At 34.6% G+C, this 117,023-nt stretch overlaps 13 protein-coding genes and 1 non-coding gene across 18 annotated transcripts in view; 5 read left to right on the top strand and 9 right to left on the bottom strand.

The window, feature by feature from the left end:
- Positions 1 to 16,892: 16,892 nt before the first annotated feature.
- On the top strand, positions 16,893 to 18,677 carry LOC133312785 (protein kinase PINOID-like). Its single transcript, XM_061514050.1, has 2 exons — positions 16,893 to 17,476; positions 17,818 to 18,677. Exons 1-2 carry the CDS (start codon positions 16,899 to 16,901, stop codon positions 18,614 to 18,616), a joined length of 1,377 nt encoding a protein of 458 aa, XP_061370034.1. The 5' UTR covers positions 16,893 to 16,898; the 3' UTR covers positions 18,617 to 18,677.
- A 13,114-nt stretch (positions 18,678 to 31,791) lies between these two features.
- Positions 31,792 to 34,679, bottom strand: LOC133312796 (cytochrome b561, DM13 and DOMON domain-containing protein At5g54830-like). Its single transcript, XM_061514066.1, has 2 exons — positions 33,723 to 34,679; positions 31,792 to 33,569 (listed from the first exon to the last, which is right to left on the bottom strand). Exons 1-2 carry the CDS (start codon positions 34,677 to 34,679, stop codon positions 32,139 to 32,141), a joined length of 2,388 nt encoding a protein of 795 aa, XP_061370050.1. The 3' UTR covers positions 31,792 to 32,138.
- A 1,634-nt stretch (positions 34,680 to 36,313) lies between these two features.
- LOC133312784 (F-box protein SKIP19-like) lies at positions 36,314 to 38,911 on the bottom strand. Of its 2 annotated transcripts, XM_061514049.1 has the most exons (3): positions 38,466 to 38,911; positions 36,808 to 37,364; positions 36,315 to 36,566 (listed from the first exon to the last, which is right to left on the bottom strand). In XM_061514049.1, exons 1-3 carry the CDS (start codon positions 38,813 to 38,815, stop codon positions 36,529 to 36,531), a joined length of 945 nt encoding a protein of 314 aa, XP_061370033.1. In that variant the 5' UTR covers positions 38,816 to 38,911; the 3' UTR covers positions 36,315 to 36,528. The 2 variants fall into 2 exon arrangements, with proteins under 2 accessions (XP_061370032.1, XP_061370033.1); XM_061514048.1 differs by having other exon boundaries at positions 36,314 to 37,364.
- Positions 38,912 to 40,676: 1,765 nt separating this feature from the next.
- On the top strand, positions 40,677 to 42,176 carry LOC133312794 (protein Ycf2-like). The gene has a single exon (XM_061514063.1). It carries the CDS (start codon positions 40,677 to 40,679, stop codon positions 42,174 to 42,176), a length of 1,500 nt encoding a protein of 499 aa, XP_061370047.1.
- A 1,584-nt stretch (positions 42,177 to 43,760) lies between these two features.
- On the top strand, positions 43,761 to 45,488 carry LOC133312802 (uncharacterized). The gene is made up of 2 exons (XM_061514071.1): positions 43,761 to 44,060; positions 44,288 to 45,488. Exons 1-2 carry the CDS (start codon positions 43,973 to 43,975, stop codon positions 45,091 to 45,093), a joined length of 894 nt encoding a protein of 297 aa, XP_061370055.1. The 5' UTR covers positions 43,761 to 43,972; the 3' UTR covers positions 45,094 to 45,488.
- A 1,273-nt stretch (positions 45,489 to 46,761) lies between these two features.
- LOC133312793 (protein BREAST CANCER SUSCEPTIBILITY 1 homolog) lies at positions 46,762 to 59,124 on the bottom strand. Its single transcript, XM_061514062.1, has 13 exons — positions 59,075 to 59,124; positions 58,914 to 58,967; positions 58,749 to 58,819; positions 57,950 to 58,063; positions 56,971 to 57,449; positions 56,493 to 56,600; positions 55,404 to 56,393; positions 55,227 to 55,327; positions 54,747 to 54,933; positions 54,450 to 54,656; positions 54,201 to 54,366; positions 47,953 to 48,071; positions 46,762 to 47,119 (listed from the first exon to the last, which is right to left on the bottom strand). Exons 1-13 carry the CDS (start codon positions 59,119 to 59,121, stop codon positions 46,769 to 46,771), a joined length of 2,994 nt encoding a protein of 997 aa, XP_061370046.1. The 5' UTR covers positions 59,122 to 59,124; the 3' UTR covers positions 46,762 to 46,768.
- Positions 59,125 to 59,899: 775 nt separating this feature from the next.
- Positions 59,900 to 61,780, bottom strand: LOC133312792 (pentatricopeptide repeat-containing protein At4g21065-like). Its single transcript, XM_061514061.1, has one exon. It carries the CDS (start codon positions 61,778 to 61,780, stop codon positions 59,900 to 59,902), a length of 1,881 nt encoding a protein of 626 aa, XP_061370045.1.
- Positions 61,781 to 73,917: 12,137 nt separating this feature from the next.
- LOC133312780 (BAG family molecular chaperone regulator 2-like) lies at positions 73,918 to 77,888 on the bottom strand. Its single transcript, XM_061514045.1, has 4 exons — positions 77,528 to 77,888; positions 76,935 to 77,191; positions 74,655 to 74,801; positions 73,918 to 74,276 (listed from the first exon to the last, which is right to left on the bottom strand). Exons 1-4 carry the CDS (start codon positions 77,766 to 77,768, stop codon positions 74,136 to 74,138), a joined length of 786 nt encoding a protein of 261 aa, XP_061370029.1. The 5' UTR covers positions 77,769 to 77,888; the 3' UTR covers positions 73,918 to 74,135.
- A 2,985-nt stretch (positions 77,889 to 80,873) lies between these two features.
- On the bottom strand, positions 80,874 to 85,465 carry LOC133312777 (uncharacterized). Its single transcript, XM_061514040.1, has 4 exons — positions 84,825 to 85,465; positions 84,408 to 84,632; positions 83,220 to 83,600; positions 80,874 to 81,529 (listed from the first exon to the last, which is right to left on the bottom strand). Exons 1-4 carry the CDS (start codon positions 85,371 to 85,373, stop codon positions 81,062 to 81,064), a joined length of 1,623 nt encoding a protein of 540 aa, XP_061370024.1. The 5' UTR covers positions 85,374 to 85,465; the 3' UTR covers positions 80,874 to 81,061.
- Positions 85,466 to 88,837: 3,372 nt separating this feature from the next.
- Positions 88,838 to 94,526, bottom strand: LOC133312778 (inositol transporter 1-like). 3 transcript variants are annotated; one of them, XM_061514042.1, is made up of 7 exons: positions 93,855 to 94,526; positions 93,238 to 93,308; positions 92,909 to 92,987; positions 92,652 to 92,755; positions 90,751 to 90,858; positions 90,449 to 90,634; positions 88,838 to 89,662 (listed from the first exon to the last, which is right to left on the bottom strand). In XM_061514042.1, the coding sequence occupies exons 1-7, from the start codon at positions 94,036 to 94,038 to the stop codon at positions 89,033 to 89,035; spliced, it is 1,362 nt and encodes a 453-aa protein (XP_061370026.1). In that variant the 5' UTR covers positions 94,039 to 94,526; the 3' UTR covers positions 88,838 to 89,032. The 3 variants fall into 3 exon arrangements, with proteins under 3 accessions (XP_061370026.1, XP_061370027.1, XP_061370025.1); XM_061514043.1 differs by having other exon boundaries at positions 92,652 to 92,995; XM_061514041.1 differs by having other exon boundaries at positions 92,652 to 92,987.
- On the top strand, positions 92,191 to 92,263 carry TRNAA-UGC (transfer RNA alanine (anticodon UGC)). Its single transcript has one exon. It is a non-coding gene; the product is annotated as a tRNA-Ala (tRNA).
- A 2,234-nt stretch (positions 94,527 to 96,760) lies between the features above and the next one.
- LOC133312779 (pentatricopeptide repeat-containing protein At3g25210, mitochondrial) lies at positions 96,761 to 98,273 on the top strand. The gene has a single exon (XM_061514044.1). The coding sequence runs from the start codon at positions 96,899 to 96,901 to the stop codon at positions 98,042 to 98,044; it is 1,146 nt and encodes a 381-aa protein (XP_061370028.1). The 5' UTR covers positions 96,761 to 96,898; the 3' UTR covers positions 98,045 to 98,273.
- Positions 98,274 to 98,725: 452 nt separating this feature from the next.
- On the bottom strand, positions 98,726 to 103,967 carry LOC133312773 (CSC1-like protein ERD4). Its single transcript, XM_061514036.1, has 6 exons — positions 103,252 to 103,967; positions 101,844 to 101,986; positions 101,371 to 101,646; positions 100,270 to 101,114; positions 99,646 to 99,901; positions 98,726 to 99,333 (listed from the first exon to the last, which is right to left on the bottom strand). The coding sequence occupies exons 1-6, from the start codon at positions 103,520 to 103,522 to the stop codon at positions 98,956 to 98,958; spliced, it is 2,169 nt and encodes a 722-aa protein (XP_061370020.1). The 5' UTR covers positions 103,523 to 103,967; the 3' UTR covers positions 98,726 to 98,955.
- A 5,492-nt stretch (positions 103,968 to 109,459) lies between these two features.
- Positions 109,460 to 117,023, bottom strand: part of LOC133312775 (hydroxyproline O-galactosyltransferase GALT2-like) — a 10,214-nt gene continuing 2,650 nt past the window's right edge. Inside the window, exons 2-8 of one of the 2 annotated variants that reach the window (XR_009751733.1) lie at positions 112,797 to 113,029; positions 111,653 to 111,943; positions 111,179 to 111,307; positions 110,807 to 110,980; positions 110,423 to 110,530; positions 110,041 to 110,309; positions 109,460 to 109,522 (exon numbers count right to left, since the gene is read on the bottom strand). Coding sequence is in view for 1 of the 2 variants with exons in the window: in XM_061514037.1 (XP_061370021.1) it covers positions 110,100 to 110,309; positions 110,423 to 110,530; positions 110,807 to 110,980; positions 111,179 to 111,307; positions 111,653 to 111,943; positions 112,797 to 113,029 (1,145 nt within the window). In the remaining variant the exon portion in view is untranslated. Of the gene's footprint in view, positions 109,523 to 109,972; positions 110,310 to 110,422; positions 110,531 to 110,806; positions 110,981 to 111,178; positions 111,308 to 111,652; positions 111,944 to 112,796; positions 113,030 to 117,023 lie in introns of those variants that run through there. The other variant, XM_061514037.1, reaches the window with a different exon arrangement.

Genomic DNA, 117,023 nt, shown 5'->3' with positions numbered 1-117,023 from the left:
TAATTTCCAAGTTGTTGAGAAGCAGAGATCCAAGCCTGGCTAAACAATGTCCTATTGAATGCATTACATTACATGTTGTTTATTTATAGTATTGTAGGAGAAACTGGGGAAAATCACGGGTTACGGACTTTATGTACACAAGAAGATAGACCCGTAACATTTATGTGACAAATTATTTAACCATTTTTATTTTCAACTTTCTTTTAAAATGTATTATTCCCTTTTAGAATTTTATGTTGACTTGTTAATTTATTTCATTGGACCAATCTATTTTCTGAATCGTACTTCGCTTTTAATCTCAAAAGAATGAAATCCTTTATCCAATAGATAAGAATCCTTTCTGAATGATAAAAAGTCGGTGCACTCACTTCTCTTCTGCGCTCTTTCTTTTTTAGCCTTTGCTTTTGTTGAATCCACATAAAAATGGATTCTTAACTTACTATTTTTATTTTATTTTATTTTATTTTATTTTATTTTGTCTGTTTTTCTATTTTTGTAGCCAAAGTTTATGGGTTTGAAGTTGCTTTCTTATCTCTAATTCTGGTAATCTTATCCTTTAATCTATGCATGCATGGTTGGATGCAGAGAATGGAAGGAGTCATTCCCTTGTCCGACTACGTAATTGGAATGGACACGATAGGACAAAATATTCTACCACACAAGTGTTAGAATTCTTATTTCATTTCACAAAAATATAAGTGCAAAAAATTATATAACTCATATGACTCAACTGCAAGTCGAGATTACTGGCTAAGTTGAACAACCCTTTAATAGTTGATCGATTGTGGTTAAATATTTTCGGACCATCTTTTTTTACTAAATTTTTTGCCAAATTTAATACGTGCACGTCTAATCTCGAAATTTCTTCAGCTAAAGTCAACCAAATCAAGTATCCCTTTGCTCAACTTTTTTTTTTAAAAGCTTCTTTTCCTTTTAAAAAATACAAGTCAAGTCGAATATATATTTTTTTTTCATATAAAGACTTTAAAAGAAGAATTTTTTTAAATAATTTCTTCTTTTCCGCTTTTAACTTCAGGCTTATTTTAAAAAATACACATGCCACTCAAGTGATTATCTTTCCCTATCAAATGCAGGTTATATAGTTCTCATGCTCAAATTATTAAATATATTTTTTTTAATATATTGGTGTACTAAAAAATTAAAATTATTTATTTATATATATATGTATTTTATAAATAAATAATTAATATTTATAAATATATTTTTCGTAAGTTGATATATTAGTATATAAATATTTTAAAAAAAATTTGATGAAAAATAAGTATTTGTCATTTTTTGGAGAATTTTTATTTTTATGTTTTAAATAATATTTATTTTTATCTAAAGCTTCCTTAGTAATGTTGAGATTTATAATTATATATCCTTTATGATAATCTTAATTAAAATTAAACTTATATTAATTATTTTACCGAATATTTTTTATAATTTATAATTTATTTTTTTCAACTCTTATTTTTAATTTTAACTTTTAAGTAGCTTTTAAAGATAGTAAAAAAAGTTAATCAAATAGGTTCCAAGTTCACTTAACCTTGAAAGTCATAAATTAGGCTTTATTGATTTTTTATTTATCAACAAGAGATATCTTATTGTTACTATCAATTAGTGTTACTATCAATGTCACTACCAATTTGTTTCACCGTTAGATCGATTATGTTAATTCAATAATTATATTTATTTTCAATTTTTGTATGGTTATTATTCCCCATATTTAATGCTTTTAAATTAAAAAATTTGCTAATTGCTGTCATATTTTTTTTAAAACAATATCATTAGATTAGCCACGGTTAAATTGTGGCCATAGATAATCATATCGTAGCTAAATTAATGCTACCATGCTTGAATAAAATGTGGTTAAAATATTGCAATGCCATGATTAGCCACGTTTATATAAAAGATTCATTTTTTGTCATGTCACATGACAAGAGCTTTTCACCTACATACACAAATCAAGTGTGGAACCCACACTTAAAAAAAATCAGGATTTGGAACCGGATCCTTAGAATACGGAACCGAATTCTTATTGCAGGAAGAAACAGTGTCATTCCTATAACATGACAAACTGATTTCCCTTATATAAAATGTGGTTTCCTTATTTAGCAACGCTTGTTATGCAATTTAGCCATATTTTTAAAGGGAAAAGTATTTTTCTCCGGTCACTGGAGATAAAGTTATCTCTGGTGAGCTCAAAACGACGTCGTTTTGGGATTATAAGATTAAAATATTATAATGATAAAGACTAAAATAACCCTGCTATATATTATAATTATAAAAATACCTTGATTTTCGTCCCTAGTTTTGGGCTCACTCGAAATAACTTATCTCCATTGACTGGAGAAATCCTTTACCCATTTTTTAATGTGGCTAAATATCAATTTTTTTGTAATAAAAGCATTAAATACAGGGAATCATGACCATACAAAAGTGAAAATAAATATAAAGTATTAAATATTGGAAAAAGAAATAAGATTTTTAGAAAGTTAAATCAGAACTGTTGGATCAACATAATCAATCTAATAATAAAACAAACTGGTAGTGAGATTAATAATAACATTGATTAATAATAACAATATCATATCTCTTTGTTTATTAAAGTAAAAAATAATGGTTGCGAATTGCACGGGCCAAATACTAGTTTTACACAAAGGATGAGTTGCTATCTATGTGACACATTTTGTCCAATTGTCGGCCCATCAATTCAGCGCGAATATTGGTGGTTGTTTTCAATCTCTCTCATAAATGATGCTTTCTTCGAACACTTATCTGATTATTGCGCTAATCTATATAACCTTTTATTTATAATCTCAAAAATCTCTATGCTGTTGGGATCTTTTTTTTTTATAAATGAAACAATGAAATCTAATAGAAAGATAGCTTAAGTTATTAGGAGATTACTTGAATGATTTTGTGTTTTGAGTATTTTAATTTGAAACTTTTATTTTCAAATTCAAAATGATATGATAAGAACGAAGAGAAGGAAACAAAAGTTACAAAACTGGAAATAATAAAAGTTGGAATATAACTATCTGCTAATATATATGAATATGTGTACGAATTAAGATGCATTTTGACTATTATTCCTTCTCAATTAAAAAGGGCTAAGTCATTCATGTGGAGATTAGATAATTTAAGCATAATCAAATGATAGTAGTTTAGTTGGCATTAGAAAACTGAACAGGTGAGGGTGAGAGTGTGTGTTCGATCTTCTTCAGTACTTTTCTTGAGAGGGATTTAAAGCTTTAATCTCGGAACCTATCCCGAATTAAATTAATCGCAAAGTGATGAACATCGGTTCAAATATCTTAAAAAAAAAATAATCTAAGCATGAAAAGTGCTCTGACATATCGTTGAGGCATTCAAGTTTAGCTCAATGGAATTGATTTCCTTGGTTAATAAGTTATATCTAACTTTAGTATAAGCTTTTGTTGAAGTGTATAATATGTTTGGTTTTTTTTTTTTTTTTTTTTGGAAATTAAGATGTTTGGACATTGAAATAGAATAACATATCTTTCTTGTAGATCTTTATTAAATAAAAAAAATTGAAGGAAAAAAATTTAAAATAACCAATGATAGGATTCGAATCTAGAGTACAATAAAGTAACTTTAATTTTAGTATACTTCAATAGGAGATCACTAAGAAATTTATACTTCACAATTGCACATGTATCAATATGTGAATTTTATTTTTGTTTTATTTTATCGAAAGAGATTTAGATTATGTGAGGATTTAGAAATATAGAGCCTGTTTGGAGTACATGATAAGGAAGATAAGATAAGATAATTAATTTTATCCTCGTTTAATCAGTTGTTTGGTAAGTTTGTAGGATATGATAACGTTATTAGTGTTGGAAATCGACAATCACACATAATCGAGAAAACAAAAAAAAAAGGAGATAAGAGTAGAGAGATTGACACGATGATTTACCCTGGTTCACCCAATATAGGCTACGACCAGCTTGTCTGTACTATATTCACCTCACCGCCACTCGTTACAAGTCTCTCGGTTTACAAGGCAAATATAAATAGGATTACAAGAAACCCTAACAGCAGCTATTCATGGGCCCAAGCCCAAACTGCTGGACCCCAGTTGCCTTTCTGCTGACCCCGACAATTAGGACCAACATCATCATGTGAAGTATGAGCCATACCCAACAATTAGGTTGGCTAATTTTATCCTACTCAAAACCTGATAACTTATCCTAAAAAGACTCTTGGATTACAATCCAATAAGATAGGATAGAAGAAATAAATTTATTTTATTCCAACTTAAATCCCCTCCATCTTCTTCTCCCTTTCCCCCTCGTGCTATCACTGATAACCTTGCCACTGACTGGTGTGGTCAACCCCACCTTGTTCATTACCGGAGTCTACATCAGCGATGCCACCAAAACATTTTCCGGTCCGGCCAATCATTAGCTTCCCCTGCTTTCTAGGGCTGCAAACATCGAAACATTTTTCGAAAAATTAGAAAAAATTAGATTGGGACTGCTTTCTAGGTCTCTATATCATTTTTCAAATTGATCAAACCAAATTTGAAAAAAATAAAAAAGGAAAACGAAACGCAGAGAAGAATTGGATTGATAAATCCAAAATCGACGAATCGCTATCTAGTAGATCTTGGTGCTCTTGACCTGACAGATTGAAGGAATGGGTGAGGATTCAAGATGAGGCGATTTTGAAGCTATCAGAAAAAGATTGCTGGGATGATAAGGACATAGGATCCCCATGTTTGGTTCATATGGATACAGAAGAAAATGAATGGAGGTTGTATTATAGAGGTGTTGGAAATGAAGTAAGAGTTGGAATAGGAATATTAGAAATTTTAGAAGATATTGGAAGTTTTAGAAGATGGACAGGTTTTCATATTGGAATGGCCGCTTATGCCAAGTTCTGTTATCAATTATTTAAAATTTTAAACCAAGACTTGATACAATGTCTGCATTCTTTATGAACTGATTTTTTTGCTTTTTGAGTTAAGTAGTTTTGTATTTATCCTTATGGCCAATTAATACACTTTCTTGTACAATGAGGTTTTGAACATGTCCAGATTTTTATGGATGGTAACATCTTGTTGCTCTGAACTACAGGAGGAATCTCCAAGCCAGATGAGAGAGGTGTTCATATGTTTCAAGGATCATGAGGGAGAACGATGATGGTTTCTATTATTAAGGATATTTTTGTCTATTCAAAATATATCATGATGTAATCTGATTCACACCAAACACATGATAGATTATTGTCATTCTATCATGCTGTTTATTTGATGCACACCAAACACAGGATAAGATATGAACTTATCAGACTCGTATTCTTTCTTACCATTATCCAATCCATTTATCATGGTTGTCCTTATCCTATCCTATGCACCAAACAAGCTCATAATGTGTATATGTTTCATCTCTGATCTCCGAATAAATCTTTAATCTGAAATTTGCAAGTTGAAGTAAATACTTGATAAATGGTATCAATTGATAGTATTTCCATTGATTTAAAACTGTACATCAATGTATCTTAAATAGAATAGGCTGTTACGGCTGTTACCAAACAGTCTGTTACCAAATAGTAAAACAACTTCCTAAAGATAAGTAACTACACCTAATTACAATAGGACTCAGTTATACATATCCTAACAAACTACAGGTTACAACATATCACAGCAAATCATAACAACATATAGAATCTTCTATTCCAACACTCCCCCTCAAGTTGGAGCATGAAGACATGAAATGCCTAACTTGGAAAGAACGGCAAGAAATGGAACACGACCAAGTGCTTTGGTGAAAATGTCTGCGAGTTGCAAATGAGAACGAACAAAAGTAGTTCGAATCGTCTTAGAAACCAACCTTTCCCGGACAAAATGGCAATCAATTTCAATGTGTTTAGTTCGCTCATGGAACACAGGATTTGTCGCGATATGTATAGCGGCTTGATTATCACAACATAATTCCATAGGATCATCATGGATAACATCAAGTGAAGCAAGAAAAGACTTCAACCATATCAATTCTGCTGTCGCGGCAGCCATGGAGCGGTACTCAACCTCTGCTGAGGAGCGTGAGACAGTGAGTTGCTTCTTTGTTTTCCAAGAAACAGGTGAGGTTCCAAGCATAATGAAGAACCCAGAAACTGACCGGCGAGTTAAAGGGCAGCTGGCCCAATCTGAATCACAGAAAGCATGAATTTTGAGATCACTTTTGGAAGAAAGGAGGATACCTTGGCCAGGATTCATTTTGATGTATCTTAGTACCCGAATGGCAGCCTCATAATGTGCTTCCTTTGGAGCTTGCATGAACTGTGAAAGAGTGTGCACTACATAACTCAAATCAGGACGAGTGATCGTAAGGTACACTAGCTTGCCGACAATTCTTCTATAGCGACCTGGATCATCATAGTCAGGTCCATCTGCCAGAGCTAAGCGATGATTCTGTTCAATTGGAAACTGAACCGGTTTACAATCCCAACAAACCTGTTTCTTTGAGGATATCTAATGCATATTTTCGTTGGCACAAGAAGATACCCTCATTGCTACGGGCAACCTCGATGCCCAAAAAATATTTCAAGTGACCCAAATCTTTAATTTTAAAACACTTGTTAAGATAAATCTTAACCTCTTGACATGCTTGGGAATCATTGCCTGCCAACACCAAATCATCAACATAGACTAGTATGGTCAAGAAGGTAGAACCACGCTTCAAAGTGAACAAAGTGTGATCTGCTTCGGATTGAACAAAACCGTATTTAATAAGTGAGGAACTCAACTTTGCAAACCAATTCCTGGGAGATTGTCGTAAGCCATATAACGACCTTTGCAAACGACACACTTTTCTTCCTTGTCCTTGATTAAAGCCTGCCGGTATGCGCATATACACTTCTTCGTCCAGTTCTCCATTAAGAAACGCATTATGAACATCCATTTGGTGCAAGTACCAACCTTTTGCAGCTGCAACCGAGAGTAGAGTTCTAACACTCACCATTTTCGCTACAGGAGCGTAAGTTTCATGGAAATCTTCTCCTGGAACTTGATGATTACCTGCAATTACCAACCTTGCTTTGTAGCGCTCGATGCTACCATTGGAATGATATTTAATTTTATATACCCATTTACATGGAAGGGCATGTTTGCCTGCAGGAAAATCAGTGATAGTCCACGTATTATTTTCTTCTAGTGCATGTATCTCCTGAGCCATAGCTTTACGCCAAACATCATTGGTCATTGCTTCTTTAAATGACCGAGGTTCACTACCTGTATCAATAGCAGCAACAAAAACTCGATGTTTTGAAGAAAAATTGTTAGTATTCACATAGTTGGCAATTGGATACCGTATACCTGAGGTGGAGCTAGAAGAGGTGAGACTGGGAGTGTATGTATGTGCCTCAATCAGATTACATTTGTAGTTACTCAAATAGGACGGAGGCCTTCGTGTGCGTGCTGGACGAAGAGAATCGTTTTGAGCTGATTCTGCACTTCTTTGCACAAGTTCGTGAGCTGAATCTTCATTCCTTTGTACGAGAGCAGGAGCTGGATCCTCACTCCTTTGCACTTGATCAGCATTTGATGTAGAATCTTCATTCGGCTCCCTTTCAGACTGATGGACACTCCCCCTATCTTCCAACTGCACTTCTGCCTCACAATCATTTGAAGTTGATTGAGATACTGGATTGGCAGAATCATTAGAATCTATTGGTATAAATGTAGGTAATGATGGGCTAGGTGTAGGCACACTTATAGCAACAAAAGGAAACTCATCTTCGTGGAAACTGACATCTCGTGACACAAAGAATTCCTTAGTATTAAGATCATACACTCTCCAACCTTTCTGCCCATGAGGATAACCAACAAACATACACCGCCTAGACCGTGGACTAAATTTGTTTGTAGGTTTTGGTTGTGTCACCGCATAACATAGGCAGCCAAATATCCTTAAGTGACTGTAATCAGCAACAGATCCATGCAAAAGCTCATAAGGAGTTTTGCCATTGAGAAGCTTTGTGGGAGTTCTATTAATAATATGAGCTGCTGTCATCACACTCTCTCCTCAGAATTTGATTGGCAAGTTTGCTTGAAACAAAAGAGCACGAGACACATTTAGAATATGCCTATGCTTCCGTTCTACCCGACCGTTCTGTTGCGGCGTATGAACACAGGATTTCTGATGAAATATACCATTGGCAGTGAATAATTCAATCATCTTGTTGGAAGTAAATTCAGTTCCATTATCTGATCTAATACTCTTAACTGTTGTATTAAACTGATTTTGCACCATTAAAAGAAATTTTCGTAACACACCAAAAGTTTCACTTTTGTCACCCATCAAACAAACCCAAACAGCACGACTGAAGTCATCGACTATCGTTAAAAAATAATAAGCACCAGAGAAAGAGGAAGTGCGGTAAGGACCCCATGTATCACAATGAAGAAGATCAAAAATTTTATTACTCTTTCGATCACTAATGGGAAACGAGGATCGATTTTGTTTGGCACGATAACAAATATCGCATGCCTTATTGTTTACATTGCCAAATCGAATGCTACTAGAAAAAGGAATCAGAGAAAGTGCTTCGGATGATGCATGGCCCAACCGCTTGTGCCAAAGTTCTTGCGTATCACTGGAGCGAACTGTTAAAGCTGCTGCTTGGCTTGGTCGAAACACATACACACCATCCCTGTGATCACCCAATCCAATCTCCGCCCTCAGCTTGCGGTCCTGCAAAACACAACTATTATTAGTGAATACCACATCAACATTATGTTGTCGTACCAACTGAGATACAGATATCAAGTTACACTTTAAATTTGGCACAAATAAGACATTGGATAATGAAAAAGAAGGAGTAAACGAAACAGATCCTTGTTGCACAGCATAAGTAATAGCTCCATTGGGTAAACCGATTGCCAAAGGTTCAACATCTGTAACATTCTCCAGCAATTCCAATACCCCTGTCATGTGGCGTGATGCACCACTATCTATAAGCCAGTGACAATGGGAATCTTTACGATTTAATTTGTCTATTTAAAATATATCATGATGCAATCTGATTCACACCAAACACATGATAGATTATTGTCATTCTATCATGCTGTTTATTTGGTGCACATCAAACACAGGATAAGATATGAACTTATCAAACTCATATCCTTTCTTACCATTATCCAATCCATTTATCATGGTTGTTCTTATCTTATCCTATGCACCAAACAAGCTCATAATGTGTATATGTTTCATCTCGGATCTTCGAATAAATCTTTAATCTAAAATTTGCAAGTTGAAGTAAATACTACTCAACATTCGAGTTCCCTTGTTTAGAAGCAGGCAAGTACCTTTACAAATGCAATTTTTTGAGCATCACACTTTATATATATATATATATATATATATATATATATATATATATATATATATATATATATATATATGAGAAAAATATTTCTCAAGCAGTTTGAGATATATTTATCTCTGTCCATCCAAAAATTACGTCGTTTTGTTTATTTATTTTCTTATATTAATTGATTCACCTTTGAATGATTATGATTTTCTTTTTTGGGAGAGGTTATTATAGTTACAAATTTTTTTTTTTTACAACCTCTTACAACCATATATTATAACTGTTGATTTCCGTCAATCAACGGTTGTCATTTATTATGAATTAATAATTAATTAATGAGTTTAATTTGCGAAAATCAACGGTTATGATATATGGTTGTAAGAGGTTGTAAAATATATATATATATATATATATATGATAAGATAAATCCTTGTCAAGGGTGAGGGGCCTAGGGCCATAAATTTAAATCTTGACTTGTAAATTTTATTAATAAACATCCTTAATAAGTTGCCGGCAGATGATAGGGAAAGATCAATGGAACTTAATTCTGAATTCAATAAATTCAATTGTTGCAAATACAGTTATGAATGCTTTTGGCAGCCATGCATGTACCCTATGCTTATTTTGGAATTGATCAATCACTGCTACTTTAAGAAGGAATTGATGATCTACAATTTAGTAGAAAACATATGTATAAAGTAGTGGTATATACATTGATGACTTTATCTTGTCATAAAGATCTTAATAAAATAAAAATAACGTGGGCACATGTTACACATCTAGTACTAGTAACCTCGTTGTTTCAGGTCAGAGGTTAATACTCTGAGGTCCTCAATTATTGTAGAAAACTGCATGTCAGGTAAGTGATAAAACCTAAGTTGAGTTTGCTTGAGAAGATGACAAACTCTGAAGCAAGTAAAAAACAACAAATGAGTTATAATTTGGCCCACAAATCTCTTTTAAGTGGAATTAGAATTTGGAGCCACTCATTATAGTTGTCATTAGTACCCTAACTCGCGAAAATCTATGGTTAATGGTTTGGAATTTTGTGCCATACGTAATTGATTTGTAATCTTTTGTTTTGCTAAATAAGATCTATTAGTGGATACCATATTGTCTTTTAGCTGATCATCTTGTCTACGCTCCACGGAGAGTGGTTTGCATCATTACCCAATTCAATTATTGGTTCCTCCTAGTCATATACTGTTACACAGTTGCCACATATGAACTTGTTCGCCTTGGAAAATATTTATAGAACCTTCTTTGAGGCATCGAATCCATTTTTTTACACTATGCAAAGTTGCAAACCCATTACATTATTGAAACACAACTAATTCTTACCAAAAAAATATATAAATTAACCAGACTTTTATAACATAAAACTATTCATCAAAATTAACTTTTAAAAAATCTTTTCGAGATTGAATTTTTCTCAAAATCAATTCTCCACACTAATAATCCAAACACGCCCAAATATTATTATTAAGAAATCCAATTTTGCTACACTAAATAACTATATATGATCATAATATAGTTATCTCAAACTTCATATAGTTGATTTTTAAAATAAATAAATAAATAAATAAAAGCTTATATAACATTCTTCAATTTTCTTTTTAATTTTTTTTTTAACAAACAGCAACAATAAGAACCAATTCATTGTGCTTGACTCGTGCATGGGGTCTGATCACGTGTGTAAATAGTGAAAGTTTGGTTTGCTTGCAAATGCATGGTGGTTCAAATTTTATCATGGACCTCACAATCACAAACAAACAAGCCTCATCAATACTGAGTGTTTGGGTTCCCTTTTTGAAGAAAACGCTATGGACCCATGGCACCAACAATTCCACTTGATGCACTTTTTGTTGGTCTTTCCCAAAACACCAATTCCCATCCCTAACAATCATGGGTCCCTTTGCATCAATTTCTTCTTAATCTTCTTCCAACAAAAGGATGAGGGTGTGTGTCAAATAATTCAAAAATCATGTAGGCTTTTTAGAGAATTGTTCTTTTCCATCGGGACCCAATCAATTTCCCATCAATTGAAGGGACCCCACAATTGAAGGGACCCCACTTTCGTCTTCAACAATTGTTCATCCCACGCCGTTGCTTCCAATCACCATAACATGCCATGCATGCATTGTTTTGTTTGGCCATGTGGATATTTAGTATCAATCTAATCTGCCTACTTTCGGTTTGCTACGTTGCTTTCCTTAACTAAATGGAAAGGTTATTTGAGGGGCATCAACTTCATTGCCATATGTTTCTACTCAAAACAACTTGCGTCAATGTCATTAAAACTCAACTCATTCAATTAAGAACTAATAAAGTATTTAATTAATGATATCTCTTTCTCCAAAACAATACAAACTTAATCAATTATTGTAATTGATTGTTTTCTGGTTTAAGTCTAATTCATTAGACGTGTTACAAATTTTTTTTTTTTAATTTTTTTTTTGACTTTTGATTGCAACAGAGTATGTCCCTCATTATTAAATTTAAATGAGTTTCCGTATTTTGGTTAATATGTTGTCCTAGTGTATATTCCTTATTTTGATAAAAAATAATAATATATAATTCAATCCCGCTTTCTCGTCATCCTCATCATGTTTAATATCAATATATCTCTTTGTATACTAACTATTACACCTAATTATTCTCCAAAAAAAACTATTACACCTAATTAGAAAACTTGTTTATCGTTCATAAAATAGAAAATTGTACTTACATTGAAACTAATTATGAACATATTTGTAACAATAACCATTAGGGTACAAATATCTTTTATATATGTTGGTAACCTAAGACAATTCTGGAGCACTTCTCAGCATTATTTGTTACTTATATGTTATCATCGTCCCAAAAAAGAGTAAAGGATAAAGAAAATAGGACCACAAAATTATTACACAACTTTTTCTCTTTTCAGCATTTGTCTAATCATCCATCAAATACCTTCAGCCACCACAACTTCGCCAATGGTGACATAATGACATATTACGCGTGTGTATGTGTGTATAGCTAGCTTATCGATTCTTTTTGTGATCGCATATGCTAATAAATGATTGCCAACCTCAATATCTATAACTAATTAATACAAAGTAAAGCAAAAAAGGGAAAGAAAAAAATAAATTTACTTATTTAATAAAAGGAGGGTTATATTGATAATTTTTATTTTTTTATAAATTTACAAACTACACTATATATTAGCGGTAAGACTTTCTTGATGTCTTAGTATAATTTATAAATAAAATTTTGTAAATATAATATTCCGGTTTAATAATATCTAAAACCTTTGAATTGTGTGTTACTTGTCATCACATTGAAAAGAAAAAGGAAATAGGACCACAAAATTATATAGTGCAACCGTTTTTTATTAGATTTTGTGTAGCTGTTTATTCCACGAAACACTTTTCATCCATAACTGCTTTCCTCAACAATAGCCTATTATGCATACATAGGTTATCTACTCTCTCTCCACACAATTCCAAACTCTATGGGAATATGGTTGCGAACTTCGACATCGATAACTTGACCAGGAAATAGTGGAAAACACAATGAAATTGGATTTTGATATTTTCATCTTTGATACTCACAATTTTATTATTTTAGAAGAGAAGTAGACCTAATAATAATTTTTTATTCATGGATATGAAATTTTGTGGGAAAAAACATAATTTATTTTATATAAAATATTTTCTCTCGTGAAGTTTTGAAATTATAAATTTCACTCTACGTTAATTTTTTAATATATTTTTCATATCGTAAAATTTGAAGGTGGGAAAGGGTAAACGCGATATCAGTAAGAAGTTACCCTAATTCACGGGACGAGCTTAAATTGTCAAAGCTTAATAGTATTAAGAGCTTAGTAGGAGTAAACAAGTAGTACTAGTATTGTTCTGCAAACAAAGATGGACACAGTTGGCTAAGAGTTTGGTCCATACCTCTCAAGTGCGTGGGTTCAAACTCCGTTGGTCGATGTGAAGATTTTGTTGGTGGATGTATGTAATCTCTCCCAAAAATCTTCAAAGAGGTTGAGGGGTCTTCCCAGACCCTAGTGAAATACCGGTGTCTAACTCCGCTTAAACTTTTTCATGTCCAAAAAAAAAAGTATTGCTTTGCTTATTTCTTTGCTGGAATCAATTATATAAATAGCATATTTCTTCAGTGAATCCAGTATCCAGAGGCGTAGCCACCAAACTTGAAATTAAGCCCAGTGTTTCCTTACGAGTCGGTTAGGTACCTCAATTAGTTACCATTTGTTATTATGAAAGGAGCGAACATACACATTTTTTTTTTTTAAATATTATCAATCCGTTTATCGATTAGTTGATTAATCCAATTCGAGTTTGATAGGATCACATGGCTGACAACTTTTTCTATCAAACGCTAACACAATTGCATTCTCATTCTTAAGAATTCGAACTCGTGACTACTGAATCAATTGGAATAATTTTTATCAGTTTATCTGCATGTTTTGTGGTACATACACATATTTTTTACTTGACTTCAATACGTACATTAGATTGAATATCATAAAATGAGGTGACATCTACACAAGCATAAGATCGTACTATGCTGAAAATGATTACGCATTTCAAAATCAATGTTGGCTGAAGCAAGTGAGAAGTTGCGTTTACTGTGGATAAAATTAATTTTTACACAGTTTTTAACATAAAATTATTGTACAATTTAACACATTGCACTATTGCAGCACAAAAATAACGAGCCACAAAACAGGCTCACAGCTAATATCTTTCAAATTATCATTACACACATAACACATTACGTATTTATTCTTAAACAGCTCCACAAATTTAAAAAAATAATATAAAATAAATGTAATGTGTATGTGGAGCAGTGTTTAAAAGCCTGGCCCGGCTATCGATCCGGCCAAGGTCAGGGGTCACAGGTTCAACCGGGAGGTCACGAGGAGAACGATTAGATTTAAGTTTGCAAGCATTTTTATTTTATTTTATTAATAAAACAACGTTGTTTCATGGAATTTTCTTTAAAAGAAAATATGCAATGATTCTCTTTAACTCATCTGATCCGGAAGCCACTGAAACCCGATCCTAAAGTCACTAAAATCCGATCAAATTTTGAGGGTCAGAGAGATCAATGTGTGTATAAAATTCAATATATGACCTTAACCTTCACAAGAAAGAGGTCAGGTTGACTCGAGTCAACCCGAGAGACGGGATGAGGTTTTAAAACATTGACGATGATGTGGAGGCTAAGAATTATGATTGGCCCGTGACCAAGAACATGATGGGCCGAAACAGAGAGAAAATTGTAGCACAAGAAGATTCCCATGCAGACGAAATAGCTTGAAAAGGGTTAAAAATTTGAATTCTGAAAGGTCAGGTCACCACTAACGTTACGTCGAGGCCTGTGCCGTACGACCCATTGGTCCTACGGCTGTTGACAATGCTTTTATTATGTTTAGTACTTGCGTCCATACACACCCACATTTTTCTCTCACTGTAAATTAACGACCAAAACTTTGCTCAAGCATTCGAATCTATAGATGTGCACATTTGGTTGAACATTATCACCAACTATGTCTCTGCATCTACAGGCATTACGTTGCCATTCATCAGTCACCTCCTCACTTTTCATTTGATATGACTCTCTATTTGGCCGGCCAAGAGGCTCTCTTGATTCCACACATTCAATTGTGGTTCTTGTTGATCAAATTACTACACTTTCTGTTCCTGTTTTTTGTTTTCTGTGTTTTTTTTTTTGTAAATTTTTTTTATGAGATTAGTGTTTCTATATACACATAAAAATATGTGGGGTCATGTAAAAATAAGAGAGAGAAAAAGAAAATATAAATTTCACATACTTTTATATATGCATAAAAAATAAAATTGCATTCTACAAAATTAAAAACACTAATCCTTTCTTATTACGAAAATTCCTCTAATTGAAGGAATGAAGGCCATGCACTCTTTATGGGAGATAAGAAACGAGAATTGATATAATTTGATCCTCTCCATTATTATTTTTGAAAGGAGTTTAGAATCTTAATCCGGAGATCCGCTTCGAACCAGACTAATCACGAAGCGATGAATTAGTATTGGCAACCATCTTTTCCTAAATTTTAATTTTTTTATTAATTTATATATAAAATAATATTTTTTAATAATAATAGGTTATTAGTATTAATAGTTAGCTGATCCTTCAAATATATTTATAATAGTTAGTATTTTTTATTAATCTTAATAATATTTATAATTTTAAAATTTTATTTTTGCCTAATTATAAAAAATTCCAGGTGCATTATTGAGGTCTATATATATTTTTCTTTGGGTTCCACATGCTTTTACATATATATAGAAGATAAAATTATCTCCTATAACTAAAAATAGATAAAAAATATTATTAATTTATCTATGAATGGACGAGATCAACTTATACGAACTTATATCACATAAGATTATTTATTTCATATATTTTTAAGAGTACGTACATTTATGGTTTATTCACGTTATTTTTAACTTTTTTAAATTTTACTTAAATTAATAACCCTATTAATATAGGATACTAACTTAGTTACTTGTTGTAAAATAATTGTATTTACGGAGAGAATAGCATATATGTTTTATTTTTCGTGAAAGGTAGTTCTGTTTTCTCATATATTTATCAACGGTAAAAGACTATTATGCATTAAGGGAGGAAATATGATCCGATATTTTTCTCTTGGTCAGTAATAAAAAAAATATGGTTGACCAGTGCCTGGGTTTGCTGAACCCTTACACCGCCCTTTCTGCCATTCCATTCAGTAAAAAAGAAAGAAAAAACCACTCTCAAAAAAAGCTTCCCACAATCTGCACTACACGCTCATCCCAAGTTCCCAGCCCAGCCCCCCACTAATTTCTCAAAGCTTAATCAACCATCCCAAGCAACCTCTGTCACGCGACAATCCCTCCCCAGCACGTGCCATGCCATGCCATGCCCCCCCACGTCATCATCCTCTCTCAAACCTGACTTCGTGTTTTTCTCCGGACCAAGTACATGCTGTGTTTTCTTTATATCACAATTCAATTCAGCTGCTCCAAGATATGTTATATATCTGTCATTTTCAGCTACTTCAATAGAGGTTTCATTTATAACGGTGGTAATGTTTATAACTCATTTAAAATAATAAAATTATATAGGAAAACTGTCCGATTATAGTTATAGTTATGATATTTAAGAATTATTTAAATTTTCATAAATTATAACCTCTACCCATCCTTATATTATATATACTAAGTTAGGTACAGTTTAAAGGAATACCTTGGCCTAGGTGTCTTAACACGTGCCAAAACTCACACTCTCACGTGCCGACGACAAGCCCTCAGTTTCAAACCTCAATTTTACCTCCTCAGCATAAATACTACACAACCACCCCTCCCTCCTCTCTAAACACTTTCTCAATCTTTATGCATTCAAAGCACTGCTGCTTTCTCGCTCTACAGTGACTGTTCAAATCTTCATTGGTTCTCTTCTGAATCAAAGAATCAAAGACCCTTCTTTCTTTCTTTCTATGAAAAGACCCGTTGTTGGCGACCATGTTAGAGAGTGGCCGTGATTCTGGTATGAGCTTGGAGACTCTCAATTCCACCCAGCGAACTTCCATGAGCAGCGAAAGCATTTGTAGCACCAGCTTCAGCCGTCTCTCCTTCGACCTCCTCCCAACCTCATCGCCCGAGAGTCTCTCCATCAAGCCTCACCGTTCCTCCGACTTTGCTTACTCCGCCATACGCTCCGCCACCTACCGCCGCAAGTCCGGCCTCACCTTCCGCGACTTCCACCTCCTCCGCCGAATCGGCGCCGGCGACATCGGCACCGTGTACCTCTGCCGCCTCCGCGACGGCACCGGCGACGAATCCGACGACGAAGAAACCGCCTGCTTCTACGCCATGAAGGTGGTGGACAAGGAGGCGGTGGCGCTGAAGAAGAAGGCGCAGAGAGCGGAAACGGAGAGGAAGATTCTGAAGATGCTGGACCACCCGTTCCTCCCTACGCTGTACGCAGAGTTCGAGGCATCTCATTTCTCTTGCATTGTGATGGAGTTTTGTTCCGGTGGGGACTTGCACTCCCTGCGCCACCGCCATCCTAACAAGCGTTTCTCTCTCTCCTCTGCAAGGTAAACAAAAATCATTCTGCCACTTTTTTTGTTTCTTCTCTAGTCTTGTTATTTTCTCACCTGCTTTTTCTCTTTCCGAAAATGTCCCCTTCTTTTGGAATTTCCTTTTGTTTTCTTTCTCTCTATTTTAATTTTAAACTATATTAATCCTCTTTTTTAATTTTTAATTTTATTTTATTTACTGTTTAGGTGAGATTTTATCTGAGTTAGCCGCAAATTTCCATTATTAGACCCTGATCAATATCACTAAATCAGGCACCACATTATTTCTGTTTTATAAAGTTGTTTGATTTATTCATTTATTTATTTATTTATTTAAGTGGGAAATATTATTGTTACAGGTTTTACGCGGCTGAGGTACTGGTGGCATTGGAGTACCTCCACATGCTGGGAATCATCTACAGGGATTTAAAGCCGGAAAACGTGCTGGTTAGATCAGACGGTCACATCATGCTCTCTGATTTTGATCTCTCTCTATGCTCCGACGCAATCCCAGCCGTTGAATCACCAGATCCTGCATTACAACCTGAGTTATTACCCTACACCCGCCCCTACTCAACGCCCTTCTCCTGCCTCTCCAAGCGAGTCTTCCGGTCCAGGAAGGTCCAAACCCTGCAGTCGAACCGGCTCTTCGTTGCTGAACCTGTTGGGGCCCGGTCCTGCTCCTTCGTTGGGACCCACGAGTACGTGTCTCCGGAGGTGGCCTCCGGCAACTCTCACGGCAACGCCGTCGACTGGTGGTCCTTCGGGATATTCATCTACGAGCTGCTGTACGGCCGCACCCCGTTTGCGGGACCAACCAACGAGTCTACGCTGCGCAACATCTTAAAAAAGCCCCTCGCCTTCCCTACCACCACGCCCTCCAGCACGCTTGAGCTGCACGCGCGGGACCTGGTGTCTCGGTTGTTGAACAAGGACGCGAACCGCAGGCTCGGGTCTAAGCGAGGCGCTGCTGACGTCAAGAAGCACCCGTTCTTCGCAGGGCTCAACCTGGCGCTGATTCGGATGGTGATGCCGCCGGAGGTGCCGTGCCTGAGACGGCACAAAACGTCACCGTTGTTGCCCGTGAACGGCAACGGCAACAAACACTGCAGTAGTAGTAGTAGACAACAGCCAACGGCGTCGTTTGATTACTTTTGAAACTTCAACGATGAACGCGTTCTACGGCACGTGTTCAGTCGGTGCCCCCAGATTTTGTAACTAGCGGGTGACGTATGTGTAAATTCGATCTGCCTTTTATTTTTTAACTTTGCTTTTAAATTATATTACAGTTTAATACTTACATTCACATTTCTTTTACCTTTGTTTATATTTTTGGGATGTCTACGAGACTGTATGTGATTATGATCTATGTAGACACGGGACATGGACACAACACAACATTTTAAAATATGTTAATTTTAAAAAATGTTTGATTTAGACACGTTAGGACACGTTTTGATATTAAATAATATTTTTAATTTATGTTTCGTATATTATTTAATATTTAATAATTTAATAAAAAATAAAGTTAAATTTATAATACTCATTAATTTTGTAAAAAAATATAAGATATTACAAATATTTATATTAAATTCAATAAAATAGTAATAGTAATCCAATGAATGTAATAGTTAGAACTAAAAACGCAACTCAACTCAATCTTTGAATCTTTTTTTGAGTTTTTATAAAGCGTGTTGGAGTGTCGGACATGACACATCAGAGTTTTTGAAGTGTCGGTGTTTCATTGACTATGATAATAAAAATTGGATGCATGGCGAGCGGATGTGAAGGAGGAAGAACATGAAAGAAAAAGAGAGAAATGAATCATCTCATATATAATTTAACATGATTATTTCATGGGAAATAATAGTCTCATATTGCATAAGTGAGTTATCTTATGTCATACATTCATAGAATTTCGTGTCAATTTTTTTTTTCTTTTTACATTGTAGATTTCACATATTTTTGTCACTTACATGAGAGTACTATCTCATATAACATGAGATTAGTAAAACTCTCAAATCTTAATTATTTAAGGATAAATTAATAATCATAAGGAAAGAGAGAGAAAAATATTAGAATAAACAGTATAGTTAAGATTCTTACATGATATATAGTCTTGTTAAATTATTAGGAAATAGATTTCGATTCTTTTGAAGCTATGAAATGTGGAAATTGGGATCGTGTAATATATAACAAACGTTGCCACACTTTTTGGTTGCCGTATGACGGCATCGAGGTTATCATCTTCGTCATAGTAGGTGCCTTCAAAAGCTGAATTTGGGTCTGTTTTTCCTTTTATGGAATGCTTTGGGGACAGAGGACCATGAAAAAAAAAACTAGGCATTACTCTATATAAAAGATTCCATGCTTAATTTTCTGCTTCCCGCTTTGAGATGCGCAGATACACGCAGGAAGAGGGGAGAAAATCATATACTATGTCACAAGTATAAAGAATACATTTCGTTAATCAATTAGTGATAGCTATCAGCCATCTTAAGAAAAAGTATAATTTTTTTACACAAATGAGTTGAAATTTTAAGAGTAAAGACTCTTTTTGATTGCTAACAAAAAATACTGTCCCCACTTTAGTCTCTTACAAAAATAAATTAGTCAGTTAGTCCTTAACAAATTCAAGGTGGACCCATTTTAGTCTTTTTGAGGGACTAATATGGGTCTTTTTTGAATTTGTGAGGGACCACGATTTCAACTAAATGGGTCCACTTTGAATTTGTTAAGGACTAACTGACTAATTTATTTTTGTAAGGGACTAAAAATGGTATTTACTCAAATTTTAATATATATATTGTTCGTATTATTATTTGATAATAAATTATTTTATCATGTAATAAAAAAAAATGTGATACTATATCATTTAATATATATTAATATTACATACAATTTAATTTCTTTGCCATTTACAGTCTCCGTCAATATTGAAAAATAATATGCCTTTTTTTTATATTATATTGGATCATGGATTTTGAACTCGAGATCATTGGTTAGATGGGAATTACTTTTTTTCAATTGATCTATATGTCTCTTTGAATTGTATTGTTATCATTATCCATGTATATGTAGAGAATTATTTTAATTTAAACTGATTTCCAAAGGGTTCATCACGCAAATGTTAATTTCCAATGGAAATGACATTGGAAAAGAGCAAAACTATTTGAATTTAATTATCATTTGCAAACAAGGTTCTAAGACCCAGAAGCTGATGCTTTGACTTACTATAAGGTCAACGATGTATAAATCAAAACTCGTCGACTTAGAAAGATGCGAAATGATGCATGAGTAACGTCATTTGTTGGCAAAATGTCATATGAATTGTTATTTGATTAGAATTTAAATTATATGTATGGTTAGTGAAAATAAATTGTTTAGTATGATCTCTTAATTATTAAATTTAATTATAAATGATATAATAACACATTTTTTGATATTATTGTGATTTTTTCAATATAATGACGGTGTTTGTATTTGTCATTTAACATGACACAACAAACTTTCTTACACACACAACATTTTGTGGGACCCATATTTTTTGAAGAAAAAAAAAATTACGGCACGCAAAATGAATATCTATAACATTACATAATCACTTTTCCTACAATATAACTCTTATAAAATCCTATAATGATATATCAAAATTAAATTTATTTATTTGATTACTACAAAATCAATAAATTAGTTTGAAGTGTCAGATTATAAGGTATCATTGAACTAATAAAATAGTAGTTTTTCTGTTTACCAAAAAAAAAAAAAAAAAAATAGTAGTTTTTCTTTTTTTTTTTAAATAAATTAATGTAAAAAGCGTATCTTCTTTAACTTGCTTCTACAAGAGACGGCGAGGGGGACTCAGAACAAAAACACCATAGAGAACCTCTTGGAACTTGAGCTGCTGCTTTAGGCTTGTAGGCCTAAAACGTCTTTCGAAATATTTATGAAATACTGATACTTCAAAAATTCTTACGTGTTGTGTTTGACATTTTTCAATCGTAACTGACACTTCTGACACTCTAATACTAATTGCAAGGACTCAAAAAAGGTTCAAAGATTACATTGCATTGCATTTTGAGTTTCAAATATTAGATTCGTTATATTACGATTATCATTTTATTGAGTTTAACATAAACATTTGGGATATCTTATGTTTCTTTGCAAAATATATGTGTATTATAAGTTTAACTTTATTTTTTTGTTAAATTATTGAATATTAAATATAATATATATTACATAAATTAAAAATATTATATAATATCAAAACGTGTTCTAACACGTCAAAATTTAATATTTTTTAGAATTAATGTGTCGGAGTGTCGTGTTATATCCCGTGTCTCGTATCGATGTCGGTGCAATATAGCAAAATACGAAAGGGGTATGTGACTGTGTCTGTGCAGTAGACGATGATAATAATAATAATAATAGTAACAATAATAAGGAAAAAAAGAGTATTATTTTAAAGAATACAAATTTATATCTAGCTTTTAATTATGTATTTTCAGGAATATATAGTTATAATATTAAAGTTGTATTTTTTTAGTTTTCACATCATAATATTTGTTTACGTCTTTTGTTGAATCTTTAGTCTTTTCTTTGTCTATTGTTTTTTTGTTGAGTATCAAGTCTCTAATTTTCTTCTATTAAAAAAAAACCTATCAATATATTTATATTCTAAAATATTGAAATCTGAAAACAGCGACATAATAGTAACGTTCTAATTTATAATTATGGGTTAAAAAAAAACAAAACAAAACAAAAATTTTCTTCACAATACACATACTATATATGACCTACTAGTACTTTGATACAAAGAATTAAAAAGAGAAAAAAAAATACTATTTTAATATTATAATTATCTATTTTTGAGAATGCATAGTTACAATTGTTAAAATGACATAACTTATGTCTTTTTAAAAAGACATTCACTAAACTATAATAATAATAATAATTTGGTCGAAATTAATTCTTGTCAAATATTTCATATTCCTTATAATTATACAAATACAGCATATGTACTTATATTATTCACACACAAAAAAAAAAAAAAAAACATGTGTACTTATATTATGCCTGTCTGTCGATCTGACTATCACCAATCCCAATTATGAGTACCAGGATGTGTTTCTAGCTCGTAGCATTGTGAAGAAATGTGATTTTACAAAACTACATTTCACATTAATCAGTTTCCTTTTAGTAATATTTTCACATTATGCATATAGGATACCGTCTATGTTTGACACTAACACTTTCGGAAAAACGGTAAAGGCGTCTCATTATTAGACATATTAAAGGAGCGTTCAGGACGCGGAATTCTTCAAGAATTTCGGAAAACTGAATTTTTTTAAATTTTAAATTTACGAATATTATCATAAACTGAATGTAAAAATTATATTTTTAAAAATTGAGATTTTTGGCTAAAATTTTTTTTTTCCTATACCAAATGCTCCCTAAAAGTCTTTAAAAATTTTCAGTTTAATTGCAACTTTGTTCAATGCAAGTATGTAGTTGAATTAAACTTCATTTCAACACTCTTCTAGCTCCGTATACATGCAATGTGAATCTTTGCAAATTATATGCCACAGATTGTGATAGTATGTACGAGGGTGTTTTTCTTTATTAGCTATAGATATGGCATCTTACAATTGGAGGAATGTTGAAAGCCATAATGTGCGGTTCACGTAAAGAATTGCAGGACTTTTAACAGGATATGTTTTGACATGTCACAGCATGCAGTGTATAGACAAACAATATACCACCTTTACAGCTTGTGATAAGACAAGAAGTTTTTGATGTACCCAAAAAAAAAATGAAAGTTAACTAATCAAATTACTTAGCATTTGTGATCCTTTTGATTACGTGAGATTAATTATCATAAATATAATTTATACAAAAATTATTTGTACATTGCATATTTCTTTTTGAGGTAGGATCATTTGACACCGGTGTCAAATTTTAAATTTGACACCTCATCTTATAGCCGTTAGATCAAAAAAGATCAACGACTCTGATTTGTAAGCATGTGACTCCATTGATCTTTTTTAATCTAACGGCTATAAGATGAGGTGTCAAAGGATCCAACCTCTTTCTTTTTGGGTGCATGTATATAACTTGTTTTTTGTCTCCCAAATATGGAATATAGTTAGTTACTGGATCAATTCAAATGTAGGTATCTCTTTACTTTTGTTTCGTGAAACTAGAAACGAGAAATTAGGCACGTATCCAATAACTGTTTCAACTTTAAAAGATATTTTTGAAAAAAAGGCGCAACAAATCAAAAAGTCCAAAGGCTATGCATTAGAATAATTTGTAGATACTGACCTTCAGAGAATATTTTTCTATTGGAATAAAAAAATTAAGAATAGTGCGCTTCCGCTTTGTTAAAATATGAGTTTAAACAAACGACTATCGGCATTCTTCGAAAAACTTATGTAACTTGTAGAACATGTTGCAAGATAAAAATGTAAGTTAACTAATCAAATTACTTGTTTTTTTAATATAATATTGTAACAAAAAATTTTTTTTAAATTACTTCTATTATTTTTTTTAATTTAAAATTTTTAAATATATATCACTACTTATAAACTCACTTTTTTAACAAAATCTAAGTTTGAAAAATCAAACTCAACTACAAACAAGTCTATAAAATCTAATTTTACTACAAACTAAGTCTATATAAAAAAAATAAAATAAGCTAATGCTATTCTCCACAAGATGTTTTTTTGGTGGGCCACGAGAATGGTGGTCCCTTCCCAAAACACAAAAGGGGAGTAGGGGTGTTCATCAATCGATCCAAACTAATTCAAACCACAGTGACCGAACCAAAAAATTGATAATCGAAAAATCAAAAATTGAAAGAAAATCATATAATTTAATTGGATTTGATCGATTTTCGATTTGTGAAAACCGATCCAGTATTTTATATATTTATTATTTTTAAAAGATGGTGACTTAGAATCTTGTTGTTTTGTAGACTTGGAATCTTGTTGTTATTGATAGCAAACTATCTTGTTTTAATTTTTTATTATTTATAAATCTATTTTAACTATTCATGAGTTTTAAGATTTGTTTAAATTCAAAGACTTTAATTTTTCAGTGGAATTGAGCGGATATTAAAAAAATCCAAATTGAATGAATGTTTAAATGATCAAACCGAAGGAATTGGATCGAGTGATTTTTGCTTCAAAACCAATCCAATCTAAACCACGAACACTTCTAAAGGGGAGGGATTGAGAGGAAAAAAACCGAAAAGAGAAGGATATGAATGGAATAATATTTTCCATTTATGAGAAAGGGATCACTGAATAAGTGGTGAGCCCAGGGAGTATAATAATTTTTTTCATTTTCCACGCACTCATCATACAAGATAAACACTTAATAAAGCATCGCATAAGCGTCGTGGCGCCTGAGACGTGCGTCATGTTTTGTTTAGTTATGTTGTGTCATCTCATCTCCATCTCAACATCCGAGAATATATATATAAAGGAGGATATACTTACAACTTAAAAGTTTTACAACCTCTTACCACCATATCTTAACCGTTGATTTTCGGCAATCTAATTGTTATAGTTTATTGAGAATTAATAATTAATTAATAAGTGTTACCCAATAAATTATAACAGTTAGATTAGCGAAAATCAATGGTTAAGATTTGGTGGTAAGAGATTGTAAAACTTTTAGGTTGTAAATATATCCCTCCTTATATAGATATATGGGTTTAAACACAAGATGTCGTCGTTTTGGGTTAAGAAAAAAAAAAATTAATCACAAAAATCAATATAATTTTAGAATAAATTAAAACTATAAAAATATTTTTTTCTCAAACTTCAAAACAAGTTGTTTTGTGATTATTAGAAATAAATTATATATATATATATATATATATATAGGGAGAGATCTTTTGACTTCATAGTAAGACTTAGAAGTCTTACACCTCATCTTAACCGTTGATTTTCATCCATCTATCTGTCATAGTTTATTGAGTCATATCAGTTAATGAATTACTAATTTCAAATAAATGACAACCGTTAGATGAACGCAAATCAACAGTTAAGATGGGAAGTAAGATTTCTAAATCTTACTCTGGAGTCAAAAGATCTCTCCCCAATATATTTTTACTCGTTTTTTATTTATTTCTCTTCAATATCATTATATCACAATCTTTTTTTTTTTTTGGTAACATCATTATATCAAAATCTTAATTCACATTTATCATTCATCTAGTCTCTTAATATTGTAATCTAATTGTGTTAAAGAAAAATAGATAAAATAGACATAAAAAATATAAATATAATATCCTATCTCAATATATATATATATATATATATATATATATATATGGGTTTTATTAATCTCCTTCCACATAAGATAGTTATCTTATGTGGTAGAGAGAAAATGGGTGGGTCCCACCATTACAAGAAAAAAGAAAAAGAAGAAAAAAGTGGGGTGCGAAAATCGAAGTGAGAGAAAATGAGATAAGTTACCTTATGTAAAAGGAGAGTAATATTTCCCTATATATATATTATGTTATTTAGTACATAATATACCCACTTCAAATAAAAACACACTTGTTCATTTATCTGTATTTACACACATATTTTTAATAAGTTCTTTACATATAATTAAGTGAGTGGGATGTATTTATATTTAAAAAAGATGTAACATGTCCTGTGAGTGAAAATATTTCCCCCAAGCATCAGATAGAGATGATTGATAAGGAAATTACAATGTGAATGAAAGAAAGAGGATGTGGAAAGTCTCAATTGACAACACAACACAACACAAACATATGTCATGGGAATAGCGATGGAATTGTTCCATGTGATTTCCTGCCAACCAGGCACTCCTACCCACCTCACTTTAAACCATTGTCCCCTCTCTTCTTCACAAACACAGCCCCACCCCCTTCACTTACCCTTTTCACGTTATATGTCTACTTTTCATCCAATCACCTCCTGCCATTTGGCTACTTCTCTTCATTTTCTTTTGTTTTTCTTCATTTGCCAACCTTTTTTTTTTTTAAGACTATTTCACTGTAAGAAGATTGCATCTGAAGCAAGATTGCCAGTAGCATATTGAACCTAAATCTGAAACAGTGATGAAAGTGTTATTATTTGGTAAATTTTGTACCTAAATGCAATGTAAATAGTATTTTTTATCAGATTTTCACGCGACCAATTAGCTACGATTAGTAGCGAATTATGTTCGCCTATGATTTCGTGACACATGGTCACAGTGCGTATCAAATTCGCTATCACTAGTAACAAATTTTGTCCAGTCAGCTTTTCTATGTGAAAATGTGTCACGTGTCACAAAATCATTGTCGAACATAATTAGCTACTAGTCGTAACGAATTATGTCTCATGGTAGATAGTCTGGTAAAAAATACTATTCACGTGATATTTGGATAATTTTTTTTCAAATAGTGACACTTTGGTCGATGTTTCCTAAATCTTATAACTTCCATTGTAACCAAATTTTTTTTTTATTAATTTTATGTTAAAGGAGATAAATTATCTCATGTCATAGAGACAAATTTGTGAGCTCCACCATCTGAAAAATAAAAAGAAAAGAAATGAAAAAAGTGAAACTATTATCGAAGAATGTGTAAGAGAAAAAGTTATCACATGTAACATAAGACTAATTTTTCAAAAAATAAATAAAAATACTTCCTTCCATCGTTATCCATTAACCAACTCCAGTAATCCGCAACCTTTTTTTTATCATTTGGCTGTTTGAATTAATTAAATTTTATGTTTTGTCTCTAAAGAATAATGATCGGTTCTCCGAATGTCAACTTCTTACTTGATCAATCTTCTGCAAAATTTAGGCAGGGGTTACATCATAAAATTATAGTAAAAACTTATTATTGAATAAAAAAATATTTATTATTATTTAATATAAAGTATTTTGTGATCATAATTTAAAAAAATTAAACATAAATATATCATTAGTTACTTATGTTATAAATAATCTTAGATTAGAGTACTTTTTTCTCAAATTATTAGTGCAGAGTTTAAGCGTAACAAACTAGGCATGGTGGGAAAGTCATGACTTTGGTAACTGGGTTGAAAATTGAAACTTCAAGGAAAGTCTAAAATTTATTACATAGGTACAAGAGTTTTGAGATGACTTTCGCTGAGCAAGACCAATAATATATAGGCCTATTAAATTATTTATATAAATTTACATCTAAAATTCAAATGATTAAAAGTATAATAATACTAGAGATATTTAATAAATCTTTATTTTGTTAATTAAGTTGATACTTTTATCTTTTCACTGGGAACAGCCACGTTGATCCCCTGTCGCCATTTAAATAAATAAGTTGACCTATAAACTCCAACCGACATAAACCAAGCTTGTCAACAAAATCCTCATACCTATTATTATCGTATGATGCAAAAAACTATGTTAACTTGGGAGCAAAACTATATTTAGTTGACTATTTGCAACTAAGCATGGGAATTGATATTAGCCAACTCTGACTCGTCTGTGAGTTAGCATTGCCCTTAATTACGTAAACGAAAAAAACAAAAATATTGAGGTGTTTTGCCCGAGGTTGGGAATTGGGATATATCCATGTTTATCCACCATTATTTAGAAGAGTTTGAGAGTACGTCTCTGAAGAGCTAATAAATTTTGATGGGAAGGGTCGGTATAGTTGACAATAGCCACATAAATATAACATCTTGGGATCAATGAAAGTCTGCAGCAGAACATTGTTGACCTTTCTTGTTCTGTGTTTGGAGAAAATATGTAGCCTGAAGCCTAGGCCTAGGTAGGATTAATCAAATATAGTATATATTAATGCGAAGACAGCCAACATACATATTTATTACCCTGCCACCACGCTAGTTTGATAAGCAGTGCAACTGCAACCATTATCTTCGCACAAAATTAATACAAGAAGTACATATATATTGTTTCAAAATAGGAGTTTAAAAAACATCTGAAAAAATTATGATGATAATATGACGATATGAGTGACTCAACTGATAAATAAGCATGGATTAAAAACAACCGCTGCAATAATTTAAGAATCTTGATGTCATCGCTTTAAAAGTTAGCTCAAAAGATGGAAGTGCCCAAGGCCTTATAAATCTCACATTAGTTGTCCATACAACCAACGTGGAACTATATTTCTCAATAATCTCAACACTCCATTCGTTAATTAGATGTAACTTCTAAGCAAGGATCATAAACAAATAGTATATATCCAATCAAGTATACCATGGAAACATGGGTCGTGATGGGACCTTGGCCCATCCCCGGTCCAAATCTTCCGTGACATTTTTCTTCTCTTGGGCCCAAATTCTCCCTTCTAGGATCAGTATCAAAATTTCTATTTTCTTCAAATTGGCATATAACTAAGACATTTATTCTGCTCATAATTGCATTCTGGGCGTGCACGTTCATGCGTGTTCATCTTTGCTTTGTAGTATAAGGAGTCATCTGACAGTTATATATTCCTAAGAGTTGGAGCACTTATTATGCACATAGCAGTTGTAAATTGCAATTCATATTTAAAAACGACTTATGTGGGTTGAGTTTTTAATAGTTATTAATTTGTGTTCTATTATGGGGTCATTAGCTTAGTTTATGCATTATCATACCATTAGCTAAAGTAAAAATGTTTATTACTGTCCTCGATTTTAAGTTTCGTTATCATTTTGTTAGGAATGGGAACTGTTTGGCATGGGCTTCTTCTGGATTATTTTTAATGGGAACTAATGGAGGGTATAAAGAATCAATTCAATCCAAAAGTTTAAGCTATTAAGTGAAAACTCATCAATGGTTTATATATTTTTCTAACACGTCTTTTTACACAACAGCCAACTGGACATGAAGAGTGGATAATACATAGGTCCACCTACTATGTAAAGAACAAATTCAATCCAAAACCTTAAGGTGTTGAGTAATGACATTTTTAATAGTTTATATTATTCTCTAACAGACCCTCTCACGCAAGAGCCCTTTGGGCTTGAAGCGTGGATATTATACAAGCCCAATTTTTTATTTACCTTATCTTATTTAATTCCACGAGTGGAGGTAGTGAGGATCGAACTCGTGACCTTATAGTTACTGAAGCTCTGATACAATGTAAAGAATCAATTCAATTCAAAAGCTTAAGCTATTAATTGAAGGACTATTAATGATTTATATATTTCTCTAACACGTACCCTCACATGACAGTCCATTGGCCATGAAGGGTGAATAATACACAGGTCCACCTATTTGTGCTAAGAAATTCCACAAGAAAAAGTTTGGGGGGTGAGGATTGGACTCATGACACTAAAGCTCTGATACCATATAAAGAACCAATTCAACCCAAAAAATTTAAGCGGTTAGGTAAAGGCCTCTTTAATGGTTTATATTATACTCTAACACGTCTCCTCACAAGAGAGCCTCAGCCAAATGTAGGCATACATCCAACATCAGAAGAATGTTACTTTCAATTATGTCTCAACAAATTATGTTTCAGGCCAAAACCTGCAGAGTTGTTGAGACCAAACTGTTGGTCCCAGATGAACTCAAGAGGGGTGAATTGAATTTATAAAATTTTCGCATCTTTTTAAAAACAAAAAGAGATTTTCAAAGATAATCAATAGAAAATAAAGCATGCCAAAATCACACAGCAATTTACGTGGAAAAACCTCCTTGGCTCAAAAGGAGTAAAAACCCATGGCACCAATCTGGATAAACTCTCCAATTGGTCAAAAACACTTCATTAAAAGAGCCAAAAATAATAGTACAAGGTTAGCCCTACACTACCCTTATACAATTCACACCCCCCAAATCTGAATGACTATTCAGCCACCCAAATGACACTTCACCAATAACTCACCTTCTGTCAACTCAGACAGAATCAATCAATCATGCACAATAGCTTAACTCTAAGCTAACAAAAAGATTTAATAATAGAAATACCATGTGCTTCTCGAATAAGCAAAGAGATACAATAGCAAACCTATGAGCATTAAAAGAGAGACCTTGATTATGCCTTGATTGCCACAATATTATAACTTATGCTCTGCTTGTGATCCTCCGGAATGGAATTTTATTTTTATAACCACAAAAGACTGAAGGACTGATTTTCAGATAATCTCTTTATCTTCTTTTTTTAAAAAAAAAGACCTTTTTATTTTTGAATCATAATCTAGAAGATTTTAAAAACAACCACAATATTTGAAAAGGGTGGTTTATTAGATAAAAAAATCCATCCAGAGATTTGTTTGTAAAACCAGTTTTTATCCTTGCTTTTCAAATATCTAAGGCAATCAAAATAAGATCAAGTTCCTTAACAGCTTTTACATGTTCTATTGAAGCTTATCTTCACTTTCTTCAACTCTTCTTAAATTGGTTCTCTTTGTTGGGCTGTATTTTTCTTTGACTTCAATATCCACTCGGTGATGGGCTTATGCTTTAGATTCAACCACTATAATTACCTTGGTCAAACATCATTTCATGCATACAGGGTCTATGCGCAACATGTCAGTCTCATAAAAAATTCCCAAACCCATTTCTAAACTTCAACCAACCTCAAAAAATTCCCAAACCCATTTCTCATCTTCAACCAATCTCTTCCAAAAAGTCATCTTCTTGCGGCCCAAGATAAAATCTTCATCTTTGTGGAAAAATCTGCAAGTTATTAAATTTACTATTTTTTCCTTGAAGCTATCAGACTTGATCCCATACTTTTCTTTCTCTTCATGATATTTTTCATATTTTCTCCAATCTTCATGCAATCTTCACTTATCTTAAATACTATTTTAAATCATAATAAATATTATTCTGAAATCTCAAACAATCGGCTCAATAGTAATTTCAAGATAATAAAATATTATCAATTAAATTTATATTGTAATCATCAAAACATATTTTAAATCAATTAAACAATTAGGGTATAACAAATATCCAACACAAGCATGCTAGAACCTACTGGCCAAGAGCAAATTTCTGAGAATTCTACCACAAAAGTGATACCCCGTTTCATTCCCCATGAATTGGCCACACAAGAGAGGCAGAATTTCTTTTTCTTAATTTTTTTTTTAAATGGAACATAATTTCACCAAAAAATAATTATTATGAGACCAGAGTACATGGTGTGGGAGGAAGATGTTAATCTAGATAATGAAAACCTCTTGAGCTTTACCATCATCACAAAGGACATAGAAGCTCCGAGTCCGTGCCCAACATGGAGACTTTGGGAGAACTAAAGACAATCACGTTGAAACTAAAAATAAATGACGTTGTATTGATTTTCTGCATCTCATAATTTACAACAAAGCTTTTGGCTGGATAGCCTTCCATGTGTGAAGTACATCTGCTATATTATCGAACAGAAACTACGCTACATTAATCGACAAGAAAGCTTTCACTTTTGTGTAAGTTTTATTTATTTATTTATTTATTTTTTGGCGGGGAGAGAAAGAAGAAGAAGAAAAGTATAGCACCTAGGATAAAGAAATGATATAACCTATACTTGTGAATATGTGTGACTGTACGAAAGCTACTCTTCACAAAATGGCAACATGAGTACAGAGAGACTAACGAACAAGTGCTCCCTCTACCCCTAAAAAATGCCTCATAACTAACGAAGAAGCCTGACAACTCAGATTGAATGTGAAATTTGCCAACAATGGAGACTTTCTATCAGAAGTTAAAAAACATGCATCTATCTGTTCAAAGGTTCTAACTGGACTTCCATTCTTGTAGAGACTTGTGACTCTTTATCTGCAGGTCTCCTGGTTGGGCTCAAGAGATCAAGGGACTCATCTTCTTCAAGATTACCAAGCACCCAATTACTTCTTCCAAATATCCGGTCCCTTTTTAGCTGCTTTTCCCGGTATTCCAAATAAAGAACAGTCAATGCACCAACTGTGAACCAAATCACCAATGCCCAATTGAGTCCATGGACATTTTCCACGCCATATCTGTCTCCCAAATGCTTCATGCCACTAAAAAGTGCTGCAATGCCAACAACAATGGCAGATCTGCCAATAATTATGTGGGAGTATTCCCAAAGAACCCTCTTAAAGGGTGCCTGCTCCCCATTTGCTTGTTTTTGCGGCCTTAAGGATGCATTCACTGGCTGTACACAAGCCAAAAATATTGCAGCAATTCCAAATTTAACATGTGCTGAGCTGACAACAAATCCCCGAAGCTCAGCAACTGCAAAAAGAAGGGCAAGTAGAACAATTGCTAACCCTGAGTATTGCAAGTAAACATGAATTTTGTACCATCCATCACCCCTAAAATGTTTCAAGTATCTAGCTGCCAAAATACCTCCAGGAAGCAAGATACCCCATGCAAGAAACATCATAAAGCCATGCACAGCCAGAACAGGAAGTAAATCCTGCTCTGCTTCTGAAGAACCACGCATTAGCAGTACAAGTATAGGCCTACTACTAGTAAAAGAATGCATATTCCTTTCACTAAGATGTTCATTAGACCATCGAGCACCCATCGCCCAAACAACTTTAAGTGGAGTTGTGGGATCAATAATATTCTTACATTCCGGCCTATTGCCCCGACCACAAGAAGGCTGCAAGGGACGCGTAAATTCCAAAGTAATAATGCCATTTTCTGTTTTGCATCTCACATATGTCAAATTCTCATGTGTAAGATGTATACTTGAAGCATCCTTTCCGTCAATCCAGTAAGTGTTTACACGACCTACACCATTATCATCGATCCAGCCTACATAAGCATAGCTGTATATCATTCCACTTCCAAATCCTACGGCAAGATAACCACTCTTTTTCTCAGCACGAGCAGCAATAGATATGGAATCCTTCGACAATGTCCAAAAGAAGGTAACCTGTTGATCATCCAGAACAACACTGTTATTATACATGTCAGATAAACCCCCATCAACAACCTCAACTCTCCAACCCATCTTCTTCTCATACAATGAATGATAGTAGACATGATCAGGAGTGTTCCTGTCAGGAGCCCAAACTAATTCTGTAGGACTGGCTTGAACTCCCTCTGCCACAGGACCTCCTGCATAAATAGTCTCAGTCAGATTCCTCAGAGTAGCATTTCCACCAATCGGATCTGAAGTAACATAGAGTGCAACATCATGCCCAGCCTGTATTGAAAACGTGACTGGCACCCCTCTTTCCACTCTCAAGACAGGAGCTTCCTTTTTGTTGATGTAAAGAACTTTTGCAGGATTTGGGGGGTTGGGGTAATGTAATGCTGGACCAGATGAAACAACCAAAGGAACTTTAGCATCAGCAATGATAACATCTTGATCCTCTTTATCTTGAGCATCCAGAGGACCTATACAGTCATTGACATGAGCCGAAACATTAAGAACCAAATGGCCAAAAGTCTCAAACGGAAGACCCCCATGATTCTGGGGAAGATAGTAAGGTTGAAGAGTATCAGGAGGTCTAATCTTCCCCAAAGCCCAAATAACAGTCATATTAGCCAAATGATCAACAGGGTGATCATATTTGCTATCAACTTGACTCAATGGCCTCTTGTATCTAATGAAAGAAACGCCATCTCTCCTCTGCCCATAAATTAACCTAGTATCATTCACCAAACCAACCCTATCTGGTCCTTCATAAATTGAATCGGGACAAACCCCTTGTGCAGATCCATCCTCGCTGTTTGTCACACACTCACTATACTTAGTAATGAAGAAATCATCCACAAAGGGCAACCCATCTTCCTTAAACCCTGTCACAGCCACGTCCGCACCTACCATGAGCTCAGAATCAGTGGCATTGGGGTTTGCCCAACCAAAAGCCATGTAATTCATAACACCAGTTGCACCCTCCAACCCAATCTCGATGGAATCCTCCTTCACATTCAAACTCCACCGAACCCTCAAGTCCTTCGACAAAACCTTACAATTCTCAAACATAGTTGGCTCCGTGTGAACACCGTTCTCCGTCGCATTGGTCAACTCTCCGAGCACGACGTGGCCGAAATCCGAGGCCGTGGGTCGGTCCCACACGGCCAGTACATGGATCATGTCCCATGTAACGTTCTGCAACAAACGCACGACGAGGGTGGAATTGGCGTAAGTTTGGTTCAATTTCTGATCGGAAATGATGAATCCTCTTGTAACGTTGTCGAAATCGGGAGCGAGTGCACCCCACCAGTGCACATCGGACCCAGAAAGCATGTCGAATTGGGAAACCCTAAAAGAGCAATCGTCCATGATTTTGAGGTAGCCTCTGAGTTGGTGCTGAACCATTTTGAATTCGGACTCCAAATCGACCAAAGGGCTGGTCCGAGTGCAATTCGGTGGAGGATCCGCATAGCCGAAGAACAAAAAGGATAGGAAGATGAAGATGTAGATGGATTCGCGAAGCATGTGGATGAGATCCGGAATACAATGACGCGGGTACTCTTCGGAATCCGAATTGCCGTTCGTCAATGGAAGGGAGGGAAGGTGGTAATCGGAGAAACGCCGCGATCGCCGTCGTCGTCGAAGCAAAAGCAGCAGCAAACCACGGCGGGGTGGTAGTTTCTTTCTTTTTTGAAAAAAAGAAAAGAAAAATGAGAAAACGTTTTTGTTGCGTTTGCGGGTTCGTTGGAGCTGGGTTTTAGTTGACAGGTGACAACTTCGTTATGATTCAGGTTTTGGGTGAAGAAATTGAGAACAGCACTTGTCGTACCCAAAGTGAGAGTCCTATAAAGTAAACCATGATTTACTTGTTTTGTTTTTGTGCCCATTGTTTAGAAATGGTTGTCGCCATCGTTATTGTATTGCACTATGGATCATGGTTCGTTAATTTTTCATATGAAAGAAAGTAAATTAGAGACTTCTTGGAGAATGCTTGCTTCGCTAGATTCAATTTGAAATCCCTGTTTTAGTTTTTGTGATATATATATATATATATATATATATATATATATATATATATATATATATGAAAAAAATGTTTGTCATTTTAAATGATAAAAAGTATATCATTTTAAATGATATAAAATAATGTCATTTTAAGAGAGAGATAGACATAAAATAATTTTTTTATTTAAAATTTAAATTAAAAAAAAATCACTCATTTTCTTCCAAATAATTTTCATTATTCATGTCTATCTCTCTCTTAAAATGACATTATTTATGTTCTTTAAAAGGACAAACATCAAATCCTATATATATATATATATATATATATATATATATAAAAAGAAAGATTAAAAAAAAAAACCAACTAAAGCCGGACAAAAAGTTGCTGAGAGTATTATATTAGGGGAGTGAATTCAAAAAGTATGGTGTCATATCACACTCTCGAAGGACTCAACTGGCCGTATCCCGTATGTCTCTAAAATCTCGTGGAGATAAAGTTCAACCCACTCATAAGTAATAGTAAAGATATAATGAGTATTAGGTCATCAAATCACTTGTCATAAGATTCGGGAAAGACGAACTATAATAGGTTCACAAGCAATTGCCCAAGTGCGCCCAACCAACCAACTAGGATAGGTAACAAACAAACTTGGTGGCATTAATAAGCTCATGCTCGTCGATCTTTATATGCAAAGTATCTTTCCACGTTTACTACCAAAAATACAAGCAATTTCTTATTTGCTATTTTCAATTATCACTTCGTGTGTGTGTATATATATATTATTTCGTTTCTTACAATCTATTTTTGCTTTTATATAAATTCATCAATCGACGACCCTAAACTAAGACCCTAATAAGAATATTACTATAACTTTGACAAAATAACGTCTAAAGCTTTGGAAGAAAACTTTTATCCGATGATCATAACTTGACACTGAACTAATTGTCCTTAATTGAACTAGCTCACCCCAAACACTCTACCATGGTCCATGAATTCTTCAAAACGCTATAACTTTTATTTTAGTCCAATTCCAATCATGGTATAGAAAAAAGGTCAAGCGCACCAACCCAATTTTTTTTTAAGAAAACCAAAGTTCAGAGTCACAGATTTCAACATAAACCCAAGGAAATTCTTACAACATTATACATCAACATCACCTTTTGGATTGAAATTGCTTCTTACATGTATCTGATAAATACAAGTTGCAAACAGTGAATGGGCTTCGCAAAGGTTCCAGATGATTATCAGCTATCTGCCCATGTAAACGACCATCAGGCTGTCTCCACCTACCAAATTCATTAAAACAGCATCACTACATTGAGTATCTTTAGTAGAAGGTTCAGGTTACTTTAATGGAATGCATTGCTGAGTATTTCCTGGCTTTCATTTGATCCCAATGTTACAGAGAGAAATAACGAAGAGTGGTAACAAATATTCACAGCACTTATTTTGCCCGTGCTGAAATGTTTCAAATTTGTCAAAAGTCATAATAATTATCATAATCATACTCAGAAAATTCACTCCCACCTGAGAATTCATAATAGTCATAATCACCATCAGACAAGAAATCTATGTCTGACGTCCCAGATGGGTAGTCTTCATTAAGTAATCCATAATCAATTTCAACTTCAAATGGGTAGTCATCCGTGTGATCATATGGAAGCCGAAAATCTTTAATCTGTTCAGCACATCTCCTCCCCAAACTTCCTCCCAAATTAAGATTGAAACACTGTCGTACATCAAGAGATTCAAGGTGAGGACAGCCATCAAGAATGGCAAGCAAGCCATCATTAGTCAGCTTGTTTCCAAAAAGCTGGAGATGGCGTAACTCTGGCATGGTTTGTGCAATAGCTAATGCGTCCTCATCACACTCCATGTGCGGATGCCTGTAACTTTCCATGTTGAATTTCAAGGATTTTAAGTGAGGGCAAGATCGGCCAATAGCTTCTAGAGGATCACTGGATAAGTTGCTGATTGATATATCAAGTTCCTCCAACTGAGCAAGGTTTTTTGCAACTTCACACAATCCTTCATCCGATATGCTAAAGCAACATGCAAGACGTAGGCGTCGTAGATGACTTGTACTGTAAAATGGCAACACAAAATAGGGTGAGATAGTGTTAAATAGAGATGCTACCAAAAGATATGCTGTGACATTGGTAAATTAACTAAATAGAGATGCTACCAAATGATCTGTCTGGTAAAATATCTAAATATGTGAAATTTCATATTTATATAATGAACATTTTCCACTTCAAACAGAAGAACCAAAAACCAATTGTGTTACGACACATACTGACAGACATGCTTTCAGTAATACCTTCATCACACACCACAAATCAATTCTATATCATATACCATAGCTGAAATAAAAGACGATTTGCAGTTAGCATTAAATCAAAGTATCACAGTTCAATATAGTCATCACTACTCGTAATCTCAATCCCAGGAAATAGGAAGCATCATTTCAAATTCTAACAGAAAAATGGAGAAAAGAAGAAATGAAAATGAAAAATTGACTTTGAACATTACATAAATGAACTTTCTTCATTTAACTGCAATCACCTAGAGGACAAAAGTAGCAAAATTTTGAAAATTAAATAGTAAATTAAAAATACTCTCCCTTGAGGTCGAAGTTAATTACACTTGATAGTGTCTTTGATTGGTAAATAACACCCTACTGCCTTACCAATAACTGGAATAAAATGACATCAATGAGTATTGTAATTTTCACTTTTTCCAATCATTTTTCAGAATTCCTCATCCATCATGCTTCTTATTTAGTACATCTGCTTGGGTCCTAAACTTGATTTTCCAACTCATTTCTAGTCAAAATCCCAGATACTATTTTTTCTATCCCTCCAAGTCCAAACCTGTGACAAATCCTGCCACTATTAGGCTACACCTACTTCTATCCTCTAGATCTGCTTCAAATTCATAGATGTTTTCAGCTTCATGGTAGAACTCTATTACTTTGAAGATAAAAACCAACCAAGACAACAGCTTCTTTCAAAAATAAACCTTTTGCTCCGAAACCCACCATATTATTGATCAAACAGAAACGGAATGGTTTGACAGTCGGTACCGATTGTAGCAATTTTAGCGAACAAAGACTTAAAACAAAAAGCAGGACCCAAGACACGATGAAATTATTCAATCTGAAAATATTGAAACGTGGAACTTACGAATGAGTGATGTAGTGAAGGAGATCATCGGTACCGAAATACTCGATGTTAATATCGAGCAAAAGGCCAGAGCTATAGTCAATTGCACGGCGACACATAATCCCCAAATCGTAGTCGATGTCGTTGAGATCACCAGAATTGTGCATGTCGATGGTGCGCCAAAGGAGAGGGTCCTTCGAGATGTTGCGCCACACAGAGCAAACACGCTGAACGTTAATCAGGATCTCCATAGCCCCCAGCTTCATGAATATCGTTGACACCACATCTCGTGGAAGATCCAGCCAATTTCGTTCTTCACAATCGCTTACTGCCTTCGAATTCGAAGAAGACGATGACGACGATGCCTCCATCGAATAATCAACGTTGGTTGTGGTTGCGATTGCGGTGGTGCTCACGAAATGATTTTCCCAAGGTAATATTTTCTTTCCCTTTTCCTCTAAGTCGTTATGTGTACACACACACAACACACACACACACACAGAGAGAGAGAGAGAGAGAGGGGAATGCATAATGGGCCTCATTTGATTAGGCTAGCCCATTGTACGGCCCATAAATATATAATATTTTATTAAGCTCAGTTTTGATAAAAAGAGGTCCAAAGCTAAGCCCAATTCTACCCATGAAGTTGGAAAATGAACACTATTTATGAATGAATGGACAGTGCTAAAGAAAGGGCTTCTCTTAGGGATCTTATATGGTCGTTGCATGGACCTTGTGTTATTACAATTTACAACTTAGTGAGTAACTATATTAGTTTGTTTTTTTGTGATTTATTGGTCAACCCTATATTGCACCGACATTGACATGAGATATGAGATATAACACGATATTCTGACATGTTAATTCTAAAAAATATTAGATTTCAACATGTTAAGACATGTTTTAATATTAAATAATATTTTTTAATTTATGTATTGTATATTATATATAATATTCAATAATTTAACAAAAAAATGAAACTAAACTTATAATACCCATCAATTTTGTAAAGAAGCATAAGATATCTCAAAGCATGAAGCTAAACTTGTGTTACTAGTTTTATTCTTTAAGTTATTTATTTTACTAAAAGCTAAGATATAGCAGAACACAAATAGATTTATTTTTTAATTTTTAAAATAGTATAAGTATTGAAACAAAAAACAGCTGTACAAAATGTTTAAATTTTTATTATCTACTAAATCAGTTTAGAAAATTCTGTCCAAGAAAGATAAAAAGATCAATAATCCATCTGTAACGCTCGACCGCTTCAAGAATCAATGATTATCCTCACATACTAACACGAGACTTTTCAGTGTACTTTTCTTCACTCGCACACTTCTCGGGAAAACTTCCCAGAGGTCACCCATCTCATAATTGCTCCAAGTCAAGCACGCTTAACTGTGGAGTTCTTCCGTTCCGGGCTATCGAAAAGCAAATGCATCTTGTTAGTATAGGTAGTACCAATTAATTCTTATAAGCTATTCCCAAACTGTGCAGTCTCACACTTGCACAGTCTTTGGAATCCCTCTCTTTCGGGTGTCGATTCGATTCATTCGTTCATGTAACCCCCCGCTGGAAGCCTGTCAGAAGCCGCCCATTGTCCATGCCCTTTGACACCGGCGATCACTCCCCGCCCTCGTCAGCGCTTGGGATGTTACATGCCCACCAGCTTCTGCCTGGTTCGTCCTCGAACCACACCGTACTGGAAGAGAGGCTCTGCTCTGATACCACTTGTAACGCCTGGCCGCTTCAAGAATCAACGACTATCCCCACATACTAACACGAGACTTTTCAGTGTGCTTTTTCCTCACTCGCACACTTCCCGAGAAAACTTCTCAGGAGATCACCCATCCTAGAATTGCTCCAAGTCAAGCACGCTTAACTATGGAGTTCTTCCGATCCAGGTTACCGAAAAGCATATGCATCTTGTTAGTATAGGTAGTACCAATTAATTCTTATAAACTTTTCGGTACTACCTATACTAAAAAGATGCATCTGCTTTTCGTGTATAATCCTGCATAATCTCGAATGTTATCCGTTCCGGTACGTAGACTAAATGATACAATGCAAGCAAAAGTTCCTAGATTCATGGAGATATAGAACAACATATAAGTTATCATGCTTGCATATCCACCATTTGAGTCTCCAACAATTATTCCAATAATTACATATCCGATTTGACCTATGGACGAATACGCAAGCATACGTTTCATGCTTGTTTGGGTAATAGCAATGAGATTGGAGCTTCTAACTATGATGAATGTGCTACATATGGATATGATGCCGGAAATAGACCGATTTTATCTCACCCTTCAATTCGAATTAGCAAAAGCAATGTCTCCTTGCATAATATGGATTCCGAACATTCATGATCTGGATATGAATGAGTCGAATTACTTATCCTTCGGTCTATTAGTGAACTATCTCTCCAGGGATTGTGAAAGATGTTCCACTAGAAATATTCTTGTTATTGCTTCGACTCATATTCCCGAAAAAGTAGATCCCGCTCTAATAGCTCCGAATAAATTAAATACATGTATTAAGATACGAAGGCTTCTTATTCCACAACAACGAAAGCACTTTTTCACTCTTTCATATACTCGGGGATTTCACTTGGAAACGAAAATGTTCCATACTAATGGATTCGGGTCCATAACTATGGGTTTCAATGTACGAGATCTTGTAGCACTTACCAATGAGGCCCTATCGATTAGTATTATACAAAAGAAATCTATTATAGACACTAATCTAATTAGATCTGCTCTTCATAGACAAACTTGGGATTTGCGATCTCAGGTAAGATCGGTTCAGGATCATGGGATCCTTTTCTATCAGATAGGAAGGGTTGTTTCACAAAATGTACTTCTAAGTAATTGCTCTATAGATCCTATATCTATTTATATGAAGAAGAAATCCTGTAACGGGGGGGATTCTTATTTGTACAAGTGGTACTTCGAACTTGGAACGAGCATGAATAAATTAACGATACTTCTTTATCTTTTGAGTTGTTCTGCCGGATCGGTCGCTCAAGACCTTTGGTCTCTACCCCGACCTGATGAAAAAAATGGGATCATTTCTTATGGGCTCATTGAGAATGATTTTGATCTAGTTCATGGCCTATTAGAAGTAGAGGGCGCTCTGGTGGGATCCTTACGGACAGAAAAAGATTGCAGTCAATTTGCTAATGATCGAGTGACATTGCTTCTTCGGCTCGAACCAAGGAATCCCTTAAATACGATTCAAAATGGATCTTGTTCTATCGTTGATCAAAGATTTCTCTATGAAAAATATGAATCAGAGTTTGAAGAAGGGGAAGGAGTCCTCGACCCCCAACAAATAGAGGAGGATTTATTCAATCACATAGTTTGGGCTCCTAGAATATGGCGCCCTTGGGGCTTTCTATTTGATTGTATCGAAAGGCCCAATGAATTGGGATTTCCCTATTGGGCCGGGTCATTTCGGGGCAAGCAGATCATTTATGATGAAGAGGATGAGCTTCAAGAGAATGATTCGGAGTTCTTGCAGGGTGGAACCGTGCAGTACCAGACACGAGATAGATCTTCCAAAGAACAAGGCTTTTTTGGAATAAGTCAATTCATTTGGGAACCCTCGGATCCACTCTTTTTCCTATTCAAAGATCAGCCTTTTGTCTCTGTGTTTTCACATCGAGAATTCTTTGCAGATGAAGAGATGTCAAGGTATGGACTCTTGCTTGACTTGGAGCAATTCTAGGATGGGTGACCTCCTGAGAAGTTTTCTTGGGAAGTGTGCGAGTGAGGAAAAAGCACACTGAAAAGTGTCGTGTTAGTATGTGGGGATAGTCGTTGATTCTTGAAGCGGCCAAACGTTACATCATCCCTTAACCTCAAAGGATGTATGAGTAGCTAGCCCAATTTTAAAGGGTCCACGCTAAAGTCTCCTCCAAATTGGAGGCCGCTTGTAGAGGCGTTTATGGCGCTTACATCCACATGCAAGGATGTGAGGTGTAATTTTAAAAATATTAAAAAAACAAAAGTTTCCAATATTTGTCTTTTATTTTTAATTTTTTATACATAAATTTGTATTTACTTTAGTTGTGGTCAAAGGCAATTTATATTTATTATATGATTTGGTAACATGAGGACCGCGAAAGAGGCCAAATGTATAATATACCAACCACGTTCTCTTCGTTCCAAGCTGTGGGCTTTGGTGAGCTCCATTTTTCAACCTGGTTTGGTTATCTGTCAATCTGTCATCCATTATTTTCTCTGAATATGCAATATATTATGCACTTCCTGGTAAGATATTGTGAATAATGAAGAACATGACAAACAAAATCAACATATTAAGCAAAACAAGACATTAAATATCAAGTCACAATTTGGTTCAAAATCCATAAATGAATTATAAAACAAGATTACTACTATTTTGTTGTCCATCTGTCAAGTTTCCCAAGAATCAAAGAAAAAAACCAAGTTCACACTGTCTAAAGGTTAAAAAAAAAATCTTGCTTAGATATATTAGTTATGCAGAACAAGTCAATTATAAATTGATGTAATATCATTTTAAATAAAGAAAGTAATTATCTAACACAATATTCATATATTATTTAATGTTGATCGATGTAGATCATACGGTCCTAATTAATATATGATTATGCAAGTGGTAGTTTATGGAAGAAATGTCATAAGGGGTGGTAGATCAATATGCACTAGAAGACTCGAGGTTCACGGCCGAATGACGTATGTGTATGCACAATAATAAACTTGAGATATTTAACACATTATTTATAGATGAAGATGTGAGAGTCTGAATGAGAGTGACATTATTGACTATATGAACGGTCAAGCATAGAATAACATTAATTGCCGACCCAACAATAATGTTACAGTAAAAATAATGATATATCAATAGTTTATGAGACAAGTTATATTTACAAATTTTTTATTTACAAACTCTTATAAATTTATGGTCTTCTCTCGGAAGAACACTAGTCACACTATTTTCTCTCGGGAAAATATAATGTAATTTACAAAAATTTGTAAAAAAAAATTGTAAACATATCCTTATTCATATTTTATTATCTTAATTTACACAAATTACATAGAGAAATTATGAGAATGTTTTGTTTTACATAATTATAAAAGATTTGATAGAAAATCTATCTTAGGAATAAGGGGAAAGAAAAGACAAAGCCAACGAAGAAGTCAAACTGTAAGCAATAATTGCGCATAAACCATGAACCAGCCTGTCTCCCATTCCAACCAACACTAGAATATACTATATTAGAAATTATGAAACAAAAGCATGAATTTTTCCAGAGGGGAGAGAGAAACAACAGAGAGAAGGAGAAGAAACACTGCAAAAGTAATATCTCTCTCTCTTGGATCTCTCAGTACATATTACATTGAAAATTCACAAAATTAATAAACAAAAAGCAAAAAAAAAAAACCTTTTCTTCTACTCATGCTCCTTTCTTCCATTCCCAAGTGCTGTTTATCATATCTTTCACCAAATTGTTTTTTCCTCTTGGACATTCTGGGTATAGCATGGATCGTATCCGAGCATTTTCATCTCCAGAGTTAATTACTTCAACAAGTAAAAATGTACAGCCAGAAGAAGATTGCGGTTTGGAAGGTAATTTTCGTGTGTTACACAGTTCAGCCCTTTTTCAAAAAAATTCTTTTTTTGTTTTAGAATGAAAATGGGGTTTGCCAACAATTGTTAATACATGACATGTTTCATCATCTTAGAATGGTAAAATCTAAATGGTCAGAAAATTTAATCAAGCATTCCATATTACATTAGGCATATATGTGAATAAAACTGATCACCCTTTTTCAATATTTCATTTTTTGCTATAGGCCTTGCCACCAATGTTAAGCTGTTGTTGAAACTAATTCAAGATCATAATGTTGCTAGCACAAAAGATAATGATGAGCGCAGGTTTCAAAGGGTGAATGGAATGATGTTTATTGTAGATGATGTTAGGTCCAGGGTTCAAAAATTTCAATCTTCTACAAAGAGAAAAGCTGAACTTAGGCGGTGTAACACTGACCTTAGGCCTAATGTTCCAATTCCCAAGGACAAAAGGCTTCCTGATGTGCCTACAGATGAGAAAGAGAAGCTAAGGAAAGAGCTTAGTGCAAGCTTGGTGGCACGGCAGAGCCTTCAAGCAATGTGTTCGAGTTTGGGAAAAGAAAAGCAAATTATGGCTTCTGAACTTGCAAGAAAGGCTCAAGAGTTGACAGAAATGGAGGATTTCATCAATGATCTAAAAGCACGGAATGATACGTTGTTGAAGAAGTTGCATGCTTCCAACTCAGAACCCAAGGAGAAGAAAAGTAATGGAGTGGAAATGGAAGGCAACATAGCCCTTCAAGAGCGTAACAAGGCACTTACGGAACAACTTCAAAAGACTATTGATGGTTATCGGTCTTTGAAGAGAAAACTCAAAGACATGCAAGAGGAAAACAAGGAAATTCGTGCTACAATGGAGCAAATGGAGGTGCAAGTTCAAGCAGGCATTGACAGGATATGTGACTTCAAGAAAGGAATGATAACAACTAATACAGAAACAAACAAAGTCATAGAGGAAATTTCAGCTATGCAGCATATGCTTGAATCTCTTAACATGAAAATCTCAAAACATACACAGGAGAAAGCTTAATATGATAAGCCAAAAGCTCAATCTGTGATTGGTAGAGGCAAAATGATGCGAAGCATGATTTACATGGGAAGAACATGGACACTGTATCAACACATCATCCATGAACAGCTTGCGCTTATTCACTTCTTGCCTACATCATCTATTTTCATGCCTAGAAAGCATGCTCTTAGATCAAGAGCAGAAAGGGAATCTTTAACCAAAATAGTTCACTGTAAAATCTTTTTAATATGAGCTTGAGGAAAAAGGGTCAAAGAGGAGCATGGCGACGCTGCATGTGTTTGAGCTTAGATTTCTAGATTTCCACTGAACCAAGAATTGTATAAACCAGATTCCTGTCCTCTTTGTACGCATGTCCTAAATTCAATTTTTTTCCCACTTCAATATGATCTATTTAGTGTAGCGTTTATAAGTAAATACATTTTCACACTTACAGCAGAAAAAGAACATGAGAACCTCATATCAAGGAAGTATATCACCATATACTTTATTGTAGAAGTTATACTGATGTATTTACATAATACATGTTTGAACAACTATACTTGTAACTGCTTGTTTTCGACTTCAAACCAGCTCAAAAGGGCCAGACTTACAGTATCTTAATATTTGTAGCTTTCAGAAACATAAATTGGTTATGAATTCTCCTAACTATCAACACAATCTATACTTGACGAATATTTTATGCATGGATCATGGTGTCAGTTCGCAAGACAGGGTCATATAATCACCAAAGACAAGAAACATTTTTTTTTTTTTGGAAGCAAGACATGAAACATTTCAAGACTGTATATTAGTACATAATAATCTATAGCTAATCAAACAATCTTTTCACGATGTCCAGAGCAGTTGATCATAACTTTCTGTGTTTTCTAGTTTAAATGCTGCTATGAAGATTGACATTATTAATCTTTACATGTTTTACTAAGCATCTCATCAGATAATATTTAAATAAAATCTAGAAAAATTTGACAACACAAATGATACGAACTGACAAGATGGGCGACAGGATAAGCTAGTTAAAGTTGTTCACGAAATTTACTAACCCGCTAGTCATAGAAAAGAACTAATTTATAACAGCATAAAATGTGATATTCTTACACTATTTAATAATTTGAAGTAAAATGTGATTTTCATTGAATAAACTATTGAATTACAATTGTCCATTATTTTGATTATTTATATCAAACATAAAAGTTTCAGTTGTTAATTAGTTTTATTTCAAAAATATACATTACAATAATTTTAATATATATTTATGAAGTATTAAATAATTTTATAACTAGGTTTTTTTAAAAAAAGAAATATTATTCATCAATTCATCGATTATTTGTTTAGTCCAATTTAAACAGGTAGAATCACATGAACGAAAAAGCTCTCCCTATCAAGCTTTAACATAACTACATTCTCATGAACTCAAATTCAAGACCACTAATTAAACTAAAACAACCATTTACCAGTTGATCCACATGCTTGGAAGTAACACTTTAAATCCAACATTAAATTTCATATTATAATTATCTAATAAAAATTATTCAATCAACTTTGCAAGTTGATTATAATTCCTTTATATTGAGTTGCATAACATTGCCAGTTATTTTTTTAAACATAATAAAAGATGAAAAGGTAAAACACCAGTTTGGAATCAGGTGCATGTAAATGACCTCACAATATGAACATTTTATTGAGGATGGCTTTGCAGCTTGCAGGCTGCAATTGAATTCAGAATCCATGTATTACTTGCAACCTTTGAACCGGTAGAACTTGCCAGAACCTCCGCATCACGTTGCCTTTGGCTGAAAATCGTATCTGTTTTTAAAGGATTGCATTTATCAGGAAGCTCAAGGCTGTAAATTATGAGTGTTTGGTATGGATGCATATCAGGCGACATTGCTTCTGGGTCACCAGACACTGGTTTTCTATGCAGAATTATCCCTCCAGCAGCAATCACAAGGTCTTGCAGATAGCTCTTATATGATGGTTTAAAATCCCCCATAAAATAGAACTTGTAACCATCAAAAAGCTTCGGTTGCTGCATAAGAGATTTTGTCAACACAAACCGCTAGTTTAGTTTTGCTAACAAGCAAACGTTCAGAGAAAGACTGCAAGTACTCTGGCTTAACTCAATTGAAAATGCACCAAACCATTCAATGCATAGCTCATTGTCATTGTCATTAAATAATATTTGCAACTTTAGGACACGTGTAGGGTGTGAGGGGAAGGAAAGGTAGACAATGGAAGAGTGAAAATTGACAGACATGCGTTTCTCTAATTCTCGCTGCCCACTTTCTCTACTGCAAGCAAAGCCATGGTATATACGCTTGCATATCAGCTACTTGCATCTGTTCTTCCCCCCAACAGTTACCGTGACTATTTGAAAGCATAGATTGATGGATTGACAATTTGGGGTTCTCTTTCATTCTGCTTTGCAGAAATTTAGGTGTCCGCTACTTAAATATTTTAAGAACGGTTTCTGTTCGATCCAAGAGAGATCATATTTGATATAGGATCTGAAGTGAAGTCAAGAGATGGCGGATTATTGTGCACAAGAAAAGAGGGTTGAAGCCAATGGAGATGGTGTGTGCACAATAATAGTAGCAGTGAAGGACTTTGAGGAGTGTGTACCTCGGTTTAACCCGAGAGGGGCGTCTTTTACCTAAAACTAAGAGTTACAATAAGATTCATTCTCCCTATTAGATGTGCAACCTATTATGTGGATCCAGAACTGGATTACCTGAACTTGCTGACATGGTTATACAAGACAAAACTTGGATAAAGTTCATAGATTCAAGTCATGGTCATTGTAGCCAAGTAAAAATAATAATGATATTTAACAATAACATGGCAAACAATGAAAACTCTAACCTTGTTCAATGCTCTTAGTCGTCCAACGCGAGGACCGTCCCTGATTCCATGAATGTCAACATTTATTTCATAATGCTCCTCATCAACAGGTTTCGTTTCTTTCAAGCAAGCTCTGATCCCTGCTCAGCCAAAAACCAACCAACCCCGGAACAAAAACAATTACAAAACGACAAGAGGGAAGAAATTATTTTAGACATTTTTTAGCGGGAATATAATTTCTCATCTACACGCATAAAAATAGATAAAATTCACTTTTTTTTTGGTGGAACTAATAAAAATAAAAATAAAAAATTGGAGAAAGGGGAAATAAGATAACAGGAAGAGAGGAGGGATGGAAGAGGAAAGGAATTAAAAAGGTATTACTATTAACTATTCATTTATTAAGTCAGTTAATTAGTTATTAGTTAGATAGTTGGTTAGTCAGTTAAACTGTTACAGTTTCTTGGCGCCACTTTGTAATCTTTCTTTTTCTTTTTCTTTCTTTAGATATCTGTTTACACAGATACAGTACTTCATATATAAGTACTCCTTGTATCTGATACCAATTCAGTTAATGAGAAATGATGTATTCTTCATCTTCTTCGTGCCACTGCTCTCTGTCTTCCCTAAACACTTTGATGGTATCAGAGCAATAGGGCTCTGGTATTGTCCACCTTTTTCTTTTTTGCTTCCGCACTATAATCTTTGTTACAGATATGGTTCAATCATCTTCCCATGTAACAGATGATCAAATTAGCCAGTCAAGTCCGTATTTTCTGCATTCCAATGAAAATCCATCGTTGGTATTGGTATCTCCAGTGTTTGATGGCAAGAACTATCACACTTGGGCAAGATCCATGAAGATGGCACTGAAATCCAAAAACAAGTTGGGATTTGTAGATGGCACAATCTCATCTCCAACTCAAGAATCTGATCCGCTGTTCTTGGCGTGGGATCGTTGCAACACAATGGTTCTGTCTTGGTTGCATCGTGCAATTGCAGAATCCATAGTCCATTCAATTGTGTGGATGGAGCTAGCTTCTGATGTCTGGCAAGATTTAAAGGAGCGTTTTTCACAAACTGATGTGTTTCGAATTGCTGATATTCAAGAAGATATGTATCGATTGAATCAAGGTGATAATTCAGTAACTCAATTTTTTACTCAGCTTAAAACATATTGGGACGAACTTGATACCTTGCAGCCATTACCAAGATGCAAATGCATACCAAACTGCACTTGTGGAGTAACAATGCAGACTCATGCAAAACAAAGCAGAGAGAAGGATCATGTCATTCGATTCCTGCGTGGACTCAATGATCAGTTTGCCCATGTTCGTTCCCAAGTCATGTTAATGGATCCACTTCCAAACATTAACCGAGTATTTTCCCTGGTAAGTCAACAAGAAAGGCAAATCAATGTTGAAACTTCTACTGATGTGAAGGCCTTCTTGAATACCAATGATCAGTCCTTTGCACGTGGTCGAGGAATTTACAGAGGCAGAGGCCGTATCACCTATGGAAGAGGGAGATCCAATCCTAATAAAGTTTGTACACACTGTGGACGCACGAATCACACCATAGAAACATGCTTTGAGAAGCATGGCTTTCCCCCAGGATACAGAAACAATCTGAATCGAAAAGCAAATCTAGTTACACATGACAATACTGCTGATGCATTTCAATTTGAAGATTCAAGAATTCAATTGCCAACTAGCTCAGATGAGCAACTCCATTTTACAAAAGATCAATACCAAAGTCTACTTGGGCTGATTCAGAATCCACTTGAAAATATGAATCATTCTTCCAACATGGTTCAAACCAATGCTGTATCATCTAACCAAGGTAATGTTCAATTTCAATGGATTCTTGATACTGGAGCTACTGACCACATAACATACTCTCTTGATTTTCTTTCTTCACCTAGACAAATCAATCCTATACCTATCAAATTACCTGATGGTACCCAAGTCTTTGCCACTCACTCTGGAAATGTGATTTTGTCACCACTTCTTGTATTGTATAATGTTCTTTTTGTTTCAAAGTTCCATGTTAATCTCATTTCCATAACTAAACTAACCCGTGATTCAGATTGTTATGTCATTTTTCGTCAATTAACCTGCTCCATTTTGCAGAATACCAATGGGAGGATGATTGGAATTGCTAATCAGCATCATGGTCTGTTCACACTAATAGCACAACCTGGAAATCTTGTTAAAAACACAGCATACCAGTCAAATAAGAGCTACTGCAATAGCATAATAGTCGATTCCAAAACATGGCATCACAGATTAGGCCATTGTTCTTCATCAGTGTTAAAATCCATGTCTAAAGTCTTTCCTTTCATTTCTTGTAACAATAATGTTGATGTATGTGATGCATGTCATTATGCAAAACAGAAAAGAATTACATTTCCTTCTAGCACTTCTGAATCTCTACATTCATTTGATCTTGTACACGCAGATATTTGGGGTCCTAATGCTATTACTTCAATCCATGATCATCGTTATTTTTTAACCATAGTTGATGATTACTCGAAATTCTCTTGGGTAATGCCAATGAAAACAAAGGCTGAAAGCAGACCCCACTTGCGTAACTTCTTCAGTTTTGTTGAAACTCAATTTCATACAATTGTCAAAATCATTCGTACTGATAATGGACCAGAATTCAACTTGAAGGAGTTTTATAACTCCAAAGGTATAATTCATCAGACTTCCTGTGTTGAGTGTCCACAACAAAATGGTGTTGTGGAACGCAAACATCAACACTTATTAAATACTGCTCGGGCACTATTTTTCCAATCCAATGTTCCAAGTGTCTACTGGTGTTATTGCATTAATCATGTTGCCTACATAATTAACAAGCTTGTCACACCTATTCTCAAAAACAAATCACCTTATGATCAGTTATATGGAACACCACCTGTCTTTACTCACTTAAAGGTTTTTGGATCTTTATGCTTTGCTTCAACTCTTATTCATGGTCGAACAAAATTTGAACCCAGAGCTAGGAAGTGTGTATTTCTAGGCTATAAACAAGGAACTAAAGGCTATATACTACTTGATGTTCATTCAAACAGTATCTTTGTGTCTAGAAATGTACTGTTTTATGAGTCTCATTTTCCCTTTTCTAATTCCAATCTTTCTGTCCCATCCTTATCACCACCTTTTTATATTCAGTCATCTAATGTTCAATATGACACTGATGTTCCTTTTTCAAATGTTCAACCCCGTATTCAGTCTCAACCCATTATCCCATCTGATGCTTTGATTAATAATCATAACATTTCTGTTTCCACTGATACTGACAACAGTGATCCAGCTCTTAGACGTTCTACAAGGTTTAAAACCAAACCTTCATATTTGACAGATTTTCATTGTGGCTTATCAAGTATGACAGACACCAATCACTCCTCAGGTATTCATGCTAATCCCTACTCTCTTTCTAAAGTACTTTCCCTATTCACAATGCTCTCAACCATATATGAATTTCTGTCATAATATCATCACCGAGACTGAACCCACCACATACAAACAAGCTGCATCTTTTCCTCATTGGCAAGAGGCTATGCAAGCAGAGATTAAAGCCCTGGAGTTGAATAACACATGGTCCCTAGTAGAACTTCCACCCAACAAGCAATTAATAGGATGTAAGTGGGTATATAAAATCAAGAGAAAGCCAGATGGTTCTGTAGATCGTTACAAGGCACGTCTAGTAGCCAAAGGGTACAATCAATGTGAAGGAGTGGATTATTTTCAAACTTTCTCACCAGTTGCTAAAATGACAACTGTTCGGGTTCTTTTGGCACTTGCAGTTGCTAAAAATTGGCATTTGGAACAATTGGATGTAGACAATGCTTTTTTGCATGGTGAGCTCCACGAAGAAGTCTTCATGTCCCTACCTCCTGGCATCTCTTGTTCTGTTCCTAATGGAGTTTGCAAGCTTCAAAAGTCGTTATATGGATTGAAACAGGCAAGTCGCCAATGGAATGCTAAGCTTACTCACTCTCTCCAATCATTGGGTTACAAGCAATCTGTTGCAGATCACAGTCTCTTTGTTCGCAGAACTTCCACTTCTTTCACAGCATTGTTAATATATGTTGAAGATGTGGTTCTAGCTGGTGATGACTTAAATGAAATCCAGCGTGTTAAATCCACTCTACACAGTCAATTTAGAATCAAAGACCTTGGTCCTCTACGATTTTTCTTGGGATTAGAGGTAGCTCGATCCAAGCAAGGTCTGATTCTGAACCAGAGGAAATATACTCTTGAGTTATTGGCTGATTCTGGCCTCCTCGCAGCCAAACCAGCTTCTACACCTTTGAATCCTTCAGTCAAACTCCATCAAGATCAGGGTGAACCTTATTCTGATCCTTTAGCTTATAGAAGACTTGTTGGCAGGTTATTGTATTTGACTACCACGAGACCCGACATCACACATGCTGTCAATCACCTTAGTCAGTTTGTATCCCATCCTATGATTGATCATTTTACAGCTGCATGCCATGTCCTGCGCTACCTCAAAACTTCTCCTGGAAAAGGTTTAATGTTCCCTGCTTCGAATTCCTTACAGATTGCTGGTTTTTCTGATAGTGATTGGGCTTGTTGCCCTGATACAAGAAAATCCATTACTGGTATCTGCATTTTCATGGGTGAAGCTTTGATTTCTTGGCGATCAAAGAAGCAGCACACAGTCTCTCGTTCATCATCCGAGGCTGAATATCGTGCCATTGCAGCTGCAACATGTGAGCTCCAGTGGTTGGCTTATCTTTTCGCTGATCTCCATATTCCATTTTCTCAACCGGTGCCTCTTTATTGTGACAATCAAGCAGCTGTATACCTTGCTCATAATCCTAGTTTTCATGAGCGTAGCAAACACATCGAAATCGATTGTCATATCACCAGAGAAAAAATTAATTCAGGTCTTCTTCGTTTACTTCCCATTTCCACTCACCATCAATTAGCAGATGTCTTCACAAAGTCTCTCCATCCTGCTCCATTTCGGGAGATTATTTCCAAGTTGGGATTGTTTGATATTCACCTCCCAACTTGAGGGGGGCTATTACTATTAACTATTCATTTATTAAGTCAGTTAATTAGTTATTAGTTAGATAGTTGGTTAGTCAGTTAAACTGTTACAGTTTCTTGGCGCCACTTTGTAATCTTTCTTTTTCTTTTTCTTTCTTTAGATATCTGTTTACACAGATACAGTACTTCATATATAAGTACTCCTTGTATCTGATACCAATTCAGTTAATGAGAAATGATGTATTCTTCATCTTCTTCGTGCCACTGCTCTCTGTCTTCCCTAAACACTTTGAAAAGGAAACATATGAAACATTCGAATAACAATAGGTTTAATTTTCCACGTTATTTATAATTTTCTCCGTTCTATCCCAAGACACAGTGTCCGCCAATCTATATTCGTAGTCACACTCTATTGAGTCTTGTTTAATTATTTTTTTCCAGGTATGTTTAGGGTAAGTTTCGATCTACTTTTACAACTTTTTTGTATCGAACTCTTAGTAACAAATCATTCAGAGATCGTCTCATTACGTGTCCAAACCACCTCAATCTATATTTATTCATCTTTTTCACTATCGATACTATTTCTATCTTTCGTCGAATATCTTTATTTATTTTATTTGTTTATTTTTATTTTTATTTTATTTTATTATTTATTTATTTTAATCTCCTCTTATTTATCATTGAATTCAACTACTGCCGATTCCAACTAAGTTGGATTAAAGATATTGTTAACGTTGACGTTGTTTTTTAGTGGATCTCAGTTTTTTTATATACGCATAACACAATTTTGTGTTCTGCAATATAAGAAAGTATATTTCGTTTTTTATAATATATATATAGGGATTTACTAATGTACGTAAATAGGAGATATTATATCTCCTATCACTTTCACAATCATATTATAAGACTAACATAATTATAAAATAAAAACGAAAAACAAAAAAATTCTGTAGGAAAAGACACTACTCTCCTATGGCTGGAGAGTAGTTTTTCTCATATTTATAACTAGGGAAATATGTCTCTCATGCAGTAGGAGATAGAATATTTTTCCTACACATACATCAAAATGCGTATCTTCTCTTTTCTTTTTTTCTTTTCTATTTATTGTGGTGGGACCCACAATGCCTTTGAGTCTACCACATGAGAGAAGATACCTCTTACTACGTAAGAAAATACAGACCCTTATAACTATTTAGTAGAAAACTAAACAGTAAAATCACACGTAAATAAATGAAATCGACTTACACTCAATATTGAGAATCCACTTCCCCTCCAGGATGCCCAGCAATACTTTCAGGGTTCTTCTGCATGCGCCATTTTCATCTATTGATGCTATAACATGGGTTACGCTTGAATCCCAATTTTTCAGAACTGTAACCTTGGATACTCTTTTAAATTCTGAAACAACATCCTACAGTTCCGACCATAAAAGACAACCAATAAACAAGATTTCTTTAATGAGGAGAATTCTAATGACCAAATGCAATTATTTACCCTCTCCTGTACGGATAGAGCTGAACAACATAGTACAATTTTCTTGTATGATCCATCAACAGTTCGATTTTGGCTTGTAGTCTCATGTTTCCGACCACCGCTTTTAACCTCTCTAACTGTGCATTTCTTGCTCCTTTCTTGGGATACTGAACTTTCACAGGGCAAGATGGAGGAAGCATGTATAGGGCATAACATGACGAAGTTTTCCTGAAGCAGTAAATTAGCAGGATCTAATTATATTTTTTTATCTAAAAGGCGGCATGAAATTTTAAGTGCGGTTCGATTTTTATCACGTACCATATCCCATCGACATTGAGAAGTCAACTTGGCGCAAGGAACATGAAAGCTCCTGCGACAGCTTTTATCATAACAACCGAGTGCAGCCCCTTTAAGTCCACAAAAGCTACATTTGATTCTCCTACTTCTGTTTATTTCAGCTTCAAGATTAATTGCATTATCATCTTCAAAATATACATTGGGCGCCCTGGTGCATATTTAAAACACATTACTCATAAGTCCAAATTCAAAACTATGGCTAGTAACTAAATTCAACTTAATCAATTCCATTTTAGGCAAATATTTAATTATATGAAGTATGAACGATGATCAACTGCAACATAATATGTTAGACTTAGAATAACATCAAGATTTGGGAAGAAGCAATGCTTTTCTCAATAAGAGCAGGTCCAAAATACCAATACTTCCATATTAAGAGCTTTCTCACATAGACAAAACCTATGCAAAAATGATTATATCACTCGTATGACAATTCTTTACCATTCCGTGCAGTTCCTGTGACAATGTGTGACTTTAGATCCTCCTTCATAATCTGCAATTACAGGTTTCCCTTCAAAGTAATGCACCATCGGTCCAGAAACCTGTATGTTGGACTACATAATGTAAGTTCCAGCCCATTTATAGTAATGACAAGATAAGCAAGCAAACAAAGTTTACCTTTGATTCTTCTGATGACAGACAGAAAGCACATTGATACATTTTGACATGGCTCTCACATTTCCTTAAAACAGGTTCATCCACCAATGGACAATGTTTCTCTTTTGATGGATTATTCAATGCTCTGACATCAGGACCTCGCTGACGACTTTCATTAGGTTGGACTCCATCACTATTTTTAGTAGTAGAGATACAATCAGAAGAAAGTTTCAGCATTTTAGTACTCCTCAATTCTCTGCTGCAAGATATAGATTTTCTGGAAAAATTGTTTTTGCTTTGCCTGCTATTGGAGGCCTTTACATCATTATTCGCCTGCAGACTCAAAAAGGATGAAGTAGAACCAGCAAACTCATTAGCTTGGTCTTGCATTGAAGATAAATCTTTAGCTACATCCTGCACATAATCCAGCTTTTGTTTTCCAGATCTATTTATCTGACTTTTTCCAGCAATGTCCTGAGGACAATGCTTTCCACTTTCTTGTTTACATGGTGAAGTATGTGAATTCTTAGCCATATTCACTTCATCATTGCTCAGAACTCCTAATACATTGGAGACTGTACAAGCAGTTTGAGGTGTTAGATTTTTACTGGTATTGAAACAAACCCTCTTGCCCCTTCTATTAGTCTTCCCCAGATTAGAAGATTTGTGCTTATAATCCCGTGCTTGCTCCTGATTGCCTCTTAATGAGATATTTAAATCAACATTCATTCCATCAATTGGATCATTTTGTTCCACAATCTGCTCTTGCCTAGCTTTTTCACTAGCCTTCCTCCTTCTCTTTGTAGACTTTTGTATTCCATTTAGATCATCATAACTTATAATTTGTGGAGAGAACACACTCGGTGGAAACACATCGGCCAATCTATTTCCTTCTTTAGGATTCTCAGTTTTTCCTTTGTCGGCAAAAGCACTTGACTGATTTGTTTTCAGCTCCTGTGAGTCTGCTACCAATTCCTCATGATTTTCATCAATCTCACCAGCATCTACAACCTGCAACTAACATACAACTTATTAAACCTTCAATAGGTAGGTGACGGATAAGATCCTAAATTATGTATGAATAACCCTTCGCTTCAATTCTCTCACTACCTGCATTCTGAAGGGACTTGAAAATAATTCAGGAGAGCAAGGCCTTTGTGTCCATTCAAACATCTCACTATCAAATAAATCAGCAGAGGCTTTATTTTGCACCTCATCCTACATGACAATGGCACGAAACAATATTACTAATTTAATATTAATTCATACCAATTTTTTCAGTGTTCCCCAGCTTGAACAATTCAACCTGCTTCAATTTATAACCAGTCAAATTCGAATTTCCCAAAATAAAATAAAATGACTCTGTCAGTTAAACCAAAATTTGAAGTTGAGTAACTTCAACAAGGTTTCCTTGTCTTAATAATCGAGTAATCAATTAAGTAAAAAAATAGTTTAAAACATAGATGTTATATATAAGAGCTAAATGTCAAATAATTTCCATCAGACATATAAAATGCAGGTCTATCAGCAAACGGTTAAAAATTTTATCATTTCTGAAAACCTTAGTTTGTTATAATCGTTTACTTACTGAAGGAGCTGCTTTCGAAGGGTTTTCATCATCAGAGTCCTTGAGATCACTGAATGAAGGAGGGATTGGTGTTGAGCCATCAATAAGTTGATCCTCATTAATGTGCTGACTTAACTTTTCACCATCTTCCTCCTCTCTTAACCAAAAGAAAGGCGAACGAATATGATCATCTTTATTACTTTCATTTGCCATGACTGAAACCTTTTCTGTTCCCTCTTTGATAATTGCGCTAGGAGAGTTTCCAAACTTCAAATTTTTTAATGGAGTTTCTGAAAGAAGATTTTGTGGCACCTGAACCCTTTTCTTTGCTGGAAAAGAAGGTTTTGCAAAATCAGAACCGGAGTTTTTCATGCTGGTATTAATCTTCTTCCTTGACTTCTTTCTCTTTAAACTTTTTTTCTCCTGTACATGATTTTTATGAGTTCCACCAGCTTCTTTCTTACCAGAGTCAGCATCACCTTCACATTGTTTTTCTCCATCTGTAAGACAATTTAAGTGTTAGTAAAGTACAAATGAATCCATTCAGTCTAGTAGGTTTCTCGATTGTAAGCAAGGCACATACATATAAACTTATAGAGCTAAGCATGCAAATCTAAGTAAAAGAAGAAGAAAAAAAGGCAGTATGTGATTAACAGATGACAAACTAAAACATGATTTGCATGTATTAGTGACAACGCAACATCAAAGTAGTGCATATACTATGGTCAGAAATAAGGAATTAAATTAATTGTAATTAACCTATATACAGTTGACAATTCTCTTTTTTGGAAGAAATTTATTTAAAACCAAATCAGTTCTTTGGCCCATTCTAATCAAAATTAATAATTAAATAAATACCAGTCATAATAACATAAAATAAAAGCTTTAAAAATGGCAGGTTGCAAAAAAGTGCTGCACAAGAACAATAAACTGAGAGATAGTCTTGGGAATAGAGATACATTTCAATATTGATATATATCAAATTAAAAGGCACAATCACCTGATAACTTGGTAGCAGGATCATTCTGAGTGACAAACATACTAATTCCCGAAGCAACTTCCATGCTTTTGTAGATGCTGACCAAGTTGTCCATGTGAGGAGCAGGACGAACCTCTACCAAAAATACAGATTGCCCAAAAATTTAACTAGCCAAAATTACTAGAAGACTTGAACCCACAGCATATGAGAAAGAGATGCATAATGAATTGGAACAGTCACTCTACTTTAACATCAAAAACCAAGGGTTACGACCAAAAGCAAAATATCATGCTTAGCTAACAATATGCTTGAACGTAATTATAAATTAAAAGTCAGTATTCCATCCAAAATTTATAGAAAGGAATCTAAGAAGCCAAAGAATGCAAAAGGAACGGAATTTGAACATGAATTTTTTGAGACATTGGAACAGAAAGTTCAAGCAAATACCAGGCTCACGTTCTCATGCATCACACATGAAGAGAGTGCAAGCCGCACAATAAAAATAACGTGCTCATGAAAAATATAATCATCTGTGCAAGCCACTCTTGGGAATGCATTTAGACTATTGTGATCTCAGTAAGAAAATTAACAAGATCTAAGTATCCACTGGGACTCACAGATTTACTCATTTGCAAAAATCCCTTATTTGAAAAACATTGTGAGTGATTTTATTGGGGTTTAATTGGGAGTGATTTTATTGTCAAAACATTGTGTGCTTTTATACTAATAAGCAGGAACATTCAGTTTGAAAAATAAAAAAGAAAACGGGTTATGAGTGCAGTTTTAGGGTTATATAAGATTGTAAGAGTATGAGACGTACCTCTACGAGTGAAGGGTACTTTACAGACAGGACATGCAGAAGCAGACTTCATGGACTTGAAAATACATGAGCTGAATCAAAAGTAACAGGTTACATGTTGAGAAGGAAAAGAAACGCAAAATTTGAGTTGAAAAGAAAATAGAGGGAAAGAAGGGAATGTATTACTTGCAGAAAATATGATTGCAGGTAAGTGAAACTGCAGAATCGATCAAACTCAAACTGTATGCATGAACAATGAATTAGGAATAGGAATAAGGAATAGCAATGTAAGTAGAGAAAAAGAAGAAAGAAGAAAAGAGATTGATTATGAATCAAAATTTTCATACCAAATGGGACATTTGAGTTCTCTGCCCATTCTCTCCAGATCCCCCATTTCAGCTATCGAGTCGATCTCTCCAACACCAACAACAAACAAACACAACTCGTTAGGGTAAGGGCTTTAAATTTTATTTTTTGAATTCAAAAGGCGCGCTGTCTCACGCGCCAATTCGTTTCGTTTCGTTTCGCTTTTTGGCGGCTGAAATTTGAAACTCAATCCCTTTCCTTATTTGTTATATTCTACCAATGAAAATTGCTCTGTATGCTTAATCCTTCTATATTAATATTAGTCAATAACTTAATTACTCTTTGAATATTATCTATTGATTCACTGATTACTTGACTAATTTAATTTGAGCTGACTCAATTGCTTAATAATTTAAGGGCTTTATATCTCTGTTGTTAACATAGAAGATCAGATTTTACAGCAGACAGAAACAAAAGTGAGACTCATCATATTTTTTGAAAAATAAAAATAAAATTAATATGGCATAAATTGTGATGAGTTTATAGCTGTAAAAAAACTTCTTCTGCTGTGGCAGAAGAAGTGTTTTACCCATAATTTAATCCTGATTGATCACTTTGTAGTAAAATTTAAAAAAAAAATAATAATTAATTACTTTGGGATAAATTTTAACCTATTTATCCAGTCACAATTTATAAGAAAAATAATTGAGCATATCACTCATTTTGATAATAAAAAAAATTATTTTTTTCAGTAATTATAATTATCGCATTGCAGAACATGAGACAATATAGATCTAACACAATCGTAAGAAAATTGTTCATCAAGATATTTATGCCTCATTTGATCAACTAAATAATTCGACATATTACCAGTAATCTTTACATGAACATGAACCACCTCTAAAATGGTGGAACCTACTACGATCCCTGATAACAATCTCTCTATCATAAACCTTTGATATGAGTTTAATAGCCATATGACAATCTGCACAAACTCTTAAATTCTTCATAACCCTGATTGGGGTCCCTGGTGTTGTATTTAAGAGCATAAAAGCAATTGCAACTTTTTCACTATGATAAGACAAAGCTTGTTCCTTCTCCTCTTCTTCTATATCTGCAAGCACATTTGCTGTATGAGGCACATAACCTTCTAACTTCAACAATTCTGTGATCTTCTCTAGTAGTTTATATACTTCCTGACTTTGAGGATGAGATCTATCACCCATAGTAAATTCATAAACGCGGTTGCCATACTCAACAAGACTATAACCTGGGGTTTTCTTAACACCATCCTCTATCATTGACCTCCTCACTGTTTGTACATCTGACCAACGACGTTCAGAGGCATATAGATTTGAGAGAAGCACATAATCCCCACTATGATTAGGCTCTAACTTCAATATATGGGATCTTGCTATTTCTCCAAGACTCAAGTGTCCATGTATTGTACATGCCCCTAATAAGGTCCTCCAAATAACTGCATTTGGCTGCATTGGCATACTCTGAATATATTCATAAGCTTGTTTAACTAAACCTGCCCTACTCAATAGGTCCACCATGCAACCATAGTGTTCTATCCTGGGCATGATACCATATTCCTCGTTCATCCTTCTAAAGTAATTGAACCCTTCATCCAACATCCCACAATGGCTACAAGCATACAAGACACCAACAAAAGTGATCTCACCAGGCACCAGTTCTTGCCCTTCCATCTCTTTGAAAAGCTCAAGTGCTTCCTCACCAAACCCATTAACAGCCAAGCCAACAATCAAAGATGTCCAAGAAACCACATTTCTTTCTCTCATCTCACTGAATACTTGTTGGGCCTCCCTGATGCTCCCACATTTTGCATAAAGGTCCAACAGTGAATTAGTAACATGCAAGTTCTCTCTCAAGCCAACTTTCAACAAGTACACATGAACCCTACGTCCTAATTCAAGAGCTCCAAGCTCAGCACACGCAGATAACAAGCTAACCACAGTGAACCCATCTGGCTCTACACCCTCCGTACTCATTTCCCTGAACAGAGTCAAAGCTTCATTGGGCCTGCCATTGAGAGCAAACCCATTAATAACAGAATTCCAAGCCACAAGATCTCTGTCCTTCATTAACTCAAACATCTGGTATGCGCTTTCTGTATCACCACAAGCAGCATATATATGAAGCAAACTATTCTGAACAAAAACCAACGACTCAAACCCATTTCTTATCGTAACTGAATGGATTGCTTCTCCCTCCCTAACATTCAATGACTTAGAAATAGCCTTCAGAAGAAAAGGGTAAGTGTGAGTGTCAGGTTCAACACAAGACACCAACATTTGGCGGTAGATATGAAGTGCAGGGCTTGGGTTTTCACTTTCAGCGTAGCCCCTAATCATGGTGTTCCACGTAAACACATTTGGGTTATGTAATATGGTAAATACATGGTAAGCATAGGACATGGGTGCAGAGAGGGACACAATTGTGAAGATAAGATGCTTGCCCATGTCAGGGTTGTTGAGTGGGACACCATGCCTTATGGAAAATGCATGGATTTGCCTTAGTTTGTATTTGGAAGAGGCACAAAATTGCAAGAGAGCAATGCATTTAGTGAGAATGTATGATATTGGGTTTTCTGGGTTGGTTGATAAGAAACTTGTAAATGTAAAGGAACATAAATTGTGTTTGGGGTTGAATGGTGATGGAAGGACATGTAACATGGATGTGTGACTGTGCATCAACGAGGAAAACTTTGAGTACACGTTCATTTGCCTCGATCTCAGTCACACCAGTGGGAAAGGGTTATCAACTTGCAACACAATGACAAAGGTTTCGATGTAATTAGAGTCTCATGTTACAATTTTTTTAGTGCATAATAATTGTACAAATTATAAGCAAATAATAAAAACAAATATCTACTTGGATAGAAATGCTCTTATTCCTTGATTTAAATTCAACACGGTGATTGTAAGAGCTGCGCTGATATTTGCACTAACGGGGTTATTTGCAGGTTGCAGAAAGTCAGCAACGTTGATGGTGAGCGATGATGATGGATGAGTATTAATAATTAAGGGAAAAGTGTTTCTCTTATATCCTTTCATTCTAACATGAGACTCACACTTTTATATCTTTTTAATGCACTCTCTCTCTCCTCTTTTATCTATCTTTTTTTCTCACTTAAAATGACACAATCTTACCTCTTTTAAAATGATACACATTTTTTTCAATAGTTAATATAGTTAATATTTGGGTCGATAGATAACGAAAATTAAGAAATATAGTCATAAAAATAAGAGATTGCTTTTTCTTATGTCATTGGAGACAAGACTATCTCCTATAGAGACATCTTCAAGTGGGTCCTACACTATAACAAAAAGAAAATAAAAATAAAAATTGATGGCTCAAATTTCGAAGGATGTAACGCCCCGTTCTAGAACCGGTTTGTTAACATTGCATTATGATATTAAGCGCAGTTACAATCACATGGGTTCAATTAAAAATCCGGATAAATTTTTCATTTTAAAACGTACCGAACTTATAATACCCATTTTCGTGATCATAACCATATTACCTTGCGGAAACAGATAAATTAAGCTTAACATCATGTTCATTTTCAATTTTTAAACCATTAATTTACTTATTATTTAGTTCACATCTTCTACTATATTGTAGGTTTCTTCATTAGCTACCTGTGGCTTCAAACCGTGCTCAAATCGGAGCACTGTAGCCCAAGTTAGGACAATTTGAAGCAACACAAGAGAGTGTTGGTCACAGGCCCCGCGCGCTTCAGCGCGCTACTGGGCGCTCAAGCGCGCGCTATCGGGCGCTAAAGCCTCCATCTGGGCGCTTAAGCGCACGGAGGCAGTAAGCATCAGACATTCCAGTGTGGATGGGCGCTTAAGCGCGCAACAGGGCGCTCAGGCGCGCTATCCTGGGCGCTCAAGCTCCCACTGGGACGTTTTAGCGCGCAGAGACAGAAGCATCTCCTCCTACAGTGGCTAAGGGCGCTCAAGCACGGACCAGGGCGCTCAAGCGCGCAACCCTGGGCGCTTAAGCCCCACCCTGGGCGCTAAAACACGAGGGGACAGTAAGCATCCCAACTTTCTGCAGCAAAGGGCGCTTAAGCGCAAGCCAGGGCGCTCCAGCGCGCAATCCTGGGCGCTTCAGCCCCCACTTGGGCGCTCCAGCGCGAGGAGGCAGAATGCATTGGCACTCGCAGGGGCAGCAGGGCGCTTGGGCGCGCTCCTGGGCGCTTAAGCGCGCTGCCAGGGAATTCCAATTCCCACATTTCTCAAGTCCAAGCCTAGGGAAAGATGCATCCCCATTACAAACCCCAAATGTCCATGCCCCAAAACTAAATCCTAGCACTCATCCAACCTCTCCTCATGAGATTTAGCTAGAATTTGGGCAGCATGACCTTTGTTTTCTCATCGTTTACCAGTTTAAACAAAGGGGTACCTAATTGATTTTCAGCCCAACCAATTCAACAACTCAATACATAACAAGCATGCATATATTGAATTTCAAGTAGGCATCATTTACATTACATATCCTTTACAAATCATAGAACTTAGCTTACAAAACACTATGATCATTCCCTTGGCTCCCATCAACAAAAGGTGTAACCAAAGGCATGAGCATAGGCTAAGTTCATCCAATGAATCAAGATATACAAATGACCATGGGCTTTCAAAATAAAATCCTATACATGTCAACTACAAAGGCATGCATAAACTCAAAAGAAATGCCACATTTCATGCATAATCCAGATATGGCCACTTGCCACCAGAGGCTCCTGCAGCATCCTTACCTGAAAGGGGGTCCCCACAACACGAGGTGAGATATACGAATATATCCAGTAAACCAGGGGTCCTTGGAGCATCTCTCCACCCCACAGTTCCATATCAGTGTAATAGCAATAACAATAATAATGCAGTAAATACATATCTATGCAAAGTGCTATACATCTCCAGGAGAACTCCCTCGAGCTCTCAAGCTGTCCTAAGGAAACTCAGATGCAAATAGTCCTACTGGCCAGCTAACTACCAAGTATGATTTACGCATCGTCATGCAACATACCACATAGGGAAACACCATCCTATGCCACACCAAATGCATACACATACATATAACAAAGCATTACACTATTTCATTGCATTTATATACACTATAATTACCACTACCCTTTCAGGGCTTGGTGGAACAATCAAGGGAATTACACCCAAGGTCCGAAGGCTTACCTCAAGCTTCAATTCGACCTTTGTTCACCACCAATGTCAACAATACTCTACTCCAAAACCAACACCTACACATGGTGTAATGCAATCAACACATTGCATCCAAGAGTATTTCACAATCAACCATCAACTACTCAATTCAAGACACAACACAAGTATGAGCTTACCAATTACAATGAGCTACCCAAGCTCCATAGCTTGTTCAAGCGGTTGATCACTCACGGTCGGTCCAAATGTCTCAATCCTAGACATCATTAGGACACAATCATCAATCAACCAAGTCATACCATTCATCAACAATGCAAGAAATCCAATATCAAGCATCATATTCTTGCCATTTTACAAGTATACTCATTTAGCTATCTAAGCTCATTTTCACCGATTAAATGATATTCCTAGCATTTTTCATAACATGCTCTAAGCTCCATTCTTCCTAGAACATAGCTAATTTAACAACATTTCATCAAAATCCCTAAAACACTATTCATAAACCCTAACTCATGCAAATTTCAAGGAATCATGAGGTTCAAGGGTTAAAATCTTACCACCAAGGGTCACACAACAATGATATGAGTGCTCCTCAAGCTCCCATGGAGGTAGAAGCCACCAAAACTCCAAAACCTCTCCAATGGCCGAATGTTTTAGAGGCAATATCCCTCTCCACAATGCTCCCCACTCAAAACAAAGCAAGGATTATGAAAGAGGAGGAGATTTGGAGTGGTTTAGGCCTTTGAACGGATGGATTTGGTTGAGATTTGCTTTCTCTCTCTCTTTTTCCCTTTTCTTCTTCCCTCTCTTCTCCCTCTCTTCTCTTCTTCTTTCTGTTCTGCGTCGACGGGCTGGGTGGGAAAAATGGGGATTCTTTTGTGTTTTTAAGTCACTTACTTGGTTAAGTGACTTATGTGGGTATTGGTTCGTCTATCTATTCAACTCCAATAATTACCAAACTTTACCCAAAATTCTGGAATATTATTCTAGGAATATTACTATTTTTATTTTTATATTTTGGGTACTTTTGCCAGTACCCATTTATACCCCTTAATTTTCACTGAGTACACTTTTTAACTCTAAAGTGACTCAAATTCATTTAATTAAGCCTTATACTTAATTTCACTCACTAAAACATGTTTAATTAATTAATTACACTAGATTTACTAATTAATTAAGTTGGGCTATTATAAAGGATCTTTGGTATGAGGTAAGATCTCTCCAATGACATAAGAAAAACATTACTCTAAAAATAAACGAAGAAGAAATTATGTTTTTATGTGACACAACACTTGTTGACATGTGTTGTGGACCACTTATGTGGTACCCACTTCCTATCCCCACTACATGGAGTATCTCATTCCGCCATTCTCTCCAAACTCCCATCTACTAGCAATAACCACCCACTAGCATTGCATCATGTCATTAAGTCACCTGCAAACTACCCACTAGGAGCACAATCTCCTAGTGCATTCATCTGTATATAACCTCTTATAGCTAACAAAGAAGGGGATCTCAGAACTCACCTACATACTTGTGCCCATAGCACATCTTATCCACCGCAGGTGACTCACACACACACCCCTTGTTCATCCCATCGGACTTTGGCCTAAGGTACATGACTTCTCATTGCCTGTCATCTTTACCATAAGCTCCGTAGATACAAATACTAGCTATCCTGTTAGACCATTAATGTTCACTCCAGAACATTTGGCGCCGTATGTGGGAAAAGATAAATTTTTACTCCCACAACCTATGATGCACGGACACGGACACGAGACACGGGACACGACACGACACGACACGATGACACGTTAATTCTAAAAAATATCATATTTGGACACGTTAGGACACGTTTTGATATTAAATAAAAATTTTAATATATATAATATAATTATACGTGTTGATCTTTGCAATCTGTCATTGCTGTCATGTCACGTGAACGTGATGGAGAAGATACACTAAAATTAAATAAATTTTAAAGGTTACATTACAGGGGATAAGGGAACAGAAGTTTTTTGTTAGTGGTTATTTTGCTTTTAACAGTAAATATATACAATGGAACACCCTTTTATCCATTAGTCAAAAGATTGAAGTTAGTAGAAAAAACACTCAAGTGAAGAGTACCAAAAACAAAAAGGCATAAAAAAGAAGTAAGATAGGCATCACATCGTACATAGTAGAAAAAGCACTCAAGTGAAGAGTACCACAAACATTGATGGCAACAAAAACACAGCAGGGTAAGAGTACATAAAAATAGTAAGAAAATGAACAACAGTATTGGCTGAGCAGCCAACATCAGCATACCGGAGACGAGGAGGGTGTTATAGATCTGCAATAAAGAACAGCTAAGCTAGTACAAATTAGGAATCCCATTAACAGATGAGATATCAAGTGGTAGGAAACGAAGGACTGATAATCAAAAAGGCGAGAACCGAAAGAGACTTACCGGAGACGACGACCAACGACCGGAGACAATGACCGACGACTGACGATGACCGACGACGAAAGAAGAGAAGGACGGGGACCAGACGACCAGCAGCCTCCACTCTCCGGCGCGAGAGAGGATTAGAGGATAGGGTTCATTTTTTATTTTTATTAAATAATTTTTCTTTTTTTTAATTGTAATTTTATTTATTTTTTACAAAAAAAAAATGCAAAACGTGTCCAGATACGTTGACTGCGTGTCGGATTCGGTCAAACACGCGTGTCCTTCAAGTCAACGTGTCCCAAAAAATTGACCATGTGTCGGACGCGTGTCCGAACGTGTCCTAACGTGTCCTAACGTGTCCGTGTCCGACACGTGTTGGACACACAATTTTTTTCAAAAAACACGTGTCCGTGTTTCATAGCCCACAACCATGTTCAAGTTCAAAGGCATAGAAACAAAGACAGCAAGGAAGTTCGAAAGAACCGCTTCACACCAGTAAAAAAGCCTACTTGGCGTTCGCAACACCTAACAGGAAAGATATCTTTTTATTCTTACTCTTACAATTATTATTTATTATGTCGCATGTGCATTCCAGATTACCTGTTACAAATACTGCAACTTTTTGCACCTAACTGCATCCACCAAAGACGTTTTTATCTCGCTAAATATATTTCTCATCCCGTACTTACCTTTTGTGTGTCATAGATAAGGAAACAAACTTCATGAAAGGGACAAGCATAGAAAAAAATGATATCACTATTCAAATCGACTTAATAAACAGTTTGTAGAGCTTGGTAATATTTTAGGTAAATAAAATTTCACTCTCTCACATTGGGAAGTAACAAAATTGAGTAGACTGCTGAAAAATGTCATGGGTTCCTGATATAATATATTGTTTTCCTGACTTTCTATTGATAAACAACGTCATGGTTCTCCTTCATTAAATAATGTATTAATAACTGAAGCATTGTAACAAACAGTACCTGTATAGTTTTTATCATTATATAATTTTTAGTCTTTCATTTGGATTTTGTTATTTCATTCTCAATTACTCTGAATTCTCCATTTTATTTTATTTTTTATCTTTTTTATTTTTTATTTTATTTTTAAATACCCCCTTGGAGAGGGTAAGTTGTGTAAAGCTTAAAATTTAATGATTTTGGTTGATTGTGAACCATTTCGCACAAGTAGTATTTCTTTTGAGTTAAACATGACAGCAAAATTAGAGCTGGGTGTATTTAAGAGCTGGCTGTGAATGATATGTATGAATTATCTAATATTTTGAATGTAGGTGTTTTGGTTTACCTTGGCCAGGGTACTGATTTGTCCATAAATTACCTTACTACTTCAGTTGTCAGTTTAAAAAATAAAATAAAAGTTTTCCTTGGATTTCATATTTATATAATGTCGGCGACTCTAGTATTGGAAGTAACCTGGTCAGAGTTTTAACTATTTTTAGCTACATGTAGCAGAGGTTACTATAGGTTATGTATGTTGATAGTTTATTTCAAACAAATTGTTTCCTGTTATTTTATTTTATTTTTATTTTATTTTTTTGTAGAATTTATTCGCGTGTTAGTCATTTGATGCTAAGAACTGATAAGACTTTATCAAATTGACCTTTTTTTTTGTAAAAAAAAAATAAAAAATAAAAAAAATGAAGTGCAGATACAATTGCTTTTGTAAAACGCTGCATTTACTTTATATTATAATATCTCCACTAAATGTAGTTATTAGCAATTATCCCACTAAGTGCAATAAACACTCCTTTGATCTTTATCTTCATTTATTTGTTTTTAATTCACATCAATGAAGGCGGGGTTAATGTACTTCTTTTTTATCTTACTAACTTTTGTTTTTTAAGGATGGATGCTTTTAGACAAGTCATCAAATATAGATGATGTGAGATGTAACACCAAGAAATAAATCTTATTAAAGCTACAACAACAACCAACGCCGACCAGAACTAAACATTGAGCACAGAAGAATCAACCAAGACAGCGTGAACCAACCAGAAGAAAATATAAGCTAAGTATTTTTTCTCCTCTAATTTAATCATAAAACATAATCTTATTTTAAAAGGTAACGATGAAGAGAAGGATAGTTCTTTAAAGTCAGAGTATTTTGTTTTTTATTTTATTTTATTTTATTATTATTATTATTATTATTATCATTTTTTCCTCATATTATTTTTTCCTCTGAATATTTCTTGGTAAATATAGTATGAGTTGTGTACATGCTACTGCACTATGATGTTTTTCAAGTTTATATCTTAAAGATTATTAATTGTGAACGTGATCAAGATATTTTTTGATTTCTAGGGGGCTTTCCAATGGATGAGTTAATTTTCCTAAAAAAAAAAAAGGAAGTACAACTTTAGGGAAATATATATCATAAAAAGAAGAGGCACAAATCTGGCATGCCTAGTATTAGCAATAACTGAACTGAGGCGAGAGGGGTAACTGGTGCGAAATTTAGTGTACTTTACCCATTTTACTCACATAGGGAATTCAAGACGTGTCAGTTGGTTACATATTTTTATTTCGGAACGCAAGGCAAAAAAGAAAATAAATACCACAATTTCTGGGCAGTGGCATTAGTCGGTTATCACTTGGTCAATTACCCCTAGTGTTTAGGAAATAAATAAAATATTCTGGATATTTCCAAGATTCAAAAAATAAAATAAAAAATGGTAACTTTGGAAACTTAAAAAAAATAAAAAATAAAAAAAAATTGGTGGGTTTGCTATTATTATCACTGTATTTAATCTTTCTTTTCGTTCCCTCTCTTCAATATCTGATGAGCTTATTCTTAGTTGCATATGATGATAATAGTTGTATCTTAATATTGTAAGGGAAGACATAACAAACCTAGAGAGGAAGATAGATAAAAATCATAAAAAAATATACAAGATAATGATAATATGTCCTCTTTTTGTTTTGTTTTGACATTTTTATTTAAAAAAAAAAAGAATAAGAAGAAGAAGAAGAAAAAAGAAAGACATGCATGGATTGTTCTTTTAAAGATGAAGAAGATATAGTCATTTCCTTTAAGATGTTTTTTGTAGCAGGATTATCCTTTAACAAGATCACAAAGAAATTATTCTTTGACAAGATCACAAGGAGATTATTCTTTGACAAGATCACTAGACTGGAGGAACTCGGAACCCCAACTAAATTGTATCACTACTCCAATGTTAGAAAATGAAAGTTGTTGGGTAATCCGCCATATGTGGTTACAAGAAAGCTCCATACAGGTCCTTGCATAGAGCGGAACTCAGAACACTAATCAATTGCACCACTACTCTAATGCTAGAAAATAAAGGTCATTGGACAACCTGCGAGTAACCAGGGGGAAACATATCTACCAACATCATAAGTCACGAATAAAGCAATCATAATCCGGCTATAAATAAAAGTCCTTTGCCGCCTTAATTGGCCTCTTGGGCAGCCGTTCAATTCCTACTCGAAAACGGGAAAACAAAGTCCCTTGCCGCCTTAATTGGCCTCTTGGGCAGCCGTTCAATTCCTACTGGAAACGGGAAAACAAAGTCCCTTGCCGCCTTAATAGGCCTCTTGGGCAGCCGTTCAATTCCTACTCGAAAACGGGAAAACAAAGTCCCTTGCCGCCTTAATTGGCCTCTTGGGCAGCCGTTCAATTCCTACTCGGAAAAGGGAAAACAAAGTCTCTTGCCGCCTTAATGGCCTCTTGGGCAGCCGTTCAATTCCTACTGGAAACGGAAAAACAAAGTCCCTTGCCGCCTTAATTGGCCTCTTGGGCAGCCGTTCAATTCCTACTCGTAAACGGGAAAACAAAGTCCCTTGCCGCCTTAATTGCCCTCTTGGGCAGCCGTTCAATTCCTACTCGGAAACGGGAAAACAAAGTCCCTTGCCGCCTTAATTGCCCTCTTGGGCAGCCGTTCAATTCCTACTCGGAAACGGGAAAACAAAGTCCCTTGCCGCCTTAATTGGCCTCTTGGACACCCGTTCAATTCCTACTCGGAAGCGGGAAGATAAAGTCCTTTGCCGCCTTAAATGGCCCCTTGGGCACCCGTTCAATTCCTACTCGCAAGCGGGAAGATAAAGTCCCTTGCCGCCTTAAATGGCCCCTTGGGCACCCGTTCAATTCCTACTCGCAAGCGGGAAGATAAAGTCCCTTGCCGCCTTAAATGGCCCCTTGGGCACCCGTTCAATTCCTACTCGGAAGCGGGAAGATAAAGTCCCTTGCTGCCTTAAATGGCCTCTTGGGCACCCGTTCAATTCCTACTCGGAAGCGGAAAACAAAAGTCCCTTGCCGCCAAAAGAAGACCGGCCCTCCGAGATAAAAATAGCTTAATAAAAAAAGACCGGCCCTCCGGGATAAAAATGGTTTATCAAAAGAAGACCGGTCCTTCAGGATAAAAATGGTTTATTAAAAGACCTTTGGGAACCCTTCTTTTTCCTAATTGGAAGCAGGAAAATTATTGAACATTTGATTCTGAAAGATCATAATCAGCGCGCAAGACATGATCATATAGGGTTCTCACATTTTACTCAGCTCCAAACTCAGAAGCAATTACAAACCCAGAGACGACTACAACCAACGAGCAACACGATAAAGCAACTTGGACCTCGGAAGCATTCGCAAGCTGGGTTTTCCCGGCATTCATATCCTTTTTCACAACACTAAACATTCTTTGATAGGCACATGGGGTTTACTTTTACCCCGACATTTCGACTATGCGCAATGTCGGGCTGGGGGGCTTATGTTGTGGACCACTTATGTGGTATCCACTTCCTATCCCCACTACATGGAGCATCTCATTCCACCATTCTCTCCTAACTCCCATCTACTAGCAATAACCACCCACTAGCATTGCATCATGCCATTAAGTCACCTGCAAACTACCCACTAGGAGCACAATCTCCTAGTGCATTCATCTATATATAACCCCTTATAGCTAACAAAGAAGGGGATCTCAGAACTCACCTACATACTTGTGCCCAGAGCACATCCTATCCACCGCAGGTGACTCACACACACACCCCTTGTTCATCCCATCGTACTTTGGCCTAAGGTACAGGACTTCTCATTGCCTGTCATCTTTACCATAAGCTCCGTAGATACAAATACTAGCTATCCTGCTAGACCATTAATGTTCACTCCAGAACAACATGAAAAACTTAAAAACTCAAAGAATATTCATAAAAAAAAATTAATTTTATGATAAGGATGCTAACACAATATTTTAGGTTTTTCTGAGCATTGCACTGTTAACTACATAAAAAAATATCACTTTACCCCGTATCAAAATATTTTATCTATTTGTCCCTGATTGATCGTTAACCGCGCAACATACTCGAGTATGTAGGTATATACTGAATATTCAACGTTTGGATTTTTTTGAATATTTACTTGAGTATAGGACCTAGATACTCGGATATTTGTTGTTCCACACAATATACTCAAGTATATGGGTCTAGGGGTGTTCGCAGTCTGGATTGGTTTGGTTTTGGAAGCAAAAATTATTCGATCCAATCCCTTCGGTTTGATCATGTAATCATCTATTCGGTTTGGATTTTTTTTCAAATCCGATCCAATCTAATCCAACATTTTTGGTTTGGATTGGATCGGTTTTCGGTTTTTTGAAAATCCTAAAATTTGTTTTATGATTATTGTGCAAATAACATCTTTTGTATGTATTGACTCTACACAAATGAGATATGAAGCTCTTCACAAATGAAATTTTGTTAATGAGATGTGACTAGGTTTTTTCTTGGGTTTAGTTGATGGGTTAAATGATATTGGGTTTAGAAATTTTTGGGCTATAATTGGGGAAAGACCCAAGTAGGTAGAGAGAAATTAATATATTGGATCGGTTTTGATTGGATCGATTTTCATCAATCAATCCGAAAACCGATCCAATCCAATTAAAATTTACGGGTTTTTTTCGGTTTTCGATTTTCGATTTTTCGATTTTCGGTTTGGTTACCGCGGTTTGAATCGGTTGACGAACACCCCTATATGGGTCTATACTCGAATATATTGCGACCAAATTTCCTAAGGGAATTTTTCAATGCATAGCTCTCAAAAAGTTATGTGGAATTAAAAAAAAAACACTTGATTCAGACACCTATATAAGTCAAAAGTTATAGCCTTCCGAAGTTTTACTTTAAAATTTCCAAAATTTTGTAATACCAATAGGTTTTATGATACCCACAAAGCTCCTACTTGGGTTACTCGAGTCAAGTCCAATATTATAAATATATGACTATAAAAACTTGTTTGATCCAAAAAATCTCATGGAAAAAATTTTAACTATAAAACTTCGGAAGACCATATTTTTTGACTCGGGTGTCCGAATCAAGTATTTTTTTATGCCTCGTAACTTTTCGAAAGCTACGCGTTGAAAAATTTGCAAGTCAAAAGTGATGGCCTTCCGAAGTTTTACTCTAAAATGTTCAAAATTTTGTAATGCCAATAGGTTTTGTGAGATCCACAAAACTTGTTTGATTCAAAAAATATGGTCTTCCGAAATTTTATGCTTAAATATTTTTCAACGAGATTTTTTGAATCAAACAAGTTTCTATAGTTATATATTCATAATGTTGGACTTGACTCGGGTAACTTCAGAAAGAACTTTGTGGGCATCACAAAATCTATTGATATTACAAAATTTTGGAAATTTTAAAATAAAACTTTGGAATACCATAACTTTAAACTCAGGTGTCCGAAGTAGGTAAAAAAAAAATTATTCCACATAATTTTTCAAGAGCTACGCACTGAAAAATTCTCACAGAAATTTTGGTCGCAATATACTCTATTATAAACCAATACACTCAAGTAAATGTTCAAAAAAAAAATCCAAATATTGAATATTTACTCAAGTACAAACCCATATGCTCAAGTATTTACTATTCTACTCAAATATATGGATTTACTATTATAATCGAGTATATGGATATATACTCGAATATATTACACGATCAACAGTTAAATAGAAGCAGATAGATGAAATGTTTTGATACCGGGTAAAATGATTTTTTTTTTATGTAATTAAGGGCAAAATAGTGAAAAAGTCCATAATTTTAACTTGAGTAATTAAGACACCGAGCATTGCTTATCACAGTGGACCAACACCACGAATTAATTAATGTTTAGAAGTAAAATAATTAACAAATTTAAGCCATTAAAAGTAAGTTAATATTAGATTGTATGAATGTAAATTCAAATTTCTTTGTACTAAAGAAAAGATTGACAAATTCACCATCAAATAATAAATAAGGATATATTAACATTTCCGGCTTCTGTTCCAATTGCAATTTTGAAGACGAGCAAGTACTTTTGGACAAAAATTTAGTTGTCTAGTTCTATAGCAAGACTTATTGGCAGAGTTCTGAAAAAGGAGAAGCTAATTCGGTACGTATAGACACAGGATAAGATATTGGAGTATAAAAAAGAAGTAGAAAAAGGGATGATGGAGCAAACTCAATCGAACATTTCCCACAAGGTCGAGGATGGAGGATGATCAAAAGTCTCCCACTTGGTTGTAACAACAACAGGATTCATTCTTGCATTAGATACCTTAAGTAGATCCAGGGTTTCAACACATTTCTGTACTCTCTTTCCCTGAAAAAGCAAATATCTGATTTAGCATATAACTATTTATTCCCTAAGTTTTACCAAAGTGAAAATGTACAATATGCTATTATCGAACTTCTTTTATATAGTCAGTGAAAAACTGCAGACTTGATATCCAGAAGTATTATTCCATGGGAAAGCTACCTTAAATAAACAAAGCCATTTTTTTCTTTCATTTTTAATGCACAAGTCAATTCCCTTTAATTTTAATATAAGATTAAAGAACAATAAATTATTTAAGGATAACGTTCATCCATAAAAAAAAAAAAAAGTACTATCCACTTATAGCTACATTTACCTTCCAAATTAAACCAAATAAGTGCCAAAATAAGTACCCGGTAACAAAATGGATTCTTTTGGAAATACCTGCAAATTTTTCAGCGCAGAAGCATCTCCTTCTGCAGAAATGCTTTCTAATTTGATTGCTTGCCTCATAAGCATCTCAATCAGTGTCGTGATCTGAACTTCTGGTACTTTGACTCCATTGGAAATAGACTTCTCAATTGCAGAGACCTATTGGAAAGAAAATGAGTTATATACTGTGTTGGGACAAGGTTTCGAATAGCACTTGTATACAATGGTGCTTACTACTATATTATATAAGTGATCATTTAAAACTCAAATGCATATGAGGGAAGAAGTATCAACCAAGATGTTTCAGACATGGATTCAAACTTTCGGGGGTGAATGGTTGGGTGTGATCAGTCAAATAATAATACATACATTATATTTAATATATAAAATATTTAGTAACTACAAAAAATTATGGAACATAAAGATTTTTTTAAAGTTAAAGTTATTTTATATTTAGATGGAGAATATAGAAAGAATTTTTGAATAAAAGAATTATTTGGATGTTAATATTAATAAATATTTTTTGTATAGAAATTACTAAAAAAAATATATGACGTTAATGGAGGTGATGGAATGATAGTAATGGCATGGGATTGGGGAGAGCATTTTTTATGATCGGGATAACCATTGATTGGGTGAATTCTTTGTGAAAATGGAGAGAGTAAAAAGGGAAAGTGAAAAAATAACAGAGATAAAAAAGGGAAGAAAAATTGGTCTTGTGAGAATGAACATCGAGTTTTGGGTATTCCCGGACCTTAAAAAATATTTCTGGGGTTGGGGCCAAATATAATTTTGATAAAAAAATCTTGACTTCCGTAAAAAATATTATTTTAACTATTTTTAATTTTTAAAAAAAGTTACATCCAAATATACATAATAAATAAAAAAACATTTTTTAATTTTGAAAAATAAAGTCACTTCTTAATAAATAAATAAAAAAAGGCAATTAAAAGAGCAAAACAACTTACTAGGTACACAGAATGTATATGCAAAAATTTCTCCCATAAGAACTCGTTCTCTAAATACATATTTACCGTTTCAAAAAAAAAAAAAAAACTGCATTTGTTTGGCTCGACAGAAAGGAAATGCATAATTAAGAGCCTTATCGAGCTATTATTGAATGTATTTACCAAATTTAAATTTCGGACACCCCATAATATGACACAAGCACCCAACCAAATAGATATTCGGTGTTGTATTCACGGCAACTTATTATAATGATAACTCGGTCCACATAAGTCATAACACTGACCAAACAAATCACTTAACGTGGTTCGTTTGTGCATTTCGTAGTATATATACAACAACACACAACACCCACCGGCCTGACCCACATCATTGCAGCTGTGACATCGTCATTATTAAATTATCGTGCACTGACCCAGTCTCAATTCTGCTTATTCCACAGTTCAGAACTTCAATCAACTTTTTTTTTTTTTTTTTAACATGCCGTTCACTCTATTTTAACTACTGCATGGACTGGAAAACAATAATGTCACGACTTCGCCCGAATAATGAAAAAAGAGGAAGCTAAACTACGATCAAGTTGTAGGTCCTATTTATTAAATATAATTTCTCATCCTTTTATTTTATCTATTTTAACTACTTATAAAATTTGTTAAAACTTTTATTTATTATAAACTGTAAACCTCGATTGCTATAATGATAAAACACTTTGTAATTAAACGACAAAGTATACCAAATTTCATATTGATTAGTAATACATTAAAATTTAAAACTCTTATTATAATGATATTATTATAAATAAAGCTATTTTAAAAGTTATCAAACATAAACAATCTCATAACAAAATAACAATAATAATAGGGAATATGTTTTCTGCTTTCAAGTCAGATAAATTTGTCTCTGTCATATGAATAAAATGGATAAAAAATTAAAGACAGAAAACATAAAAGAATGACAGAGAGAGAAAAATGATGGAGTCATTGCTTTTATCTCTTTTGTGGCGGACAAAATTATCTGCGATAAAGGTAGAAAACATATTCTAATAATAATAATAAGAGAATAATTCGTTTATAATTTTTTTTATAAATTATATTAAATATAATCCGTCATGTACTCTTAATTAAAATATGATCGATATTTAATGTAATTTGTAAGAGTTTATAAAAAAAAAATTATAAATATAATTTTTTTCTAATAATAATATTAAAATGTGAAAAATTCGAAGCTATTAGGATTGACTTAACGACGAAGGATTTGAATAATTTGTATTATTCGACGTGATCAATTCACACCGTTGTATAAAAAAAATGGGGAAAACTCGCATACCTGGTCTGCTAGCTGATCAAGTTCTACGGACACATCATTGATGGCACGATGTGCACTTTGGATCTTGGCATTCATTCGCATCTGGATGAAGCGTCGCTCAATGCTGGAAGGGTCTTGTATTAGCACTATTTTTGATTGGTCTTTCACACCGCACATATCCAAGTATTCTCCATTTTCTCGTTCTTTCCCTCTGTACACCAATCTCTGTTCATCTGCCTGCAACCCTGTTTCTCCGCTCATAACCTTCTTCACTTCCCCTGTCACTCAGTCAACAACACTGAACCATTAGACTTTTCATCCCAATTCCACTATAGCTGAGGGCAAATTCGTCATATGATTAAATGTGACTATTCTTTACGCGTTCCTTCCACAAACATTACTTGAATATCATTTCATTTTCACCATGACTCGTTTGGTTTCCAAGAAAAAGCGAAAAATTTAAATAAATAATAATAATAGAGTGACACGCTCCATGCCATGTTACGTGGGCACGTAGCATTAACAATGATGGTACATTACTGATCAGAAAAAATAGTAATAATTTTCTAAGTAACCAAACAGAGCACAAGATAATTCACAATGGTAGATCTTACCGAAAGTGGCCATGGAACTGACGCAGATCTCGTAGCGGATTGCACCGTAGGCGATTCGAAGGCGCAAATTTGGTGTTGGAGCGTCCGGTTTCACGCTCCTTTTCTGAACCAACATTCCTCCAGGTCTCATTTCCCACTCGGTGTCTTCTTCTCTTGCGGTGGACGACGATGACGTCGCCGCCGCGGGGCTCTCTCTTGTTCTTCTAGTTCTACCGTACGAGTTCAGTTTCTTCTTCATCATCCTGAACTCAGTTTTCCCGGGAAAAACAATGGAGACTGTTTTTTTTTCTTTTTTCTTGGGAAAATGAGGGAAAATATCTAAACCATGACGAGCATGAGTTAAAAAAACGGTGTATTGTATTCTCTGCCGACACAAACAGGTTTGTGAAGTTCGAAGTTGTGTGGGATTTATGTAGTAGGATCAGTAGGAGGCAAGGAGGAAAATTATGGTGCTTTTGCGGGGCACAACGGAAGAATCTTGGACCAATCAGAGATGCGCCACGTGTAAGGGTCGGTTAGCTTGTGTGTAGTGACAGCTAAGGTTGCCGACAGTTGAAGGAATAAGACACACACACTCAGTCATGTTGCTTTTGCTTAGTGTTAAAAAGGGACACGTGGAGGGAATCCATTGGATGAGAGTTTTGTAAGTTTGTATATTATTGAGTTTGAAGCTTGTGTTAATTTGGATTTTGTGGTTGGTTTATGGTGTGATTAGTTTCGTTTTCATGGGTAGGCAGGGAAAATGGCCATGTGGGACATTACTTTGGCTGTCAAGTTACGTGGGCTATGGGTGGAGAGGGAATCTTGACCGTTGGTTGGAGTTCATAGTAAACTGATCAAACTGTGTCTGATAGCTCTTGTCTTGTGGATGAATGGTTTGCTTGCAGAGGGATTAAACATTGTATTTGTTAAGATAGATAGATAAGGTTTAACAACTTGCAGTTGAGTTATTAAGATTAAGAATTGAGTAAAAGTAGTTATTATGATTATGAAAACTGATTAACACTTTGACTCGAAGGGGCTTACTTGCCAAATGGATTATAGTTGTCAGTGACAAAGACCGGATTTCACCATTTTAAAATAAAAAGAAGTATGTTATAAATATAACGGATTTATTAATCTTACGTGGGTGACACAAATATGTGGGATTCACAATTTAAAAAAAGAAAAAATTAACATAAAATTCTATGAATCTATGACATAAGATAATTTTCTTATGCAACATAAGATTATTATTTCCCTAAAATGTACATTTTACATGATACAATTTTATTTACGGATGTTGGTTATACGTACAAGGTGTTAGTCTTAAAATAATTTTATTATTTTGGATTAAGACTTCTTTGATAAAATTAAAAATAACAATAAAATCTAAAAAAAATAAACAAATAAATAAAGATCAATATTCTGAAATTACATTATTATTATTATTATTATCATTATCAACCTAATTTCTACACACTCAAATTGGGCGGAATTGAAATTTTTTAAGTTAATATTTAGTATAATATAATTTTAGAATATCGAGGATATTTAATTTTTATTAGTGTGCACGCTGAAAGAATTATGCACATATCACATATAAGAAATTTTTATGATTTTCGAACTGCCATCGCCCCTCTCACCTTCCACCTAGTTTTGCCTTTATTAGTTATTACTACTGACAATTTGAAAGCATGTAAGGTTCATAATAAGAAAATGACATATGTTATTTCCAAAAAAAAGAAGAAAATGACATATGTAGCACTACAATTTTCCAGTGAATAATGCATATCCTTTATATTTATATATATATATATATATATATATATAATAAAAATTGAATGCATATTACTACTAAATCAATCTTAGTGGCTTACCGTATTTAAGTGTTAACATTTTGGACCGTTTCTTTAACTTTACTTTTTCTTCTCAAACTTTTCTCTAATTTTGGTCTAATAATACGCTATGTTCGAATTGAGGAGATCCACCAAAATCGTATGGAATCTTATCTTGGATTTAACATGGCAAAAGTATAAACTTTACTATTCCTAGCAAATGATAAATCGTACCATGTCCACGGATGAAATTTACCGGTCGATAGCATCCATTTTCTAAATATTTTTAAATTTGAGAAAATATTTTTGTTATCAATGTGCACGGTCCAATCTTAGGAGAAAGCAAGCTAGTATATGGACCTCCTCCTAGCTAGACAAGTCTAACCTTAAGCCCTGATTGGTATGAGAATTTTTTTAGAAATTATGAAAAAGTAGGGCGGGACAAATTTGTTTCCAATATTTGATATAAAGAAACTGAAAATAATATGAGGAAACTTTTTTTTTCATCGCTCCATTTTACATATCATATTCCCAAATGAAAATACCATATGATATATGATATTTTTATTTTCTCATAGTATTAGCATAATTAACCTGACATTTTCGAAAAAAAATTGGACTTATCAACAAACACCTTTTCGTAATTTATCGGGGAAAAAAACTTCTCACTATATTTCCAAAAATCTTTTTTTTTTTCAGTAAAAGAAAATATCTCTTCTACCCAACCTCCTAAGTTGCCCGCGAAAGGAAAATGCAAAAGCACAACATATCATGACATCAAATTTCAAAGATAATACAATTCCTTTTTTTTTCTGGGTTAAAAAAAAGAAGATATCCCAATTCTATCATATTAAATCATTTGAATAAACACACGGTAGAGAATTAGACACAAAACTGTAGCCAAGGTGGGTTCTGCCCATAGCAGCGGAAATACATCCAATTGAAGAGTTCAAGACAAAATCAAAGCACAATTCTTCGGGATCCAGCAATACAGCTACATAAAGTTTGAACAAATAACATAGAATGGTGATGGACTTATTATTTAGTGACAAAATTATTTACCGAATTATCAAATATAAAAGCAATCTTGAGTTTCACAAGCCTAGTTTCGAAAATTCCGTCCATTCCTTGTCAAATTTTACTTGAATGATTGAAGAGCTTTTCGAGCTTTTAATTTTTGGGTTCAGCTGATTTGGATGTTCTTTCAAGGGGTCAAATATCTTTTTTCATACTGATACTTTTGGGAAAAATCTTGTGCGTTTACACACAACACTTAAAAAATTTCTAATATATATATATATATATATATATATATATATATATATATATATATATATTGGAACTGCTTACAACTTCTCCATTGTAATAAAAAAATGTCGATTTTCATGAGCAAAAAAGTCTATCTTGAAAAAAAGAATGGGTTTTTTAAGTGCTTCACTGTCTTTTTTAAAAGCTCATCCAAACTCATTAAAATTTCAGAAAAGTATATAAAAAGAAAATGCACATCCAAATGATCACTTACCTGCCAGTCCTAATATATTCAACAAAATCGCTATAGATTAATGTCCATCACCTCAAATTTCTGACAGCAAAATTGAACCGTTTCCTTCCATTTCATCTGTATCTCAACTTGACAACAACCTATGTGTATAATGTCTTACAAGCATGTAGTTTAATCCAGGAAAGTAAGCATCCAAACCCAAGTACAATGCAGCAATTAGGTAGCTCGAATATCAAGGAAAAGACGTAATTTTTGTATAAGCATCTCACGAGTACCAAAAAGTGGTTTCTCACTTGTGGTCCAGTCCTTCTCCAGGAGACTTGTTTTAGCACCAGCCAACATCTCATCATGGAATGCAGAGACTATTTGGTAGATTGAGATCTTGAGAACATCAGCAATAGCATAAGCTTTTGAATTTACTGGGCCATTTCTTCTTTTACCAGCTGTAACATCTACTCTTCCACTATTCAATGTTGCCCATTTGATACCAGCAGGTCCTAACAACTGATTTGGGGATTGCAGGTTTGTTTTCTTTCCCATGAAATTTTCAACAGCAAGAAGGCAGGATATCAGTGTTGAAACCACGGCGGCATTACTCCCAGAAAGCTGAGCAACCCCAAACTTATCTTCTTTACGTGAGCAGGCAGTCAGTGAGGCAACAGTCCTTGAACACCATGCATAAAGCTGCATATAAGCAAACAAATGCTTTTAATATGTCACATACTAATTTATAATGCTGGGTGTGTTGTTTTGTTGCCCCTTTGCTACAAGGTCTCTTATCAGACAATGGCAGTAATAAGTGAAATTTCATCACCAGAGCTTAAAAATAGTAATTTATAGGGCTGCAATTCATGTCAATGACCCATGTGCATACTGAAGCAGCCCAAAAAAATCACAGGTTGGTAGTCCGTATTCCCCTCTATAAGTGTGCCTGTCCCTAAGTGGATGCATGTGTCTCACTGACAAACAAGACTTCAAAACCATAGGATGGTCTTTCCCTCTATAAGTCCGTCCATCTTTAGCTACTGCATTATCTAAACAGCAACATTATCCCCAATTCCTCAGAAAAAATATGTGCGTTTTTGCATTTGAATTATTCCTCTCATTTTATTTTTCTTACATGTGAAGAGGGATGGCTTAAATATCAACCATGCAATGATTGGTTGTGGCAATTTTACATTTTCAATGGTTCAATACAGAAAATTCAATAGATCTTAAGATATCATGATTATTACTGGGGTTTAGTGTTCTGACGAGAGATAAAATTATCTCTTGCAAACCCTATCGTTTAGGGTTTGAGAAAAAAATACAAGGCGCTTTGGGAAATTCATGTTGCAAGAGAGAAGCAAAAATCTCAAAACGCAATTTTTTTGGGATTGCAGGTGATATTTTTATCTCCTATGATAAGAGAAACACTTTTCCCTTATTATTGTGCTAGGAGTGTGATTGGGATGGGCTTGGGCATTACTAATTATCAACTGACCTAAAATACTAGTATATGTAGGAGTATTAGGTTAGGATATCACATCGACACAACATCATAATTACTTAGTCACATTACTGAAATATATTCTCTCCTTTCTCCTTTTTATCCAATCCCTATAATTTCAACATATATCATGTGGAAAAAAATAAAAAAAATAAAAAATTCAAAGCTTAGTGGGGACATAAGAAATTTACCCTCACTTCATTCAATGCGCACACACCCTGTTTTCAAGGCAGGAGTTTGTGGTTAAAACAAAAACAAGATGAGGCTTCAGCGTGTTCAATAATCAGTGTCACAACTTACAAGTACTTTTTAAATTATCCATTTCCGTGGGCTTCATTGTTTAACAATCAGGATTCAGTAGAGTGGCACATTTCTTTGTATACTCCTTGCAAATTGACTATTTTGGCTCCACAACTTTAAAAACAAGTTTCAACAATGCCAGATAAAAACTGAAGATCAAACAGACGCCTGAAAGACGTAGAAATACTCATGATAAGCCTAAAAATTTTATTAGTGAAGTTTTAAATTCAGTATGACCATCCGAATTCACAAAGCTTTCCAATTATAAAAAAAATAGGTTTCTGTTAGAGCCCAAGTCAGTTACCGCACGTGTAATTAGAAGTCTGTTTTCACATGTGTAATTAGAAATAAAAGGGGAGATGGGGAATTAGTTAGGAGGTAGTTATGAACTGAGAGAGGAAAAGAAGGGGAGAGCCCAGGACACTTAAAGATCCTGGCATAGGAGGAATTCAGCATTCAACTCCGGAGTGACTTGCATCTGATATCTGATATTGTATCCTATTGATGATACAAATCTTCAGATATAGAAGTTCTGTTTATTAGCCACAAATAAGAAATATACAACTAATAAGGTTATACATGTACCTGGAAGTTGTATAGTTGTTCTATGTACTTCAAATCTAATCGTGCATCTGTTGGGGAGGATAACTGATTTGATAGTTGTGCAGGTTTGTCAGCAGAATTTCCCAAGCCTTCACCTAATCTTGAAGCAAGATGCTCCAGAGGCCGCAAGCACAAAGCAATTACTCTTTTGTAACTCTCACCACTTTCTTCAAAAAATGCCGCACGCCGCCAAGTGTCAACATTGTTCTCGCAAACCATACAGAGATCAAGATATGCAAGATACCGGAGAAGAGATGTTGGATTGCTGTCCTCCAAAGCTGAAAGGAGATGCTCAGTTGGATTTGTTTCTGCTGCTGCAGATCCTTTTGGGGGTGCAAATATGGACCTCTTAGTATGTAAAACCTATAAACCATATTCAACCAAGATAGAGACTTCAGTCAGTGATTAACAACACTTCCCTCCAAAGGCAGGGGATTATACAGGCATATAAAAAATTATTCAGGATTCCAAATAGTTGTATATGTTTCTATGACTAGTATATGGATAACATATATACAGGGTCCATTATGGATAGTTTAGACAATAGAGTAACTGATAGTTGTTTTCAGAGGCATTTCTTATTTAACTTTGCATGTGCGTGTAGTCATGTTGCATTGTACATTTTCCTGCCATTCTTGCATTGTACAATGAGCACACACAACAAACATGCACATTTAGATTATTCGTCCAAGTAAAGCATCCCAGATATTATACTAAATTATGTTGTATACATAGAACCAAATCTAATAATAATAAACATGAAAGAGATCCCAAAGATTACATCTGCAGAGAATGAATATAGACAGAGCAAGAGATATTAAACATACAAATAAGCTGAGACAGCAGATCACTGAACAAAAAAGGTTGAACAAGCACATGACTGATGCACGACAACATATAAATACAACCTAATACAGACAAATGCACAAATATATGAACTAGGTTCCTCTATGCCTATGATACAAACATGGATTAAGATCAGAAATCATCAGTTCGAGAAAACCATGTACTAGACAGATTAATGTATCACAAGATCACAACACCATTTCATTTTGAGATTAACATAGGAATGATTAAAATGAAATCAATACTGTCAAGAAAGACCACTAACAGCTACAATTTTAATAACAAACTTGCAAGAGGAAATATTTAAGTGGAGTGAAAACCAACCCGGTGCAAATGATGAGTCAATTCCCAACAGAGGAAGATAGCAAAACTCCCAATAGAAAAGATGATCTGCTCTGTAAAGTATCTTCGCATTGCAAAGCCATACTTAAATGGATGTGGAAGAATCTCTAATAAAATAGCTGAAAATAGGAAAGCTACGGTGGAAAGCTTGAAAGCTCTTCTAGCAGCTGAAGGAATTCCCATCTTAAAGCTGAAGAAAGGAGGACGCTGCTCGTACAAGTAGCTAAAGTCAGTGCTCATGATTATCAAGGATAAAAAAGACGCACATAGGTATCACAAACACCACAAAACAACAACATACAGCTATGTGTCATGTACAACTATACTTTTACATGAGTAAAGTTAAAAGGCATAGGTAACAATGTGAATGGATTATGAATTACGAGATAAGAGATTGACCTGAATGATGGGAAACTCCAAAACCCATCTGCGCTTAAAAATGTAATGCAACCCAAACATTGAACCAATGAGGAAACCCCTTAACCCAACTCTTCCAATCACCCAAAACCCATCACCGATGGCCATTGCCCCACAAAGGGACACCGCAGCCGCGAACCCCGACGCCGCGGACGCCGCCACGAAAAGTACGAAGCTCAGAGAGACCTTTAGCCGGTCGCGGAAGTCGGCGGAGTCAGGAGCTCCTCCGGCAGCGGAAGCGGGAACGAAGAGGAAGCGGAGGAGTCGAGTGGGGAGTTCGAAGGGCGAGACGGGGCGTAGAGGGTGTGGGGAAGCGATGACGGAGAGGGTGGCGGCGAAGAGAAGGTGGAAAGAGAGAAAGAGAAGAAATGGCCATAATGGGGTGTGAGGTATGGAGTTGGTGAGAGAAGAGATGAAAGGTTTGAATAGGGAAAAGATGAGGGTGGAAGGTATGGATTGCCAGATCAAATAACTCAGAAAACGATTCTTAAGAACAAGGTCAGGTGTTGTTCTTCCACTTGGACAAGACATTGACAACTTCCCACACTAGTCGCTTCTAGGTTTTCTCCACCTGGGGTTTTTGAAACCAAACAAACCTCAACAGCAACCTCACTCAGATTCCACTAACCCCTCTCCTTCTTCTTTCCCTTTGTTTTTTCTTTTTAAAAAATATCTATAATATTTAAGGGTTTTATAAGAGTTTTGTGATAAGAAGAGTGATTGTAATGTTATAGATATTCGTTTTGCGTGTCATAATTTTCTCTTTTCTTTTTTCTTCAAAAAGTGTGGGTCTCACAAAATATTGTGTGTGTAAGAAAGTTTGTTGTGTCATATTAAATGCCAAATGTAAACCCCAATATTTAAAATGTTAGAAGCACATTATTCAGGCTTTTTAGCTACTGTGCGTCTGTGCCTTTTATTTAATAAAAAATTATTACAATACTTCTGTTTTTAAATTATTTAAAAAGTATTATTTTTTTTCCTAAACATAACACCAATACGCCTTGTTTTGACTCCCGCTCATATTTGAGTAAATCATGTGTTATTAATTTCTACTCGAGTACAAACCATGCCTTAGGTATTAAATATAAACTATATTATTTAATATCAGAACGTGTCGAAATCTAATATTTTTTAGAATTAACATATCAGTGTATCGTGTCTTATGTCCCGTGTTGGTATCGATGTAATATAGGACCCTGATCCTCAAGTATCACGGTCCTGTACTCGAGTAGGATGATTAATATTTATCATAAAATTTTGAAATGCCATGACTTTTGGCTCTAGGGTTCGAATCAGATGATTTTTTTTTTATTCTACATAACTTTTTGAGATCTATACACTAAAAAATTCCTCGAGGGTTATTTGTTAGTGTTGAGAAGTAAAAATTCAAATAACATCATTCATAAAGATAAAATATGACAAACAGGGCTCAAGAAGCATTTTTTTTTACCAAGTCCCCTACAGTATTTGCCACGCGTAGGCATCGAAAAGTTGTGTGAAATAAAAAAAGCACTTGAATCAAAAATTGTGGCCTTCTGAAGTTTTAACTTCATTTTTTTAAATTTTTTTAATGCAAATTGGTCTTGTGATCCCACAAAGCCGTATGCTGGTGTAATCAATTACTTGGTATAGCCAATTGTCAGATAATTATGATATGAGTCTTAGTTCATTGATATAATCGATTATCGTATGTTAGTGTAATCATATTACTTGATTCAATCAATGATCAGAATGCAAGATTAGAGTTTTATAAAAAAAAAAAAAAAAAACCAGGTCGCACAACTAACTTGGGTTGAATACTTAAATATTATTTGTGATATGGGTTTTTATGAACATTTATTGGAGTACGACACCTATTGCTCAATTAAATGTTCATAAAAAATCAGACCATGAATAATACTCGAGTATATCACCTATATACCAAGTATTTATTGTTTCACATAATATATTCGAGTATATATCCTTGTACTCAAGTACATAATTTGGTCAACAGTCAATAGTCAACGATCAACATACAAATTAATGTTATGTTTTGATACGCGAACAAAGCGGTAAGTTTTATTTTAATTAAAAAACAGAGTGAAAAAACCTATTATTCAACATGACCGACTCTTCTAAAGTTAAGAATGTTATGTTAATGGATAAAGTGGGAGTTAGAATTTAGAACGGCCGATTTTTTAAAAATTAAAGCAGATAACTTTAATAACGTCATGATTTTTTATGCATGCATTTGTATGCATTTTATTACAATATTGGTCATTATTTTTCGATCAACCTTTATGCTTGAGGTAGTTCCTCTAAATAAATATAGACTCACGAGGCTCTATTATTAATGAAAATATTAAAAAGAAAATAATAAAAAAAGTGTCAATGCCGTTTTTTCTTTTTTATATGTTGTTTAAAAAATATTAATATTTCTTATGGTACGGGACCATATACTTGAGTATAAGGTCCCGTACTCGAGTATGATGATTAATATTTATCCTACAATTTTGAAATGCCATAACTTTTGGCTTGAGAGTTCGAATTAGATGATTTTTTTTTAGAAAAATGTGTATCAATTTAAAGGATGTAAAATTGTGTCATTTTAAGAGAGAGAAAGAGATAGATAAAGGAGGAGAGAGAGTTGACAAAAAAATAAAGGTGTGGGTCCCACCTCTTTGTGAGAGTGAAAGGATATAAGTTATGTCATTTAAAAGAATAAACACTTTTCCTTTTTTTTTTATTCCACGTAACATTTTGAGACCTATGCATTGGAAAATTCCTCGAGGGTTATTTGTTAGTATTGAAAAGTAAAAATTCAAATAACATAACTCATAAAAATAAAATATGACAAACGGGACATAAAGAAGCATTTTTTGGGAAATTTGTTTGACCAAATCCCTTGCGGTATTTGTCATGTGTAGGCATCGAAAAGTTATGAGAAAAAAAAACACCTAATTCCGATACTCGAGTCAAAAGTTGTGGCCTTCCGAAACTTTATCATAAAATTTTCTAAATTTTGTAATGCAAGATACCCACGAAGTTGTATATTCGTGTAATCAATTACTTGGTCTAGTCAACAATATGGAAATTATTATACAAGTATTCATTGATATAATCAATTATCGTATGCTAATGTAATCGATTACTTGATTCAGTGAAGGTTTTGAAATACATGATGTGAGAGTTTTATAAATAAATAAATAAAAAACCCAACTCTTAGTAACTAACTTGGGTTGAATACTCAAGTTTTACTCGTGATCTGAATTTTTATAAATATTTACTAGAGTACACCACATATTGCTCGAGTAAATGTTCATAAAAATTCAGATCACGAACAATACTCGAGTATATCATTTGTGTACTTGAGTATTTGCTGTTTCATACAATATATTTGAGTATCAACCTCTGTACTCAAGTACATAGCTTGGTCAACAGTTAAATATGGACAAATTAGTGTTATACTTGGGTACGAGAATAAAGTGATGATTTTTACTTTAATTAAGAAAGAAAATGAAAAAGCCTATTATTCCACATGACCGACTCCTCTAAAGTTAAGAATATTATGTTAATGGATAGAGTGGGAGTTAGAACCGCCGATTTCAAAAAAAATTAAAGAAGATAACTTTAATAACGTCATGATTTTTTATGCATGCATTTTATTACAATATTGGTCATTAATTTTTCGATCAACCTTTATGCTTTAGGTAGTTCCTCTAAATAAATATAGACTCACGAGGCTCGCATAAAATTTATTTATTAATAAAAAAAATAAAAAAAATAAAAAAAAAAGTGTCAATGGCGTTTTTCCATTTTAGTATGCTGTTTAAAAAAATTAATATTTTTTATCTTGTAGGACATAAATTTAAATTTATTTTCTATACACTTATAAAAGGTATATGAGGCCCATGTAACTCAATCGGAAGAAAATAAAAAAATACGGGTCATTCATATTTATATATAAAAGAAATGAAATTTATCTCATTAAAGAAACATTAAACTTAAACCCTTCAAAAAAAAAATATTCGTTTCCAAATAATAAGATTTCATGGCATCGAAAAGGGTGAATTACAAGAACTAATCTAAAATGTAAGGACAAGCTAGCAAAAGAAGGAGAACAGGACTGTAAAATTAACAAAGACATGATATACTTAAGCATAATTTACTCAGCTTTCTGTTTCAGATGCACTCCTTACATTGGCAGCTCACAACAACTCAGACAAGAAGGCTTTGTGTAAGGCTCTCCTCTTCCATATGAGTTCCACTTCTTCAAACGTCAATCCTTTAGTCTCTGGCACAAAGAAGAGCACAAAGAAAAATCCAACCACGGCTAAAACACAAAGAATAACGAAACTCCCATCAAGTCCCACAGCATCAGAAATGGAAAGAAAGCCCATAGACATTATCAATCTGCAACTCCAGTTTACTGTGGCTGACATGCCCCCACACACGGCTCTGAATTCTTCAGGATAGATTTCTGAGTTCATAGTCCATGGCACTGGTCCCATTCCTGGAGCAAAGAAAAGAATATAAAGGGCTAACCCAATAATTGCAATCCAACCATAGGTTCTATTTGTTGGTTCAGATGCTTGAAGGTGAGACCCTGCAGAAAGTATTGCCAGAGCTACAATTGCACCTGACAAGCTTGTGAGAGCCAACTTCCTTCGCCCTGCATGGTCAATTAGATAAATGCCAACAATTGTTCCAGCAGCATTCATGCCAGCAACAATCAGGGATAGAAGAAGAGCTAATTGATTGGAATTAAATCCAACCATCTCTATGATTGTGTGACTGTAGTATGTCACTATGCCGATACCGCTTAACTGCTGAAAACCCTGCAAAATATATAGTCTAAACAGTTTAGAGAAGGATAATATAAGTACATTAAAGTGCTCTTGTAATAGGTTGAGCTTTTTGTGTTGAATGGTTATTGACATGGTGATCAAGTTTCTTTAGCATTATATCTCACTCATTATTCACCCTTCGAGTCCAATAAATTTTTATATACGAGGAGACATATTAGCATTGGCGGAGCCAGCAAGGCATTCTAGCCAGTGCCAAAAAATTTAGTTGGTGCCAAAATAACTACGCTTATACAACTACGACCAAAACATGGCTAATTTTCTTGAAACATGATTTGCTACATTTCAAGCGTAGCGAAATAAACATGGCTAAATTAGCCAGTGTCAAGTCCGCCACTGCATATTAAAAAAATATAATATAAAACAATTAGCGTGATACAGAAGGATAATATAAATTCATTAAAGTGCTCTTGTAATAGGTTAAGCTTTTTGTATTGAATGCTTCTTTATATGGTGATCAAGTTTCTTTAGCACTGTACCCCAGTGCATTATTCACCCTTCAAATCTAATAAATTCTTATATATGAGGAGACGTATTAAAAAAATATAATATAAAACAATTAACGTGCCATTTACCAAATAACTTAAGGTTTTGGGGTAAAATGATTATTTACATCCTTAAGATGTAACCAATCATAAAAGCATGCTTTAAATATATCTATCATTATTATGAGAAAATGGATGTTTCAGATGGACAGTGCAAAACACAAGGAGAAAGTAATTTTTAGAAACAGAAAATATTTAGGCTTGTCTCAATAACCTGAAGTCCAGCCCCAACAAAAAATGCAATTCTGATTTCCTTTGATCTGAAAACATCCATGATTCTAATAGTTTTCTGTTTCTGATGTTCTTGGTCACAAAGAGCAGTGAGGTAATCAATTTGATCCACTAGGCGTTCATAATTATAGATATTGGTAAGCACAGAAATGGCTTCCGCTTTCCGATTCTGTACAAAAAAAGATACCAGTATAAGATAAGCTTTCAGCATACGGAGCGCATGTAATATAACAATTACCAATGATACAATTCCATAAATTGAAAATGAAAATGAAAACTTTTCACCTTCCGGAAAAGCCACCTTGGAGACTCAGGCATGCAAAGCATCACAAAAAACTGAATAACAGCTGGCAAACCAGCAAATCCCAGCATCCATCGCCATGTCCCAGGAACCTGCATTATCAAAATTTCTTTAGCTGGTTTCTCTAAAAATTATAAAAAAAAAAACTTTTATGAACAGGTAATAACAATACCATTGAGCCAAATAAAATTTAATGAAATAAAAACTATATATTTAGGCTTTCATTACACTAACTGTCACTTGAACAGCATTAAAGACCTTACAAATTTTTTTAGAAATATAAAAATAAATTTAATTTGAACAAAGTATAATCCCAACCAAATTAAGGCTGTTTTTGATTTCTGTTTTGCAAAACAGTTTTTTAGTTTTCAGAACAAAAAAACTAATAAACTCGTTTGGTAAGACCTGTTTTGTAAAAAATGTTTTGAAAACTATAGCTGTTTTTTTGTTTTTAAAATCAAATTTAGAGAACATGTTGAGTTGTTTTTGTTTTTTATTTTGGTTTTTAACTTTCAAAAAGAAAAAAAGTATAGAAAACAACTGTTTCCATAACTATTTTACAAAACAATTTTAAAAACAAAAAAATCAGAACACAATCAAATAGGCAATGAGAATGTGTGATTTACATCTTAATAACTTGCAAAACACTACATGTACGGTTTCCCCCAAGTAACATGCCACTTGTAACTCACTAGCTACAGGTGACATCAAGAGAAATAACTTGTAAACTCTCTCTCAGCAGTCATGCAATTTAAGCTCATATGGGTGAAAAAGAACAGTCATTTCAATGACAAAAGTTTATTTAAAAAATTAAAAAAAGAATTCAAAAAGATCTTGACTTTTTTCTTCTTCTTCATGATTCTCCTCCTTTCCAAACCAATGAACAGAAAGAAACGCGCAGGAAACCTTTATAATATTCTATTGTATATTGTTTTGGTAATTTCTATTGTAAAAATTTGTTAGCGGAAAAAACTATACAAAATAATGGTAAAACAAGATTGCAAACTATTCTATTGTAAGACATACATCCTTACTTAAATCAAATCAAATCAAATCACTTATAACTAAAATTAAATTTGAATTGACTTAACTTTTTAAAACCATAACATAAAAAAAATAAAAGATTATACTTACTACCAATTTAGTCTTATTATCTGATTGTTTACAGTTGGATCAATTTAAAATTAATGATTGAAAAATGAAAAAATTAACTTTCGTTGATTTTAAATCGATATAACGATAACAAATTAGGTAGTAAGACTAAATTGGTAGTAAATATAGCTGTCCCTAAAAAAAATTATTGATTAAACGATGAGACAATTGAATCAAGGGAGGAGGAAAAATAAAATTGTTATGAGCAACACATGGCATTTATTGAATGTCAGATTTTATTCTTTAAGTTTCTTTAGGCTGGAACTGTGCATGGGGATGTAGCTCAAATGGTAGAGCGCTCGCTTTGCATGCGAGAGGCACGGGGTTCGATCCCCCGCATCTCCATTTTTTTAAGGAAATGAAAAACAAAGACTAGCTAGGGTAGGATATGATATGATTTTCAGTTGGATTTCTATTTTATAAAGTCAATTTTTTGGTATAAAGTCATTTAATGGCTGTAATCCAGATATTTCTATAAAGCAGAACACGAGCCCTCTGTACGTCTGCAGTTTTAGATCTCTTTTGCCTTTTCTCCCAATGCCTTCCTCTTTTAACTTTTAAATGATAACAAAATGAAACGCTGAAGTCATTGGGGATAAGCTAATACTCTAAAACAGTCAAAGGAAACATAACTCAAGTCACATTCCTAAGTTAATGCCAAGCAGTGCTAGCACTCTATATATACGTACTAGGAAGTTTAAATATAGCAAAACAAGATATAAATAGGTCTAACCTCGGTAAAGACAAGATTTATGAGGTAAGAAAGAAACTGTCCACCAGTAATCATAAGCACATTTGTGCTCACTAATGAACCTCTTATTTCTGCTGGTGAGGATTCTGCTATATACACATGAGCAGTGACAGAAGCCACACCCACACCAAGGCCAACAAGAAGACGACCAAATATAAGAACATATGCATCTGGTGCAGCTGCCATAATAATTGATCCAATAATAAAAACAACATCAGCGCTAAGGGTGGCCTTCTTACGTCCGAAAACATCGTTAATCCATCCACCTGTTGATGCTCCAATAATTGCACCAACCAATGCCATGCTTACAATTGTTTCCTGCCAAACTTCAAAGTATTATTAAAATGATCCAGCAGATATTCAAGAGAAAAGTTGTTCAAATCTGTTTATGTATTATTATCTCCTTCTAATTAACTGCCAAAATTGGCTACATATATATATATGGAAATACATCTCATATCGATCACACATGTTAATGTTACCAAAAAGGCAACCAATAAATAATTGAATTAGTATTCCTGAAGCCTAATTAAAACATTGAATAGGGCAGAAAATTAAGCATGTATACCTGAAGGAAGCTACTTCTCCGCACAACCTCAAAATCATCTTTAATATACAGAATGGCCCCTGATATAACACCTGCAGCAAATTGATCAGTTTCACGTTAAGTCAAACAGTTCTCACAAGTTGAAGTACCGTTTAATTATTTTTTATTTTTAAAATTTTTAGCCCAAATTAATGTCACCGAGCTTTGGCTTCAAATTTTTTTTTTTTAATTTGTTGATGAATGTGCGCGTCATTTTCTATAATTTTCCACCCTATAGCGCCGTTATATTTTTTACTGAATACTATTGACTACTTATTGATCATAGCACTGTAGCTAGCGTAATGAAGAAAAAAACTCCATGATGCAAGGATCAAATGTTCACTCAGTATTCACTAGTCAGTTCAATTTTTAAGAAGAATAATTCTGAATGATCGTATATATAAAAAATCATAATCGTGTATAAACAATGAATAATTAATGAAGGATCCGTTTACAAACTTTTTTTACAAATTACACTAACTATGACTGACCGGTCATACTTAGTTTATAAGAGTTTGTAAACAAAAAATTTGTAAATATAACCTTCAATGTATATATATATATATATATAAAATATAATCCAAAAAAATGGTATGTACCTGTATCGTAGCCGAAGAGGAGTCCTCCTATGCCAGCAGCTGCGGTGACACTAAGAACATATGGATTCTCGAAATACGACATTTTCCTGTCCGGATACAATTCCAAGTAACGGGCGCTCCCAGGCCTCGCTTCCCGACTCATCGAATTCGAATTCGTATTCGTATTCGAATCCGTGTGCACCATCTTCTTCACTCACACACACACTCAAACAAATGATATTAACTCTATATGTAATTTTCTTTCTATCTCTCTTTCTCTCTCTATATATATATGTATGTGTGTTCACGTGATTGACGATGAAGAGGATGAAAACCGTGAGAGTTTGTTGCAGAAAGCGAAGGGGACACGGAAAATTCAACCCAGGTAAGGTCAAAATGAAAAATTAAAATGAAGGAAATGACGGTTTGTTTACAGTCGTCAATGGGTGTCACGTGACCGCCATGAGATATGGAGTGAACATTTGTTGGTCCTAACAACACAGTTTTACCTTTACGTGACTGAATGAACCCTATACTATAATTATGCAAAAACATACATACATACGATACGACGTGGCCATTATTGCCACTGAGGTTCGCTGATTTAATTAACATAGGACGACTGTCCACCCTTGAATTCTGTATGAAAGGAGTTTGCCTGCACAGTGTCACTTTTCCGTCCACTGTCGGGAATGTCTTTTGAGTAAAACGTATGGGCTAACACTAACACTTTGGTTTCTCTGGTTATTATTAAATGAGAATTATCCTTCTATGCTAAAATCCAGCTTTCATCTTTTTATAATAAAATGTTTCTCCGTATGAATAAAAAATGGAGAAAATATTTTTCTTTTTAAATGATAAATAGTTGTGTCATTTCAAGTTAGAAAAAAAAAATACAGCTTAGTATTTTTTATTTAAAATTTAAATTAAAAAACATCTACTTTCTCTTTCAAGATTTTCATTATTTATATCTTTCTCTTACTTAAAATGATATAACTTTATGTCTTTTAAAAAGATAAAGATTGAACCCATAAAAAATATAGAAGATATAAAAATGTTTCTCTCTGTACTTCATAATCAATTAAACACGTATGGCTTGTACATAATTTTATCTTTTTAATATAAATTAAATTAGTGTCGATTTTTTTAATAATATTATTTTAAAAATCAATCAACATTATATATAAATAATATATTAATATCTCTACCAAAAAAGAATATATTAATATAACCACCAAACATGTGAATGAACTGAGAAAAAATGTTCTAATATAATCAAGGGTTTTAGTTTTATCATGCTATAAACACATGTTATGTGGAGTCCACATCGATTAAAAAAAATATATTGCACGAAAATTGAAGTGTCATTTATAAGAGAAAACAATTCTCCTATCATATGAGAAAATGTTTTTCTTATATAAGGATTTTATTATTTTCATATTATATAAAAAAGAAACCATCTATTATAAACACAAATTCAAGATGGGTTCTACTCTCCTTTTTTTCCCTCTCCGTGAAAGTGGATCCCACTTGCGCAAATAAATTTATTGGAGATAATTATTTTCTCTCATCGCATGATAAAACTATTACTTATGGTGTGACGTATAAGACATGATAATATAAGCTTATACTATACGTTATGACATTTTCAGTTGTTTGGTGTGACCATCATATAGTATAAACTTATACAGCATAATCCATTAATACATCAAAACGATGTATAACTTAATCCGGCCTAAGGGTGAGGGATAAGGCCTAATAAGAGATTGATGTATTAACATCATTGACCAATGTAATTCTAAAAAATTAATATATTATTTTAATATTAATCTATTAAAATAAAAATTAATTTTTCAATATATTAATTTTTAAAATATTGAATGTTTTTATTCTTATAAAAATTAATTTATATTTTGGACACACTGATCAATAAATTTTTATAAAAATTAATATCATATGACATTTTTTGAATAATTATATAAATTCTTTATTAAAAGATATTTTTATTAAAAATATCTATTTTTATCATATATAATATTATACAGTGCAATACCAAATACTAGATGATATTATGTTATACAATATATTATTTTATACCGTGCCAAACGCTGGATAGTATTAAAATTTAATCTGGTCTTATACAATCAGGCCTTATACTATCAGGTCTTATACTATTAGACCTTATCCTATACTATATACCAAACATACCCTTAATTGCTTAAACTATTCTATGGTTGAACTTGATCAAGGACACACCCAATTCTTGTTGGTTGAACCAATATTTAAAACATTGAGCTGGTTATCCCAAAAAGAAAAGGAAAAATTGAGTTGAAGTCCATCCTGAAGGAGCCACATAGAAACTCATTCAGTACCTATACAATTTGGACTAGATCTTAACAAGATACAAAGAACTCTCTCAACTGATGGTCATTTGCGTTTCATTATAGGCCCACTTATTAATCCCCAAAGAAATTTAAAAAAAAAATAAAATTGATTGTGACTAGGAGTTTTTTTGGGAGCTATTTGTTCTTTACTTAATGCTTTATAATATGGGTTAGTACTTGTTTTTTTTAAAGAATATAGAATTATGTTATTTTAAATAAAAAAAGACGCAAATAATAAAAATTATGGAAAAGAAAATGAATGTTTTTAATTTATATTTTAAATAAAACAATAATAAATTATGTCTTTCTCTCACTTAAAATAATATAATTAATATCTATTAAAAATACAAATATTTTCCCTTGTAATATTTAACCGTGAAATATTTTTACAGCTAAAATTTGGCTTACTTTATTCTTTAAAGTAAGAATCTTGCTTTATAAGAACCAATTCTAAAAGAAAGAGTACAAATAAAAAAATTATTAAAATAAAATAATTCACGCAGTAGAAAATAGCATAATATAAGTTATTTATTACATAATTTTTTAAATTGATTCAGTTCCCAAACAAAGCCAAGTCCTCGCCACTGCTAGGGGTTGCTATTGCCTATTGCTGTGGGAGAAAGAAAAAAGATGCTTCGCCCAACGAAAAGGATGATGAAGTAACCAGTGATTGTAATCGACATGGCTATCTTCGCAAAACGCTTCTTCAATTTACGCTCTGCTTATTACTCCTCTCTGTTCAATCCACTCGCACGCGCACAACCACAACCACAACCACAACCACAACCGTGTCTTTCTCTGACCGACACGCGCTCATTTTCCAACCAACCTCAACCTCAACCTCGCACCAGAACCCCACTGCAGAAGCAATTCGAGACATGGGTCGAGAAGCTGAAGCCCGGGTTCACCCCTTCCGATGTGGACCAGGCCTTGAAGGCCCAATCAGACCCAGATCTGTCACTTGACATTTTCCGTTGGACCGCACAACAGCGTGCCTACAAGCACACTCACGTGACCTACCTCACCATCATCAAACAACTCATCGCCGGTCGCCGTTACCGACAAGCCGAGACCCTCGTCGAGGAGGTAATTGCCGGCGCCTGCGACGTTAACGTACCTTTGTATAACTCCATTATTCGATTCTGTTGCGGTCGCAAATTCCTCTTCAATCGTGCATTTGATGTTTATAATAAGATGCTTAGATCCGAGGATTGTAAACCCACGCTCGAGACTTATTCACTTTTGTTCAATTCACTCCTTAGAAGGTTCAACAAGTTGAATGTGTGTTATGTCTATTTACATGCTGTGCGTTCAATGACCAAGCAAATGAAGGCTTCCGGTGTTATACCTGACACTTTTGTGTTGAACATGATTGTAAAGGCTTATTCCAAGTGTTTGGAAGTGGATGAGGCAATTCGAGTTTTTCGCCAAATGGGGTTGTATGGGTGTGAGCCTAATGCTTTTACTTATGGTTATATTGCTAGGGGTTTGTGTGAGAAAGGGAGGGTGAATCAAGGGTTAGAGTTTTATAAGGAAATGAGAGGTAAATGTCTTGTTCCAACTACCAGCACTTTTGTGATAATTGTTTGTAGTCTTGCTATGGAACGGAGGTTTGAGGATTCAATTGAGGTTTTGTTTGATATGTTGGGTAATTCTAGGTCCCCTGATCATCTGACTTACCAGACTGTTTTAGAAGGATTGTGTCGGGAAGGAAGAGCTGATGAAGCATTTGAACTACTTGATGAATGCAAGAAGAGGGATTTTTCTATGAACGAAAAGTTGTACAAGACCTTGTTGAATGGATTGCACTTTGTATGCCGGGATTAACTAGATTCTTCTTGCACTTATATGCCTTTGTTTCAAGATGCATTGCACAAGATGTTTTCCTTTTCTTAAAGTCAAGCTCAGTTGTTCTAGTGCTTGGTAGAGCCTGATTTTGGAGAGCTCTGAATCCCATTAAACATATGAATATATGATGTGTATTGTATTGGAGAGCTGAATTTTTTTAAAGAGTGCTATATGCAATGATAAACAGAAGTTTTGAACTATATTTCCCTTGCAAATGTAAAATCCACAGATTAGTGCTAACTCTCTAGCATTGATCTTTGATGATATGGAAAAAAAACTCCTTTTTCTGCTGAAAGGGGCTAGTTATTAGTTATTACGAAAAAGCATGAGCATGATAGAGAACACTGACCACAGCTTTGTAGGGTCACATGATAGCTCAGCTGGAGCAAACACTGACGTGTAATTTCCACCTGTGTCATTGTGGTGGAACCTTGCAAAATTGCTCGTGGATAGTTTGCTGGATGAGCATCTTATGATATCATATAACCAACTAAACCAACCTATTAGTCATCTGATTGTTCTCTGTCATTGCCTCAAGTCCATTTGTTTGCTCCAAAAATAATAATAAATCCTATGAAATTGCTTATTTGATGCACAGAATGGAAACTCATATCAGATCTCACTCAGTAATAATAATGTAATATTAGAACACAACCTTAAACTATAGAGAACATCAGACAGAGGACTTATACATTACTATTACAAGTCAAACCAACATTGAATAATAATATTACCAGATCACCCAATATTATCTTACATAATCATATATCACAATCAGTCAACAACCCTGGTTCCTAAAACGTGTTATCAACAGGTAATAAAATATCTAAAAGTATCACTACAAGATTACAACTGACAGATATAAACGTGTTGAAATTCAGATAAATACATCAAACAAATGATGTTGCTCTTGAAACTTGAGACAAAGCATCTTCAAACTGGTCATCGTCAATCTTCTCAGAACTCAAGCTTTGTGGAATGAAAGATCTGAAAATCAATTCCATGTTGGGAACTTGCTTAAGCCCATGAGCTGCAACCTCAAGTGCCGGACGTTCAAAAGCGGGATAAAATTTCTTTGAACAGACGAAAGCAAAGAATAACGAAAGTATGGGAAGAGGAATCAACAATGGTGTATAGTAGAATTTCTGCACCCCAAAGTACCCAAGCATGGTAATTTGGTATAATATCAAAGATGCTAGTATGCGTTTGAACATGTGGGGCCACATTCTTCCATAACTTTCATATGATGGTACATAGACTTTGAGTGCCTGTTGATACAAGGATAACACAAACACGTAAAAAAAATTACTAGAAGAACATTTTAATAGTATGCCTACATTAGCTAAAACCTTCATGGTGCATATCGATGGTAAAGAGCATGAGATATCATTAAAATCCATGTACATGGCAAAAAGTATTTCCTGCCTTTGTTGCAAACCTCTAGTAAACCAAAACAAATTAGAAGTTTACAATAAGCTTATAAATTTCCATTTTATAATTATTAAATATGAGCTTGCAATAAAAAATAAAATAAAAAAACATAAAACTGTGTTCATAAAACAAAATTTCAGGAACTTTACCTGATTTCGCAGTATAAGCCATCCAAGGCCAAAATACAGAGCGCCAAAAGGGATTATCAGAGGAGCAATAACAGAGTAACACAAGACAATGGTGACAATCAACATGTCACCAGGAACTCTAGTTCCATAACCAAGATCTCCAGGAAACCAAGCAGCTTTCAACTCAGCTTCAGTTTTACAAAGATACTTTCTCTTCAAATGGTATATAATAAGAGGAACTATTCGGGACAGTTCAAGGCCATAGCCAACGAAAAATCTAAGACAAACAGAATAAGAAAAATCAGTTAGTTTGTGTTGGGTCAAGTATTACAAAAAAAATTAAAAAAAAAGGTGAAACGTTTTTTATTCATATGAATAGTAGGAATAGTCCAAAATTTGAAGTTCACAGACAAAATACTTGTTACAGTTATGCTTTGGAACAAAGTAATTCCTGCATCAGAAGAATATAGGAAAAGATAATAACAAGATAGAGTGTGGAACACAATTTGTACATAAAAGTATGCCCTTCTACATTTCTACCATCACTAGAAAGTAGCCAAGCAACCTTTAACATCTAAATAAACAAAATAAATCATCATTGTGGATAAATATACAAAATAAATAAAAGTAAGGATGCTATCTTACTTCAGGGCCACATAGGTCAAGAAAAAGGTAGCATTGCCCGGGAGGCTGCTAGCCAGCATGGGCACAAGTTGATTCGGGTGCTTCTCAATGGTCTTGAATGTGCTGAACAAGGTTCCACCTATAGTAACTCCAATGAAAACATTCAGCACGGTAAAATAGAAATATTTTCCAGATGCAGCCCTGACTGCATGACTTTCAGTTGGAATGCCCTCCAATTTAGACAAAAACAGAAGCAACTTGGGCAACAAAGCCAAGAAAATAATAAGTGCAAGTTGAGGGAGATAAGCTCCTAACACTGTCCTCAACGCCTTTATATTCACAACTGGCTTTATGAATGGGAGAAGCTTCACCAAATTATCCAAAGTTGTTAACGCAGATATAAATGTAATTGGAATCATGTAAAAGAATATCGTCAGCGCGACAATGACATACACCATGTACTGCCTCAGTTCTCTTTCAAAAAACTTGATTTTCAAATTAGGCCATAGTAGTTGACGGGGTTCAGGAGCATCAAAGACTGACCATGTGTCAACCATTTGTGCATGTAAACTCTGAGCTGCAGATGCTGCAACCACCCTACTTGAGAAAAAGACCAAAGCAGCATCTTGCTGCTTTTCTCTTAGAGTGACCTTTTGCTCAGATTCCAATTTGGCAACAAATTCGTTAACCTTTTCAGTGTAATACTCTATGCTATCCACCTTTTTACCAATAAGTCCAAGGAAGCCAGTCTTGTTAGTAGGTCTTGTTCCTTCTGGTTTGGCAGTTGTTTTTGACTCTGCATATATTGCTTCTGCACGGGTAAGCTTCTTCTTATACCCTTCTAACTCCTCCCAAATCTCGTTCACCTGTTAGTAATTAACTTAGAGGAATTAAATTATACATCACAACATTCATTGGCAGAAAATATTAGGAAGAAGCATCATAGACAAATTATTTATATTGAAGGGACAAAACCATAAGACATTCTACATTCTTTCTTAGTATTAGATTCCTAAATGCCACATGAATCAGAAAAGATGGGCTCCAATGCAAGGCATGGAATCAGAAAAAGTAAAGGTAATTCAGAGTGTATGAAAAAAAGGAAATCAATGAACATCACACCTTTTTGTTGTCTGTTACAATCATAGACCTGTAAAATGCCTCTGGATAGATGGTTTTAAAATAAGAGTCAACATGTTCCTTCCTAGTCTGACCTTCAGGTACAGGAGGTATGTCTCTCACAACTACAGCAAACTGTTCGGGCTTCACTTCAGGAGACTTAAGAGCTTCAGATCGCAGCCATGACGCATGCTTGTATGCCCTCCACAAGAGGAAAAATGTAGCAAGTGAAACCCAATAGCAGGCAATTAAAAATGCCCACAACCTGGGACTCTTCTCCTACAAATCATAGAAGTTATTCAGTCTAGCATTATTATCATATGAAGATATTAAAGAAGCTAGTTAGCTGTTTAACTTACAGCAAAAATATTGGACATTACTTTCACACACACACACACACACACACACACAACTAAATAAAATGAAATTTAACCATAATACTATTATACAAAAATGCGATGCAATGCTGATCTTACTGTGATGTTTCCCATTGATAAGTGGTCGAGTTCATTGAAAGTCCTAGCGCTAGTTGTTTGTTTCTTCACACCATCGTCAGTAACAGCAACAGGCAGAAGAACCGGGAGCAGAATAATGCCAGATAAAACTAGGATACCAAACACTGGCATGTGAACAAGAAGAATTACAATTAAAAACCGAATATTTTTTTCATTAATCATCCGGTAAACAAGTCAGCAACCAACTGGAAAATATGACAGTTCATAACCAGATAAAAACATATAGTTGAATGGGAAAATGCTGAATAATATTTCTTAATAATTCTATACTTGGCTTCATTCTAATATATAGACCTTGCTAATGACTAAATTATGAAACATTTCATGCTAATTACAACAGCTTACAGAGAATATTATGTGGTGAAGTCTATGGGACAGATAGGGGACTATTACAACACTTTCCCTCAAACTGGTGAATGGATATATATAATTCCCAGCTTTCCAATAAGATTCTGAAACCTTTCTGAAGGAAGTCATTTAGTTAACACATCAGCTAGCTGAACCTCTAAAGAAACATAAGCTTTGTAGTACCAGTCTAGCAAGCAGTAGAAGGAAGTAGTCCTTTACATTTCATATGAATGTGAGATATAGATCTAAAGCTTGAGATTTCATACATGACTTAAATCAGTTTTCCAAATTTTATGGAAAACTAATTCCTAAGGATCCATGATTCTCAAGAATCCTATTTGAGCCAGGCTTAAAGCAATTCAAAAATCTTAAATTCACGTAACCTATACCTAAATATCTTCCAAACATTCGCACATCAAATGTGACACAAGTGATCTTATGAATATTTTTTCTATGGTTTCATACTTTCATTATCATATTGTGAATTGTCTATTTCGTAACAGTATGCATAGTTCACCAGGAAAGTGTTTTGGTTTAGAAACTGTCTACAATAGATGCTGAAGCTTCATAATTCAACAATTATCCCACAAAATGCTTATTTCACGGAAAGCATCCACTTACACCTGAGATTTTGAAACATTTGAGAATCATTGTTCTGCCCGTTACATCAAAAGTTACACACAGATCCTCAATTACTCACAGGAATTACCAACAACTCTCGAAAAAAGTATGCAGGTAAGGTGTCATGAAGTAAACAAAGTTCTAAAATGCTAATCCTATGTACTCAAGGTAACACGGTTAAACTGATATACAGTTTCCTCTGTATAGGAATATGGCTTCATATACTTAAAAAGTGAGGAAAGATCGATGATGCATCCCTGGAAAACAGATTAATATCTAAAAAAACAGACAAACAAAAAAACAAACAAAAACAAACAAAAAAGAGCTTCGAGATAGAAGAATAAATATGCATCTATCTTTGTATATATCAAACACACAGAGAGAAGGGAAAAAGACAAACCGGTGCTGAGGAAGAGAAAGTAGACGGCAGTGTCGACCCCAGACATGGCGATGACATCATGTTCTGAAGAGGACAAGGCCTCCTTGATCCAAGAGAAAGGGTTGCGAGTCTTATAGCCACCTTCGAAGGGATCGAAGCCCTTGAGGATCCGATTGGGGTAATACACGACATTGTTACCAGGCCTACTTGATAGCAATGCAAACAGAATCATCAAAATCAGAAAAATCACAAAGGACGTTCCAAGGGACGTCAAGAACGATGAAAAATCCATCTATCTGGGTCTCTCTCTCTCTCTCCAACTCCAAGTCACTCTCCCTTCAACAAAAGTCCCTCACTTCACACATAAACGAACCGTTACAGGGTTACTGAATTGGTACATTCATTCAAAGGAAGGAACCGTTGCCACTGGAATTAATTGCTGTTGATAACAGTCACTCACACCATAAAAAAACAAAAAAGGCTATTTTGTCTGTGAGTCTTAAAGCAAATTGCAATAACATAAAAGAGAGAAGATGAATCAAAGAAAGAAAGATGTTATCAAAAACGGTGGTTGTTGTGGGGTATCTTAACTTTTTTGGATTTCTTATATTCAATTAATGCAAGCTCGGATTTTTATTATTATTATTGTTTTGTTTTCAGTTTGAAGAATGCGTTGCGTGGGAAGAACGAGTGGGAATGGGATAGTGTGTGTGAGAGAGAGCGGAATTAATGGAAAACGGTGATGCTTAGCACACAGAGAGAGAGAGAGGGAGAACGCTGTTGAAAAGGACAAAACTTTCCCATGTCATGTCCGTGTGTGAAGAAACACTTGAAATGACACAGATGACCCTAATATTTGATCTTATTACTCATATTGCCACTCAATAATTGGGATCTCGAGTTTCTTTTCACTCTCTTATTATTTATGTAAATACGAACAGCGTGTCTCCTAGTCCTAAGTTATTTAAAAATAGTAAGTGTTTAGATTAAAGAATATTACCAAAAAAAACAGTTTCGGACACAATAAGGTTAATTTTGATGGTAGTTATTAGTTATTTTACATTTGATAATTTTTTGTCTTCTTCTACTTCTTCTTTTTTGGGTACAATTGTCTTCTTCTCAAGTCACCTAAGAAACTACTTCTACTTACCCAAAAAAAATAAAATAAAAATACTTCAGATTACCAAAATGCAAATATTCACTAAAATTTAAACTAAAATTTATTATTACGTGGATAGGGAAGAAATAATAATAATAATAAAAAAAAAAACCTACTCACGTGTTCTCGATGGAATTTTCAAGGAAGTGGAAAGATATTTTATTTGCATTCTATTACACCAGCAAATCTTTTTCCGTCAAATGCTTACCTATTCGCGGTCTTTTGTCTTTTACTTGATGATAAAGTATTAATAAAAGATGAATAGTCATTAAAAAATATTTGAGTTATACTGTTTATTTTTAATGGGATAAATTATTTTATCTTATTTTTTCTGTTTATCTTTATCTATCATTCTTTAAAATAATTAGATTAATAAGAGAAAAAAAAATAAAGATAGTTGAGATTTTAATATAATAATATTAAAAAATAATAGTCAAAGGTAAAAAAAAATTTAGGTAAATAACATATCTATTTAGAATAATCGTGACTTTCAAAATGTTTAATTTATGTTTTCAAAAAAAAAATGTCTAATTTTTTATTTTATAATAAATAAATAAATCTTGCAAAACAAGCGGGCCAAACCTGTCCCGTTCTGACAGCATAAGCACAAACAAGTATCATTTTTTTCATTTATTGAAAAAAAATGTAATTTTAATATCTCTAACTTATCCTTATTATATTAGAATTTGAATAAGTTAAGATTCATATAAATTTATTACTATATTAAATAGTTTATAACAATATTTTGACCTTACGTAATTTTTTAAAATCACCAAATCATTAATTAAATATTTTTGACTTAAATGATAAACAAATTTAAATTTGGCTATTGGGATAACCTTTTAGTTTTGTTTAAGAGTTAGTACTCACAACAAGGTATTTATAGAAAATAGTCCTATATAAAAAAAATAGGAAACACATAAAATAAAAAAGTACCAAATCGGTTAACTTAACAATCATGATAAATATTTAAAATAAAAAAATTGATCTACCAAAAAAATTAAGTAATAAAATTTGATATTTAGGTCTTAAAATGTTATAATTCTCTTAGCAATAAAAACCTCTGTAAAGTTATCCGAAGCCTATATATTTTATCTGTCTCTTTCGTATGCTCGGATATTTTAACAGTAATCTCACGTCAAAAATTATAAGAAATTCTAGAGTTGATCGAACAATATATAGAGGGTACAATTTTTTTTTTTTTTAAAATCTCTTTGTATAACTTTAGATTTCATGTATACATTTAGAGTGTATTGCAATAGATAATGGAAACAGGAAGAAAACAAATAGGGGAAGTTATTTATCAAACAGTTGACAAGCTCACACAGAGCCATCTTTAATAAGTTAATTATTTTATCTTTAATACCGCTGGCAGGCTGGCTTAATTTCTGGCCAATAATTTTTAAACTGAATAGGAGAGTGATTCATTGCAGTGTTCGTGGCAGCTCATAGTAGATCAACTGAACATGGTATCCTAATGATTTCCTTCACAAATCACATGTTGAATAAATTATTCATTTTATCCCCCACCATTCATAAAGGACCATAAAATCATTTCATTCATTCATATCATGATCCGTAAGTAAATACCAAATGTTGGCTTCAGTGCCAAACCCCTATCCGGTGATACAAGTGTTAATTAAGTAATGGATAGTTCTGTTGGTGCTTAAAACAACTCTTATGAAATTTCATCCCATCATTAACTTGATTGGAATATTGGGTTAATGGATTATTGATTCAATAAGTAAACTATTGGTTCAAACACTTAAATTAAATATATATAATAAATATAAAATTAGAAACATAATAGTCAAGAGATAGAGTTGGTGTTGAGATATATCACCCCAAAAGCTAGCTCAAGGGGTGGGAGTGCCCAAGGCCTTATAAAGGCCATATTAGTTGCCCATCCAATCAATGTGGGACTATATATCTCAACAGTTGGTTCAGTGACAAGTGTGGTAAGTAACAATCCACATAGTTCAGGTTCAAATCCCAATACGGAAACTAGAAGAAAAATTTACCGTTAGATTAATTATATTGATCCAACGATTATATTTATTTATTTTTAACTTTGTATGGTTATGATTCTTCATATTTAATACTTTATATTTATTTTCATCTCCGTATGGTTATGATTCCTCACATTTAATGTGGGGAATCATAATCATACAAAAATGGAAATAAATATAACCATTGAATCAACATAATTGATTTAACGGTGAAATTGATTAGCAGCAATTTTAATTGATTGTTACAATATTCTAACCTCTCCGAAAACCAATTCCTTGTGATTCTTCCAATTCTTCAAAAAACATTAAGACCTACAACTACTAGGTGATTTTAAAGGCTAAAATATCGATCAAGAAACTTTGATTTTGGACACAAAAATAACGATCAGCCCATTAATCTACAAAAGTTTTGTTTAATGAAGCAATATTCAACATTAAAGAGAGAGAAATGAAATTGAACATGTGACTTTTAGGAGACCTTATTTGATAATCCTGGATTACCACGGTCCCTTCAAAAAATGGAGGAGAAGAAGGGATTGAGAAAGAAATTATTGAAAAGGCAGAAATTTAGGGGGTGTTTGGTTCAAGTTTTTGGAGAGGATTACCGGTAATCCTTCTTTGGTAAATGTAATTACCACGTTTGGTAGAAGGAATAAATTACGATTCCCGGATATCCAAGGATTACCGGTAATTTGATTTATAAAGAAAAGTCACTATTCAGATTACCAAAAATAATATGGTAATTCGGAATACCAATCAGAATACCAAGTAAAGGGAAAGCACAACAATAAATTTTGAGACAAAAATACCCCAATACACATAAAAATCTAGACCCAATCTATCAATTACAAAAGTAAAAATAGTTTGGGGTTATTTTTGTAAAATAACCTCATATTCCAAGTCATATTTCGTTCTAAACCAAATATGGAATCAGTAATTTTTACCCAGTATTTCCGGTAATATTTTAGCGAACCAAACACATCTTTCGTAAGATTCCAAGTAAACTCAATTTCTACTGAATTTCCATTAATCATGATTCCCGGTCACCAAAAAATTTCTCCTGTACCAAACACACTCTTGAGGGTCAAATATTTTTCCAAAAAAAATATAGGACCATCAACCGTGCTTATGATCCTAAGCACATTAAAAAATTCCCACTTTTAAAAAAGGCATAAGTATCTTCCCCACGCATACACAACAAACTTGTATTGGTAACTGAACTTCGCTAGAAAAAAAATCTTTTTTTTGTAGCCATTAAGCTTCATGAATACCTCGCCAAAATACGTCACCTTATTTTAAAACTACGAGCGAGGACCATTGATTTACAGGTTTGCGTATCCTTGGTGAGCCCACAGTTTGTTGGGAAAATAACACTATCAAGCAGATTCTTTTGAGAATATCATCCAATATCTGATTTTTATACAATGGCAACATTTTATTGTGAAGTGTTTATTGTCTTCGTATATCATATTTTAAAAATTTACGAATTGGAGGCATAGAAAACGTCGATTTCAGAGAGGTAGGTATAGTATACAAATTTCAAATTTGAGCAAATTGCTTAATAAGTTATAAAATATCAAAAAAAAAGGAAAGGAAATTAGAAGTAAAAGCGTGATGGGGTCAGGTCACAGGTCACGGTGAGCATGAATCATGATATTTATGAAGTAGGAAGAGAATACAAAAGAAGGGGATTACGGGAGAGGGTATTATGGTAATTTAAAGAAGGGTTTTACAATTCTCATTTTACATAAGAATTGAAATCTAGATAAAAAATACGTGAGACCTGTATGTTAGAAAACATTATATGTGGGACCTATATCAGCACGAAAATCGAAGAGTGCGTAAGAAAATTCAAACTCTCGTGTTGCATAAGAATTATAAAACCCTTTAAAGAAATAAGGATAAAATTAGTTAACGGGGTATTGATTGGTCTATTTATATTTCCACAATTGTACAACAACTCTACTTCACTTGACCCATCAAAATTGAAGATTTGTTAGTGTTGTTTAAGACACACCCACGTTGGTGCCGACGTGGGTTATTTTTAACCCAAACAGTGAGGAAATGCCATAAGTAGCGGACACGTACCAGTGTCACATGGGAGCTGATAAAGAAAGAGTGAGAACGTGGCATGTTAATATGCTGCCGACAGAGGAACAGAAGAGAAAATGGGTCCCACCCACGTCTTTAGATTTTAGATAAGGTGCCAACTGCCAAGCTATGCTTAGCCTCAATACCATTTTAAACCATATTCTTTAATCTTTAATATGGGTTCATCACGTGAGGAGGAGGACCGTGGCACGTGCCACCTACTGAGAGAAGTGAGAATCAATGGATGGTTTACATTTTGCTGGTAATGAAAGGATTGGGATAGGGTTCGAGACAAGGGGGACCCATTTTACTGTAATCGAACGCGCATTGGACACGGCTTTTTCTCTATTGTCTCTACTTTAGTGGACCCATTTTCTTTATGGACCAACATTTCTCTGATTTTCACGCAATCCAGTTATGTGCTTTTGATTTTTTCAGCATCAGTTACGAGTACAAATTTTGTTATTTAAAAACTTTATATGTAAAATGTTGATATTTTGTTATTTAAAGATAAGCCGAAGAGGTACAGAACGCTTCCTAATAAAGTAAAATATGTATTAACACCACCAATCGCCATGAGCATTTTCTTTAATACGTTTTTTTTTTTTTCCTTCTCATAAAATTGTTCTAAAATAGAACCACAGTTCTTGCCAGTAATCATCAAAATATCAATGAGATGATCACACTAAGTTAAAGGAGGAAGCATACGAGCTCAATGGTCACTACGAAGTAGGATACTCATGAATAAACATATAATTTGTTTTTTTTTTTTTAACAACTTGGGGCAAATAAAGCACAACGCATAACAAAATTGGCCTGAATGGCAATGGAATAAAATGTGAAGACAAAAATGCAAATGCATTGATGAAAAACACCATTTTACCACTTACAAATAAACAGCTTTAAAACTTACAAAATAAGTTTGCAAACGCTTTCACTGCACATGAAAACGTATATTTTAGCAAAGCCAGGCTTTAATTGGGTAGAGGGTTCAAATCTTGAAAGTCGCAACAGGATGGAGAGATGCATATACCTGTTGGTGTTTAAAAAAAAAAAAAAAAAAAACAAGGCTTTAGTAACCATGATACAGTTGCTTTTATTTTACTTCAGTAAGATAATACTTAAAGAAAGGTTTTTATAAAAAGCAACTGTGGTCATGTCCTTTAATAACCATGAATACAGTTGTTGTGTTTTTTTTTTATAGATACAATTGCTTTGATTTTACTTCCATTAGATAATACTTCTGAATATACTAAGTAACATACTGATACTATACAGTTGCTTTTTTTTTTTTTTGAAACCGAACCCAGCAGTAAACTACAATTTAAATTAATTATGTTCTTAAAGACTCATGGTTTCATTTGAATTGTAAAATTCATTAACAGTAAAATATGGTTTAGTTTGACATACAAATTTCATGGACAGTAAGGCGGAATTTAATTTGAAGTCTAAAACGAAACTTGACAGGATGAAAAACCTTGTTAAATTCTATTTCTTTCAAATTGAATGTTATACATTTTGTTATCATTGTAACTTTCTCCAAATACTAACCCAGGTGTGAACTAACATCAGCACAAAACAACAATGATACAATGACAAATCAAACATTGTCATCTGAAGTTGCAGCATCGTGCTCGACCTCTTGACAATTTATCCCATAGACAAACCATTTGCCTTGGTGATTGGTAATGTGCAGTGAAGTAGTCCTCCATGCATCCGTACTGACAAAACTTCCAGTTGTGAGAGTATTGAACGGCTCTCATTGTGTTGTTAAATCGCTCAACCCACATTCCCATGCTTACATCCTCCATCTTAAACAGCTGCCACCACAAACAAATATTTCAACAATCCATACAAGACATGTAACTGCAAGTAACCATAAAATATGGTAAATAGCAGATGCATAATCCAGATAATATTTATGGCAACAAACCCTCAGCTTTCTATCCTTGTGTTGAGATGTGACGAAATTAACAATATCTTTGGAAATTATGTAGGCAGGGCCATTTGCGTAAGGGGGATACACTTCCTCTGGCCACTCCTGCGCCAATTAACATAATCCTTTAGAGAAGGGGAGCAAGAACAGATAAATGAGATAATAATATTCTCTGTATTCTCTAGTACTAGCAGTCACCAACTACTAAGACAACATAACCAGGGAAAATAGAATTCTACTAAATCATGCAAACGAAAAAATTAAAAAAATAATGGATTATGAAATATTACTCCTCACCGAATTACTTACATTAATCTGTTAAATACAAAATATCACTCATGTATTACTTCCTAGTTCAACTAAATGTGGCAACTCTCATACCTCATAAGTAACTGCCCATTTGCCATTTCTCAGAGGCCGATGCAAGAGATTGAGATTGCCCATATAAAGGGACTTTTCCGGAGGTACAGCTTCAATTTCTTTCAAGACAGTATCCACCCTAATAAAAGTGTCGTCATCACATTTCATGACATATGCAGCAGTCACATTCTGAATCTGCATGAAAGAAAATTGGCTTATACAACAGGAGAAAACAAAAAAGAAAAAGACCAAGAGCCACAAGACTTGCACATTTTGAGAGGGATGACAGACATTAGCTGGCCAAATGCAGGTCACCTACACGGCTACACCAACATCCGTACAAAAAATAGAAGAAACAGAAAAGCTGACTAAAGGTTTTAAAAATTAACTCACCCCAAACTCACAGATAGCCATGGTTTTAAGCACAACAAGCTCATAGCGGTCCATAAAGGGCAAAATGATAATATCACCAAAGTAAGCAGCCTCCTTCCTCAGCACTGCGTTTACTTCTTTCCTTGGATTCTTCATGTTGAATCATTGATGTTTATATTTTATAATAGGCACAAAACGCAGAAAAATCAGCCAAACCATATCAATAAGAAGAATAATAGTGAAAAAGGAATGAAAATACACACAAAGCACTTGAATTCCAAACAATCGCATATCTGATTGTGTATAAATTGAGAAAATGATTTTCTTTTCACAAATTGCATAATATTCAATATAGACATTTCAACATAAATTATCTTTTAAACTGTGAAAAATGATTTTCTTCATTCCGCCAGATAAAAATACAGGTTGTGTTTCTCTTCTCCATGAGTCACTATATGCTTCTATGTCATATAAGAATAAAGGCAGCAGCCTTACCAATGCAACAAAGAATCGTACTACTACATTCGAAGATTTGATTGCAGCTGCTTGCATCCATGTTTTTCGAACTGCCATACGTTCTGCAAAGTGATTTGAAGCAGAAAGAACTCCAATAAAGAGTCTAACAGCATGTTTAGGTAGAGCACTGGATTTCCATGTCTCAGACATTTCCAGTACTCTCTGAGGTGAGAAACTTGGATGTGAAGTAGGGAGAGAGGTAGCAAAAATTGAATGAACATCAACGTCTCCTTTAACTGCTAATCCTGTAGCATCTTCGAGTGTAAAACCCTGAAGATAAAGTGGAAAAGAAAAATCAGCGGGAAAAAGAAAAGTGTAACCTCAGCAGCATGGATTATAGAATATGGCAATTAATTCCAATTATTCTTGAAGTTTAAAGCCCTTCCACCCATGGTAAGGGAGATATCACCGTCATTATAAATTATAATATGGCTATGCGGGTACACAGTACACCAAAATTCTCTACCTATAAAACCCAACATAAATGCAAGAGCAATTCACCAACACGAAACTAATATGTTTTTGAAGTCTGTTAGAATATTAAATAATGGGATTAATGTTTGTCTTTTTAAAAGACATAAAATTGTGTTATTTTAATCAAAATTATTGTGTTTTATAATAAGAAAAACAGAAATCATAGTGAGAGAAAATGAGAGATTTTTTTTAATTTAAATATTAAATAAAAAATAATGGTTTTAACTAAAATGACATTCCTTTAAAAGGATAAACATTTTTCCGTTAAGTAATAGCATTTAAGTTGGAATATATAGTCAACTATATATCATGTTGATTAGCTGGTGATGATTAGGCTACAGTTAGCTACTGGTTTCTAGGCTGTAACTTAGCTTCTATTGAACTCCTAATTACCCCCTTGATTACTCCATTGATCGATTGTAATCAAGCCACAAAAATAGAGACCAAGTGAGCAGCCCATTAGCACAAATTTCTCTCAATAATTTCTCTTTCAACAAAGTCTGATATGATAAATAAAAGTAACAACATTAAGAAACTTATCTCCACGACAAACGATTGTCATGAATAAGCTAAATATACAATTTCACTCCATCAATATATTTAGTGCAAGCATAAGATGAAAACATCTGTCATATCTCCATTGACTTACTGTCCGATATGGAAATGAAGTTATATGGCGACCCCCAACATTAATATGGTATCCATCAACACCAGCTCGTAGTGTAAGGACAAACATTCTACCCTCTACAAAAGGAAATGGCCAGGTCACTTCTGGCTTCTGCTCACGCCCTATAAACCGCTTGAACCATGACGTTGTCTTGGACTCTTTTGAGTCTACAATGTCATTCCGCATCCATTTTTCACATCGTCTATACCCATCAACTGCCAGCATGATCAAAAGATTTACTTATACATTAAATTAACACCCACAAAGAAAATTAAAGAATTCAGCATAAGAATAGATTAAAGGATTACGGCTCTCCATTATCATTCTTTTAGACCAAATGCCACTCTATACAAAAATTTTATCCCTTTAATATTATAAAATAGTCAAGCAGTCAAGTATTATTTTCTGCATGTTTCAGTACTATTTTTATAAATAAACATCAAAAGAAAATAGTATATTAGTATCCACATTGAATAACTAGAGGAGTTATATTAGTTCATTATCATTTCTCTCTAGTCTTATTATTGTGATTTCTACAAACTGATCATACATAGTTGCAGAAGCATGGATATACAACGCCAGCCAAAACAGCTTTTCAGCTAAAATTTTGATTAGAGGCTTTTCTAAACACAAAACTACTACATATTAACCATATAATTTATGACAAGAATAAACATTACTTCTGATGTGTTTATATTAATAGCACACAACAAACAACCCATACAGTTCTCTTTTGTTAACCACGTAAGCAATAAGGCACTGCTTACTTTCATGCTCATTTGTCTTCTCTTTTTTCTTTCCTTGTTCTATAATTTCCAAGATTACCAATCCTTTTTACTTTTCTGTTCTCTTTCCATTTTTGCATTTTACATTATGACAATGGAGGCTCTATTCTGCAACACTTTGTTTTACCTTAATAACAGTTAAATGTAAAAGAATACGTTGTGTATTGATCTGTGTCAGGGAGTGACAATATATAGAGATCCTAATGGGCTTAAGTGTAAGGCCCAAACCTAATCCAAACCTAATCCTAATACAGTCAGAATACAGTCAGACTATTTACGGATAAGACAGAATCCAATCATATCTAATCACATCTAATCATATCATATCTAATATTCTAACACTCCCCCTCAAGCTGGTGCGTATATATTATGAGCACCAAGCTTGTTACAAATGTATTCAACCCGAGGACCTCTCTAAGAGCTTTAGTGAAAACATCTGCTAGTTGATTAGATGAGTTGACAAAAGCTGTCTTGATTTCTCCTGACTGAATCTTTTCCCGAATGAAGTGACAATCAATCTCTATATGTTTGGTCCTCTCATGAAAAAAAGGATTAGAGGATATATGTAGCGCAGCTTGATTATCACAGATGAGTGTCATGGGTTGTTTCTGTTCACAAAGATGAAGCTCCTGAATCAACTGCTTTAACCAGATCAACTCACAGGTAGTATTTGCCATTGCACGATACTCAGCTTCTGCACTAGATCGGGAAACAACAGGTTGTTTCTTGCTTTTCCATGAGATTAAGTTTCCTCCGAAGAAGACACAATAACCAGAAGTAGAGCGTCTGTCCGAGGGTGATCCTGCCCAATCGGCATCTGAGTAACCACAAATTTCTGTATTTCCCTGATCCGAATACAACAAACCTTTTCCTGGTGCTCCTTTGATGTATCGGAGGATCCTCACAGCAGCATCCCAATGTGAATCACAAGGGGAATCAAGGAACTGACTGGCCGTACTGACAGCGAAAGAAATATCTGGCCTAGTCACAGTAAGATAATTGAGCTTCCCAATCAGCCTTCGATAACGTCCAGGATCAGATAACGGCTCCCCCTGTCTGGGCAATAACTTAACATTAGGATCCATTGGTGTATCAACTGGCTTACACGCCAACATACCAGTCTCTTCTAGGATATCCAAGGCATACTTCCTTTGACAGATAGAAATGCCCTGTCTAGATTGTGCTACCTCAATTCCCAAGAAGTAACGCAGCTTCCCAAGGTCCTTTGTTTGAAATGCACTGAATAAATGTTGTTTTAACTGATGGATTCCGTCTTGATCACTCCCGGTGAGAATGATGTCATCAACATAGACTAACAAATAGATGCACTTATCAGGAGATGTGATCCTATAGAACACAGAGTGGTCAACTTTACTGCGAATTAGGCCAAACTCCTGAACAGCAGAACTGAAGCGACTGAACCATGCTCGAGGAGACTGCTTGAGACCATATAAGGATTTTCGAAGACGACACACCTTCCCAGGCTCCCCCTGAGCAACAAAACCAGGTGGTTGCTCCATGTAAACTTCTTCTTGTAAATCACCATGAAGAAAGGCATTTTTGATGTCAAGTTGAAGGAGTGGCCAGTGACGAACAGCAGCAAGGGCAAGAAATAGGCGGACGGACGCCATCTTAGCGACCGGAGAGAATGTATCGCTATAATCAAGGCCGAATATTTGAGTAAAACCCTTTGCAACTAGGCGGGCCTTGAGTCGATCAACATGGCCATCAGGTCCAACTTTCACAGTAAACACCCAGCGACAACCAACTGTAGACTTCTGTGGAGGAGCAGAAACAAGGTCCCAAGTGCCATTGGAATGAAGTGCAGTCATCTCATCAAGCATCGCTTGGCGCCACCCTGGATGGGAAAGTGCTTCACCTGTGGTCTTAGGAATAGAAATAGAAGAAAGACTAGAAACAAAGGTGAAATGAGGTGAAGAAAGACGGTCATAGCTCAAAAAAGTATAAAGAGGATAAGGGTTACGAGTAGTACGAGTACCTTTTCTTTGAGCAATGGGAAGAGCCTCTGGTGAAGGATCCGGAGAGGAAGAAGCAACAGCAGTGGGCGATGAGTCAGCAAGAGTCGAGTCGACAGGAGGCATAGTTTTGCGACGCTGATAGGTGAGAAGTGGACGGTCCTCAGGTATAGAAGCAATAGGTTGCTCATTTGGAATAGAAGCACCTGCAGCTGGCAAAGACAAGTCAAGAAAAGGGACAGGAAGAACATGATCAACCTGTGACAACTGAGATGGAATAGAATTAAAGGGTTGTTGATCAAGAAAAGTGACATCAGCGGAAACTAAGTAACGCTTAAGATCGGGAGAATAACAACGATAACCCTTTTGAAGACGAGAATAACCAAGAAAGATACACTGAAAGGCTTTGGATGTTAACTTATCCTTACCAGGAGTGAGATCATGAACAAAACAAGTACAACCAAAAACATGTGGAGTTAGAGGATAAAGAGGAACATCTGGAAGCAATAGGTTATGAGGAATGTCATTGTTGAGCACAGATGAGGGCATGCGATTGATGAGAAAACAAGAGATGAGTACAGCATCTGCCCAGAAGTGAAGGGGAACCTGCATATGAAGAAGAAGGGTACGTGCAGTTTCAATGAGATGTCTGTTTTTACGTTCAGCCACCCCATTTTGTTGTGGAGTGTGAGGACAAGTAGTTTGATGTAAAGTACCTTGTGTGGCCAAGAAATTAGAAAAATCAATAGAAACATATTCCTTAGCATTATCACTACGTAGAATACGAATAGAAACACCAAATTGAGTATGAATCTCAGTATAAAACTTTTTATAAATGGAAAATAACTCAGAACGATTTTTCATTAAATAGACCCAAGTGCAACGGGAAAAATCATCAATAAAGGTAACGAAATACCGAAAACCTAAAACAGACAAGGTACGACTTGGACCCCAGATATCTGAATGAACAAGAGAAAAAGGGGCATCAGCTCGTTTATTGACTCGATTGGCAAAAGAGGAAAGTGTATGCTTCCCTTGTTGACATGACACACAATCTAAAGACTGAAGACCGGATAAAAGAGGAACCATTTTCTGCAACTTCGAAAGACTTGGATGACCGAGGCGACTGTGGATAAGTTGTGGAGATTCTGTGAGAGAGAGTGCCACTGAAGGACGAGGCACATCCAGATAGTAAAGCCCCCGTGACTCACGACCCACTCCAATCATTTCCCCCGTACCCGGATCCTGCACAGAAACAGAATGGTTAGAGAAAGTAATGGTGCAAGTGAGGGAGTGGATCAACTTACTAATAGAAATTAAGTTATAAGGGATGCCAGGAATGTAATAAACAGATGTCAAGGCCAAGGTAGAGGTCGGACGAGCTTGTCCAATCCCACGAACTGGGGCTTTGGTTCCATCCGCAAGGGTAAAAGAAGGTAAATGATCAG

This window comes from Gastrolobium bilobum, unplaced genomic scaffold, assembly GCF_033153095.1.
Source record: "Gastrolobium bilobum isolate Gb01-03AN ecotype WA unplaced genomic scaffold, APGP_CSIRO_Gbil_v1 utg8540, whole genome shotgun sequence".
NCBI classification, from domain to species: Eukaryota; Viridiplantae; Streptophyta; class Magnoliopsida; order Fabales; family Fabaceae; genus Gastrolobium; species Gastrolobium bilobum.
The sequence above is the reverse complement of the archived record's forward strand: the minus strand, read 5'-3'. Positions and strand labels throughout refer to the sequence as shown.

Bases quoted from the DNA above. Each gene is read 5' to 3' on its own strand.
- LOC133312785 (XM_061514050.1), top strand. From the start codon at position 16,899: ATGTTAGAGAGTGGCCGTGATTCTGGTATGAGCTTGGAGACTCTCAAT. The intron at 17,477-17,817 runs GTAAACAAAAAT...TTATTGTTACAG, and splicing joins TTCTCTCTCTCCTCTGCAAG to GTTTTACGCGGCTGAGGTAC.
- LOC133312796 (XM_061514066.1), bottom strand. From the start codon at position 34,679: ATGGTTCAGCACCAACTCAGAGGCTACCTCAAAATCATGGACGATTGC. The intron at 33,570-33,722 runs CAAGATGTTATC...GTGCCAGTCACG, and splicing joins ATGCTCAAGATAAAGAGGAT to TTTTCAATACAGGCTGGGCA.
- LOC133312784 (XM_061514048.1), bottom strand. From the start codon at position 38,815: ATGGAGGCATCGTCGTCATCGTCTTCTTCGAATTCGAAGGCAGTAAGC. The intron at 37,365-38,465 runs GTAAGTTCCACG...GCCATTTTACAG, and splicing joins CTTCACTACATCACTCATTC to TACAAGTCATCTACGACGCC.
- LOC133312794 (XM_061514063.1), top strand. From the start codon at position 40,677: ATGAGATTGGAGCTTCTAACTATGATGAATGTGCTACATATGGATATG.
- LOC133312802 (XM_061514071.1), top strand. From the start codon at position 43,973: ATGGATCGTATCCGAGCATTTTCATCTCCAGAGTTAATTACTTCAACA. The intron at 44,061-44,287 runs GTAATTTTCGTG...TTTTTGCTATAG, and splicing joins AGAAGATTGCGGTTTGGAAG to GCCTTGCCACCAATGTTAAG.
- LOC133312793 (XM_061514062.1), bottom strand. From the start codon at position 59,121: ATGGGGGATCTGGAGAGAATGGGCAGAGAACTCAAATGTCCCATTTG. The intron at 58,968-59,074 runs GTATGAAAATTT...TCATGCATACAG, and splicing joins GAACTCAAATGTCCCATTTG to TTTGAGTTTGATCGATTCTG. The intron at 58,064-58,748 runs GTACGTCTCATA...TATTTTTGGTAG, and splicing joins AGTACCCTTCACTCGTAGAG to AGGTTCGTCCTGCTCCTCAC.
- LOC133312792 (XM_061514061.1), bottom strand. From the start codon at position 61,780: ATGAACGTGTACTCAAAGTTTTCCTCGTTGATGCACAGTCACACATCC.
- LOC133312780 (XM_061514045.1), bottom strand. From the start codon at position 77,768: ATGATGAAGAAGAAACTGAACTCGTACGGTAGAACTAGAAGAACAAGA. The intron at 77,192-77,527 runs GTAAGATCTACC...ACTGAGTGACAG, and splicing joins CAGTTCCATGGCCACTTTCG to GGGAAGTGAAGAAGGTTATG. The intron at 74,802-76,934 runs GTATGCGAGTTT...TCTTTCCAATAG, and splicing joins TTGATCAGCTAGCAGACCAG to GTCTCTGCAATTGAGAAGTC.
- LOC133312777 (XM_061514040.1), bottom strand. From the start codon at position 85,373: ATGTCTTGTCCAAGTGGAAGAACAACACCTGACCTTGTTCTTAAGAAT. The intron at 84,633-84,824 runs GTCAATCTCTTA...TTGTACGAGCAG, and splicing joins TGGAGTTTCCCATCATTCAG to CGTCCTCCTTTCTTCAGCTT. The intron at 83,601-84,407 runs GTTGGTTTTCAC...TATGGTTTATAG, and splicing joins TGACTCATCATTTGCACCGG to GTTTTACATACTAAGAGGTC.
- LOC133312778 (XM_061514041.1), bottom strand. From the start codon at position 94,038: ATGGTGCACACGGATTCGAATACGAATACGAATTCGAATTCGATGAGT. The intron at 93,309-93,854 runs GTACATACCATT...AATTTGCTGCAG, and splicing joins CCTCTTCGGCTACGATACAG to GTGTTATATCAGGGGCCATT. The intron at 90,635-90,750 runs GTGAAAAGTTTT...TTTTTTGTACAG, and splicing joins CAAGGTGGCTTTTCCGGAAG to AATCGGAAAGCGGAAGCCAT.
- LOC133312779 (XM_061514044.1), top strand. From the start codon at position 96,899: ATGGCTATCTTCGCAAAACGCTTCTTCAATTTACGCTCTGCTTATTAC.
- LOC133312773 (XM_061514036.1), bottom strand. From the start codon at position 103,522: ATGGATTTTTCATCGTTCTTGACGTCCCTTGGAACGTCCTTTGTGATT. The intron at 101,987-103,251 runs GTTTGTCTTTTT...TTCACATGCCAG, and splicing joins CTTTCTCTTCCTCAGCACCG to TGTTTGGTATCCTAGTTTTA. The intron at 99,902-100,269 runs GTAAGATAGCAT...TGTTTGTCTTAG, and splicing joins TTGACCTATGTGGCCCTGAA to ATTTTTCGTTGGCTATGGCC.